A 109,934-nucleotide genomic window follows, 5' to 3' on the forward strand; every position below is an offset into this window, starting at 1 on the left:
AGATTGGATGTACGTTGTGACTCTAAATAAGGGGGCACCCTAGTGCTCCCCTATATATATATATATATATATATATATATATATATATATCAAAAGGTTAAAAGTAAAAATATATTTTCTTCCTGCATATAACTAATAGTCTTGTTTTTATATGTCGGATCATAACAAAAAGTAGTTAATCATCTTAAGTGTCTCTCTTTAATGAAATAAGTTCCACTAACAATATTTGTTTGTTTTTTACTATAACTGTCTTACTTACTTATTTTATTCGTAATATGTGTTATTCATAACTAAAATTATACTATACAAAGAGAATATGCGTCATTTACAATACCCAATCTACCAATATATAATTCACAAAATATTTCACATTTTTTTTTAATTACCAAGGGTATCCACCGGCGGACCCAGTGACTATTCCCCGCGCTGATTTGTAAACACCTCAATGGGTGGGACAGCTGGCCCAATGATTTAAAGCTGCTCCACACCCAAAGACATGGATCGATCCCCTGACCATTTAGTTAAGGATGGACGAGTCCCATGCCCCTCGACCACACCCCTTGGGTTAAATATTTACGTTTTTATGTCAAGGAAATAAAACGAAAAAATGCATTACACGTTTTATGAGGGCGTGAACCGATCCGTTAAGTTCACAATATCCAATCAAGTTATCAACCAATATATTTTCCACAAAATATTGCACGTTTAATTTTCAAAGAAATAAAAAGAAAAGTATTGCACGTTTCTTTGTCAATGAAATAAAATGAAAAGTATTGCACTTCATTAATATGCAGAACAACGTCGTACAATACACCAAGACATAACATTAATAATATGGCCCCATCACTTTTGTCAATAAGAGCACATGCAAAAGAATTTGTGGACAGCTTTAGGTATTTTATCTTGCTACGCAACTTTAAATTTTGAGCCAAACACAATCTACACATGATTAATAATGACTATTGAAGGTATCTACAGAACTCACGAGGTGCCCGAAGCACGCATTTGCGTGCGCAATGCCTAAGCACAGTGGTTCCATTCTCCCAGTGATGGGATCAAAAAGTTAAATAAGGCGATGCTGAAATTTAAAAACATAATACTATTAAAATATTTAATTTTACATATAATGTCAATACAAATTTAATGAGACGTTAAATGTTAGATAATATTCGTTGCTACATTAATAAATATATTGACTACTATTTGCATAAGAAACATAATTTTATAGTATGCCACAAGTTGCTAGTAATAGTATGCTATAGGTTGCTAATTTCTATGTAACTCGACTAGATGTCTGTTACGTACTCCCTCCGTCCCACATAATTTGGGACATTTTGACCCGGCATGAGTTTTAAGAAATCTAATAGAAAGTGAGTTGAAAAAGTTGATGGGATGTGAGTCCTACTGTTAAAGTATTAGTTTTATAATAAAATGTGAGTAGGAATGAATTAGTGAAATATGGGCCCACTACCAAAAATGGTAAATGTGAAATTAGACAAATTATGTGGTACGACCAAAAATGGAATATTGAGTCAAATTATGTGGGACGGAGGGAGTAATTTTTATCTACAATTTTAATGTGTTTTTAAAGTTACAAATTTTTCGGAAACTTGGAAAATATGAATTGGATATTTGGGCTTCATTGGACTCATGGACTTCGTTATACGTATAACCAAAAATCATAATAGCACAAGCAAGCCAACAATACGAATATTAATGGCCCAAAACTAATAAGTTCAATGGTCTTCTTCGCACTTTCGGTTTGCATAGGGATCGGGCCATTCGGGGTGGAGGGCGGCCATGGCGAGGGGATTCTGATTCCGGCACTGGCGAAGCTCTTACTGAAGCGGTGGCTTGGCCTTAGATGGCCCATGCATGCAAAGATGCAAAGCACACATTTGAAATAGATGGTCCATGTAGGCTGTAGCTACTGAAAATCAAAGATGAAAAGACTTTCCTCCTATCGAATAGAAACACATCATATTCATAAGCATCAAGGAACTTTATATTTTGTTGAGAACCGAACAATAAAATGCTCTAAAATACAACATAAAATATTGAGATCTAGAGATGGGGAATAAAAAATACTTTGTGATATATTAGAATTATTGATGCAACAATAACGTTGACAAAGTACCAAACATTGCTGTGCTTGAGGATAGCAACAACCACAATAGATTTATCATTACTAGGAATGGCGAAAACAAGAAAAGTCTGGAGTTTCTTCTTCAAAAGATCGAAAGTTTCATTGACAGTTTCAGCTTCAAACTTATGTGAAAACATGTTTTTCATGAGCGGCCCCGAAACATGCCACGTAGCCATCAGTACTGAGCAATGCCCCACTCTTCAAAATCTCCATTCTTTCTATGCACATTTACTTGTCAATGCCCCACTCTTCAAAATCTCCATTCTTTCTATGCACATTTACTTGTCAACAAAATAAAAAGAAAAGTATTGCACGTTTCTTTGTCAATGAAATAAAATGAAAAGTATTGCACTTCATTAATATGCAGAACAACGTCGTACAATACACCCAGACATAAAATTAATAATATGGCCCCATCACTTTTTGTCATAACGTAAGAGCACATGCAAAAGAATTTGTGGACAGCTTTAGGTATTTTATCATGCTACGCAACTTTAAATTTTGAGCCAAAAACAATCTACACATGATTAATAATGCCTACTGAAGGTATCTACAGTGATCACGAGGTGCCCGAAGCACGCATTTGCATGCGCAACGCCTAAACACAGTGGTGCCATTGTCCCAGTGACGGAATCGAAAAGTTAAATAAGGCGATGCTGAAATTTAAAAACATAGGGGAGTGTTATATTGCTAACTCATAACTTAATTGTTGACTATAACTAAATAATAACCATTAGATATTCAAATTAAGGGCTTAGATCATTAATCCATAAATGTCAATAAGGTCATATGATTAATTCTAAAAAATATCAATAAGGGTATTAATGTCAATTAACTACATGTTTAGTTATAACTAACTTTTAAAAGAAATCCCAAAACTTGAAATTCATATAACATATATCAAATTAAAGATAATTTCATAAGGATTCCAACGATATCATACATGCATATGTTCCGACGTCAAAATTTGAAAAAATTTTGAAAATTTTTAATTTTTTCGTACAAGCAGAAATGTCAACATACCATATAAAATATGTCAATATAATACATGTAGAATGTCAATATAAGCAATGAGTTAACATTCTTAAAGCATTGTGTTGACATTCTCGAAGCATTATGTTGATATTTTCGGAACAACATATTGACATTTTCATCCAAAACCCTAATTTGGAGTTTTTTTTTTATCTTTTTCGATTTAATTAATAAAAATGAAAATTACACGTGGCAAATTGTAGACCACACGTTTTCTAAAATTCTATGGCCTTAAATTAGTTGTAGTTAGCAATTAAATGATGAGTTAGCAATTGATCACTCCCCTAATAACATAATAGTATTAAAATATTCAGTTTTACATATAATGTCAATACAAATTTAATGAGACGTTAAATGTTAGATAATATTCGTTCCTATATTAGGAGTAATAAATTTATTGACTACTATTTGCGTAAGAAACATAATTTTATAGTATGCCACAAGTTGCTAGTATGCTATAGGTTGCTAATTTCTATATATATAACTTGATCGACTAGATGCCTGCATGTTACGTAATTTTAATCTACAATTGTAATGTGTTTTTAAAGTTACAAATTTTTCTGAAACTTTGGAGAATATGAATTGGGCATTTGGGCTTCATTGGACTCAAGGACTTCATTATACATATAACCAAAAATCATAATAGTAATGGCCCAAAACTAATAAATTCAATGGTCTTCTTCGCACTTTCGGTTTGCATAGGGATCAGGCCATTCGGGGTGGAGGGCGGCCATGACGAGGGGATTTTGATTCTGGCACCGGCCAAGCTCAAGCTGAAGCACACATTGAGTAGATGGTCCATCTAGCCACTGAAAATCAAAGAAGAAAAGACTTTCCTCCTATCGAGTAGAAACACATCATATTCATAGGCATCAACGAACTTTATATTTTGTCGAGAACCGAACAATAAAATGCTCCTAAAATACAACATAAAAAATTGAGATCTAGAGATGGGGAATAAAGAATGCTTTGTGATACAGTTATTGATGCAACAATAACGTTGACCAAGTACTAAACATTGTTGTGCTTGAGGATGGCAACAATCACATTTGACCTATCATTATAAGGATTTGCGAAAACAGGAAAAGTTTGGAGTTTCTTCTTCAAAAGATCGAAAGTTTCATCGATGGTTTCAGCTCTAAACTTATGCGTAAACATGTTTTGATGAGCGGCCCTAAAACATGCCACGTAGCCATCAATATCGAGCAATGTCCTGCCCTTCAAAATCTCCATTCTTTCTATGCTAAAACTCTTGCTCTTATCCAACACAACCCTCACCTCCTCTGGCGTGGGAAAGAAGTGTGGAAGGTTGAATTTCTCTAACTTTGTCTCACTCAGTCTTCCCTGCAAAAGTTAATTTAATCGTAATTAATTAAAAATAATACTCCCTCCGTTCCAACTTAATTATCACTCTTGGAGTGGGCACGGATTTTAAGAAAATGTAAAGAAAAGTGGGTTGGAAAAGTTAGTGGAATGTGAGACCCATTTTTTTATATTGGTTTTATAATAAAATGTGAGTAAAGTGAGTTACTGGAATGTGGGACCTACGAAGTGTGAAAATTAAGTTGGTACGGAGGGAGTAGTTGTTATGAACAAAAGTAACAATGTGTTCCAAATAAAAATCGAAATATGTAGATTTGACCTTTTTGGCTAGTTCGAGGAGGGAAGCTCTGAGAAGTTCGGCCACAGACGCACCGGTAAACTCTCTTTGTGGGTCCCACGAGTCCGGCACTCCGGCAATAAGAAGTGCCATAATCCCACCTTCCACCATTTCCACAGCCCTACATTTCAAGAATGATTCCAAATCCCTCTCAAATTGCCCCAAATAAGATTCATAAACCTCCTCTTTCTCTCCTCCGCTCCAAAACAAAGACTTGAGGCCCTCCGTTGCCTTAGGCGCCTCCGTCAGCCAGTGGAGCGAGCAAGAAGAGTACGCGAAGTGGATGGACGATGGCGGGAGAAGACGGCGGTGGAAGTCTCCGGGCACTGCGGCAACCTCATAGCCCCTGTTGGGTGGGAAGGAGCTGAAGAGGGTGTTGAAATCGTTGGAGACGACGTCGTTGAAGCAGACGTAGAATTCTGGGGTTTTGTGGTTGGTGGATTCGTATTTGCGTTTTACAGCTTCGATGATCGTGTGCATGGCCGGAAAAGAGTTGCCGCCGGTTGAGCACCCGAAATCGGCAATGCAGAAGTGCTTGCTTGAAGTTGGAATCTCTAATTTTGTGGCGATTTCTTCTTCGATGATTTCCGTTGCAGCGTCCAATATTCCTCTCTTAGAGACAAAACATTATAAGAACTCATTTAAGCGCATGTTTGGTAGTGCTATAACTCATCCAGGAATGAAATTCTATAAATAAAAATGTCATATTACTCGATGATAGATGAGTTATCTGTTTTTTCAAACTGTACTAAAGTATTCCCAAAATGTTTATTCCTATGTTAATTTGTGAATGGATTATTATAGATCATATCAAAATATGATGCATGCAGTAGTTAAATGATGATAGCAATAGATGAGTCATGTGTACCTGGTAAGTTGAGTTTTTGGCATAGCTGTGATTTCCATCGCCACCATACATGGAAAAATATGCATCATCTTTGGAATCCATCACCAAACTATATGTGTAGAGAGATGAGTGAATCATATATGTATTTATATAGACCATATGAAAAAGAGTTGTAATCAAATAAAGAGGTTTTTATTAAAAATGAGAACTAGGAACTATTCTCATCCATTGGATATCGAATCTAACGGATTATACACATGTCACGTGACTTTTAATTATTTATGATCTCTAACTAATGATTCTTCTAAATATCAATCTATACAAGATTATCAGTTCAGGATTAAATGGTAAAATGCAATTAATAATTAGTAACCACTTTCTTTGTACTTAAACAATATTTTACTACTTTGTACTCCCTCCGTCCACGAAAATTCGTCCCGGTTTGACCGGGCACGGGTTTTAAGAAATATAATGGAAAGTGAATTGAAAAAGTTAGTGGATTGTGGGTCCTACTTTTATATATTAGTTTTATAATAAAATATGAGTAGGAATGAGTTAGTGGAATATGGGGTCCACTACCAAAAATGGTAAAAGTGAAATGAGACAAATTTTGGGGGACGGACGGAAATGGAAAACTGGGACAAATTTTCGTGGACGGAGGGAGTATATACTTTCACAAAAAATATATCAAATTAATCGTATAATTAGAGCTGTTAGGTCTCGGTGGCGCACACCCGAACTCCATATTAGTATGATATTGTCTGCTTTGGGCAAAGCCCTCACGGTTTTGCTTTTGGGGTACTCCCCAAAAGGCCTCATACTAATGGAGTAGGGGTAGCCCATTTATACACTTGCAAGTCTTGTTCATTCTCCGATGTGGGATATGGTTTGCTCCCTTTCAATCCTCCCCTCAAACCAAGACCACCAGACCACAGACCACATGTCTACCCCATGTTACAGGTTACCAGGTCACCATAGGTCTTGGTCGAGCTCGTCACATCGGAGAACTTGCAAGCGCAACCATCGAACCCCGAGCCACACAGGCCCAGCCCTGAACCAGGGCTCTGATACCACTGTTAGGTCTCGGTGGCGCACACCCCGAACTCCACATTAGTATGATATTGTCCGCTTTGGGCAAAGCCCTCACGGTTTTGCTCTTGGGGTACTCCCCAAAAGGCCTCATACTAATAGAGTAGGGGTAGCCCATTTATACACTTGCAAGTCTTGTTCATTCTCCGATGTGGGATATGGTTTGCTCCCTTTCAAAGAGCCTATCGGTTTACAATGCAAAATATATCGAGTTTCAACGCAAAACGTATCGACTATATGTAGCATCAAATATCAATTCATATGCATTTGACTATTTTAGAAAATATATGAACATGATACAAAATATTATTACTAGAATTTATTGATTCGAAAATATGAAATAAGGATATTGTTAGATTCCTTGTAAAATTATTTTTAATTTGTTAAATTTTTCATGTTATAAATTGTGTACACTAATGACATAATTGAATATATCAGTTTACAATATAAAATATATCATTTTCCAGCACAGAACATATTTTTGTTTGTTGGTATTATACAATGCTACATGGATCTATCATTCAAAATTAAATACTACTCCTATATCACCATCATTCAAAATAAAATACTATATCCCTTCTGATCTCGTATACCGTGGCACATGGAAATCATCAGTATAATAATACAAATATTATACATGGAGTATATGCTTTTTTCGGAAAAAAGACATCCGGATAAATTTTTTTAGATATATATAGATACGATATCTTACAGAAAACACGATGAAGAATCAATGTGAAATAATTGGACATTTTTGTTATGAGAAATAATTTTGAGTCATAATGTACAGCCTGCCCTCCAAAAGTACAATAAATGCGGCGGCTACTACCCAAAATCGACTCAAAAGAAGTAAACATAGGCTAGGGTTTCATTTAAAGAGTACTGACCAAAAGAATTAGAAGGAATATCAGAGTATTTAATGCAACAACTTAAGCTAGTAGTTTAAAGGAAAGAATATATCATAAATGACGATCAAAATATCTTAAGAGTACGACATAATATCCAAGACAAAGTCACAAGAAAAAGGCTAAGGCCTCAAACCGAAGGCAAGATGCAAATATTCCAAAAGAAATTCTAAAGTGTATCAAAATTTAGCGGAAAGCGACCAAGAGAAAGTATAGCTATGTATGAAACACAACTACGCTTGAAGTTCAACATATCCATATTAATTAATTAATCTGCTCAACACCCGCCATCGCTCGTCATCATTCAACCTGCACATAAGGAAAACACATGCAGGGCTGAGTATTTTGAAATACTCAGTGAGCTCGTTGCCAAAACATTTTATAAGTTATGCCATCCTTACCAAGTGAACTCGAGTTTTAAGCAGTTATAAAAGATATATCACGAGTATCACAAAATATATTTTCTATAGACTGGCCAGTCAAAATAACTCCTCATTTTCCTCATCAAAATAACAATCACAATCATTCCATGGTGCGACGAAAGTGTGGCCACACTTTTCGCCCACGAGACCGGCCGACTAGCAAGGACGGCTCTCGATCCCATCGTGTACACAGCCTGGTAGGGCTTGCGGCCCATACTCAGACCCGAATTCGTATTAACATATCCATAGCCCTAGCCCAATGGAGCGAACTCACAAACTAGGCATCAGACGCACAATATCACAATAAAACAGACATAGGCATGACATAACAGTTAAACCACCCTTATAACACCAATCAATATTTTTGACAAAATAAAAGAGAGTAGTAAGAGTAAAGCCCACCTCGACTGCTTAGTTTTCAAGTAGTTTCGCTTTTTCGTTATCCGGCTTCGCAACCAAAGTTTCACCTTTTTAATCACATAGGCACATATCACAAATTTGGTTCAATACTACTCTTACTCATGCATGTCTCATTACTTTTCCCTCTTCCCAACGATTTATCTTATCATTACTAATTAATCAAGATCATGTTTATCACACAAGATTATTTAACCATCAAACACACACCATACAAACACTACACACACACACGTCGCATACACACACACACATACACGGCACACACACATACATGTTCCCACATCCCTTTTTATCCCTCTTTCACTCAACCAAGATGCATGAGGGTTCAAGAAGACCGATTAATCGGTTAGAAGAAGAGAAAGAAGAAGTAGAAGAAGAAAAAGCATAACTCTTAAACAAAAATACCTTTTTGAGAAAAACGATCGGTAGAAAACAAGTATTAGCCTTGATTCTTCAAAGTTCTTGGACTAAACTTCAAATTCTTCTCCAAAAGATAGCAAAATATTGGAGAGTAGAAGAAGAAAATTTGAGAGAGAGAGGAAAGGTGGGGGCCGAAAATTTGGGGTCTAGGGTTGGGGTTTTGGTTCTTATTTATAGAGTCCAACAAGATCTTTAGGTAATTAGAATAGAATATTTAGTAAGATCTCATTCTCCCCAATTAAATAAAATAATATTGTGAAGTAGGGAAGAAGAATTAACAAAAATAGATCCTAGGGCAAATCTCATAGGTTTCGAAAATTAGGCTATTTATTTAGCCAAGATTTTGTCTTGAATATATTTTACGGAGTAGAATAAAATATCACGGAGCAAAATAAAATAAGGATTCTCCCAACTCGGGATGGTAATAGGCGTCCCTATGCCTATTTAAATAAGGCATGGTTTTCTTTAAATATTGCCTAGAATAAAGTAAGGCAAAATCTCTTGAAGTATGGAAAGATTTGGTAGAATATTTAAATTCTAGGTATGGAAGGAAATCAAATAAGGGATCAATTAAATAAGCAAAATAATATTTCCTTCCCTACATGGGTGATTTTCGAAAATCACCTAGGAAAAATAAGGGCTCGATTTTCCTCTTTTAAAATAAGGAAATAATTGGCTCTTGGATTTTAATTTGGATAAATATCCCAAGGATTAAATCAATTCCGGAAGAAATAGAATTTCTCTTCAAAGGGGGTCTAGGGTTCGAAAATTACAAGAATTAGGGTGACAAGTATTTATGGAAATTTTCTCTAATATTCTCACTCACCCTTAAACAAATAATTTGCCACATAATCTCATAACTTAATATATCACATGTCACATCATTAAATCAAATAGTTTGACTTTTCAAACTTTCAACACAAACCCTAAACTCAATTCGACCATATCATCTCATGAAATAAATGCATTCTCGATTCCACGTCATCAACAATAAATTCTAGGGCTCTAAAATTAGGGTTCTAAATTCCGAGATGTTACACATAACGTCTCTATGTTAGTAATATTTTTATAATTATAATTTATACTTTAAATAAATATATTCATTAGGAAAGTTAAATCAAACTAAATATTCGTATCTAATTACATACTCCATATTTATCCAAGATTAAGTTATACAGCATTTTGAAGAAAAAACTAGCTCTGAGAGAAAGCACTTGTATAATTCGCTGTTTCTTGGAATTAATTAAGTTGGTATATTTTTATTTATGATTAGTTCAATATTTGATTTCTCCATTCTATTTTCATTCCTATATCCGTATCGTGTTAATATAATTATTCGACTTGGTAATTGACAATAGTTTATCTACCAAATCTCTTGAAGATTGAAGTAAGGTTTCAGCTCAAATAACTTTATAATATCTCTTATATGTGTTGCTTTCTAACTAAGACTTAGACCTAAAATTGACTAAGAAAAAAAAAAAAAAAAATTGACTAAGAAATCTAAAGAGATGTATAGACCAAGCTTAATCAAAATGTAAATTTAATTCTACTCCCTCCATGATTAAATGACTCATATCTGACTAGTGCAGATTTTAATTGTCTTGTTTGCTTTATAAAAAAAAGTGAGTAGAAAAAATTAGTAAAACGTGAGTTGTACTTTTATACATTCATTTTATAATGAAATGCAAGTGAAATGAGTTGATGGAATATAGGGAACACTTATCAAATATAATAAAAGTGAAATGAAACATTTAATTGCGGAGGAAAAAAAAAACTATGAGATATTCCCTCCGGTCCCAATTAAATGACTCATATTCCCTTATTTTGATGGTCCCAATTAAAGTCATATTTCACTTTTTTTTTCATTTTTAGTAGTAGACCCTACATTCTACTAATGCATTTTCACTCACATTTTATTATAAAACTAATACTCCCTCTGTCCCATTAAATATGAAACATTTGCTTTTCGGCACGAAATTTTATGTAGTCTTGTTTTGTGAGTGAATGAAGAGAGAGTAAAGTAAGAGAGAATAAAAAGTAGAGAGAATATTATTTCCATTTCTAGAAACGTTTCATTTTCAATGGGATAGACTAAAAAGGAAAACATTTCATTTATAATGGGACAGAGGGAGTATATAAAAGTAGGATCCATATTTTATTATTATTTTTTGTTCAATTTACTAACAAAGTCAAATAATTTGTTAAACCGGGCACTGGTCAAATATGACACATCTAATAGGACCGCAGTGAGTACTTAATGATGGACAGCGAATGTGGAAAAAGAAAACTAAAGTAAATAGTGAAAATACAGCTAACTAGTGGAATTTTGACGAATCACCATAATCTTTTGAAGAAGAACAATCTCATTTTCATTTTTTCAAAGAAATTTCATCTAACATACAAATCACACGCTCTATCATTTATATAATCTTCTCCCGTTCTACTTCTTAAATTTGTCGTGTAAATTTCATTGAAGAAAATACTCTCACAAATCTTCAATATTGGATAACTCGACTGTATAGCTATATCACTAATCGGACTCAGAACACTTGAACTTGAATCATTCCTTAATTTTTAAAAATTTTATCTGCATAACTATAATCATAACAACAAGAATTTTTAGATAATTTTGTTCCTGTATCAATAAATTTATTAACTACAAGTTGCTAGTATGCTAAGGTGGGACAAAGAGAGTATTTGCATAAGAAACATAATTTTATAGTATGCCACAAGTTGCTAGTATGCTAGGTTGCTAATTTCTACTCCCTCCCTTCGTCATTAGGTGTATCATTTCTTTCCAGCGCGGATTTTAAGAAATGTTAAGAAAAAGTGGGTAGAAAAAATTAGTGGACGTAAAAACTATTATTATTTATAGTAAATTTGAATCAGAACTCCTATTTGCGGACGGAATAAAATGGAAATGAGACTCTAATCGTGGACGTTTTGATCTAAAATTGTAATGTAATGTGTTTTTAAAGTCACAATTTTTTTCTGAAACTTAGAAAATCTGGATTGGATATTTGGGCTTTATCAGATGCAAGCACTTCATTATAGAACAAGTAAGCCCAACAATAGGAATATTAATGGCCCAAAACTAATAAGTTCAATGGTCTAATAGATTCGCACTATCGGTTTGCGACTCGGCAGAGGGCAGCCATGGCGAGGGGATTCTGGTTCTCGCACCGGCCAAGCCCCCTTTGGAACGGTGGTTCCATCACTGGGTTGTCTCGAACACGTGTGCTTCTACATCCATCCATGCAAAACACACATTTGAGGCAGCCGATGGCTACATGCCATGTGGCCACTGACAATCAAATATGAAAAGACTTTCCTCAAATATGAAAAGACTTTCCTCCTGAGTAGAAGCACCTCATATTCATAGGTACCGTGGACTTTATATCGAGTTGAGAACCTAGCTATAAAGTATTCCTAAAATGCAAACTTAAGATGCTGAGATCAAGAGATAGCTAATGGTTTGTGATACAGTAGAATTAATGATGTAATAACAATAAATTTAACAAAGTACTAAACATTGTTGTGCTTGAGGATAGCAACAACCACAATAGATTTATCATTAGAAGGATTTGCGTAAACAGGAAAAGTTTGGAGTTTCTTCTTTAACATTAGAAAATTTTATCGACATTTTCAGCTCCAAACTTATGTGAAAACATGTTTTCATGAGCGGCCCTGAAACATGCCACGTAGCCATCAATACTGAGCAGTGCCCCACTCTTCAAAATTTCCATTCTTTCTATGCTAAAACTCTTGCTCCTTTCCAAGACAGCCCTCACCTCTTTTGGGTAGGAAAGAAGTACGGAAGGTTGAATTTCACTAATTTTGTCTCACTCAGTCTTTCCTGCAAAAGTTATAGTCATTAATTTCACCAAATTAATTAAAAATAATTGTTGTTATAAATAAAAGTAAATGTATGTTCTAAATAAAAATCGAAATACGTAAATTTGACCTTTTTGGTCAGATCGAGGAGGGAAGATCTGAGAAGTTCGGCCAAAGACACATTGGTAAACTCTTTTTGTGGGTCCCAATAAGTAGGCACTCCGGAATAAGAAGAGACATAATCCCACCTTCCACCATTTCCAAAGCCCTACATTTCAAGAATGATTTCAAATCCCTCTCAAATTGCCCCAAATAAGCTTCATAAACCTCCTCCCTCTCTCCTCCGCTCCGAGGCGGAGACTTGAGGCCCTCGACCACCTTGGGTACCTCCGTCAGCCAGTGGAGCGAGCAAGCAGAGTACGCGAAATGGATGGACGATGGCGGGAGTAGACGGCGGTGGAAGTCTCCGGGCAAAACGGCAACATCATAGCCCCTGTCGGGTGGGAGTGAGCTGAAGAGGGTGTTGAAATCGTTGGAGAAGACGTCGTTGAAGCAAACATAGAATTCTGGGGTTTTGAGGTATGAGGATTTGTATTTTTGTTTGATGGCTTCGATGATCGTGTGCATGGCCGGAAAAGAGTTGCTGCCGGTTGAGCACCCGAAATCGGCAATTCATAAGTGCTTGCTTGAAGTTGGAATCTCTAACTTTGTGGCGATTTCTTCTTCGATGATTTCCGTTGCAGCGTCGAATAGTCCTCTCTTTGAAACAAAACATGATAAGAACACTATGATAGGTGAGTTATCTATTCTACCAAACTGTCCTAAAATATTCTGTAATTAATCTTGATTCCTATGTTAATTTATGAATGGATGATTATAGATCAAATCAGAATATGATGCAATTGTTAAATTATGAGAGTCATAGATGTGTACCTGGTAGGTTGAGTTTTTGGCATAGCTGTGATTTCCATCGCCACCATTCATGGAAAAATACGCATCATCTTTGGAATCCATCAAGAAACTACATATGTTGATAGGTGTGAATCTTATGTCTATCTATATATAGACAATATGAGAATGGTGTTCACATAGCGTATCATTTACATGTATTATACATATGAATGTCTATAGAGAGTTGTAATCAAATAAGAGCCTTTCTTTTAAATGAGAATTAGGAACTATTCTAATCCATTGCATATCACATAATTTTCTCGATTGAAACTATTTTTTTCACATAAAATATGTCGAATTAAATTTAATTTTATGGGGAGTTTAAAAAAAATCCTTATTGCATCTGTTTAAATAAAAAATTTGAATATATATTTTTCTTTTAAAGGACTTAACTAGAGACCAAATCTCAGTCATCCATTTTTCTGATCTAGTGGATAAAATAAATCAAGCAAAATGATATATTTCATTTTTAGATCGTTTTACTTCATTTTATACAAACTTTATTATTTGATTGTTTTACTTCATTTCATTACAGAAAGACTGAACTACAACAATTTTAAAATGAACTATGTGTTGTCTAATAATGACCTATATTTAGTTGGACGGGTCGACATTAAGAATTAGTTATGCATCATAAACCATATATATTCTGAGTGAGAATTGAAAACAAATACTCCATCCTTCCATAAAAAATATACAAAGTTGAAAACGGCACGAGTTTTAATGTACCATTGGTTAAGTAAGAGAGATTGAGAGAAAATGTGGTGGAAGTAGTGTTAGTGAATTGTTGGGTGCATATTTAGATGGATGTGTAGGTTTAGCATTGATTTAAAACTTTCCATTTATAGAATTAGTCTAATTTTGATGAACGCTAAATGGTCCAAAATGACAAAACTAGTCTATTTTTTTGGTCGGAGGCGGTATTCATTATAATCCAAGGTTTACAAATACAATGATTACTTAAATCATGATTAGTCATGTCCATCAAATATGATGAATATGTGGTGCTTAGAAGAGTAGTCGTTCCTCTAAGCTAAAGAGTGACCTAATTTACCACCCTTGATAAAGATATCTAACGAATACATTGTGATTGTTCACCTTAGCCTAAGAATGACCTAATTGCCAACCATTGAAAGTGTCATCCATCATTTATAAAATGACAAACTGATGTAATATCATAATGGTCAAATTGTGTTCCGTCTCACAACTTGAGTGTATATGTAGAGAGGTGAGTATATATGTAGAGAGGTTGTGTTAGTGTGCTAACTAATTTACAGTAATAACTAATAATTTTCAATATTGTGTATTAAAATTATCAACACAAAGACATAATTATATCAATACAATATGTAAATTTAAAATATCAACACAAAACATAAGTTTATCAGCACAAGAAGATTGATAAATTTATGTCTTTGTGTAGATGTTTTTAACATACAAAATTGATATTAGTTATTAGTTATTACCATAACTTAGTTAGTATTTGATCACACCCCGTGAATCATATATCTATATATAGACCATATGAGATTGGTGTTCAACTAGGAACTATTCTCATCCGTTGGGATATCTAATCCAACGGATTATGCACGTGTCACGTGACATTTAATTAATTATGATTCAAACTAATGATTCTTTTTAAATATCAATCTACTTCAAGGATAATATTGGAGTAAAATGCAACTAACGTTACAAACAGTTCGTAACCACTTTCTCTTTTTAAAAAAAAAAAAAATAATAGCACTATTTTATAGTAAGTACAGTATAGCGTAACTTTCTCAATTTAAACAATTTTTTCACATAAAATATAGTACTACCAAATTAATTGTAACTTTATGAGGAATCTAAAAAAAATTCCAATTGCATATGTTCAGATAAAAAATAAATATATTTTATATCATTGAAATATATTAGTTTTCAACACAAAACATATCAGCTATTTGTAACATCATGTTCAATTCATATGCATTTGACTATTTTCGAAAATATATGAACATATCCGACATATTATCTAGAACTTTTTGGCTTGAAAATATGGAAATAGCGATGTTGTTAAATTTATCATTAAATTATCGAATAAACTTTTATGCTATAAATTGTGTGTGTTACACTAATGACATAATTGATTACATCATTTTACAGTTAAAAAAAATTCTAATATAAATTTCCAGCACAGAACATATATTTGTTTGTTGGTATTATACAATGCTACATGAATCCATTATTCAGAATTAAATACTACTGTCTACTCCTATATCTCCATCATTCAAAATTAAATACTATACCTTCTGATCTCATATACCGGTGGCACATGGAACTCATCAGTATAATTATACAAATAATTATACATGGAGTATATATTTTTTATTTTTTTTGGAAAAATGACATCCGGATAATATTTTGGATATAGAAAAGATATCTTACACAAAACACGATGAAAAATCAATGTGTAATAATTGGACATTTTTGTTATGTGAAATAATTTATAAACATGGACCAAAAGCTATATTAGCTATCTTCCTTCTACCAATTAACTTGCGATCGACAATTGTCAGATTAAACACTCTAACACATTCAATGAACCCATGAACACAAAATACCAAGAGAAATAAATGTTAAGCGTTGAATTTTGTAAGAGACTGATTCTGACTTTGACAAGAAAATGTGTAAACTATGAGAATTTTAGACTATAAGCTTGTAACATCCTGAATCTTTCCTATCTTTTTCTTTCCTATCTTTTTAGTTGATCTTAAAAAGACGTTAAATGAGTATCCGAATTTTTATTTTTTTCTTGTTTAATCTTCAATCCTTTTTCGAAAATTAAAAGAGTATTAGACGTTTACAATCGATCAAAAAATGTCGTGAATCATGCTTAGTACTTAGCATGCCCCTAAAGTACTAACTATAAATTTTATGTAATAAATTTAAATTCAAGAAATAAAATATAATAGAAATAAAAGAATTTATTTCTTGTGGGCATAAAAAAAAGATAATTTCATCATTTTAAGAGTCCACTCTCTAAAATCCAAATCACTAAAATTATTTCTTCTTTGGAGCCCAAAAAGGTCCAACACCAATTTATAAAGATAGATCTCCACCACCTCCTTCATGCTTGATTACTTTCCCCACATCAAGCCACGTACGTAGCTATCCTCCACCTCATGCTTAGATTACAATCACCTCCTGCACACTAAATCAAAAACTTAATCACAAAGAGTCCTAACAATATATGCTTTGTCCACAATTTTCCTTCATCAATTTTGTTTCATCAAATGGCTAGAGATCAAGAATTAGAGATATGAGAGTAAAGAAAGTTCCTTTCTTAAAAGCAAATTCAATTCCAGCTCCTGGTAATCACCAGTCCCACTTCTTTTATTTCAAGCATCATCATCTAATAGACAATTTTAATTTTTAGAAGCAACAATCGCATAAGAAGTTTCCTAACCAGTTTCCTAACCACAAGAGCAACTTCAACTATGAATTTAAAGCTTTCTTCTTGTTAATCAAAATCTAGATAGAAGTTCACTAAAATATAAAGAAAGAACTTAGCTTTTAGATATGGGATGTGGCTGCCCGGCGACGGACCAACAGCACAACAGCTCACCGCGCCGGAGAACCACTGTCCTGTCCACGGTCGAACAACGACGGAGACACAGCAGCAGCGGTGGCTTTGGCCGTCTCAAGTGCCAACGGGAGCGACACAGCGAGCAGCAGGAGAAGTGGCGGACGGCGCTACTGCTGCCCCGCGAGCGCCCGAAGAGGCCCCGCGTCAGCGAGAAGCAGGGACAGCGGCGATGGCCGGGGGATGAGGCAGGACCGACGTGGCGGCGGATGAGAGAGAGAGAGGGGTTGACCGTGTGGTGTTGAGGATGGGAGTATACAATTAAATTTGGGCCTCCTTCCTTGGCTTTGGGTGTTTGGGCTCAATTCTTTTAATTGTGGAGAAATAAGGTGGGCCAAGTAAAATAATTAAGTCTTGGACCTTTAATAATTCTTTGGGCCAATAAATTAATTTAAATCAGGGGGAATTATTAAATTAAGTCCCGGATTAAATTGCGAACTACGAATAATCTTTTTCCAAGTACAAAATAAATATAAATGCGAAGGGAAATAACTGCGATAATTTAACCGTGAGCTTGAATAATTTTGGGGAATTTATTTCGATATTGTGGTGGAAATTATGAGGCGCCAACAGAGAAATATGGGCGTGAACGGCAGACCGGCGTCGCACGCAACGCCTTGGGCGGCCGCCGAATAATCTAAAATATGCGAAAGATGAAAAGCGAGATAAAATGCTTTAATTAGAAGGCATGCATTCATATTAAAGTCTAAGAAATTCTTGAGCCGCCCAATAATCTAAAATATGCGAAAGATGAAAAGCGAGATAAAAGGCTTTAATTAGGAGGCATGCATTCATATTAAAGTCTAAGAAATTCTTGAAGTCTGATTAGTATTTTATGTTTTATTGTTTTTATTTTTGAAAAGGTTATCTCCGCAAGTTAAGGTCGGAACGAGAAAATCAAGTTAAGGAAATTAAACGAACGAGGTGAACTTTTCTATCCTACATACTAATGTGGATGAAAATATAAACTTATGTTTTGTTATTTGTGAAAATGATGTTGTCTTGCCATAAATGATTTGTTTTATGCCTATCTGTTTGGTTGGAACGTAAGAATCGAATTCGGGTTCGAGTGAGGGTGGTGTCCCTACTCGGACTAGTGTACACAGGTGACCGTGGAAGGTGGCCACCTTCCACGGCACAAAGATGATATAGTGGAGGCCGTTGGGAGGTGGCCACCTCCCCGGCTGGAGAAAGATGTAGGTGACCGTGGGAGAGCACCATCTCCACGGCACTTGGTGTTCAGATATGGCGAACAGAAAGAAAGAACTTAGACTGCGTAGTCGAACAAAGATTTTAGTAAGCTCGGGCCTTTTAAGAGAAAACTCTCGAGTGTTACTGTGATGGCATGATAACATTTTCATTTTATGTATGTATATTTCGGCAATGTGTTCACTGAGTATTTTTATACTCAGCCTGCATATATTTCTAAATGTGCAGGTTGAGCACCGACGGTGGGGAATGCTGAGCAGAGTTTATGATTTTCTTTATATTTTAAGTAGAGGCTCTCAGAGGCGCATGTCTCCATACATGTGACCGTGTTCATTCCGCTGCGTATTGTTCTTCTATACCCTGATAATTATTTATTGAAGAGTAAGATTTCCATTCAAGTTCAGGTGATCAAGAGTTAATTTGAAGTTGTTTCCCTCTTTATTTCTGAGTGGATATTCAGATATTGTTTACCCCCTTTTCTGTTCAGTGACGGACCCAGGTGGGGTCGGATGGGGTCGGCCGACACCACCGCCGGTCCATGAATACCACCGAGTACCTCCAAAAATTAGCCGTCGACCCAGCTCTGCATCAGCTCTGACCCCAGGCTATGGCTAATTCATCTCCATGGAAGAGAATTAGAAGAAGATAGATTAGGGGAGAAGTGAAATAAAGTTTCATGAGAAAATTGAAAAAGTAGAAAATTTGCAGAAATTTGGAAAAGAAGATAACGAAGAAGAAAGCGGCGCAAGGCTAGTTGTAATTTTGTTTTAGTAAACCTAGGGAGTTTTTTTTTAATACGGCATTATTTTGTTTCTTGCATTTAGTTGTAAACTTAAATACTCCATAGTACTATTAACATGTGTGTGTTTGATTTAATTAATGTTGTATTAACAGACCAAGTATCCTTAAAAATGATATAAAATATTATAAATAATTTTCATTTAGTGTGACTCGTATTAATTTGACTTTTATATTTATTTGTAGTTTAATAACAATAATATTTGTAAAATTACAAATAAAATTAAATTATTGTGTGATGTATTTTTTTCATATCTTCAAAAAAATGATATGGCATTAAATAATTACTCTGCTTTGACAAAAATAATGCAATATTAAATTATATTATATATAATAATTATTTAAATATTATACTATATTATATATTATTTGTTATTTTTCGACCCCACGAGTTCGGTTTTCTGGATCCGTCATTGTTTATGTTCCCCTCTTCTTATCTCCCACCCCTAGTTACGGCTTCCCGGCTTTGCTATCCCTAGCAAAGTGCGGTCGTGACAAAGCTAAAGCGATGAACACGTACAAATAACAAGAACTACGATTATACATGAAGAATGGTCGTAAATACTCATCAATCTTTTTTCTCTCTTATTTTGAAACGGTGGTCATGTTCTAAACATTGTTGCGTTGGAGGATAGCGACAACCACAACAGATCTATCATTAGAGGGATTTGCGTAAACTGGTGAGGCTTGGAGTTTCTTCTTCAAAAGGCCAAACGTTTCATCGATGGTTTCAGCTCCAAACTTATGCGTAAACATATTTTGAAAAGCTGCCCTAAAACAAGCCACGTGGCCATCGATATTGAGCAATGTCCCATTCTTCAGAATCTCCATTCTTTCTATTGTAAAATTGTTGCTCTTTTGTAGTATAGCCATCACATCCTCTGTGGTAGGAAAGTGGAATGGAAGGTTGAATGTCTCTAACTTTGCCTTACTCAGTTTTCCCTGCAAAATTCAATATAGTTGTCAATTTTGCTGAACAAACCAAAGCTCACTCTCACCTCGAGCTCAAACAAATAGTCATTGTTGTTATAGTAATTTAAAAAGTGTGTTATTATTGATTATTGGTGCAGGTAGATAATGACTTAACGGATAAGTAATCAAAGAAACCCTGATTTTTTGAAAAAAATGAAAATATTCTAATAATCAAAATATGAGTTCAAAATAAAGACATTTGCTATATATAAGCGGCTAGGAAACCCTAGGTTAAGCTAAATAAAACAAAAACTAGAAAACGAAAATAAGTTAGGAAAATCATTAAATTGTCTTTTTTGTCCTTTAAACGATGTCCGATGCCTAAATTCCAATTTACGGATTTCGCGCCATTCCGAGCTGCATCCACTATCATTACGAATAATAATAGTAGTGTTCCGAATAAAAAGTGAAAGTCGTAGATTTGACCTTTTCGGCCAGATCGAGGAGGGAAGATCTGAGAAGCTCGGTTACCGATGCAACAGTGTACTCTTTTCGTGGGTCCCAATAGGTAGGCACCGCAGCAATTAAAAGAGCCATAATCCCACCTTCCACCATTTCCACAGCCCTACACTTCAAGAACGCTTCCAAATCCCTCTCAAATTGATTAACATAAGCTTCATAAGCCTCCTCACTCTCTCCTCCGATCCAAACCGAAGACTTGAGGCCCACGGCCGCCTTGGGCGCCTCCGTCAGCCAGTGGAGCGCGCAAGAAGAGTACGCAAAGTGGACGGACGACGGCGGGAAAAGGCGGCGGCGGAAGTCTCCCGCTATTGCGGCTACCTCGTAGCTCCTGTCGGGTGGGAGGGAACGGAAGAGGGTGTTGAAGTCGTTGGAGACGACGTCGTTGAACCACACGTAGAAGTCTGGGGTTTTGAGGTCTGAGGATTCGTATTTCCATTTGATGGCTTCGATGATCGTGTGCATGGCGGGAAAAGAGTTGTTTCCGGTTGAGCACCCGAAATCGGCAATGCAGAAGAAGCTATTCGTTGAAATGTCTAATTTTGTGGTGATTTCTTCTTCAATGATTGCCTTTGCAGCTTCCAATATTCCTCTCTTGCAAACATTAAAATGTTTCGCAAATGTTATTAATTTTTTCATGGGGACACATGAATAAATGCAATAATTTAATAGATGTGCGGATTTAATTTAAAACCTGGTAGGATGAGTTTTTGACATAGCTGAGAGGTCCATCGCCACCGTTCATGGAGAAATGTCCATTGTCTTTGAAATCCATCACCAAACTATGTAGAGAGGTGAACATATATGTATATATACACACGGGTTGCGTTAGTGTGCTAAATATCTTAATGTGCTACTTGCTAACTAAATCAGTTATATTAAAAATGTCAACACAGAAACATGAGTATGTCAACACAAATTTATCTTGACATTTTGCTTAATGTGCTACCTGTTCATGTCAACACAATTATATTTCTGTTGACATATTCATGTATCTGTGTTGACATTTTTAATATAATGTGTTAATTTAGTTTGCAAATTACTACATATTAAGATGGTTAGTATTTGATCACTTCCCATATACTCTATAGATTTGAGAATCTGAGATCATATGATAATTTGTGCTGTGAGTGAGGATTTAAAACTAATATCCATTAATAATCCAAGTTATAACAATTAATCACTCAATTGTTGCTGGAAATACAAGTAAGACATTTGTTTATTATATCCTCAAACACCAAGGATAAACACACCAATCTCTACAAAATTGGACAAGCACAAAAAATTAAGAAAATATTAGGAGATATTGCGTCAATTTTGTTTAAAACGAAGAGTGATCAGTGAACAACGTGGTAAATAGTGCATGTGTTAGTTTCCTCTTGTTTAGAAACAAAAGTAAGACATTTATTTATTACTATTTTCTCAAAACAAATCTTAGATAGTATCTTCCAATCTTAAAGGGTATGGGACGTACCAAAATTTGAACACACTTCATGATTTTATCCCTTACTAATTTATTTATTTGTTCCAAGATTTTTAATATTTAAGCCTAGAAACTGTCCAATTTCATACTTAGAAGACAACCACATGCATTAAAATCTTATATTGCTTGGAGTGTATCCGTGCTCTACGTCAGACAATATATAACAAATATTTGGAAATCAAAGCCATAAGTTCAAGAATTACAACAAAATAATTGTTTGAAATTTAAATAATGCCAAAAGTTCGGAGTATTACATCCTATCCTCCTCAAAATTAATTTTTTCCCTTGAAAAATAAATGAATTTTTGGTGCTCTTATATTGCCTAGCTAGGGATGTATCGGTGCTAATTAATATTCAATCACCTTTTCTACTCTACTTTATTCTTGAATGTGACAGATGGAGTAATTAATTTCTAATTATTGGTTTGCTAAATCCTTTGTTCTTCAACCTGTGCACCCTTATCTTCAATTCTTTGGTATTTTTTGCAGAGGAACTATTGAACTTTGTTGCAATTTTTTTATCCATGTATATAAAATAAGTCATACTTCCATCGCCTCTTAAAAATAAAAACTTTTGAAATTGTACGGATTTTAATGAAAAATGATAAATAGGAAAAATAGAAAGAAAAATGTGTTAGTGAAAAGAGAAAGAAATTTCCTAAAATAAGAAGTATATATTTTTAGGGGAGCTGTATTGACGCAAATCAACTAATAGAAAAATACACATACATTTCAGTTTACTACCCACTCACACACAAGAATTAAAAAAAAATAAAAGTTGAAAAATGGAAAATGAAAGAGAAAATCCCTCTAGATGAAAACACCTTATTTCATTGTGGTTCTAAACAGTTTTGCGCTTGAGTATAGCAACAACCACAATAGTTCTATCACTAGAAGGATATGCGTAAACTGGTGACGTTTGAAGTTTCTTCTTAAATAAGTCGAACAATTCATTGATAATTTCAGCTCCAAACTCGTGTGTAAGCATATTTTGATGAGCTGCCCTAAAAAATGCCACATGGCCATCAATAGTGAGCAATGTCCCACTCTTCAAAATCTCCATTCTTTCTATGCTGAAGCTATTGCTCTTTTGCAATATTCCCCACACCTGTTCCGGAGTGGGAACGTAGTATGGAAAGTTGAACGCGTCTAACTTTGTCTCACTCAATCTTCCCTGCAAAAGTCAATATAGTCGTCAATTTCCATATTAAAGTTGACTTTGTTACGAATAAAAGTAACATTAGTTTGACCTTCTCGGCCATATCGACTAGGGAAGATCTGAGAAGTTCGATCACTGACGCAACAGTGAACTCCTTTTGTGGGTCCCAATAGGTAGGCAGTGCAGGAATTAGAAGCGCCATAATCCCACCTTTCACCATTTCTACAGCCCTACACTTCAAAAATGCTTCCAAATCCCTCTCAAACTGATCCAAATAAGCTTCATAAACCTCCCCTCTCTCTACACCATACATTCTCTTGAGGCCTGCGGCCGCCTTGGGCACCTCCGTCAGCCAGTGGACCGCATAAGAAGAGTATGCAAAGTGGACGGAAGATGGCGGGAGAAGATAGCCGTGGAAGTCTCCTGCTACCATGGCTACCTTGTAGCTCCTATCGGGTGGGAGGGAACGGAACAGGGTGTTGAAGTAGTTGGAGACGACGTCGTTGAACCACACGTAGAACTCTGGGGTTTTGAGGTCTGAGGATTTGTATTTTTGTTTGATGGCTTCGATGATCGTGTGCATGGCCGGAAAAGAGTTGTTTCCGGTTGAGCACCCGAAATCGGCGATGCAGAAGAAGCTATTAGTTGAAATCTCTAATTTTGTGGCGATTTCTTCTTCGATGATTTCCTTTGCAGCTTCCAATACTCCTCCCTTGCAAACATAAAAATGTTTTGCTTATTACATTAGTTAAATTTTGCACATCGACCATATCAAAATATGAATGCAATAATTTAATGATGATAGTAATAATAGATTTATAGATTTAAACCTGATAGGATGAGTTTTTGACATAGCTGAGAGGTCCATCGCCACCATTCATGGAAAAATGTCTGCTATCGTTGAAATCCATCACGAAACTATGTAGAGATGTGAGTCATATGTCATAAATGTGTATATATAATTTATAATTGAGATTGTATGAGAACAAATATATTCTAAGTGAGAATTTAAAATTAGACTAAAATCCAAATTAGTCTTCTACATTTGCTCAAAAAATTGTATTGATTCTACACATTACATGCGTTATAGCTTCTGGCACTATACATTTTTTCTAGGTCATAATTAATACTCAAAAGATAATGTTTATGACCTAAAAATCGTAAAATGGGCATATGTTCATGATCAATTTGGCCTTTACTCTAAAACTAATATATAAAAGTGACACTCATATTCCACTAACCTTTTCAACTCACTTTCCTTTACATTTCTCAAAACCCGTGCTGGAACCAAAGTGGACAATTATTAGGGGACGGAGGGAGTATCTTTCTTAACAGAAACACTTTATCTAATTGTGATCTCTGATGATAAACAAAACAACGACCATGACCACTTACTAAACATCGTTGCACTTGAGAATAACAACAACCACAACAGTTCTATCATTAGAAGGATTTGCGTAAGCAGGTGAACTTTGGAGTTTCTTCTTCAAAAGGTTGAACGTTTCATCGATGATTTCATCTCCAAACTCATGTGTGAGCATATTTTGTTTAACTGCCCTAAAAAATGCCACGTGACCATCAACCGTGAGCAATGTCCCAGGCTTCAAAATCTCCATTCTTTCTATGCTGAAACTATTACTCTTTTGCAATATAGATATCAACTCCTCTGGGGTGGGAATATAGCCTGGAAAGTTAAAAGTCTCCGACTTCGCTTTACACAATCTTCCCTGTTAAGATTGATTTCATTACAAAAAGGGTAAATTTGTAGGAAAAATATGACGTTTGACCGTTTGTCCCGCGACATTGAAAACCAACTAGAAAAACAATGAATTCTAAATTTGTTCACAATTATCCTATCACCAGAATTTCCAGTCGATTACATGTAATATGATTTTCATATTCTTCAACTAAATGATGACGTTTGATCTATTAATAGAAACTATTTTTTTTACCATAGAATAATTGACAAGAAATCCAAACTTAAAATATGAACAAAATTTATGCTTTTTGATAATTAACCCTAATAAAATTACTATTCCCTCCGTCCCTCTATAGAAACGAGATTTAAGAAAAAATGTTTTAAATAATTGAGTAAAAGGTGAATAATGTAGAAAGAGAAAAAATAGAATAAAGTAAGAGAGAGTAAAATACTTTTGACCAAAAAAAGGAAATGACTCAATTGCAATAAAATAATCCAAAAAGGAATACGACTCAGCTACAAAAGGACGGAGGGAGTAATATTTTTCGAAAAAAGTCAAGCATAGATTTGACCTTTTTAGCCATGTCGAGGAGGGAAGATCGGAGAAGGTCGGCCAACGTTCCAACCGTAAACTCTTTTTGTGGGTCCCAATATGCCGGCAAGGCCGGAATTAGAAGAGCCATAATCCCATCTTTTACCATTTCTACAGCCCTACTCTTCAAGAATGATTCCATATCCCTCTCAAACTGCCCCAAATAAGCTGCATAAACCTCCTTTCCCTCTCCTCCGCTCCAAATTGAAGACTTGAGGCCCTCTGCCGCCTTGGGCACCTCCGACAGCCATTGGAGCGCCCAAGAAGAGTACGCAAAGTGGACAGACGACGGTGGGAGAAGGCGGCCGTGGAAGTCTCCGGGCACTGCACAAACCTCGTAGCTCCTGTCGGGCGGGAGGGAATTGAAGAGGATGTTGAAATCGTTGGAGACGATGTCGTTGAAGCAGACATAGAATTCTGGGGTTTTGAGGTCTGAGGATTCGTATTTCTGTTTGACGGCTTCGATGATCGTGTGCATGACTGGAAAAGAGTTGCTTCCGGTTGAGCACCCGAAGTCGGCAATGCAGAAGGTATTAGTTGAAATATATAATTTTGTGGCTATTTCTTCTTCGATGATTGCGTTTGAAGTTTCCATTACTCCTCTCTTTAAAACATAAAATGTTTTGCTAACGTTAATTTCATAATTGATTAGCAAACATGAAGCATTATCGATCATTTCAAAATATGAATGCGATAGTTAAATTATGATAGTAATAGATGTATACCTGGTATGATGAGTTTTTGACATAGCTGTGATATCCATCGCCACCATTCATGGAAAAATATGCATTATCTTTGGAATCCATCACGAAACTATGTATGTAGAGAGGTGAGTGAATCATATATGCATATATAGGTGATAAAATGCACTTATATATTCTATATACTCAAAACTCCTCAACACAACTTCAACACAGTTTCAATACCAACATCAATCAACACAGTGTAAAATTTCAAGATTTTAATGTCAAATCAACACAATATCAACACAACATCAATCATTAACTACTATTGAAATTCTGTTGACATTATCCTGTTGATGCTTTTTTGTGATCTGTTAACATCTTTAAATGATCCAGATCATAGTTTTGAGTTTATACAATATTTAGAGTTTTCATTTGATCACATTCCTATAGACCATATTATAATAATATCTTTTCTACTTTATCTATTTTTCTTAATGAATCTAAAAATATTCATTAGGTTAATTAGATAATAGGGTTGGGCAACAAGACACAGACTTAAGTAAAAAAAATTTTGTGTGTGATTTGGTCAAGCGGTAGAGAGGTTAATGCTTGAGACCAAAAGTCTCAGTTTCAAGCCTACGTGGCTGCAATATTTAAATTTAAATTCATTTAACTTAAAAAAAGTCAGCTTTTAGCCTTTTTCCACCTAGTTATCCTAAAACTAGATTTAAGTTTTCTTTATACTTGCCAATCAGATTTAAGTCTACTGTTAAGATGTCAATTAGTTAGGCATTAGATTGTACAACTCTTACAAGCTCATACGACCTTGAAAGGTTGTCGTAACTGAGTATTTAAGTATCCTTGAACTGTTATTGGCTATTTGGCTTCCATATTAATAAATCCTATGTTTGATCCTAAAAAGAAAAAAAGAGAAAAGAAAAATATCTTACTTAATACTCCCTCCGCCCAAAAAAAATAGAGCAATTTGTGTATGACACGAGTTTTAATGTAGAATTGGTGTAAAGTAAGAGAGTAAGGAAAAGAGTAAGAGAGAAGGAGAAAAAGTAAGTGATAAGTAGTGTTAGTTGAATGACGTGTAGGATTATTATTTGTTGAAAAACTTTCCATAAATAAATATCTCTATTTTTGTGAACTGCCAAAAATGGTAATTGTGCTCTATATTTTGTGGACGGAGGGAGTAGAACACTTTATTTGATTGTGATCTGAGACCAACAAAACAACAACGGTGACCACATTCTAAACATCGTTGAGAATAACAACAACGCTTGAGAATAACAACAACCACAACAGTTCTATCGTTAGAAAGATTGGCGTAAGCCGGTGAAATTTGTAGTTTCTCCTTCAAAATGTCGAATGTTTCATCGATGATTTCGTCTCCAAACTCATGTGTAAGCATATTTTGTTTAACTGCCCTAAAAAATGCCACGTGGCCATCAACAGTGAACAATGTCCTCGTCTTCAAAATCTCTATTTTTCTATGTTGAAATTATTGCTCTTTTGCAATATGGCTCTCAACTTCTCTGGAGTAGGAGTATAGCATGGAAAGTTAAAAGTCTCACACTTCTTGTAACGCCCCAATTTTCGAACCCTAATTTTCGAACCGTAAAATTTTTGCAGTTAATGCTTTTAACGCCTTGAAGTCCGTGGAATAAATGACGAGTGAAATAATTATTTGATATTCTTGTGACCTAATTTGATTTAGGGTTTGAATGTACGTTGACGGAATTAAATGTATATATATATATATATATATTTAATTCCTTGCGGTGAAGAATATTTATTGAACTCAATTCCGTGTTGGATCTGATGATAAAAATAAATAAATAATAATAGTCTAATCTTGTGAAACATAATTTGTGAGCAACATAATTTAAATAAAATACAAGGGTTTGAGCCCTAAATTAATTTGATTAAATTATAAGATCTTTGTCTTGATCCCGAAGACTTTCCTTGATTATAATTGTGGAAAGAAGAAAATAATTAAATAAATAAAAATTGGCAAAGATTTCTCCTCCTCCATCTTAACGCGTCTTCTTCTTCCTCCCCTCCCCTGATATGCAAATCCTTTTCCTAAATTAAACCACCAATCAGCCTTTAATTCCAATTATTTGAGAATCAATTGCCACAAATTTCTCTTATAAAACCTAGTCTTCATACCCTAATCTCCCACCGGCGCTCTCACTCACGTAACAAAATTCTTTCACAATCTCAAATACTCCAACTGTGAGAAATACGACAGAGAGAAAGAGAGCAGCGAAGAAGACGAACTATCCGACGCCTTCATCTCCTTCCCACTCTAAATTCCGGTATATCCTTGATCACGTTTCATTTTTGCAAAATCCCTGTTATTCCAAACCAACTCATGAAAATGACTTCACACGACAGAAACTTGAAGGGGAGAAAAGAACAGGAACAACAACTCTTTCATTCACTAATCTGCATCATGTACAGACGGTATACACCTCCCTCACCCAAATCTGACTTTTTACTGCTGCATTCATACATATCCTACACTACCGGTTAATACAATCTGAAATCAAATCGATATATCGCGTAATCGAAGCAAACCAAGTAAAAGATCAAACTTTTAATCGAAAATTTAGAACTTATCTTGCGGGGTGTTCGGTGTGAATCAGGTCTGCCGGAGCGGCGATGTAGCGACCGCTGCAGCGCCGAACGTCTTGGATCAGGCGAATGCCCGGCGAGATCTTGTTCGACGACGGCGGCTGTTTCTCAGTTGTGTATTCTTAAATTTGGGAGTTTGTTATAAACTGTGATGGGAGTTTACGTGTATGTTGGGAATGGGGGTGTACTTTTTATTCTTTATTAAATTCATTTTACTTTTATATTGTAAAGGGATGTGGTTTGTTAAATTAAGTATTGGGCTAATTCTTTAAAATTATTGGAAGTGGCCGAACCTATTTAAAGCCTTAGGCCTGGATGTGTTTGTTTCTTTTGTTGGGCTAATTTGATGTTTACTTCTCTGATTGATTGAGATATTTTGAGGAATAGAGTGGAGTTTTAATTGGGAAAATTTGTAATCCTATCAACAAAAATAATCGAAGCCAAAGGATTCATGCATCTTAATTATTTACTCGATTCGTTGTGTTGATTTATGTGTTATTTAAATGCTAAAGGTATTTCCTTGCAAGCGAGACGTGATATCAAGGAAAGAAAATAATTTCGGATTAAGCAGTTGAGGTGGACTCTCTTTTTAAATAAGGACAATGCCCTAACTATTTTATCGATGAGAATGAAATGTGAAACTGTTTATCATGCTGTATTTTGTTTTAACGTGCCTATCTGAAATGGCTTTGCCATTTATTATTTAAATCGAATTCGGGTCCTTGTAGGGCCGCAAACCCTACTTGGATTAGTGTACACCTATGGTAAACCGTGTGTCAGCGTACGGGTTAGCCGGTCTAGTGACTTGGTTTGTGGCCACATTTCCAAGTCATGTATGAGCAGATATGGTAAACGCCTATGGGAAAATGACTACGCAGTCGCGATTTTGAACAATGGAATATTTTGGTGCCTCGGGCTTTTCAAAAGTCAAAACCCCGGTGGTTACCTAAAAATGACATGATAAATATAATTTATTTTTATAAACTGTTTTCGGCATGAGTCCACTGGATATCTTATAGTACTCAGCCCTGCATATGTTTTCCTTATGTGCAGGTTGAGCGGCAACGAGCTTGGGGTGGTGTTGAGTCGAACCTTAATCATTGTTGGATTTATTTTGAACTCCGAGTGGCATCGTGTCTTCATATATGGCGTCACTCTTACTCTTGGATGCTTCTGCTGAGATAATACTAATTTTCGCAATTATATTGTGAACCCCTTTTTCTCTTGAATTATAAATGATGATAATTGTTGACCTTGGATTTTAAACTTAAGCATTTACTCTGATTTTTTCCTCAACATTTGAATATTAATTATCTTTGTCAAACTCTTTATCGAAACCCTAGAAAATTCTCCTTTCTTAAAGTCCCATTGGTCGTGACCTTCCACATTTATTAGGGCGGTCGTGACACTTCTCCTTACACAATCTACCCTGATAAAATGATTTACAAATAAACAAAAGGATTAGTTTCTAGGAAAAATATGAAGTTTGGCTGTTCGACCCGCAACTTTGAAAATAAATTAGAAAAACCATGATATTTAGATATTAGTTCACAAGTATCCCATGATGAAAATCATTGATTGCTTACTTGTAGTATATTATTCATATTTTTCAATTAAACAATGTTGTTTTCTTTAGAAATTCTAGTAGAAAATATTGTTTTGCTCGTATTTTTTAACTAAACAATGTTGTTTTCTTTAATAATAGTAGAAAATATTGATTTACTCATTGGCAGTTTCATTATGAATTTTCGACTGCCACACTAGACGCCAAATTTTTTTACCATAAAATAATTAAGAACGAATCCAAACTAGCTTCATGATTTTTCTAGCTAGCTAATTCTTAAAGTCACGGGACAATTTATGGGTTTAAATAGTAGTACTTCCTGATATCCTAAATAATTTGTCATCATTTGACTTTGGCATGTGTTTTTAAGAAATATACTATACTAGAAAGTGAGTTAAAAAAGTTAGTGCATGTGGGTCATACTTTTATATATGTGAATTATTTAGTGAAACGTGAGATCTACTACCAAAAATGTTAAAAGTGAAAGGTGACATATTTTTAAGGATCGACGAAAATAAAAATAAGTGACAAATTTTATGGGACGGATAGAGTAATATTTTTCAAATAAAAGGTGAAAAACATAGATTAGACCTTTTTGGCCATGTCGAGGAGGGAAGATCTGAGAAGGTCGGCCAGCGTCCCAACGGTATACTCGTTTTGTGGGTCCCAATAGGCAGTGGAGGACACAGTAAGAGGGGGTGAGGGGCTTAAGCCCTCCCCAAGAAGTTTTTTTTATGTATTTTTTTTACTTCTAAAATTTTCAAATTTTTTGAAAGCTATCATAAGCCCCTGCCAAATCAATGTTGCTGAGGTCTAAATCTATAAAAATTAAATAGTAGGATGGGCTGAACTGAATCTGAAATAAAAAGTTGCAGAGAAAATAAGTAATGCGGTTGTGTAGCGTGAAGAAGAAGACTCAATTTTAATAAATTTAATATTATTGTATTGAAACAAGTGATGAGCTGTCATCTCTTTTAAATGATGCGGAGGGCTTATTTTATTGCCTTAAAATATGTGTATTTTGTGTGAAAGTTTCTTTTTAAACATAATTCATTTTCTTGATTACTTAGTTTTAAAAAAGGTTAATTAATTTTAAATTAAATAATATTTCCTTCTTGACTAAAAATTTCTTTTTAATCATAATTCATTTTCTTCCACTATCATCGATGCAAATTTAATAACTGTTTACTAAGTTTAATCTATAATTTCAATTGTTCACTTTTATTCTTCTTTTTCCAATTTTATGCAAAATTAATTTTTTTTTTAATTTGTCATATTTAATTAATAAGTGACTATTATATTGGAAATATGACAAAAGACATGCTATGCAATACATTTGTAATTTACTATATTATTTTATAGATAATATACGGTACCGTTTTGATTATGCATTAGACTAGTTTTATTCATAAATATTAATGCATATCTTATACTGGTATTTGTCACGGATGTTATTTTTAAGATAACACGGAGGTTCAAAATTTATACACGATCATCTATGATTATAAACTAAAACGATCGAAAAATGACCTCTATATTTGGTTATCCGATTATGTATTAAATTCTTTTTTATCTCAACTCTTTATCTCTACACATACAATTCAGCCCCTACTAACAAAATTTTCTGCGTCCGCCACTGCCAATAGGTAGATAGTGCAGGATTTAGAAGAGCCATAATCCCACCTTTCACCATTTCTACAGCCCTACACTTCAAGAATGATTCCAGATCCCTCTCAAATTGCCCCAAATAAGCTGCATAAACCTCCTCATTCTCTCCTCCACTCCAAATCAAAGATTTGAGGCCCTCTGCCGCCTTGGGCACCTCCGACAGCCAGTGGAGAGACCAAGCAGAGTACGCAAAGTGGATGGACAACGGCGGGAGAAGGCGGCGGTGGAAGTCTCCGGGCACTGCTAAAACCTCGTAACTCCTATTGGGCGGGAGGGAACTGAAGAGGGTGTTGAAATCGTTGGAGACGATGTCATTGAAGTAGACGTAGAACTCTGGGGTTTTGAGGTATGAGGATTCGTATTTCTGTTTGACGGCTTCGATGATTGTGTGCATGACCGGAAAAGAGTTGCTTCCGGTTGAGCACCCGAAGTCGGCAATGCAGAACCTTTTAGTTGAAATCTCTAATTTTGTGGCTATTTCTTCTTCGATGATTGCATTTGCAGTTTCCAATACTCCTCTCTTTAATTTGTGTATGAGCAATCATGTAAAATTATAGAATATGAATGCAATAGTTTAATTATAATAGTAATAGATGTATACCTGGTAGGATGAGTTTTTGACATAGCTATGAACTCCATCGCCACCAATCATGGAAAAATGTCGACTATCTTTGGAAGAATCCATGAAGAAAAACTATGTAGAGAGAGAGAGTGAATCATACATCTGTATGTATAGAGAATTGAAATCTTTAAAACAAAAAATTCCAAATATTTTAATGGAGATTTGATATATCACGAGGCACGCATATAACAAGAATGTCCAACTATATTACGTTCATTCTTCGTCGTTGTAGGGATCAGATTAGTCTAGATTCACTAATTACCGAGACCTCTTTGTTTTTGTACAAGAGAGCTCAACCAAACTCTCACATACGCGGCTGATTTACACAAGTAATACAACTAAGATTACAAGAATCTAGTTCTAACTATTACAAGGTCTTGAAGCTATCACTACAGCTTCAATCGTACTCAATTGCACCTGCACACTCAAGAAACAAGTTAGAACTACTAAGAGAGATCCTCTCGAATCTAAATACTAGAACTCAACTACAAAACAGAGAGCAAGAACAAGAGATCAAAGAAACTTGGCTCAGAACCCGCCGCAACCAACACTGATCTATTCTTCCACAACTTAGATCCAAGGGAGCACCAATGGATTGGATAGAGTTAACCCTCAGACCACCAATACCTCCACCGTGAAAGCCCCTCACACCAGATCAAGTTCCACCGAACAAATCTCCACACACACTCTTCGGGTTCTCACAAAACCCTAGTTCCACTCCAGTAACAAGCAATCGAAGAAATTGCCTCACACTAGCACTCACAAGAGATCAACCACTCAAAGAACCATGGGAGATCACCAAGAGATGGCCGGAAGTCCACCGGAGAAGAGAGGAGAGAAGAGAGAGACACTCTGATTCACAAGGAAGAGAGAGAGAGAGATATTGTGAGTAATGAAACGGCTCAACCAAGCCAACACTGACATAAAACACTCAACCCTACATCCAACGGTCAGAAGACAGCATCTGAGAGAGAGGGGCACGTGGCAACATCTGGAGTGAGGAGGTAAGTAATTGGGCTCAGCCCAATTAATAACACCCGGGCTTAACAAATAATCACAGCCCAATAAGAGTCCATCCAAAATCCAACATACTCCACCTTGGACTTTTATTTTGGGAAACCAATCAAGTGTTGTGGGCTGAGACAAAATCATCATAGCCTACAAGGCAGATCCCTCAGCACCAAAGGACTAAGTCCACAAGCATCTTGGGAACTACCAGGTTGCCTTTAGACACCAGAGGGGCCGACACCCATTAGTCTAAAGGACTTCATGCCTCCAGCCACCTACCACCCTTACCACAGCTGATAAGGTGACTGAGGTCTTTCCCCGGGACATGCAACCTATCCTAGATCAAAATGCAAGTACTTAATGCAGAAAAGAAGTTTTTCCAAAGGTAAGGGTTTAGTTCCCATGTCAGCTGTGTTTTTATCAGTATGCACCTTTTGAAGAAACACTTCACCCTTTTCTACAACATCCCTAATGTAATGAAACCTTACATCTATATGTTTTGTTCTATCATGAAAAACAGGATTTTTACATAACTGAATAGCAGATTGAGAATCAGAGAACAACACAGGAGAGGATTTCACAAACTTGAGTTCAGAAAGTACTCCCTTTAACCATACAGCCTCTTTCATTGCCTCAGTGATAGCAATATACTCAGACTCAGTGGTGGACAGTGCCACAATATGCTGCAGTTGTGATTTCCAGCTTATGCAAGACCTACACACTGAAAATACATAGGAGGTGGTTGACTTCCTCTTATCTCTGTCATTAGCATAGTTGGAATCCATAAAACCAGTTAGTAAAACACCATCATCACATTTAGAATAGCACAAACCATACTTAGCAGTTTGCTTCAAGTATCTAAGAAGCCATTTCAGAGCTTCCCAATGAACAGGACCTGGATTAGACATATATCTACTAAGACAAGATACAGCATAGGCAATATCAGGCCTAGTGCTAACCATCAAGTACATAACAGATCCAATAGCATTAGCATAGGGAATTCTTTTCATAGCATCAATTTCAGACTGAGACTTAGGGCACAAATCTTTACTCAACATAAAATGAGCAGCTAAAGGCACAGAAGCAGGCTTAGCATCAAACATGTTGAATTTTTTCAGAATTTTGTACACATAAGGTTCTTGATGCAACACAAGGGTGGATGTATCTCTATCTCTATAGATATTGATCCCTAAGATTTTCTGAGCATCACCTAGATCCTTCATATCAAAATTCTCACTCAGCTTGCACACCCTTAATGGTTTTCAAACAAGGACCCATTATAAGCATATCATCAACATATAAAAGCAAAAACACAGGCATGCACAGTGTCAAGGTTCTTCACATACAAGCAAGCATCAAAGGTACTTCTTACAAAACCTAACTTTTGCATGCATATATTAAACTTGATGTTCCACTGCCTAGGTGACTGTTTTAAACCATAAAGGGCCTTTTTCAACAAGCACACATGATTGGGAAGCTTGGGATCAACAAAGCCCTCAGGCTGTTTCATGTAAATGGGCTTATCAAGATCACCATGTAAGAAAGCAGTTTTAACATCCATCTGTTTCAATTCCCAATTAAAATGAGCACACAAAGCCAACATCATTCTAACAATTGTGAATTTAACAACAGGGGCAAAGATTTCTGTGTAATCCACCCCCTCTTGTTGAGTAAAGCCTTTTGCCACCAATCTGGCCTTGTACCTAAGGCCCTCCACCTCATTTTTCAGTTTATAGAGCCACCTGCAATCAACCACAGATGCACCAGGAGGCAAAGGTACAAGAATCCAAGTGAAATTAATTTTCAGAGAATGCATCTCCTCCATCATGGCATTATGCCACTGACTCCAGAATTTAGACTTAGTAGCCTGCTTATAGGTTTGAGGCTCATCACCATCAGATTCATAAACATTGAAAGCCAAATTAATCAGAGCAACTAAACCAACAAAGCCATCATATCTAGAGGGTTTACCAACATTTACCCTTCTAGTTCTATCTCTAGATAAAATATAATCCTGCAAGTTAGTATTATCAATAGTATTTTGAATGCCACTAGGGCTATTTATCACATTCTGAACAGGAACAGGAGGAGAGTTTCTAACAGGACTATTATGCAAATTAGGCACATTGTCATCAACATTTTGGGCAGGGTTATTATGCAGCAAATTTAGGTTTCCTTCATCAAGTGTCTCATTAGGAGTATAGACTGGATAAGTGTTCCAAAATGGCTGCTCCACCTCACTTGGAGCACCACTAGGATGCTCCACTCCAGTGAGTGTATCTGTGGACTCCACCTCAGTAAGAGGTTCATTGTCCACATCTATAGGATCTGGGCTCAATGTCAGCCTTAAGCAGGGGAATTCATCTTCATTGAAGACCACATCCCTACTTATTATGACCTTGAACCCAGGTTCATCCCTTAGCCAGACTCTATACCCTTTGACACCTTCAGGATAACCTAGAAAAACACCTTTCCTAGATCTAGGCTCAAGTTTGTCAGATTTATTATGCACAAAAGCAGTACAGCCAAAAACCCTTAGGTGAGAAAAAACAAGAGGTTTGCCATAGAACACATACTCAGGACACTGACCAACCAGAGGCACAGAAGGAGACCTATTTACCAAATAAGTAGCAGTTAACAAAGCCTCACCCCAAAACTTTTTTGACAATCCAGACTTAGAAAGCATGCATCTCACTTTTTCAAGTAAAGTCCTGTTCATTCTCTCAGCAACCCCATTTTGCTGTGGGGTATAAGGCACAGTTCTATGTCTTTTAATTCCAAAGCTATCACATAAATCATCCATCTGATTATTACAAAACTCCAGGCCATTATCAGTTCTAATAGCCTTAATCTTCTTACCAGTTTGAGTCTCAATCAAGATTTTCCAAGTTTTAAGTTTTTCAAAAACATCAGACTTGTGTCTCATCAAAAAACACCACACTTTTCTTGAGAAATCATCAATCACAGACAAGAAGTAGACACATCCAGAGTGAGAAGACACTGAAGCTGGACCCCAAACATCCATATGCAAATATTCCAGAATACATTTACTCACATTAGCAGGAGCAGGGGTACTTGGGAAAGAAACTCTGTGTTGTTTACCCAGCACACAAGAATCACAGAAAGACAACTCACTTTGAACATCATTATCAGAAAGAATGGCATGTTTTTTCAGGATACTCAATCCTTTTGCACTCATATGACCTAGCCTATTATGCCACAACATGGTTCTGTCAGTTTTAACTACATTAGCATAAGCCTTGTCACATGCAAGAGGCACATCATTACACACATATAAGCCACATTTCTTCTGAGCTTTGAAAAGACACATAGAACCTCTGCAAATTTTCATACAGTCTTCCCCCCACTTCCCTCCCATACCCTCATTTTCAAGAGCAGTACAAGACATCAAATTATAGCATAGACCAGGAACATATCTGACATCCTTTAGGCTGAGCACATAACCATTTTCAAACTTCAAACACACAGTGCCAATACCAAGAATTTCACACTTCTTGTCATCAGCCATAGACACAAAAGTCTTAGTAACAGGTTTTAACTCAGAAAACACTTCCTTAAAAGGACTCACATGATAAGTACATCCAGAATCACACAACCAATCATTTGAAGTGAAGCGACATGCAGGAGAGGCATTAACAAATTGCAGGTCATGCACCATGAAAACAGAATCATTTACATTATCATAAGCAGCAACATTAACCAGGGTTTCAACTTGGGAATTATTGTTAGGGAACTTATTCTTCTTAGGTTTTGTACATTCTTTCTTATAATGCCCAATATCACCACAGTTGAAACACTTCCTATAGGTTTTAGGATCCTTGCTTCTAGACCTAGACCTAAACTTTTTCCTAGAGTTTGAGGAATTACCAGAACCACTACTGGGCTCATTGCCCCCTCTAGATTTAGATCTACCCCTGACATTCAACACCTTATTGTAAGCAGTCTTGTCAGCAGCCCTTTCCTTAAGTTCAAGTTCTTTGGATTTCAAGGAGCTAATAATGAGAACTAGAGGAGCAGAATCTCTACCATACTTAATGGCAGCCTTAACATCACTATAGGAATCAGGTATGACATTCATCAGGGCTATACTTGTGTATTCATCTATGGTTTTATCACCTGACCTCTTAATGTCCTGTACTAACTTCTGAAACCTATCCACATTGTCATCAATGTCTTTAGCAAGATCAAGCTTAAATTTGAACAATATTTCAAGCAAATACATTCTGGAAGACATAGAGGTTTCAGTATACAGAGTATCAAGCAATTTCCACATTTCAGCAGCAGATTCCTCATGATCAACTTTCCTAATCACAGAATCAGATAGATTTAACACAATGGTAGCCCTTGCCAGATCATTCATCTCATCAATTTTATCCTGAGTAGTATCCTCAGGTAAAGTACCATCAACAACTTTGAAAACTTTTTGTTGAATCAAAACACATTTCATTTTCTGTTTCCAAATAGCAAAATCATTTTTTCCATTATAAGGAACCAAACCAACAGGTTGAGTCATTTTAGCAAGAAAATTTACAAGAAAGCAGGAAGCAAGACAGAAACACACAGCCTTACACACCTGAAAGCACAGAGACATGCACCAGCAACACAAGAACGGACCAAGAGCTTTCACACAACAGAAAGGGACTCAAATCCTTGACTGTCACGAGCAAGACTGGCCAAGGCTATCCCAGCTCGCAATCACTCACTACTGGAGGGCGCAGGGGGTCACTTGGGCAGTACAAGATGCTTGGTGGTCAAGTAACTTGAGATCACAGATCACAGAGCACTAAAACCAGCGGAAGCAACACAGAGAAAAGAAAGCACAGAAGTTCTAAGTCCTTGCCAGAGACTGTCTACCAGAAACAAAAGCCCAAGCCTATAGTTGGCACTAAACAGAAACATAAACCAAGAAGGATAAGCCAATTTACCAGAGTGAATCCCCTCTCGAAGGAGGATTCCACTTGCCCACCTCCTTAAGCGACTCGGCGTGCTAGACTAATCCCCCCATGTGGCTCTGATACCACTGTAGGGATCAGATTAGTCTAGATTCACTAATTACCGAGACCTCTTTGTTCTTGTACAAGAGAGCTCAGCCAAACTCTCACCCACGCGGCTGATTTACACAAGTAATACAACTAAGATTACAAGAATCTAGTTCTAACTATTACAAGGTCTTGAAGCTATCACTACAGCTTCAATCGTACTCAATTGCACCTGCACACTCAAGAAACAAGTTAGAACTACTAAGAGAGATCCTCTCGGATCTAAATACTAGAACTCAACTACACAACAGAGAGCAAGAACAAGAGATCAAAGAAACTTGGCTCAGAACCCGCCGCAACCAACACTGATCTATTCTTCCAGAACTTAGATCCAAGGGAGCACCAATGGATTGGATAGAGTTAACCCTCAGACCACCAATACCTCCACTGTGAAAGCCCCTCACACCAGATCAAGTTCCACCGAACAAATCTCCACACACACTCTTCGGGTTCTCACAAAACCCTAGTTCCACTCCAGTAACAAGCAATCGAAGAGATTGCCTCACACTAGCACTCACAAGAGATCAACCACTCAAAGAACCATGGGAGATCACCAAGAGATGGCCGGAAGTCCACCGGAGAAGAGAGGAGAGAAGAGAGAGACACTCTGATTCACAAGGAAGAGAGAGAGAGAGATATTGTGAGTAATGAAACGGCTCAACCAAGCCAACACTCACATAAAACACTCAACCCTACATCCAACGGTCAGAAGACAGCATCTGAGAGAGAGGGACACGTGGCAACATCTGGAGTGAGGAGGTAAGTAATTGGGCTCAGCCCAATTAATAACACCCGGGCTTAACAAATAATCACAGCCCAATAAGAGTCCATCCAAAATCCAACAGTCGTTTTTTGTGTCACGTATTTTTTTTTGAATCGAAAATATTATTTTGATCTTTTAGGACAGAATTAGTACCTTGCTTTTTCTCAAGAAAAACTATTATTTGTAGAGTTACGATGGAACCCATGTGCCACCATATATTATACGTGATCAAGTGGTATAATATCTAATTTTGACAGATAGTTTCCATATGGAACTGTTTAGTACTACAATTTTTTTTATTTGGCTGGCATATATGAACAACATTCTATAGGGACGTGATCAGGTTAATAAGTAAAATTCTGTCAAAAATTAAAGCAAATCTTAGTCATTGGATCTTGTAATGTAACCGTTAGATTAATGCCACGTGTCATCTAGTAATGTAGATTATTAGTCAAATAATGTAACTTAGCTAATAATGTAGTACTATTTTAGTACAATAATGTAGCATTTTAGTCTAATAATGTAGCTCGGGTGATAATGTAACATCTTGGCTAATAATGTAGCTTATCACAACCATCCAATCTCAGGATCCAAGGGCTGAGATTTGTTTTGATTTTTAACATAATATCACTTATTGACCATAATACGCCCCACATTCTATATATATATAGAAAATAGTCTGTATAAAAACATATTCTGGTATATATGGTTGGATTCTGTTATGTATTTGGCTTGGGCCGTGGTGATGTCGGTGAACTCGGGCCCTGTCAGTTGGGGCCCGTATCACCTTATTTGAGTGTGATATAGTAGAATGGCTGATGTCTGATACTATCGACAACCGTGATCGTACTAAACATTGCTGCGTTTAAGGATAGCAACAACCACAATGGTTCTATCATTAGAAGGATTTGTGGAAACTGGTGAAGTATGGAGTTTCTTCTTCAAAAGGTCGAACGTTTCATCAGTGATTTCAGCTCCAAACTCATGTGTGAGCATATTTTGAAGAACTGCCCTAACAAATGCCACGTGCCCATCAACATTGAGCAATGCCCCCGTCTTCAAAATCTCCTTTCGTTCTATGCTGAAATCGTTGCTCTTTTGGAATATGGCCCTCAGCTCTTCTGGAGTGGGAATGTAGTATGGAAAATTGAATGTCTCTGACTTCGCCATGCGCAATTTTCCCTGCAAAAGTCGTCAATTTCATCAAATTAACCAAAACTCTCCCTCGCCATAAGCCCGAAGGAAAGTTCGACCGCTCTTATAATTTAAAGTACTATACCCCTCTTGTTAAATAGTGTGGTCAAATTTTGGTCTATCTCCCAACTCATAGACTATGTGACATATCAAAGTTATGATATAATTGGCCAATTTTAAAAATTACGGGATAGACAAGAATTTGACTAAACTTCATGGTTTCTTTTGCCATTTGCCCTAGAAAAAACATGCTATTTCGCCACAGACGGAGATATTAATTGTTAAAATCGATTGTTGTTGTGAATAAAAATAACGATATCTCCCAAATAAAAATTGAAAAACGTAGATTTCACCTTTTTGGCCATGTCGTGGACGGAAGATCTGATAAGCTCGCTCACCGATCCAACGGTGAACTCTTTTTGTGGGTCCCAATAGGCTGGCAAGGCAGGAATTAGAAGAGCCATAATCCCACCTTCCACCATTTCCACAGCCCTACACTTCAAGAATGATTCCAAATCCCTCTCAAGCTGACTCAAATAAGCATCATAAACCTCCTCTCTCTCCTCTCCACCATGCCAAACAAGCCTGAGGCCCTCGGCCAACTTGGGCACCTCTGTCAGCCAGTGGAGCGCCCAACAAGAGTACGCAAAGTGGACAGACGAAGGCGGGAGAAGGCGGCCGTGGAAGTCTCCTGCTATTGCGGCTGCCTTGTAGCTTCTGTCGGGTGGGAGGGAACTGAAGAGAGTGTTGAAATCGTTGGAGACGACGTCGTTGAAGTAAACGTAGAATTCTGGGGGTTTGAGGTTTGAAGATTCGTATTTCCGTTTGATGGCTTCGATGATCATGTGCATGGCCGGAAAAGAGTTGTTTCCGGTTGAGCACCCGAAATCGGCTATGCAGAAGAAACTATTAGTTGGAATCTCTAATTTTGTGGCAATTTCTTCTTTGATGACTGCCTTTGCATCTTCCAATACTCCTCCCTTGAGGCCTTGAGACATGAAAATAAATGTTTTCGCAAACGGTGATTCTTTAGCTAATTTGTGTGACGTAATTGAATTAAATAATTAAGAAGTACTTATAAATCATATCAAAATATTAATTTAAACTTGATAGGATGAGTTTTTGACGTAGCTGTGATCTCCATGGCCACCATTCATGGATATATGTGTGCTAACTTTGGAATCCATGAAGTAAAACTATGGAGAGAGGAGATTTTTATATGTATATACAATTGCTACGGAGTATTACAATTGAATAAAAGTAGAGTGTAAAAATAAAAACAATAAATAATATAGTCAAGAATACAAACTAAGTACTTGTCTTACAAGTATTCATCTATCATCAAGATGAGATATGCCCTATCAATACAAAAAAATTACTCCCTCCGTCCACCAAAAATAGATCACTTTGTGTATGACACGAGTTTTAATGTAGAATTGGTAAAGTAAGAGAGAGAAGGAGAAAAAATAGGTAAAGTAAGAGAGATAGGGAGAAAAAGTGAGTAAAGTACGAGAGATGGAAGAAAAAGTGGAAAAAGTATGAGAGATAAACTTTACATTTTTAGAAAGTGATCTATTTTTTGTGGACGTCCTAAAATGACAAAAGTGATCTCTTTTTTGTGGACGGAGGGAGTATTTTAAATGACTAAATAATCGAGATGCAATTAATTGCATATGAAAATTTTAAAAATAACAATTAAGGAAAAAAAATTTTAATCCCTTTGCTATTTTAGGACGCTTCCTTTTGCGTCCTTTAATTTTAATTGTGACACCAACGGTAAGGACGCTTGTTGAAGCGTTAGTGGTATATTTAGATATACAAATTAGCATATTTAATTACATTTAAGAATATCTTTAATGGTTTTTTTGTTGTAGTGGATTAAAGCTCATGGATTACTGTAACATCTCCAAAGATAAAACGATTATACTCATATTGAGTAGAAGCACCTCAAACTCATAGGCACCGACAAAGACATTGATCCGAAACATTAAGCGAATGGAGGCTACAAAAGGCAGAATGCCAAAGAGCTAGCTAGCTCTATGTGATTTCCCTCCACTACTCACATTAATATCCAATGATCTCTCGCATTGGTTAGAACCCTACCCTAGTATTCAAAATTAAGTAAAACATAAATGAACTAGAAAATACATCATCTGTCTTGTAGAAATGGGCTAATTGGACATGACACCAGTGTTAATGCATAATTAGTAAGTAAGAGAAAAATAGTTGAAATAATGTAATGAACGGTGGAATCCATTAATGATAAAGTAAAAAAGAAGGTGAAAAGGTTTATATAAATTGATATGAACTGTTTTTATAGGACGAACAAAAAATGAAATTTAGCCTATTTCTATGGGACCATGGGAGTATAATTATGCTGTGTACTTTGGTACTATTATAATTGTGATTTGTGATGTGCTTTTACAAGAGTAAAACAATCTATGAGGATATATAGGTGTATTACGTTTATAATTATACAAATAGAATAATAGTATCTAGTTAATATATGTACTATTTGAGGCTTTGACCATTATTTTTTTAATGTTTTCATCACGAGTTCCGTAACGATAGTTTATGGAGGGAAATAAAAGATATAGTCAATTAGTCAAATCAAGTCTTAATCAAAACATAAGTCATATTATTACAACACCACAACAGTTTTCTCCATATGCAAAACTAAAATGGCAAAATCCTAGCTTTCTTAGACACCTTCGATTGGTCCCCAGCTAGTTATAGGTAGGATCGAAGTTGGTAACTTAGACACACACACATTAATACTACTAATGCCTAAGCATAGTTAAGTTCATCACTCATCAGCCGACCTATTATTTAATTTTGTATCTCGAGATTTTTTCAATTGTGCATTCGGATTTCAAACGAATGAGGCATTGGTGATCATTGGGCTGCATAGTTGTGCGCACGATATCAATCGTACTCCCTCCGGTCCCCATTACATGTCCCATATTTGATCGGTCCAAGTTTTAAAAAATTGTTTGCCTTTGTGAAGGACACTGATGGAATGCGGACTCCACATTTATAAACTTCTTTCGTCTACCAAAAAAGTCTCATTTAGTCATTTTGGGATGTCAACGAAAAATGTTCTCATTTCAATTTCGTTGTCGAGCACTGGACTTTAAAGTAATTGAGTCGAAAATTGGCAGATGAAACTAGGATTTGCAGGAGTCAAAGATTTGGGTAGGTAAGTTGAGCCGATTGCAATTTGGCCGAAATTTTGACTTAGCTAGCCAAATTTTGTAATTCACTTTCTATGAGATATAGTGTTGTTTTTTCCATTTTGAGTCGTCCACTAGAATTAATCTATATTCTTCTATTTATGGTAAATTTTTCACTTATTGAAGTATTTCTCATTTTCCAGTAACACTAATACCATATTCTTTGTATCTCTCATTTAACCAATTTTGTATTGAAACTCACAACTTCCACTAGCATGTCTCTTTTTATGGATGAATGTAGTAGATGTAGTGTTTATAATTGTCATTTTTCTCTTAACGATTTTGTTAAATTATGTAATTACCTAATCTTTTGTTTAACTATAGCCAGTAAGTAAGCTAGTGGAGTATATTATTACTCCTCAACTTAACTTTAGCCACGTCAGTTTCAATTGCTAACTATTTAACTAACACCTCAACTTAAATTTAGCCACATCAGTTTCAATTTTGGCGATTGTGGGAAGTCGGCAACAACAACAAAGTTCATGATATTTACGACTAAATTTATGTTTGTGGAAAGATCCAGAATAGGTCAAAGTTCGTGATATTGACGGCCAATAATTTTATTCATTTATGTACTATATATTTGTCCATAAAAAAATAGTCCTGGTAGTGGGCGGAATGAGTTAATTAGGAACACATAAGCAACAAACTTTATTTTGTAAGATAAAATTCATATTACATTATGTAGATATACCATATAAATCCCAAAGCCCCAAATTATTTTTATAGTGATACAACAGAATTATTGATGCCTCCGACAACAAAATCGGTGACCAAAGTACTAAACATTGTTCCGCTTGAGGATAGCAACAACCACAAGAGATCTATCATTAGAAGGATCTGCGTAAACTGGCGAAGCTTGGAGTTTCTTCTTGAAAAGGTCGAACGTTTCATTGATGGTTTCAGCTCCAAATTCGTATGTAAGTAAATTTTGATGAACTGCCCTAAAAAATGCCACGTGGCCATCAACATTGAGCAATGTCCCACTCTTCAAACTCTCCATTCTCTCTAATGTGAAACTATTGCTCTTTTGCAATATGGCCCTTACTTCTCCTGGAGTGGGAACGTTATATGGAATGTTGAATGTCTCTGACTTTTCCTTACTCAATTTTCCCTGTGAAAGTCAATATAGTATAGTCAATTTCATTGACTTGGTCAAAGTTTTTAATATCGATTGTTGTTATGAATAAAAATAAGAATATACGCAAAAAATGTAGATTTGACCTTTTTGGCCATGTCGAGGAGGGAAGATCTAAGAAGGTCGGCCAACGACCCAACGGTGTACTCCTTTTGTGGGTCCCAATAAGCAGGAACTGAAGGAATTAAAAGAGCCATAACTCCACCTTCCACCATTTCCACAGCCCTACACTGCAAGAATGATTCCATATCCCTTTCAAACTGCTCCAAATAGGCATCATAAACCTCCTTTCTCTCCTCTCCACCATGCCAAACAGACTTGAGGCCCTCGGCCGCCTTGGGCACCTCCGTCAGCCAGTGGAGCGACCAAGAACAGTACGTGAAGTGGACAGACGATGGCAGGAGAAGGCGGCCGTGAAAGTCTCCGGCTACTGCAGCTGCCTTGTAGCTCCTGCCGGGTGGGAGGGAACTGAAGAGGGTGTTGAAGTCGTTGGAGACTAAATCGCTGAAGCACACGACGAATTCTGGGGTTTTGAGGTCTGAGGATTCGTAATTCTTTCTGACAGCTTCGATGATCGTGTGCATGGCCGGAAAAGAGTTGTTTCCAGTTGAGCACCCGAAATCGGCAATGCAGAAGTTATTAGTTGAAATGTCTAATTTTGTGGCGATTTCTTCTTCGATGATTGCCGTTGCAGCCTCCAATATTCCTCTCTTGAAAACATCAATTTTTAGCAAACGTTAATTCGCAAACATAAATTCATGTAGGGACAATTTTTAATAGTGTCTCTAATTTTAACCTGCATTTAGTGACGCTTTTAAAAGGCGTCCCAAGAAGAGATTTATTCACTAGCGCTTTCTCTTTGCGTCCTTATTCTTATTTGGCACATCAAGAATAAGGATGCTTTTTTGAAACGTCGATGATATATTTGACAATAAAAAAAAACATAACAAAAAAGCGTTCTTAATAAAATAAAAAGCGTTTTATTTGTTATTTTTTATTGCAGTGGACTTACCATAGATCATATCAAAGTATGAGAGTTTAATAATTATGATGGTAAAAGATGTGTAGATTTAAACCTGGTAGGATGAGTTTTTGACATAGCTGTGAGCTCCATCGCCACCATTCATGGATAAATGTCCACTAACTTTGGAAGAACCCATGATGTAAAACTATGTAGAGAGGTGAATCATATGTATGTATATATAGAGGATATGAGAGTGATAACTAAGTTGGAAATGAAAACTATTATCCACTAATTAATCGAAGTGTTACAATTGACAACTCATCCGTACGTACGTGGCTAATTCATGTCCATCAATCTGATTTAGTTAGTAGTTGGATTTCATTCTTAGATTCTTAAAATTATCATTTTTTGTGCATAATAATAATGTTTTATTTGTACATTTAGAGTCAAACAATGATGGTTCACATTTATTCAAATTTATATAGTAGTATATATATACTAGGATTTGTTTATATACGAACTATTTTCTAAATACACAATCATTATCGGGGAGTAAAAAGTCATGGTTCGGACATATTACCATTTGGTGTATTCAATTAATCCACATTGGAGAAAACGAGAAGAAAAGGTGTGAAGGAAATGGTTATATGCAATTATAATTGGTAGGACACACTATAAGACAATTTGTCCGGATCACTGATTGATTTTTGTATAAGTATATCGATACATGCATGCATAAGGGAGTGATCAATTGCTAACTAATTAGCAATTCCAAACTAAAACTAAATCTAAGCCTAATTAGAAGATCATAAATTATATATTTTTAATTAAGAAAATTAATAAAAAAATTAAAGGGTATTAATGTCAATTCCTTCTCATTAAAATCATCTTAAAACTTTAAATTTACGTAACTCTCTCGATTTAAATTATTTTTTCGCAAAAAAATATATCAAATTAAAGATAATTTTATAAGAATTCCAACGAGATCTCAATTGCATATGTTCCGACGACGTTCGGATGATGAAATTTGATATTTTTTATTTTAGTTTTCGTAAATGTTGATAACCAGATTTTTATCAACAAATACATCAAAAAATCTCAATAAAACCATGTAAAAATCTCAATAAATATGTGTTGATATTTTCTTGCACTAGTGTTGATATTCTCACGTCATATTGTTGATATTTGTAATACACTATGTTGATATTAAAAAAGCATTCACGAAAATTATCATATGATAACATAATGACGAGATTAAATCTTACGAATCTCAATAAATAGTAGACAAAATATCGACAAAAGAGTAATATCGTCATTATGTTATCATATGATAATTTTCGTCAATATTTTTTATATCAACATAATGTATTACAAATATCAACATTATGACATAAGAATATCAACACATATTTATTGAGATTTTTACATAGTTTTATTGAGATTTTTTTATGTATTTGTTGATAAAAATCTGGTTATCAACATTTACGAAATCTAAAATAAAAAATATCAAATTTCATCATCCGAACGTCGTCGGAACATATGCAATTGAGATCTCATTTGAATCCTTATAAAATTATCTTTAATTTGATATATTTTTTGCGAAAAAATAATTTAAATCGAGAGAATCACGTAAATAAAAATTTTAAGATGATTTAAATGAGAAGGAATTGACACTAATACCCTCTAATTTTATTTATTAATTTTTTAATTAAAAATATAATACATGTGACATTATTTCAACCACTAGATCTTCCAATCTAATGACTAAGATTTAGTCTTAGTTTGGGATCGTTAATTAGTTAGCAATTGATCACTCCCATATATATATATATATATATATATAGGTATATATATATAGGGGAGCACTAGGGTGCCTCCTTATTTAGAGTCACAACGTACATCTAATCTGGTGCTGCCATGTGACACAAAACATGCAATATTTTAAACACAAAAATGCAATCTAGTTGTACATGCATTTTCGCAGATTGCATTTTTGTTGTATGTAAATTGCATTTTATAGTGTTGAGTTTTGCATTTTCACATAAATTGCATTTTTTATTGTTAAGTTTTGCATTTTCACATATAAAAATGCAATCCGTCTATATATAAAATGCAATTTAAACAGTCAATATCTAAAATGCAAAACTTAACAATAAAAAATGCAATCTGCATATAACAAAAATGCAATCCGCCAAAATTCATTTATAGCTTCTACAAATGCGTATTGCATTTTTCTGTATACAATATTGCATTTTTCGTGCCATGTGGCAGCACGTGGTTGGATCGTGCTGCCACATGGCACGAAAAATGCAATATTGTATACAGAAAAATGCAATACGCATTTGTAGAAGTTATAAATGAATTTTGGCGGATTGCATTTTTGTTATATGCAGATTGCATTTTTTATTGTTAAGTTTTGCATTTTAGATATTGACTGTTTAAATTGCATTTTATATATAGACGGATTGCATTTTTACATGTGAAAATGCAAAACTTAACAATAAAAAATGCAATTTATGTGAAAATGCAAAACTCAATACTATAAAATGCAATTTACATACAACAAAAATGCAATCTGCGAAAATGCATATACAACTAGATTGCATTTTTGTGTATAAAATATTGCATGTTTTGTGCCACATGGCAGCACCAGATTGGATGTACGTTGTGACTCTAAATAAGGGGGCACCCTAGTGCTCCCCTATATATATATATATATATATATATATATATATATATATATATATATATATATATATATATATATATCAAAAGGTTAAAAGTAAAAATATATTTTCTTCCTGCATATAACTAATAGTCTTGTTTTTATATGTCGGATCATAACAAAAAGTAGTTAATCATCTTAAGTGTCTCTCTTTAATGAAATAAGTTCCACTAACAATATTTGTTTGTTTTTTACTATAACTGTCTTACTTACTTATTTTATTCGTAATATGTGTTATTCATAACTAAAATTATACTATACAAAGAGAATATGCGTCATTTACAATACCCAATCTACCAATATATAATTCACAAAATATTTCACATTTTTTTTTAATTACCAAGGGTATCCACCGGCGGACCCAGTGACTATTCCCCGCGCTGATTTGTAAACACCTCAATGGGTGGGACAGCTGGCCCAATGATTTAAAGCTGCTCCACACCCAAAGACATGGATCGATCCCCTGACCATTTAGTTAAGGATGGACGAGTCCCATGCCCCTCGACCACACCCCTTGGGTTAAATATTTACGTTTTTATGTCAAGGAAATAAAACGAAAAAATGCATTACACGTTTTATGAGGGCGTGAACCGATCCGTTAAGTTCACAATATCCAATCAAGTTATCAACCAATATATTTTCCACAAAATATTGCACGTTTAATTTTCAAAGAAATAAAAAGAAAAGTATTGCACGTTTCTTTGTCAATGAAATAAAATGAAAAGTATTGCACTTCATTAATATGCAGAACAACGTCGTACAATACACCAAGACATAACATTAATAATATGGCCCCATCACTTTTGTCAATAAGAGCACATGCAAAAGAATTTGTGGACAGCTTTAGGTATTTTATCTTGCTACGCAACTTTAAATTTTGAGCCAAACACAATCTACACATGATTAATAATGACTATTGAAGGTATCTACAGAACTCACGAGGTGCCCGAAGCACGCATTTGCGTGCGCAATGCCTAAGCACAGTGGTTCCATTCTCCCAGTGATGGGATCAAAAAGTTAAATAAGGCGATGCTGAAATTTAAAAACATAATACTATTAAAATATTTAATTTTACATATAATGTCAATACAAATTTAATGAGACGTTAAATGTTAGATAATATTCGTTGCTACATTAATAAATATATTGACTACTATTTGCATAAGAAACATAATTTTATAGTATGCCACAAGTTGCTAGTAATAGTATGCTATAGGTTGCTAATTTCTATGTAACTCGACTAGATGTCTGTTACGTACTCCCTCCGTCCCACATAATTTGGGACATTTTGACCCGGCATGAGTTTTAAGAAATCTAATAGAAAGTGAGTTGAAAAAGTTGATCGGATGTGAGTCCTACTGTTAAAGTATTAGTTTTATAATAAAATGTGAGTAGGAATGAATTAGTGAAATATGGGCCCACTACCAAAAATGGTAAATGTGAAATTAGACAAATTATGTGGTACGACCAAAAATGGAATATTGAGTCAAATTATGTGGGACGGAGGGAGTAATTTTTATCTACAATTTTAATGTGTTTTTAAAGTTACAAATTTTTCGGAAACTTGGAAAATATGAATTGGATATTTGGGCTTCATTGGACTCATGGACTTCGTTATACGTATAACCAAAAATCATAATAGCACAAGCAAGCCAACAATACGAATATTAATGGCCCAAAACTAATAAGTTCAATGGTCTTCTTCGCACTTTCGGTTTGCATAGGGATCGGGCCATTCGGGGTGGAGGGCGGCCATGGCGAGGGGATTCTGATTCCGGCACTGGCGAAGCTCTTACTGAAGCGGTGGCTTGGCCTTAGATGGCCCATGCATGCAAAGATGCAAAGCACACATTTGAAATAGATGGTCCATGTAGGCTGTAGCTACTGAAAATCAAAGATGAAAAGACTTTCCTCCTATCGAATAGAAACACATCATATTCATAAGCATCAAGGAACTTTATATTTTGTTGAGAACCGAACAATAAAATGCTCTAAAATACAACATAAAATATTGAGATCTAGAGATGGGGAATAAAAAATACTTTGTGATATATTAGAATTATTGATGCAACAATAACGTTGACAAAGTACCAAACATTGCTGTGCTTGAGGATAGCAACAACCACAATAGATTTATCATTACTAGGAATGGCGAAAACAAGAAAAGTCTGGAGTTTCTTCTTCAAAAGATCGAAAGTTTCATTGACAGTTTCAGCTTCAAACTTATGTGAAAACATGTTTTTCATGAGCGGCCCCGAAACATGCCACGTAGCCATCAGTACTGAGCAATGCCCCACTCTTCAAAATCTCCATTCTTTCTATGCACATTTACTTGTCAATGCCCCACTCTTCAAAATCTCCATTCTTTCTATGCACATTTACTTGTCAACAAAATAAAAAGAAAAGTATTGCACGTTTCTTTGTCAATGAAATAAAATGAAAAGTATTGCACTTCATTAATATGCAGAACAACGTCGTACAATACACCCAGACATAAAATTAATAATATGGCCCCATCACTTTTTGTCATAACGTAAGAGCACATGCAAAAGAATTTGTGGACAGCTTTAGGTATTTTATCATGCTACGCAACTTTAAATTTTGAGCCAAAAACAATCTACACATGATTAATAATGCCTACTGAAGGTATCTACAGTGATCACGAGGTGCCCGAAGCACGCATTTGCATGCGCAACGCCTAAACACAGTGGTGCCATTGTCCCAGTGACGGAATCGAAAAGTTAAATAAGGCGATGCTGAAATTTAAAAACATAGGGGAGTGTTATATTGCTAACTCATAACTTAATTGTTGACTATAACTAAATAATAACCATTAGATATTCAAATTAAGGGCTTAGATCATTAATCCATAAATGTCAATAAGGTCATATGATTAATTCTAAAAAATATCAATAAGGGTATTAATGTCAATTAACTACATGTTTAGTTATAACTAACTTTTAAAAGAAATCCCAAAACTTGAAATTCATATAACATATATCAAATTAAAGATAATTTCATAAGGATTCCAACGATATCATACATGCATATGTTCCGACGTCAAAATTTGAAAAAATTTTGAAAATTTTTAATTTTTTCGTACAAGCAGAAATGTCAACATACCATATAAAATATGTCAATATAATACATGTAGAATGTCAATATAAGCAATGAGTTAACATTCTTAAAGCATTGTGTTGACATTCTCGAAGCATTATGTTGATATTTTCGGAACAACATATTGACATTTTCATCCAAAACCCTAATTTGGAGTTTTTTTTTTATCTTTTTCGATTTAATTAATAAAAATGAAAATTACACGTGGCAAATTGTAGACCACACGTTTTCTAAAATTCTATGGCCTTAAATTAGTTGTAGTTAGCAATTAAATGATGAGTTAGCAATTGATCACTCCCCTAATAACATAATAGTATTAAAATATTCAGTTTTACATATAATGTCAATACAAATTTAATGAGACGTTAAATGTTAGATAATATTCGTTCCTATATTAGGAGTAATAAATTTATTGACTACTATTTGCGTAAGAAACATAATTTTATAGTATGCCACAAGTTGCTAGTATGCTATAGGTTGCTAATTTCTATATATATAACTTGATCGACTAGATGCCTGCATGTTACGTAATTTTAATCTACAATTGTAATGTGTTTTTAAAGTTACAAATTTTTCTGAAACTTTGGAGAATATGAATTGGGCATTTGGGCTTCATTGGACTCAAGGACTTCATTATACATATAACCAAAAATCATAATAGTAATGGCCCAAAACTAATAAATTCAATGGTCTTCTTCGCACTTTCGGTTTGCATAGGGATCAGGCCATTCGGGGTGGAGGGCGGCCATGACGAGGGGATTTTGATTCTGGCACCGGCCAAGCTCAAGCTGAAGCACACATTGAGTAGATGGTCCATCTAGCCACTGAAAATCAAAGAAGAAAAGACTTTCCTCCTATCGAGTAGAAACACATCATATTCATAGGCATCAACGAACTTTATATTTTGTCGAGAACCGAACAATAAAATGCTCCTAAAATACAACATAAAAAATTGAGATCTAGAGATGGGGAATAAAGAATGCTTTGTGATACAGTTATTGATGCAACAATAACGTTGACCAAGTACTAAACATTGTTGTGCTTGAGGATGGCAACAATCACATTTGACCTATCATTATAAGGATTTGCGAAAACAGGAAAAGTTTGGAGTTTCTTCTTCAAAAGATCGAAAGTTTCATCGATGGTTTCAGCTCTAAACTTATGCGTAAACATGTTTTGATGAGCGGCCCTAAAACATGCCACGTAGCCATCAATATCGAGCAATGTCCTGCCCTTCAAAATCTCCATTCTTTCTATGCTAAAACTCTTGCTCTTATCCAACACAACCCTCACCTCCTCTGGCGTGGGAAAGAAGTGTGGAAGGTTGAATTTCTCTAACTTTGTCTCACTCAGTCTTCCCTGCAAAAGTTAATTTAATCGTAATTAATTAAAAATAATACTCCCTCCGTTCCAACTTAATTATCACTCTTGGAGTGGGCACGGATTTTAAGAAAATGTAAAGAAAAGTGGGTTGGAAAAGTTAGTGGAATGTGAGACCCATTTTTTTATATTGGTTTTATAATAAAATGTGAGTAAAGTGAGTTACTGGAATGTGGGACCTACGAAGTGTGAAAATTAAGTTGGTACGGAGGGAGTAGTTGTTATGAACAAAAGTAACAATGTGTTCCAAATAAAAATCGAAATATGTAGATTTGACCTTTTTGGCTAGTTCGAGGAGGGAAGCTCTGAGAAGTTCGGCCACAGACGCACCGGTAAACTCTCTTTGTGGGTCCCACGAGTCCGGCACTCCGGCAATAAGAAGTGCCATAATCCCACCTTCCACCATTTCCACAGCCCTACATTTCAAGAATGATTCCAAATCCCTCTCAAATTGCCCCAAATAAGATTCATAAACCTCCTCTTTCTCTCCTCCGCTCCAAAACAAAGACTTGAGGCCCTCCGTTGCCTTAGGCGCCTCCGTCAGCCAGTGGAGCGAGCAAGAAGAGTACGCGAAGTGGATGGACGATGGCGGGAGAAGACGGCGGTGGAAGTCTCCGGGCACTGCGGCAACCTCATAGCCCCTGTTGGGTGGGAAGGAGCTGAAGAGGGTGTTGAAATCGTTGGAGACGACGTCGTTGAAGCAGACGTAGAATTCTGGGGTTTTGTGGTTGGTGGATTCGTATTTGCGTTTTACAGCTTCGATGATCGTGTGCATGGCCGGAAAAGAGTTGCCGCCGGTTGAGCACCCGAAATCGGCAATGCAGAAGTGCTTGCTTGAAGTTGGAATCTCTAATTTTGTGGCGATTTCTTCTTCGATGATTTCCGTTGCAGCGTCCAATATTCCTCTCTTAGAGACAAAACATTATAAGAACTCATTTAAGCGCATGTTTGGTAGTGCTATAACTCATCCAGGAATGAAATTCTATAAATAAAAATGTCATATTACTCGATGATAGATGAGTTATCTGTTTTTTCAAACTGTACTAAAGTATTCCCAAAATGTTTATTCCTATGTTAATTTGTGAATGGATTATTATAGATCATATCAAAATATGATGCATGCAGTAGTTAAATGATGATAGCAATAGATGAGTCATGTGTACCTGGTAAGTTGAGTTTTTGGCATAGCTGTGATTTCCATCGCCACCATACATGGAAAAATATGCATCATCTTTGGAATCCATCACCAAACTATATGTGTAGAGAGATGAGTGAATCATATATGTATTTATATAGACCATATGAAAAAGAGTTGTAATCAAATAAAGAGGTTTTTATTAAAAATGAGAACTAGGAACTATTCTCATCCATTGGATATCGAATCTAACGGATTATACACATGTCACGTGACTTTTAATTATTTATGATCTCTAACTAATGATTCTTCTAAATATCAATCTATACAAGATTATCAGTTCAGGATTAAATGGTAAAATGCAATTAATAATTAGTAACCACTTTCTTTGTACTTAAACAATATTTTACTACTTTGTACTCCCTCCGTCCACGAAAATTCGTCCCGGTTTGACCGGGCACGGGTTTTAAGAAATATAATGGAAAGTGAATTGAAAAAGTTAGTGGATTGTGGGTCCTACTTTTATATATTAGTTTTATAATAAAATATGAGTAGGAATGAGTTAGTGGAATATGGGGTCCACTACCAAAAATGGTAAAAGTGAAATGAGACAAATTTTGGGGGACGGACGGAAATGGAAAACTGGGACAAATTTTCGTGGACGGAGGGAGTATATACTTTCACAAAAAATATATCAAATTAATCGTATAATTAGAGCTGTTAGGTCTCGGTGGCGCACACCCGAACTCCATATTAGTATGATATTGTCTGCTTTGGGCAAAGCCCTCACGGTTTTGCTTTTGGGGTACTCCCCAAAAGGCCTCATACTAATGGAGTAGGGGTAGCCCATTTATACACTTGCAAGTCTTGTTCATTCTCCGATGTGGGATATGGTTTGCTCCCTTTCAATCCTCCCCTCAAACCAAGACCACCAGACCACAGACCACATGTCTACCCCATGTTACAGGTTACCAGGTCACCATAGGTCTTGGTCGAGCTCGTCACATCGGAGAACTTGCAAGCGCAACCATCGAACCCCGAGCCACACAGGCCCAGCCCTGAACCAGGGCTCTGATACCACTGTTAGGTCTCGGTGGCGCACACCCCGAACTCCACATTAGTATGATATTGTCCGCTTTGGGCAAAGCCCTCACGGTTTTGCTCTTGGGGTACTCCCCAAAAGGCCTCATACTAATAGAGTAGGGGTAGCCCATTTATACACTTGCAAGTCTTGTTCATTCTCCGATGTGGGATATGGTTTGCTCCCTTTCAAAGAGCCTATCGGTTTACAATGCAAAATATATCGAGTTTCAACGCAAAACGTATCGACTATATGTAGCATCAAATATCAATTCATATGCATTTGACTATTTTAGAAAATATATGAACATGATACAAAATATTATTACTAGAATTTATTGATTCGAAAATATGAAATAAGGATATTGTTAGATTCCTTGTAAAATTATTTTTAATTTGTTAAATTTTTCATGTTATAAATTGTGTACACTAATGACATAATTGAATATATCAGTTTACAATATAAAATATATCATTTTCCAGCACAGAACATATTTTTGTTTGTTGGTATTATACAATGCTACATGGATCTATCATTCAAAATTAAATACTACTCCTATATCACCATCATTCAAAATAAAATACTATATCCCTTCTGATCTCGTATACCGTGGCACATGGAAATCATCAGTATAATAATACAAATATTATACATGGAGTATATGCTTTTTTCGGAAAAAAGACATCCGGATAAATTTTTTTAGATATATATAGATACGATATCTTACAGAAAACACGATGAAGAATCAATGTGAAATAATTGGACATTTTTGTTATGAGAAATAATTTTGAGTCATAATGTACAGCCTGCCCTCCAAAAGTACAATAAATGCGGCGGCTACTACCCAAAATCGACTCAAAAGAAGTAAACATAGGCTAGGGTTTCATTTAAAGAGTACTGACCAAAAGAATTAGAAGGAATATCAGAGTATTTAATGCAACAACTTAAGCTAGTAGTTTAAAGGAAAGAATATATCATAAATGACGATCAAAATATCTTAAGAGTACGACATAATATCCAAGACAAAGTCACAAGAAAAAGGCTAAGGCCTCAAACCGAAGGCAAGATGCAAATATTCCAAAAGAAATTCTAAAGTGTATCAAAATTTAGCGGAAAGCGACCAAGAGAAAGTATAGCTATGTATGAAACACAACTACGCTTGAAGTTCAACATATCCATATTAATTAATTAATCTGCTCAACACCCGCCATCGCTCGTCATCATTCAACCTGCACATAAGGAAAACACATGCAGGGCTGAGTATTTTGAAATACTCAGTGAGCTCGTTGCCAAAACATTTTATAAGTTATGCCATCCTTACCAAGTGAACTCGAGTTTTAAGCAGTTATAAAAGATATATCACGAGTATCACAAAATATATTTTCTATAGACTGGCCAGTCAAAATAACTCCTCATTTTCCTCATCAAAATAACAATCACAATCATTCCATGGTGCGACGAAAGTGTGGCCACACTTTTCGCCCACGAGACCGGCCGACTAGCAAGGACGGCTCTCGATCCCATCGTGTACACAGCCTGGTAGGGCTTGCGGCCCATACTCAGACCCGAATTCGTATTAACATATCCATAGCCCTAGCCCAATGGAGCGAACTCACAAACTAGGCATCAGACGCACAATATCACAATAAAACAGACATAGGCATGACATAACAGTTAAACCACCCTTATAACACCAATCAATATTTTTGACAAAATAAAAGAGAGTAGTAAGAGTAAAGCCCACCTCGACTGCTTAGTTTTCAAGTAGTTTCGCTTTTTCGTTATCCGGCTTCGCAACCAAAGTTTCACCTTTTTAATCACATAGGCACATATCACAAATTTGGTTCAATACTACTCTTACTCATGCATGTCTCATTACTTTTCCCTCTTCCCAACGATTTATCTTATCATTACTAATTAATCAAGATCATGTTTATCACACAAGATTATTTAACCATCAAACACACACCATACAAACACTACACACACACACGTCGCATACACACACACACATACACGGCACACACACATACATGTTCCCACATCCCTTTTTATCCCTCTTTCACTCAACCAAGATGCATGAGGGTTCAAGAAGACCGATTAATCGGTTAGAAGAAGAGAAAGAAGAAGTAGAAGAAGAAAAAGCATAACTCTTAAACAAAAATACCTTTTTGAGAAAAACGATCGGTAGAAAACAAGTATTAGCCTTGATTCTTCAAAGTTCTTGGACTAAACTTCAAATTCTTCTCCAAAAGATAGCAAAATATTGGAGAGTAGAAGAAGAAAATTTGAGAGAGAGAGGAAAGGTGGGGGCCGAAAATTTGGGGTCTAGGGTTGGGGTTTTGGTTCTTATTTATAGAGTCCAACAAGATCTTTAGGTAATTAGAATAGAATATTTAGTAAGATCTCATTCTCCCCAATTAAATAAAATAATATTGTGAAGTAGGGAAGAAGAATTAACAAAAATAGATCCTAGGGCAAATCTCATAGGTTTCGAAAATTAGGCTATTTATTTAGCCAAGATTTTGTCTTGAATATATTTTACGGAGTAGAATAAAATATCACGGAGCAAAATAAAATAAGGATTCTCCCAACTCGGGATGGTAATAGGCGTCCCTATGCCTATTTAAATAAGGCATGGTTTTCTTTAAATATTGCCTAGAATAAAGTAAGGCAAAATCTCTTGAAGTATGGAAAGATTTGGTAGAATATTTAAATTCTAGGTATGGAAGGAAATCAAATAAGGGATCAATTAAATAAGCAAAATAATATTTCCTTCCCTACATGGGTGATTTTCGAAAATCACCTAGGAAAAATAAGGGCTCGATTTTCCTCTTTTAAAATAAGGAAATAATTGGCTCTTGGATTTTAATTTGGATAAATATCCCAAGGATTAAATCAATTCCGGAAGAAATAGAATTTCTCTTCAAAGGGGGTCTAGGGTTCGAAAATTACAAGAATTAGGGTGACAAGTATTTATGGAAATTTTCTCTAATATTCTCACTCACCTTTAAACAAATAATTTGCCACATAATCTCATAACTTAATATATCACATGTCACATCATTAAATCAAATAGTTTGACTTTTCAAACTTTCAACACAAACCCTAAACTCAATTCGACCATATCATCTCATGAAATAAATGCATTCTCGATTCCACGTCATCAACAATAAATTCTAGGGCTCTAAAATTAGGGTTCTAAATTCCGAGATGTTACACATAACGTCTCTATGTTAGTAATATTTTTATAATTATAATTTATACTTTAAATAAATATATTCATTAGGAAAGTTAAATCAAACTAAATATTCGTATCTAATTACATACTCCATATTTATCCAAGATTAAGTTATACAGCATTTTGAAGAAAAAACTAGCTCTGAGAGAAAGCACTTGTATAATTCGCTGTTTCTTGGAATTAATTAAGTTGGTATATTTTTATTTATGATTAGTTCAATATTTGATTTCTCCATTCTATTTTCATTCCTATATCCGTATCGTGTTAATATAATTATTCGACTTGGTAATTGACAATAGTTTATCTACCAAATCTCTTGAAGATTGAAGTAAGGTTTCAGCTCAAATAACTTTATAATATCTCTTATATGTGTTGCTTTCTAACTAAGACTTAGACCTAAAATTGACTAAGAAAAAAAAAAAAAAAAATTGACTAAGAAATCTAAAGAGATGTATAGACCAAGCTTAATCAAAATGTAAATTTAATTCTACTCCCTCCATGATTAAATGACTCATATCTGACTAGTGCAGATTTTAATTGTCTTGTTTGCTTTATAAAAAAAAGTGAGTAGAAAAAATTAGTAAAACGTGAGTTGTACTTTTATACATTCATTTTATAATGAAATGCAAGTGAAATGAGTTGATGGAATATAGGGAACACTTATCAAATATAATAAAAGTGAAATGAAACATTTAATTGCGGAGGAAAAAAAAAACTATGAGATATTCCCTCCGGTCCCAATTAAATGACTCATATTCCCTTATTTTGATGGTCCCAATTAAAGTCATATTTCACTTTTTTTTTCATTTTTAGTAGTAGACCCTACATTCTACTAATGCATTTTCACTCACATTTTATTATAAAACTAATACTCCCTCTGTCCCATTAAATATGAAACATTTGCTTTTCGGCACGAAATTTTATGTAGTCTTGTTTTGTGAGTGAATGAAGAGAGAGTAAAGTAAGAGAGAATAAAAAGTAGAGAGAATATTATTTCCATTTTTAGAAACGTTTCATTTTCAATGGGATAGACTAAAAAGGAAAACATTTCATTTATAATGGGACAGAGGGAGTATATAAAAGTAGGATCCATATTTTATTATTATTTTTTGTTCAATTTACTAACAAAGTCAAATAATTTGTTAAACCGGGCACTGGTCAAATATGACACATCTAATAGGACCGCAGTGAGTACTTAATGATGGACAGCGAATGTGGAAAAAGAAAACTAAAGTAAATAGTGAAAATACAGCTAACTAGTGGAATTTTGACGAATCACCATAATCTTTTGAAGAAGAACAATCTCATTTTCATTTTTTCAAAGAAATTTCATCTAACATACAAATCACACGCTCTATCATTTATATAATCTTCTCCCGTTCTACTTCTTAAATTTGTCGTGTAAATTTCATTGAAGAAAATACTCTCACAAATCTTCAATATTGGATAACTCGACTGTATAGCTATATCACTAATCGGACTCAGAACACTTGAACTTGAATCATTCCTTAATTTTTAAAAATTTTATCTGCATAACTATAATCATAACAACAAGAATTTTTAGATAATTTTGTTCCTGTATCAATAAATTTATTAACTACAAGTTGCTAGTATGCTAAGGTGGGACAAAGAGAGTATTTGCATAAGAAACATAATTTTATAGTATGCCACAAGTTGCTAGTATGCTAGGTTGCTAATTTCTACTCCCTCCCTTCGTCATTAGGTGTATCATTTCTTTCCAGCGCGGATTTTAAGAAATGTTAAGAAAAAGTGGGTAGAAAAAATTAGTGGACGTAAAAACTATTATTATTTATAGTAAATTTGAATCAGAACTCCTATTTGCGGACGGAATAAAATGGAAATGAGACTCTAATCGTGGACGTTTTGATCTAAAATTGTAATGTAATGTGTTTTTAAAGTCACAATTTTTTTCTGAAACTTAGAAAATCTGGATTGGATATTTGGGCTTTATCAGATGCAAGCACTTCATTATAGAACAAGTAAGCCCAACAATAGGAATATTAATGGCCCAAAACTAATAAGTTCAATGGTCTAATAGATTCGCACTATCGGTTTGCGACTCGGCAGAGGGCAGCCATGGCGAGGGGATTCTGGTTCTCGCACCGGCCAAGCCCCCTTTGGAACGGTGGTTCCATCACTGGGTTGTCTCGAACACGTGTGCTTCTACATCCATCCATGCAAAACACACATTTGAGGCAGCCGATGGCTACATGCCATGTGGCCACTGACAATCAAATATGAAAAGACTTTCCTCAAATATGAAAAGACTTTCCTCCTGAGTAGAAGCACCTCATATTCATAGGTACCGTGGACTTTATATCGAGTTGAGAACCTAGCTATAAAGTATTCCTAAAATGCAAACTTAAGATGCTGAGATCAAGAGATAGCTAATGGTTTGTGATACAGTAGAATTAATGATGTAATAACAATAAATTTAACAAAGTACTAAACATTGTTGTGCTTGAGGATAGCAACAACCACAATAGATTTATCATTAGAAGGATTTGCGTAAACAGGAAAAGTTTGGAGTTTCTTCTTTAACATTAGAAAATTTTATCGACATTTTCAGCTCCAAACTTATGTGAAAACATGTTTTCATGAGCGGCCCTGAAACATGCCACGTAGCCATCAATACTGAGCAGTGCCCCACTCTTCAAAATTTCCATTCTTTCTATGCTAAAACTCTTGCTCCTTTCCAAGACAGCCCTCACCTCTTTTGGGTAGGAAAGAAGTACGGAAGGTTGAATTTCACTAATTTTGTCTCACTCAGTCTTTCCTGCAAAAGTTATAGTCATTAATTTCACCAAATTAATTAAAAATAATTGTTGTTATAAATAAAAGTAAATGTATGTTCTAAATAAAAATCGAAATACGTAAATTTGACCTTTTTGGTCAGATCGAGGAGGGAAGATCTGAGAAGTTCGGCCAAAGACACATTGGTAAACTCTTTTTGTGGGTCCCAATAAGTAGGCACTCCGGAATAAGAAGAGACATAATCCCACCTTCCACCATTTCCAAAGCCCTACATTTCAAGAATGATTTCAAATCCCTCTCAAATTGCCCCAAATAAGCTTCATAAACCTCCTCCCTCTCTCCTCCGCTCCGAGGCGGAGACTTGAGGCCCTCGACCACCTTGGGTACCTCCGTCAGCCAGTGGAGCGAGCAAGCAGAGTACGCGAAATGGATGGACGATGGCGGGAGTAGACGGCGGTGGAAGTCTCCGGGCAAAACGGCAACATCATAGCCCCTGTCGGGTGGGAGTGAGCTGAAGAGGGTGTTGAAATCGTTGGAGAAGACGTCGTTGAAGCAAACATAGAATTCTGGGGTTTTGAGGTATGAGGATTTGTATTTTTGTTTGATGGCTTCGATGATCGTGTGCATGGCCGGAAAAGAGTTGCTGCCGGTTGAGCACCCGAAATCGGCAATTCATAAGTGCTTGCTTGAAGTTGGAATCTCTAACTTTGTGGCGATTTCTTCTTCGATGATTTCCGTTGCAGCGTCGAATAGTCCTCTCTTTGAAACAAAACATGATAAGAACACTATGATAGGTGAGTTATCTATTCTACCAAACTGTCCTAAAATATTCTGTAATTAATCTTGATTCCTATGTTAATTTATGAATGGATGATTATAGATCAAATCAGAATATGATGCAATTGTTAAATTATGAGAGTCATAGATGTGTACCTGGTAGGTTGAGTTTTTGGCATAGCTGTGATTTCCATCGCCACCATTCATGGAAAAATACGCATCATCTTTGGAATCCATCAAGAAACTACATATGTTGATAGGTGTGAATCTTATGTCTATCTATATATAGACAATATGAGAATGGTGTTCACATAGCGTATCATTTACATGTATTATACATATGAATGTCTATAGAGAGTTGTAATCAAATAAGAGCCTTTCTTTTAAATGAGAATTAGGAACTATTCTAATCCATTGCATATCACATAATTTTCTCGATTGAAACTATTTTTTTCACATAAAATATGTCGAATTAAATTTAATTTTATGGGGAGTTTAAAAAAAATCCTTATTGCATCTGTTTAAATAAAAAATTTGAATATATATTTTTCTTTTAAAGGACTTAACTAGAGACCAAATCTCAGTCATCCATTTTTCTGATCTAGTGGATAAAATAAATCAAGCAAAATGATATATTTCATTTTTAGATCGTTTTACTTCATTTTATACAAACTTTATTATTTGATTGTTTTACTTCATTTCATTACAGAAAGACTGAACTACAACAATTTTAAAATGAACTATGTGTTGTCTAATAATGACCTATATTTAGTTGGACGGGTCGACATTAAGAATTAGTTATGCATCATAAACCATATATATTCTGAGTGAGAATTGAAAACAAATACTCCATCCTTCCATAAAAAATATACAAAGTTGAAAACGGCACGAGTTTTAATGTACCATTGGTTAAGTAAGAGAGATTGAGAGAAAATGTGGTGGAAGTAGTGTTAGTGAATTGTTGGGTGCATATTTAGATGGATGTGTAGGTTTAGCATTGATTTAAAACTTTCCATTTATAGAATTAGTCTAATTTTGATGAACGCTAAATGGTCCAAAATGACAAAACTAGTCTATTTTTTTGGTCGGAGGCGGTATTCATTATAATCCAAGGTTTACAAATACAATGATTACTTAAATCATGATTAGTCATGTCCATCAAATATGATGAATATGTGGTGCTTAGAAGAGTAGTCGTTCCTCTAAGCTAAAGAGTGACCTAATTTACCACCCTTGATAAAGATATCTAACGAATACATTGTGATTGTTCACCTTAGCCTAAGAATGACCTAATTGCCAACCATTGAAAGTGTCATCCATCATTTATAAAATGACAAACTGATGTAATATCATAATGGTCAAATTGTGTTCCGTCTCACAACTTGAGTGTATATGTAGAGAGGTGAGTATATATGTAGAGAGGTTGTGTTAGTGTGCTAACTAATTTACAGTAATAACTAATAATTTTCAATATTGTGTATTAAAATTATCAACACAAAGACATAATTATATCAATACAATATGTAAATTTAAAATATCAACACAAAACATAAGTTTATCAGCACAAGAAGATTGATAAATTTATGTCTTTGTGTAGATGTTTTTAACATACAAAATTGATATTAGTTATTAGTTATTACCATAACTTAGTTAGTATTTGATCACACCCCGTGAATCATATATCTATATATAGACCATATGAGATTGGTGTTCAACTAGGAACTATTCTCATCCGTTGGGATATCTAATCCAACGGATTATGCACATGTCACGTGACATTTAATTAATTATGATTCAAACTAATGATTCTTTTTAAATATCAATCTACTTCAAGGATAATATTGGAGTAAAATGCAACTAACGTTACAAACAGTTCGTAACCACTTTCTCTTTTTAAAAAAAAAAAAAATAATAGCACTATTTTATAGTAAGTACAGTATAGCGTAACTTTCTCAATTTAAACAATTTTTTCACATAAAATATAGTACTACCAAATTAATTGTAACTTTATGAGGAATCTAAAAAAAATTCCAATTGCATATGTTCAGATAAAAAATAAATATATTTTATATCATTGAAATATATTAGTTTTCAACACAAAACATATCAGCTATTTGTAACATCATGTTCAATTCATATGCATTTGACTATTTTCGAAAATATATGAACATATCCGACATATTATCTAGAACTTTTTGGCTTGAAAATATGGAAATAGCGATGTTGTTAAATTTATCATTAAATTATCGAATAAACTTTTATGCTATAAATTGTGTGTGTTACACTAATGACATAATTGATTACATCATTTTACAGTTAAAAAAAATTCTAATATAAATTTCCAGCACAGAACATATATTTGTTTGTTGGTATTATACAATGCTACATGAATCCATTATTCAGAATTAAATACTACTGTCTACTCCTATATCTCCATCATTCAAAATTAAATACTATACCTTCTGATCTCATATACCGGTGGCACATGGAACTCATCAGTATAATTATACAAATAATTATACATGGAGTATATATTTTTTATTTTTTTTGGAAAAATGACATCCGGATAATATTTTGGATATAGAAAAGATATCTTACACAAAACACGATGAAAAATCAATGTGTAATAATTGGACATTTTTGTTATGTGAAATAATTTATAAACATGGACCAAAAGCTATATTAGCTATCTTCCTTCTACCAATTAACTTGCGATCGACAATTGTCAGATTAAACACTCTAACACATTCAATGAACCCATGAACACAAAATACCAAGAGAAATAAATGTTAAGCGTTGAATTTTGTAAGAGACTGATTCTGACTTTGACAAGAAAATGTGTAAACTATGAGAATTTTAGACTATAAGCTTGTAACATCCTGAATCTTTCCTATCTTTTTCTTTCCTATCTTTTTAGTTGATCTTAAAAAGACGTTAAATGAGTATCCGAATTTTTATTTTTTTCTTGTTTAATCTTCAATCCTTTTTCGAAAATTAAAAGAGTATTAGACGTTTACAATCGATCAAAAAATGTCGTAAATCATGCTTAGTACTTAGCATGCCCCTAAAGTACTAACTATAAATTTTATGTAATAAATTTAAATTCAAGAAATAAAATATAATAGAAATAAAAGAATTTATTTCTTGTGGGCATAAAAAAAAGATAATTTCATCATTTTAAGAGTCCACTCTCTAAAATCCAAATCACTAAAATTATTTCTTCTTTGGAGCCCAAAAAGGTCCAACACCAATTTATAAAGATAGATCTCCACCACCTCCTTCATGCTTGATTACTTTCCCCACATCAAGCCACGTACGTAGCTATCCTCCACCTCATGCTTAGATTACAATCACCTCCTGCACACTAAATCAAAAACTTAATCACAAAGAGTCCTAACAATATATGCTTTGTCCACAATTTTCCTTCATCAATTTTGTTTCATCAAATGGCTAGAGATCAAGAATTAGAGATATGAGAGTAAAGAAAGTTCCTTTCTTAAAAGCAAATTCAATTCCAGCTCCTGGTAATCACCAGTCCCACTTCTTTTATTTCAAGCATCATCATCTAATAGACAATTTTAATTTTTAGAAGCAACAATCGCATAAGAAGTTTCCTAACCAGTTTCCTAACCACAAGAGCAACTTCAACTATGAATTTAAAGCTTTCTTCTTGTTAATCAAAATCTAGATAGAAGTTCACTAAAATATAAAGAAAGAACTTAGCTTTTAGATATGGGATGTGGCTGCCCGGCGACGGACCAACAGCACAACAGCTCACCGCGCCGGAGAACCACTGTCCTGTCCACGGTCGAACAACGACGGAGACACAGCAGCAGCGGTGGCTTTGGCCGTCTCAAGTGCCAACGGGAGCGACACAGCGAGCAGCAGGAGAAGTGGCGGACGGCGCTACTGCTGCCCCGCGAGCGCCCGAAGAGGCCCCGCGTCAGCGAGAAGCAGGGACAGCGGCGATGGCCGGGGGATGAGGCAGGACCGACGTGGCGGCGGATGAGAGAGAGAGAGGGGTTGACCGTGTGGTGTTGAGGATGGGAGTATACAATTAAATTTGGGCCTCCTTCCTTGGCTTTGGGTGTTTGGGCTCAATTCTTTTAATTGTGGAGAAATAAGGTGGGCCAAGTAAAATAATTAAGTCTTGGACCTTTAATAATTCTTTGGGCCAATAAATTAATTTAAATCAGGGGGAATTATTAAATTAAGTCCCGGATTAAATTGCGAACTACGAATAATCTTTTTCCAAGTACAAAATAAATATAAATGCGAAGGGAAATAACTGCGATAATTTAACCGTGAGCTTGAATAATTTTGGGGAATTTATTTCGATATTGTGGTGGAAATTATGAGGCGCCAACAGAGAAATATGGGCGTGAACGGCAGACCGGCGTCGCACGCAACGCCTTGGGCGGCCGCCGAATAATCTAAAATATGCGAAAGATGAAAAGCGAGATAAAATGCTTTAATTAGAAGGCATGCATTCATATTAAAGTCTAAGAAATTCTTGAGCCGCCCAATAATCTAAAATATGCGAAAGATGAAAAGCGAGATAAAAGGCTTTAATTAGGAGGCATGCATTCATATTAAAGTCTAAGAAATTCTTGAAGTCTGATTAGTATTTTATGTTTTATTGTTTTTATTTTTGAAAAGGTTATCTCCGCAAGTTAAGGTCGGAACGAGAAAATCAAGTTAAGGAAATTAAACGAACGAGGTGAACTTTTCTATCCTACATACTAATGTGGATGAAAATATAAACTTATGTTTTGTTATTTGTGAAAATGATGTTGTCTTGCCATAAATGATTTGTTTTATGCCTATCTGTTTGGTTGGAACGTAAGAATCGAATTCGGGTTCGAGTGAGGGTGGTGTCCCTACTCGGACTAGTGTACACAGGTGACCGTGGAAGGTGGCCACCTTCCACGGCACAAAGATGATATAGTGGAGGCCGTTGGGAGGTGGCCACCTCCCCGGCTGGAGAAAGATGTAGGTGACCGTGGGAGAGCACCATCTCCACGGCACTTGGTGTTCAGATATGGCGAACAGAAAGAAAGAACTTAGACTGCGTAGTCGAACAAAGATTTTAGTAAGCTCGGGCCTTTTAAGAGAAAACTCTCGAGTGTTACTGTGATGGCATGATAACATTTTCATTTTATGTATGTATATTTCGGCAATGTGTTCACTGAGTATTTTTATACTCAGCCTGCATATATTTCTAAATGTGCAGGTTGAGCACCGACGGTGGGGAATGCTGAGCAGAGTTTATGATTTTCTTTATATTTTAAGTAGAGGCTCTCAGAGGCGCATGTCTCCATACATGTGACCGTGTTCATTCCGCTGCGTATTGTTCTTCTATACCCTGATAATTATTTATTGAAGAGTAAGATTTCCATTCAAGTTCAGGTGATCAAGAGTTAATTTGAAGTTGTTTCCCTCTTTATTTCTGAGTGGATATTCAGATATTGTTTACCCCCTTTTCTGTTCAGTGACGGACCCAGGTGGGGTCGGATGGGGTCGGCCGACACCACCGCCGGTCCATGAATACCACCGAGTACCTCCAAAAATTAGCCGTCGACCCAGCTCTGCATCAGCTCTGACCCCAGGCTATGGCTAATTCATCTCCATGGAAGAGAATTAGAAGAAGATAGATTAGGGGAGAAGTGAAATAAAGTTTCATGAGAAAATTGAAAAAGTAGAAAATTTGCAGAAATTTGGAAAAGAAGATAACGAAGAAGAAAGCGGCGCAAGGCTAGTTGTAATTTTGTTTTAGTAAACCTAGGGAGTTTTTTTTTAATACGGCATTATTTTGTTTCTTGCATTTAGTTGTAAACTTAAATACTCCATAGTACTATTAACATGTGTGTGTTTGATTTAATTAATGTTGTATTAACAGACCAAGTATCCTTAAAAATGATATAAAATATTATAAATAATTTTCATTTAGTGTGACTCGTATTAATTTGACTTTTATATTTATTTGTAGTTTAATAACAATAATATTTGTAAAATTACAAATAAAATTAAATTATTGTGTGATGTATTTTTTTCATATCTTCAAAAAAATGATATGGCATTAAATAATTACTCTGCTTTGACAAAAATAATGCAATATTAAATTATATTATATATAATAATTATTTAAATATTATACTATATTATATATTATTTGTTATTTTTCGACCCCACGAGTTCGGTTTTCTGGATCCGTCATTGTTTATGTTCCCCTCTTCTTATCTCCCACCCCTAGTTACGGCTTCCCGGCTTTGCTATCCCTAGCAAAGTGCGGTCGTGACAAAGCTAAAGCGATGAACACGTACAAATAACAAGAACTACGATTATACATGAAGAATGGTCGTAAATACTCATCAATCTTTTTTCTCTCTTATTTTGAAACGGTGGTCATGTTCTAAACATTGTTGCGTTGGAGGATAGCGACAACCACAACAGATCTATCATTAGAGGGATTTGCGTAAACTGGTGAGGCTTGGAGTTTCTTCTTCAAAAGGCCAAACGTTTCATCGATGGTTTCAGCTCCAAACTTATGCGTAAACATATTTTGAAAAGCTGCCCTAAAACAAGCCACGTGGCCATCGATATTGAGCAATGTCCCATTCTTCAGAATCTCCATTCTTTCTATTGTAAAATTGTTGCTCTTTTGTAGTATAGCCATCACATCCTCTGTGGTAGGAAAGTGGAATGGAAGGTTGAATGTCTCTAACTTTGCCTTACTCAGTTTTCCCTGCAAAATTCAATATAGTTGTCAATTTTGCTGAACAAACCAAAGCTCACTCTCACCTCGAGCTCAAACAAATAGTCATTGTTGTTATAGTAATTTAAAAAGTGTGTTATTATTGATTATTGGTGCAGGTAGATAATGACTTAACGGATAAGTAATCAAAGAAACCCTGATTTTTTGAAAAAAATGAAAATATTCTAATAATCAAAATATGAGTTCAAAATAAAGACATTTGCTATATATAAGCGGCTAGGAAACCCTAGGTTAAGCTAAATAAAACAAAAACTAGAAAACGAAAATAAGTTAGGAAAATCATTAAATTGTCTTTTTTGTCCTTTAAACGATGTCCGATGCCTAAATTCCAATTTACGGATTTCGCGCCATTCCGAGCTGCATCCACTATCATTACGAATAATAATAGTAGTGTTCCGAATAAAAAGTGAAAGTCGTAGATTTGACCTTTTCGGCCAGATCGAGGAGGGAAGATCTGAGAAGCTCGGTTACCGATGCAACAGTGTACTCTTTTCGTGGGTCCCAATAGGTAGGCACCGCAGCAATTAAAAGAGCCATAATCCCACCTTCCACCATTTCCACAGCCCTACACTTCAAGAACGCTTCCAAATCCCTCTCAAATTGATTAACATAAGCTTCATAAGCCTCCTCACTCTCTCCTCCGATCCAAACCGAAGACTTGAGGCCCACGGCCGCCTTGGGCGCCTCCGTCAGCCAGTGGAGCGCGCAAGAAGAGTACGCAAAGTGGACGGACGACGGCGGGAAAAGGCGGCGGCGGAAGTCTCCCGCTATTGCGGCTACCTCGTAGCTCCTGTCGGGTGGGAGGGAACGGAAGAGGGTGTTGAAGTCGTTGGAGACGACGTCGTTGAACCACACGTAGAAGTCTGGGGTTTTGAGGTCTGAGGATTCGTATTTCCATTTGATGGCTTCGATGATCGTGTGCATGGCGGGAAAAGAGTTGTTTCCGGTTGAGCACCCGAAATCGGCAATGCAGAAGAAGCTATTCGTTGAAATGTCTAATTTTGTGGTGATTTCTTCTTCAATGATTGCCTTTGCAGCTTCCAATATTCCTCTCTTGCAAACATTAAAATGTTTCGCAAATGTTATTAATTTTTTCATGGGGACACATGAATAAATGCAATAATTTAATAGATGTGCGGATTTAATTTAAAACCTGGTAGGATGAGTTTTTGACATAGCTGAGAGGTCCATCGCCACCGTTCATGGAGAAATGTCCATTGTCTTTGAAATCCATCACCAAACTATGTAGAGAGGTGAACATATATGTATATATACACACGGGTTGCGTTAGTGTGCTAAATATCTTAATGTGCTACTTGCTAACTAAATCAGTTATATTAAAAATGTCAACACAGAAACATGAGTATGTCAACACAAATTTATCTTGACATTTTGCTTAATGTGCTACCTGTTCATGTCAACACAATTATATTTCTGTTGACATATTCATGTATCTGTGTTGACATTTTTAATATAATGTGTTAATTTAGTTTGCAAATTACTACATATTAAGATGGTTAGTATTTGATCACTTCCCATATACTCTATAGATTTGAGAATCTGAGATCATATGATAATTTGTGCTGTGAGTGAGGATTTAAAACTAATATCCATTAATAATCCAAGTTATAACAATTAATCACTCAATTGTTGCTGGAAATACAAGTAAGACATTTGTTTATTATATCCTCAAACACCAAGGATAAACACACCAATCTCTACAAAATTGGACAAGCACAAAAAATTAAGAAAATATTAGGAGATATTGCGTCAATTTTGTTTAAAACGAAGAGTGATCAGTGAACAACGTGGTAAATAGTGCATGTGTTAGTTTCCTCTTGTTTAGAAACAAAAGTAAGACATTTATTTATTACTATTTTCTCAAAACAAATCTTAGATAGTATCTTCCAATCTTAAAGGGTATGGGACGTACCAAAATTTGAACACACTTCATGATTTTATCCCTTACTAATTTATTTATTTGTTCCAAGATTTTTAATATTTAAGCCTAGAAACTGTCCAATTTCATACTTAGAAGACAACCACATGCATTAAAATCTTATATTGCTTGGAGTGTATCCGTGCTCTACGTCAGACAATATATAACAAATATTTGGAAATCAAAGCCATAAGTTCAAGAATTACAACAAAATAATTGTTTGAAATTTAAATAATGCCAAAAGTTCGGAGTATTACATCCTATCCTCCTCAAAATTAATTTTTTCCCTTGAAAAATAAATGAATTTTTGGTGCTCTTATATTGCCTAGCTAGGGATGTATCGGTGCTAATTAATATTCAATCACCTTTTCTACTCTACTTTATTCTTGAATGTGACAGATGGAGTAATTAATTTCTAATTATTGGTTTGCTAAATCCTTTGTTCTTCAACCTGTGCACCCTTATCTTCAATTCTTTGGTATTTTTTGCAGAGGAACTATTGAACTTTGTTGCAATTTTTTTATCCATGTATATAAAATAAGTCATACTTCCATCGCCTCTTAAAAATAAAAACTTTTGAAATTGTACGGATTTTAATGAAAAATGATAAATAGGAAAAATAGAAAGAAAAATGTGTTAGTGAAAAGAGAAAGAAATTTCCTAAAATAAGAAGTATATATTTTTAGGGGAGCTGTATTGACGCAAATCAACTAATAGAAAAATACACATACATTTCAGTTTACTACCCACTCACACACAAGAATTAAAAAAAAATAAAAGTTGAAAAATGGAAAATGAAAGAGAAAATCCCTCTAGATGAAAACACCTTATTTCATTGTGGTTCTAAACAGTTTTGCGCTTGAGTATAGCAACAACCACAATAGTTCTATCACTAGAAGGATATGCGTAAACTGGTGACGTTTGAAGTTTCTTCTTAAATAAGTCGAACAATTCATTGATAATTTCAGCTCCAAACTCGTGTGTAAGCATATTTTGATGAGCTGCCCTAAAAAATGCCACATGGCCATCAATAGTGAGCAATGTCCCACTCTTCAAAATCTCCATTCTTTCTATGCTGAAGCTATTGCTCTTTTGCAATATTCCCCACACCTGTTCCGGAGTGGGAACGTAGTATGGAAAGTTGAACGCGTCTAACTTTGTCTCACTCAATCTTCCCTGCAAAAGTCAATATAGTCGTCAATTTCCATATTAAAGTTGACTTTGTTACGAATAAAAGTAACATTAGTTTGACCTTCTCGGCCATATCGACTAGGGAAGATCTGAGAAGTTCGATCACTGACGCAACAGTGAACTCCTTTTGTGGGTCCCAATAGGTAGGCAGTGCAGGAATTAGAAGCGCCATAATCCCACCTTTCACCATTTCTACAGCCCTACACTTCAAAAATGCTTCCAAATCCCTCTCAAACTGATCCAAATAAGCTTCATAAACCTCCCCTCTCTCTACACCATACATTCTCTTGAGGCCTGCGGCCGCCTTGGGCACCTCCGTCAGCCAGTGGACCGCATAAGAAGAGTATGCAAAGTGGACGGAAGATGGCGGGAGAAGATAGCCGTGGAAGTCTCCTGCTACCATGGCTACCTTGTAGCTCCTATCGGGTGGGAGGGAACGGAACAGGGTGTTGAAGTAGTTGGAGACGACGTCGTTGAACCACACGTAGAACTCTGGGGTTTTGAGGTCTGAGGATTTGTATTTTTGTTTGATGGCTTCGATGATCGTGTGCATGGCCGGAAAAGAGTTGTTTCCGGTTGAGCACCCGAAATCGGCGATGCAGAAGAAGCTATTAGTTGAAATCTCTAATTTTGTGGCGATTTCTTCTTCGATGATTTCCTTTGCAGCTTCCAATACTCCTCCCTTGCAAACATAAAAATGTTTTGCTTATTACATTAGTTAAATTTTGCACATCGACCATATCAAAATATGAATGCAATAATTTAATGATGATAGTAATAATAGATTTATAGATTTAAACCTGATAGGATGAGTTTTTGACATAGCTGAGAGGTCCATCGCCACCATTCATGGAAAAATGTCTGCTATCGTTGAAATCCATCACGAAACTATGTAGAGATGTGAGTCATATGTCATAAATGTGTATATATAATTTATAATTGAGATTGTATGAGAACAAATATATTCTAAGTGAGAATTTAAAATTAGACTAAAATCCAAATTAGTCTTCTACATTTGCTCAAAAAATTGTATTGATTCTACACATTACATGCGTTATAGCTTCTGGCACTATACATTTTTTCTAGGTCATAATTAATACTCAAAAGATAATGTTTATGACCTAAAAATCGTAAAATGGGCATATGTTCATGATCAATTTGGCCTTTACTCTAAAACTAATATATAAAAGTGACACTCATATTCCACTAACCTTTTCAACTCACTTTCCTTTACATTTCTCAAAACCCGTGCTGGAACCAAAGTGGACAATTATTAGGGGACGGAGGGAGTATCTTTCTTAACAGAAACACTTTATCTAATTGTGATCTCTGATGATAAACAAAACAACGACCATGACCACTTACTAAACATCGTTGCACTTGAGAATAACAACAACCACAACAGTTCTATCATTAGAAGGATTTGCGTAAGCAGGTGAACTTTGGAGTTTCTTCTTCAAAAGGTTGAACGTTTCATCGATGATTTCATCTCCAAACTCATGTGTGAGCATATTTTGTTTAACTGCCCTAAAAAATGCCACGTGACCATCAACCGTGAGCAATGTCCCAGGCTTCAAAATCTCCATTCTTTCTATGCTGAAACTATTACTCTTTTGCAATATAGATATCAACTCCTCTGGGGTGGGAATATAGCCTGGAAAGTTAAAAGTCTCCGACTTCGCTTTACACAATCTTCCCTGTTAAGATTGATTTCATTACAAAAAGGGTAAATTTGTAGGAAAAATATGACGTTTGACCGTTTGTCCCGCGACATTGAAAACCAACTAGAAAAACAATGAATTCTAAATTTGTTCACAATTATCCTATCACCAGAATTTCCAGTCGATTACATGTAATATGATTTTCATATTCTTCAACTAAATGATGACGTTTGATCTATTAATAGAAACTATTTTTTTTACCATAGAATAATTGACAAGAAATCCAAACTTAAAATATGAACAAAATTTATGCTTTTTGATAATTAACCCTAATAAAATTACTATTCCCTCCGTCCCTCTATAGAAACGAGATTTAAGAAAAAATGTTTTAAATAATTGAGTAAAAGGTGAATAATGTAGAAAGAGAAAAAATAGAATAAAGTAAGAGAGAGTAAAATACTTTTGACCAAAAAAAGGAAATGACTCAATTGCAATAAAATAATCCAAAAAGGAATACGACTCAGCTACAAAAGGACGGAGGGAGTAATATTTTTCGAAAAAAGTCAAGCATAGATTTGACCTTTTTAGCCATGTCGAGGAGGGAAGATCGGAGAAGGTCGGCCAACGTTCCAACCGTAAACTCTTTTTGTGGGTCCCAATATGCCGGCAAGGCCGGAATTAGAAGAGCCATAATCCCATCTTTTACCATTTCTACAGCCCTACTCTTCAAGAATGATTCCATATCCCTCTCAAACTGCCCCAAATAAGCTGCATAAACCTCCTTTCCCTCTCCTCCGCTCCAAATTGAAGACTTGAGGCCCTCTGCCGCCTTGGGCACCTCCGACAGCCATTGGAGCGCCCAAGAAGAGTACGCAAAGTGGACAGACGACGGTGGGAGAAGGCGGCCGTGGAAGTCTCCGGGCACTGCACAAACCTCGTAGCTCCTGTCGGGCGGGAGGGAATTGAAGAGGATGTTGAAATCGTTGGAGACGATGTCGTTGAAGCAGACATAGAATTCTGGGGTTTTGAGGTCTGAGGATTCGTATTTCTGTTTGACGGCTTCGATGATCGTGTGCATGACTGGAAAAGAGTTGCTTCCGGTTGAGCACCCGAAGTCGGCAATGCAGAAGGTATTAGTTGAAATATATAATTTTGTGGCTATTTCTTCTTCGATGATTGCGTTTGAAGTTTCCATTACTCCTCTCTTTAAAACATAAAATGTTTTGCTAACGTTAATTTCATAATTGATTAGCAAACATGAAGCATTATCGATCATTTCAAAATATGAATGCGATAGTTAAATTATGATAGTAATAGATGTATACCTGGTATGATGAGTTTTTGACATAGCTGTGATATCCATCGCCACCATTCATGGAAAAATATGCATTATCTTTGGAATCCATCACGAAACTATGTATGTAGAGAGGTGAGTGAATCATATATGCATATATAGGTGATAAAATGCACTTATATATTCTATATACTCAAAACTCCTCAACACAACTTCAACACAGTTTCAATACCAACATCAATCAACACAGTGTAAAATTTCAAGATTTTAATGTCAAATCAACACAATATCAACACAACATCAATCATTAACTACTATTGAAATTCTGTTGACATTATCCTGTTGATGCTTTTTTGTGATCTGTTAACATCTTTAAATGATCCAGATCATAGTTTTGAGTTTATACAATATTTAGAGTTTTCATTTGATCACATTCCTATAGACCATATTATAATAATATCTTTTCTACTTTATCTATTTTTCTTAATGAATCTAAAAATATTCATTAGGTTAATTAGATAATAGGGTTGGGCAACAAGACACAGACTTAAGTAAAAAAAATTTTGTGTGTGATTTGGTCAAGCGGTAGAGAGGTTAATGCTTGAGACCAAAAGTCTCAGTTTCAAGCCTACGTGGCTGCAATATTTAAATTTAAATTCATTTAACTTAAAAAAAGTCAGCTTTTAGCCTTTTTCCACCTAGTTATCCTAAAACTAGATTTAAGTTTTCTTTATACTTGCCAATCAGATTTAAGTCTACTGTTAAGATGTCAATTAGTTAGGCATTAGATTGTACAACTCTTACAAGCTCATACGACCTTGAAAGGTTGTCGTAACTGAGTATTTAAGTATCCTTGAACTGTTATTGGCTATTTGGCTTCCATATTAATAAATCCTATGTTTGATCCTAAAAAGAAAAAAAGAGAAAAGAAAAATATCTTACTTAATACTCCCTCCGCCCAAAAAAAATAGAGCAATTTGTGTATGACACGAGTTTTAATGTAGAATTGGTGTAAAGTAAGAGAGTAAGGAAAAGAGTAAGAGAGAAGGAGAAAAAGTAAGTGATAAGTAGTGTTAGTTGAATGACGTGTAGGATTATTATTTGTTGAAAAACTTTCCATAAATAAATATCTCTATTTTTGTGAACTGCCAAAAATGGTAATTGTGCTCTATATTTTGTGGACGGAGGGAGTAGAACACTTTATTTGATTGTGATCTGAGACCAACAAAACAACAACGGTGACCACATTCTAAACATCGTTGAGAATAACAACAACGCTTGAGAATAACAACAACCACAACAGTTCTATCGTTAGAAAGATTGGCGTAAGCCGGTGAAATTTGTAGTTTCTCCTTCAAAATGTCGAATGTTTCATCGATGATTTCGTCTCCAAACTCATGTGTAAGCATATTTTGTTTAACTGCCCTAAAAAATGCCACGTGGCCATCAACAGTGAACAATGTCCTCGTCTTCAAAATCTCTATTTTTCTATGTTGAAATTATTGCTCTTTTGCAATATGGCTCTCAACTTCTCTGGAGTAGGAGTATAGCATGGAAAGTTAAAAGTCTCACACTTCTTGTAACGCCCCAATTTTCGAACCCTAATTTTCGAACCGTAAAATTTTTGCAGTTAATGCTTTTAACGCCTTGAAGTCCGTGGAATAAATGACGAGTGAAATAATTATTTGATATTCTTGTGACCTAATTTGATTTAGGGTTTGAATGTACGTTGACGGAATTAAATGTATATATATATATATATATATATATATTTAATTCCTTGCGGTGAAGAATATTTATTGAACTCAATTCCGTGTTGGATCTGATGATAAAAATAAATAAATAATAATAGTCTAATCTTGTGAAACATAATTTGTGAGCAACATAATTTAAATAAAATACAAGGGTTTGAGCCCTAAATTAATTTGATTAAATTATAAGATCTTTGTCTTGATCCCGAAGACTTTCCTTGATTATAATTGTGGAAAGAAGAAAATAATTAAATAAATAAAAATTGGCAAAGATTTCTCCTCCTCCATCTTAACGCGTCTTCTTCTTCCTCCCCTCCCCTGATATGCAAATCCTTTTCCTAAATTAAACCACCAATCAGCCTTTAATTCCAATTATTTGAGAATCAATTGCCACAAATTTCTCTTATAAAACCTAGTCTTCATACCCTAATCTCCCACCGGCGCTCTCACTCACGTAACAAAATTCTTTCACAATCTCAAATACTCCAACTGTGAGAAATACGACAGAGAGAAAGAGAGCAGCGAAGAAGACGAACTATCCGACGCCTTCATCTCCTTCCCACTCTAAATTCCGGTATATCCTTGATCACGTTTCATTTTTGCAAAATCCCTGTTATTCCAAACCAACTCATGAAAATGACTTCACACGACAGAAACTTGAAGGGGAGAAAAGAACAGGAACAACAACTCTTTCATTCACTAATCTGCATCATGTACAGACGGTATACACCTCCCTCACCCAAATCTGACTTTTTACTGCTGCATTCATACATATCCTACACTACCGGTTAATACAATCTGAAATCAAATCGATATATCGCGTAATCGAAGCAAACCAAGTAAAAGATCAAACTTTTAATCGAAAATTTAGAACTTATCTTGCGGGGTGTTCGGTGTGAATCAGGTCTGCCGGAGCGGCGATGTAGCGACCGCTGCAGCGCCGAACGTCTTGGATCAGGCGAATGCCCGGCGAGATCTTGTTCGACGACGGCGGCTGTTTCTCAGTTGTGTATTCTTAAATTTGGGAGTTTGTTATAAACTGTGATGGGAGTTTACGTGTATGTTGGGAATGGGGGTGTACTTTTTATTCTTTATTAAATTCATTTTACTTTTATATTGTAAAGGGATGTGGTTTGTTAAATTAAGTATTGGGCTAATTCTTTAAAATTATTGGAAGTGGCCGAACCTATTTAAAGCCTTAGGCCTGGATGTGTTTGTTTCTTTTGTTGGGCTAATTTGATGTTTACTTCTCTGATTGATTGAGATATTTTGAGGAATAGAGTGGAGTTTTAATTGGGAAAATTTGTAATCCTATCAACAAAAATAATCGAAGCCAAAGGATTCATGCATCTTAATTATTTACTCGATTCGTTGTGTTGATTTATGTGTTATTTAAATGCTAAAGGTATTTCCTTGCAAGCGAGACGTGATATCAAGGAAAGAAAATAATTTCGGATTAAGCAGTTGAGGTGGACTCTCTTTTTAAATAAGGACAATGCCCTAACTATTTTATCGATGAGAATGAAATGTGAAACTGTTTATCATGCTGTATTTTGTTTTAACGTGCCTATCTGAAATGGCTTTGCCATTTATTATTTAAATCGAATTCGGGTCCTTGTAGGGCCGCAAACCCTACTTGGATTAGTGTACACCTATGGTAAACCGTGTGTCAGCGTACGGGTTAGCCGGTCTAGTGACTTGGTTTGTGGCCACATTTCCAAGTCATGTATGAGCAGATATGGTAAACGCCTATGGGAAAATGACTACGCAGTCGCGATTTTGAACAATGGAATATTTTGGTGCCTCGGGCTTTTCAAAAGTCAAAACCCCGGTGGTTACCTAAAAATGACATGATAAATATAATTTATTTTTATAAACTGTTTTCGGCATGAGTCCACTGGATATCTTATAGTACTCAGCCCTGCATATGTTTTCCTTATGTGCAGGTTGAGCGGCAACGAGCTTGGGGTGGTGTTGAGTCGAACCTTAATCATTGTTGGATTTATTTTGAACTCCGAGTGGCATCGTGTCTTCATATATGGCGTCACTCTTACTCTTGGATGCTTCTGCTGAGATAATACTAATTTTCGCAATTATATTGTGAACCCCTTTTTCTCTTGAATTATAAATGATGATAATTGTTGACCTTGGATTTTAAACTTAAGCATTTACTCTGATTTTTTCCTCAACATTTGAATATTAATTATCTTTGTCAAACTCTTTATCGAAACCCTAGAAAATTCTCCTTTCTTAAAGTCCCATTGGTCGTGACCTTCCACATTTATTAACCCTAGAAAGGGCGGTCGTGACACTTCTCCTTACACAATCTACCCTGATAAAATGATTTACAAATAAACAAAAGGATTAGTTTCTAGGAAAAATATGAAGTTTGGCTGTTCGACCCGTAACTTTGAAAATAAATTAGAAAAACCATGATATTTAGATATTAGTTCACAAGTATCCCATGATGAAAATCATTGATTGCTTACTTGTAGTATATTATTCATATTTTTCAATTAAACAATGTTGTTTTCTTTAGAAATTCTAGTAGAAAATATTGTTTTGCTCGTATTTTTTAACTAAACAATGTTGTTTTCTTTAATAATAGTAGAAAATATTGATTTACTCATTGGCAGTTTCATTATGAATTTTCGACTGCCACACTAGACGCCAAATTTTTTTACCATAAAATAATTAAGAACGAATCCAAACTAGCTTCATGATTTTTCTAGCTAGCTAATTCTTAAAGTCACGGGACAATTTATGGGTTTAAATAGTAGTACTTCCTGATATCCTAAATAATTTGTCATCATTTGACTTTGGCATGTGTTTTTAAGAAATATACTATACTAGAAAGTGAGTTAAAAAAGTTAGTGCATGTGGGTCATACTTTTATATATGTGAATTATTTAGTGAAACGTGAGATCTACTACCAAAAATGTTAAAAGTGAAAGGTGACATATTTTTAAGGATCGACGAAAATAAAAATAAGTGACAAATTTTATGGGACGGATAGAGTAATATTTTTCAAATAAAAGGTGAAAAACATAGATTAGACCTTTTTGGCCATGTCGAGGAGGGAAGATCTGAGAAGGTCGGCCAGCGTCCCAACGGTATACTCGTTTTGTGGGTCCCAATAGGCAGTGGAGGACACAGTAAGAGGGGGTGAGGGGCTTAAGCCCTCCCCAAGAAGTTTTTTTTATGTATTTTTTTTACTTCTAAAATTTTCAAATTTTTTGAAAGCTATCATAAGCCCCTGCCAAATCAATGTTGCTGAGGTCTAAATCTATAAAAATTAAATAGTAGGATGGGCTGAACTGAATCTGAAATAAAAAGTTGCAGAGAAAATAAGTAATGCGGTTGTGTAGCGTGAAGAAGAAGACTCAATTTTAATAAATTTAATATTATTGTATTGAAACAAGTGATGAGCTGTCATCTCTTTTAAATGATGCGGAGGGCTTATTTTATTGCCTTAAAATATGTGTATTTTGTGTGAAAGTTTCTTTTTAAACATAATTCATTTTCTTGATTACTTAGTTTTAAAAAAGGTTAATTAATTTTAAATTAAATAATATTTCCTTCTTGACTAAAAATTTCTTTTTAATCATAATTCATTTTCTTCCACTATCATCGATGCAAATTTAATAACTGTTTACTAAGTTTAATCTATAATTTCAATTGTTCACTTTTATTCTTCTTTTTCCAATTTTATGCAAAATTAATTTTTTTTTTAATTTGTCATATTTAATTAATAAGTGACTATTATATTGGAAATATGACAAAAGACATGCTATGCAATACATTTGTAATTTACTATATTATTTTATAGATAATATACGGTACCGTTTTGATTATGCATTAGACTAGTTTTATTCATAAATATTAATGCATATCTTATACTGGTATTTGTCACGGATGTTATTTTTAAGATAACACGGAGGTTCAAAATTTATACACGATCATCTATGATTATAAACTAAAACGATCGAAAAATGACCTCTATATTTGGTTATCCGATTATGTATTAAATTCTTTTTTATCTCAACTCTTTATCTCTACACATACAATTCAGCCCCTACTAACAAAATTTTCTGCGTCCGCCACTGCCAATAGGTAGATAGTGCAGGATTTAGAAGAGCCATAATCCCACCTTTCACCATTTCTACAGCCCTACACTTCAAGAATGATTCCAGATCCCTCTCAAATTGCCCCAAATAAGCTGCATAAACCTCCTCATTCTCTCCTCCACTCCAAATCAAAGATTTGAGGCCCTCTGCCGCCTTGGGCACCTCCGACAGCCAGTGGAGAGACCAAGCAGAGTACGCAAAGTGGATGGACAACGGCGGGAGAAGGCGGCGGTGGAAGTCTCCGGGCACTGCTAAAACCTCGTAACTCCTATTGGGCGGGAGGGAACTGAAGAGGGTGTTGAAATCGTTGGAGACGATGTCATTGAAGTAGACGTAGAACTCTGGGGTTTTGAGGTATGAGGATTCGTATTTCTGTTTGACGGCTTCGATGATTGTGTGCATGACCGGAAAAGAGTTGCTTCCGGTTGAGCACCCGAAGTCGGCAATGCAGAACCTTTTAGTTGAAATCTCTAATTTTGTGGCTATTTCTTCTTCGATGATTGCATTTGCAGTTTCCAATACTCCTCTCTTTAATTTGTGTATGAGCAATCATGTAAAATTATAGAATATGAATGCAATAGTTTAATTATAATAGTAATAGATGTATACCTGGTAGGATGAGTTTTTGACATAGCTATGAACTCCATCGCCACCAATCATGGAAAAATGTCGACTATCTTTGGAAGAATCCATGAAGAAAAACTATGTAGAGAGAGAGAGTGAATCATACATCTGTATGTATAGAGAATTGAAATCTTTAAAACAAAAAATTCCAAATATTTTAATGGAGATTTGATATATCACGAGGCACGCATATAACAAGAATGTCCAACTATATTACGTTCATTCTTCGTCGTTGTAGGGATCAGATTAGTCTAGATTCACTAATTACCGAGACCTCTTTGTTTTTGTACAAGAGAGCTCAACCAAACTCTCACATACGCGGCTGATTTACACAAGTAATACAACTAAGATTACAAGAATCTAGTTCTAACTATTACAAGGTCTTGAAGCTATCACTACAGCTTCAATCGTACTCAATTGCACCTGCACACTCAAGAAACAAGTTAGAACTACTAAGAGAGATCCTCTCGAATCTAAATACTAGAACTCAACTACAAAACAGAGAGCAAGAACAAGAGATCAAAGAAACTTGGCTCAGAACCCGCCGCAACCAACACTGATCTATTCTTCCACAACTTAGATCCAAGGGAGCACCAATGGATTGGATAGAGTTAACCCTCAGACCACCAATACCTCCACCGTGAAAGCCCCTCACACCAGATCAAGTTCCACCGAACAAATCTCCACACACACTCTTCGGGTTCTCACAAAACCCTAGTTCCACTCCAGTAACAAGCAATCGAAGAAATTGCCTCACACTAGCACTCACAAGAGATCAACCACTCAAAGAACCATGGGAGATCACCAAGAGATGGCCGGAAGTCCACCGGAGAAGAGAGGAGAGAAGAGAGAGACACTCTGATTCACAAGGAAGAGAGAGAGAGAGATATTGTGAGTAATGAAACGGCTCAACCAAGCCAACACTGACATAAAACACTCAACCCTACATCCAACGGTCAGAAGACAGCATCTGAGAGAGAGGGGCACGTGGCAACATCTGGAGTGAGGAGGTAAGTAATTGGGCTCAGCCCAATTAATAACACCCGGGCTTAACAAATAATCACAGCCCAATAAGAGTCCATCCAAAATCCAACATACTCCACCTTGGACTTTTATTTTGGGAAACCAATCAAGTGTTGTGGGCTGAGACAAAATCATCATAGCCTACAAGGCAGATCCCTCAGCACCAAAGGACTAAGTCCACAAGCATCTTGGGAACTACCAGGTTGCCTTTAGACACCAGAGGGGCCGACACCCATTAGTCTAAAGGACTTCATGCCTCCAGCCACCTACCACCCTTACCACAGCTGATAAGGTGACTGAGGTCTTTCCCCGGGACATGCAACCTATCCTAGATCAAAATGCAAGTACTTAATGCAGAAAAGAAGTTTTTCCAAAGGTAAGGGTTTAGTTCCCATGTCAGCTGTGTTTTTATCAGTATGCACCTTTTGAAGAAACACTTCACCCTTTTCTACAACATCCCTAATGTAATGAAACCTTACATCTATATGTTTTGTTCTATCATGAAAAACAGGATTTTTACATAACTGAATAGCAGATTGAGAATCAGAGAACAACACAGGAGAGGATTTCACAAACTTGAGTTCAGAAAGTACTCCCTTTAACCATACAGCCTCTTTCATTGCCTCAGTGATAGCAATATACTCAGACTCAGTGGTGGACAGTGCCACAATATGCTGCAGTTGTGATTTCCAGCTTATGCAAGACCTACACACTGAAAATACATAGGAGGTGGTTGACTTCCTCTTATCTCTGTCATTAGCATAGTTGGAATCCATAAAACCAGTTAGTAAAACACCATCATCACATTTAGAATAGCACAAACCATACTTAGCAGTTTGCTTCAAGTATCTAAGAAGCCATTTCAGAGCTTCCCAATGAACAGGACCTGGATTAGACATATATCTACTAAGACAAGATACAGCATAGGCAATATCAGGCCTAGTGCTAACCATCAAGTACATAACAGATCCAATAGCATTAGCATAGGGAATTCTTTTCATAGCATCAATTTCAGACTGAGACTTAGGGCACAAATCTTTACTCAACATAAAATGAGCAGCTAAAGGCACAGAAGCAGGCTTAGCATCAAACATGTTGAATTTTTTCAGAATTTTGTACACATAAGGTTCTTGATGCAACACAAGGGTGGATGTATCTCTATCTCTATAGATATTGATCCCTAAGATTTTCTGAGCATCACCTAGATCCTTCATATCAAAATTCTCACTCAGCTTGCACACCCTTAATGGTTTTCAAACAAGGACCCATTATAAGCATATCATCAACATATAAAAGCAAAAACACAGGCATGCACAGTGTCAAGGTTCTTCACATACAAGCAAGCATCAAAGGTACTTCTTACAAAACCTAACTTTTGCATGCATATATTAAACTTGATGTTCCACTGCCTAGGTGACTGTTTTAAACCATAAAGGGCCTTTTTCAACAAGCACACATGATTGGGAAGCTTGGGATCAACAAAGCCCTCAGGCTGTTTCATGTAAATGGGCTTATCAAGATCACCATGTAAGAAAGCAGTTTTAACATCCATCTGTTTCAATTCCCAATTAAAATGAGCACACAAAGCCAACATCATTCTAACAATTGTGAATTTAACAACAGGGGCAAAGATTTCTGTGTAATCCACCCCCTCTTGTTGAGTAAAGCCTTTTGCCACCAATCTGGCCTTGTACCTAAGGCCCTCCACCTCATTTTTCAGTTTATAGAGCCACCTGCAATCAACCACAGATGCACCAGGAGGCAAAGGTACAAGAATCCAAGTGAAATTAATTTTCAGAGAATGCATCTCCTCCATCATGGCATTATGCCACTGACTCCAGAATTTAGACTTAGTAGCCTGCTTATAGGTTTGAGGCTCATCACCATCAGATTCATAAACATTGAAAGCCAAATTAATCAGAGCAACTAAACCAACAAAGCCATCATATCTAGAGGGTTTACCAACATTTACCCTTCTAGTTCTATCTCTAGATAAAATATAATCCTGCAAGTTAGTATTATCAATAGCATTTTGAATGCCACTAGGGCTATTTATCACATTCTGAACAGGAACAGGAGGAGAGTTTCTAACAGGACTATTATGCAAATTAGGCACATTGTCATCAACATTTTGGGCAGGGTTATTATGCAGCAAATTTAGGTTTCCTTCATCAAGTGTCTCATTAGGAGTATAGACTGGATAAGTGTTCCAAAATGGCTGCTCCACCTCACTTGGAGCACCACTAGGATGCTCCACTCCAGTGAGTGTATCTGTGGACTCCACCTCAGTAAGAGGTTCATTGTCCACATCTATAGGATCTGGGCTCAATGTCAGCCTTAAGCAGGGGAATTCATCTTCATTGAAGACCACATCCCTACTTATTATGACCTTGAACCCAGGTTCATCCCTTAGCCAGACTCTATACCCTTTGACACCTTCAGGATAACCTAGAAAAACACCTTTCCTAGATCTAGGCTCAAGTTTGTCAGATTTATTATGCACAAAAGCAGTACAGCCAAAAACCCTTAGGTGAGAAAAAACAAGAGGTTTGCCATAGAACACATACTCAGGACACTGACCAACCAGAGGCACAGAAGGAGACCTATTTACCAAATAAGTAGCAGTTAACAAAGCCTCACCCCAAAACTTTTTTGACAATCCAGACTTAGAAAGCATGCATCTCACTTTTTCAAGTAAAGTCCTGTTCATTCTCTCAGCAACCCCATTTTGCTGTGGGGTATAAGGCACAGTTCTATGTCTTTTAATTCCAAAGCTATCACATAAATCATCCATCTGATTATTACAAAACTCCAGGCCATTATCAGTTCTAATAGCCTTAATCTTCTTACCAGTTTGAGTCTCAATCAAGATTTTCCAAGTTTTAAGTTTTTCAAAAACATCAGACTTGTGTCTCATCAAAAAACACCACACTTTTCTTGAGAAATCATCAATCACAGACAAGAAGTAGACACATCCAGAGTGAGAAGACACTGAAGCTGGACCCCAAACATCCATATGCAAATATTCCAGAATACATTTACTCACATTAGCAGGAGCAGGGGTACTTGGGAAAGAAACTCTGTGTTGTTTACCCAGCACACAAGAATCACAGAAAGACAACTCACTTTGAACATCATTATCAGAAAGAATGGCATGTTTTTTCAGGATACTCAATCCTTTTGCACTCATATGACCTAGCCTATTATGCCACAACATGGTTCTGTCAGTTTTAACTACATTAGCATAAGCCTTGTCACATGCAAGAGGCACAGCATTACACACATATAAGCCACATTTCTTCTGAGCTTTGAAAAGACACATAGAACCTCTGCAAATTTTCATACAGTCTTCCCCCCACTTCCCTCCCATACCCTCATTTTCAAGAGCAGTACAAGACATCAAATTATAGCATAGACCAGGAACATATCTGACATCCTTTAGGCTGAGCACATAACCATTTTCAAACTTCAAACACACAGTGCCAATACCAAGAATTTCACACTTCTTGTCATCAGCCATAGACACAAAAGTCTTAGTAACAGGTTTTAACTCAGAAAACACTTCCTTAAAAGGACTCACATGATAAGTACATCCAGAATCACACAACCAATCATTTGAAGTGAAGCGACATGCAGGAGAGGCATTAACAAATTGCAGGTCATGCACCATGAAAACAGAATCATTTACATTATCATAAGCAGCAACATTAACCAGGGTTTCAACTTGGGAATTATTGTTAGGGAACTTATTCTTCTTAGGTTTTGTACATTCTTTCTTATAATGCCCAATATCACCACAGTTGAAACACTTCCTATAGGTTTTAGGATCCTTGCTTCTAGACCTAGACCTAAACTTTTTCCTAGAGTTTGAGGAATTACCAGAACCACTACTGGGCTCATTGCCCCCTCTAGATTTAGATCTACCCCTGACATTCAACACCTTATTGTAAGCAGTCTTGTCAGCAGCCCTTTCCTTAAGTTCAAGTTCTTTGGATTTCAAGGAGCTAATAATGAGGACTAGAGGAGCAGAATCTCTACCATACTTAATGGCAGCCTTAACATCACTATAGGAATCAGGTATGACATTCATCAGGGCTATACTTGTGTATTCATCTATGGTTTTATCACCTGACCTCTTAATGTCCTGTACTAACTTCTGAAACCTATCCACATTGTCATCAATGTCTTTAGCAAGATCAAGCTTAAATTTGAACAATATTTCAAGCAAATACATTCTGGAAGACATAGAGGTTTCAGTATACAGAGTATCAAGCAATTTCCACATTTCAGCAGCAGATTCCTCATGATCAACTTTCCTAATCACAGAATCAGATAGATTTAACACAATGGTAGCCCTTGCCAGATCATTCATCTCATCAATTTTATCCTGAGTAGTATCCTCAGGTAAAGTACCATCAACAACTTTGAAAACTTTTTGTTGAATCAAAACACATTTCATTTTCTGTTTCCAAATAGCAAAATCATTTTTTCCATTATAAGGAACCAAACCAACAGGTTGAGCCATTTTAGCAAGAAAATTTACAAGAAAGCAGGAAGCAAGACAGAAACACACAGCCTTACACACCTGAAAGCACAGAGACATGCACCAGCAACACAAGAACGGACCAAGAGCTTTCACACAACAGAAAGGGACTCAAATCCTTGACTGTCACGAGCAAGACTGGCCAAGGCTATCCCAGCTCGCAATCACTCACTACTGGAGGGCGCAGGGGGTCACTTGGGCAGTACAAGATGCTTGGTGGTCAAGTAACTTGAGATCACAGATCACAGAGCACTAAAACCAGCGGAAGCAACACAGAGAAAAGAAAGCACAGAAGTTCTAAGTCCTTGCCAGAGACTGTCTACCAGAAACAAAAGCCCAAGCCTATAGTTGGCACTAAACAGAAACATAAACCAAGAAGGATAAGCCAATTTACCAGAGTGAATCCCCTCTCGAAGGAGGATTCCACTTGCCCACCTCCTTAAGCGACTCGGCGTGCTAGACTAATCCCCCCATGTGGCTCTGATACCACTGTAGGGATCAGATTAGTCTAGATTCACTAATTACCGAGACCTCTTTGTTCTTGTACAAGAGAGCTCAGCCAAACTCTCACCCACGCGGCTGATTTACACAAGTAATACAACTAAGATTACAAGAATCTAGTTCTAACTATTACAAGGTCTTGAAGCTATCACTACAGCTTCAATCGTACTCAATTGCACCTGCACACTCAAGAAACAAGTTAGAACTACTAAGAGAGATCCTCTCGGATCTAAATACTAGAACTCAACTACACAACAGAGAGCAAGAACAAGAGATCAAAGAAACTTGGCTCAGAACCCGCCGCAACCAACACTGATCTATTCTTCCAGAACTTAGATCCAAGGGAGCACCAATGGATTGGATAGAGTTAACCCTCAGACCACCAATACCTCCACTGTGAAAGCCCCTCACACCAGATCAAGTTCCACCGAACAAATCTCCACACACACTCTTCGGGTTCTCACAAAACCCTAGTTCCACTCCAGTAACAAGCAATCGAAGAGATTGCCTCACACTAGCACTCACAAGAGATCAACCACTCAAAGAACCATGGGAGATCACCAAGAGATGGCCGGAAGTCCACCGGAGAAGAGAAGAGAGAAGAGAGAGACACTCTGATTCACAAGGAAGAGAGAGAGAGAGATATTGTGAGTAATGAAACGGCTCAACCAAGCCAACACTCACATAAAACACTCAACCCTACATCCAACGGTCAGAAGACAGCATCTGAGAGAGAGGGACACGTGGCAACATCTGGAGTGAGGAGGTAAGTAATTGGGCTCAGCCCAATTAATAACACCCGGGCTTAACAAATAATCACAGCCCAATAAGAGTCCATCCAAAATCCAACAGTCGTTTTTTGTGTCACGTATTTTTTTTTGAATCGAAAATATTATTTTGATCTTTTAGGACAGAATTAGTACCTTGCTTTTTCTCAAGAAAAACTATTATTTGTAGAGTTACGATGGAACCCATGTGCCACCATATATTATACGTGATCAAGTGGTATAATATCTAATTTTGACAGATAGTTTCCATATGGAACTGTTTAGTACTACAATTTTTTTTATTTGGCTGGCATATATGAACAACATTCTATAGGGACGTGATCAGGTTAATAAGTAAAATTCTGTCAAAAATTAAAGCAAATCTTAGTCATTGGATCTTGTAATGTAACCGTTAGATTAATGCCACGTGTCATCTAGTAATGTAGATTATTAGTCAAATAATGTAACTTAGCTAATAATGTAGTACTATTTTAGTACAATAATGTAGCATTTTAGTCTAATAATGTAGCTCGGGTGATAATGTAACATCTTGGCTAATAATGTAGCTTATCACAACCATCCAATCTCAGGATCCAAGGGCTGAGATTTGTTTTGATTTTTAACATAATATCACTTATTGACCATAATACGCCCCACATTCTATATATATATAGAAAATAGTCTGTATAAAAACATATTCTGGTATATATGGTTGGATTCTGTTATGTATTTGGCTTGGGCCGTGGTGATGTCGGTGAACTCGGGCCCTGTCAGTTGGGGCCCGTATCACCTTATTTGAGTGTGATATAGTAGAATGGCTGATGTCTGATACTATCGACAACCGTGATCGTACTAAACATTGCTGCGTTTAAGGATAGCAACAACCACAATGGTTCTATCATTAGAAGGATTTGTGGAAACTGGTGAAGTATGGAGTTTCTTCTTCAAAAGGTCGAACGTTTCATCAGTGATTTCAGCTCCAAACTCATGTGTGAGCATATTTTGAAGAACTGCCCTAACAAATGCCACGTGCCCATCAACATTGAGCAATGCCCCCGTCTTCAAAATCTCCTTTCGTTCTATGCTGAAATCGTTGCTCTTTTGGAATATGGCCCTCAGCTCTTCTGGAGTGGGAATGTAGTATGGAAAATTGAATGTCTCTGACTTCGCCATGCGCAATTTTCCCTGCAAAAGTCGTCAATTTCATCAAATTAACCAAAACTCTCCCTCGCCATAAGCCCGAAGGAAAGTTCGACCACTCTTATAATTTAAAGTACTATACCCCTCTTGTTAAATAGTGTGGTCAAATTTTGGTCTATCTCCCAACTCATAGACTATGTGACATATCAAAGTTATGATATAATTGGCCAATTTTAAAAATTACGGGATAGACAAGAATTTGACTAAACTTCATGGTTTCTTTTGCCATTTGCCCTAGAAAAAACATGCTATTTCGCCACAGACGGAGATATTAATTGTTAAAATCGATTGTTGTTGTGAATAAAAATAACGATATCTCCCAAATAAAAATTGAAAAACGTAGATTTCACCTTTTTGGCCATGTCGTGGACGGAAGATCTGATAAGCTCGCTCACCGATCCAACGGTGAACTCTTTTTGTGGGTCCCAATAGGCTGGCAAGGCAGGAATTAGAAGAGCCATAATCCCACCTTCCACCATTTCCACAGCCCTACACTTCAAGAATGATTCCAAATCCCTCTCAAGCTGACTCAAATAAGCATCATAAACCTCCTCTCTCTCCTCTCCACCATGCCAAACAAGCCTGAGGCCCTCGGCCAACTTGGGCACCTCTGTCAGCCAGTGGAGCGCCCAACAAGAGTACGCAAAGTGGACAGACGAAGGCGGGAGAAGGCGGCCGTGGAAGTCTCCTGCTATTGCGGCTGCCTTGTAGCTTCTGTCGGGTGGGAGGGAACTGAAGAGAGTGTTGAAATCGTTGGAGACGACGTCGTTGAAGTAAACGTAGAATTCTGGGGGTTTGAGGTTTGAAGATTCGTATTTCCGTTTGATGGCTTCGATGATCATGTGCATGGCCGGAAAAGAGTTGTTTCCGGTTGAGCACCCGAAATCGGCTATGCAGAAGAAACTATTAGTTGGAATCTCTAATTTTGTGGCAATTTCTTCTTTGATGACTGCCTTTGCATCTTCCAATACTCCTCCCTTGAGGCCTTGAGACATGAAAATAAATGTTTTCGCAAACGGTGATTCTTTAGCTAATTTGTGTGACGTAATTGAATTAAATAATTAAGAAGTACTTATAAATCATATCAAAATATTAATTTAAACTTGATAGGATGAGTTTTTGACGTAGCTGTGATCTCCATGGCCACCATTCATGGATATATGTGTGCTAACTTTGGAATCCATGAAGTAAAACTATGGAGAGAGGAGATTTTTATATGTATATACAATTGCTACGGAGTATTACAATTGAATAAAAGTAGAGTGTAAAAATAAAAACAATAAATAATATAGTCAAGAATACAAACTAAGTACTTGTCTTACAAGTATTCATCTATCATCAAGATGAGATATGCCCTATCAATACAAAAAAATTACTCCCTCCGTCCACCAAAAATAGATCACTTTGTGTATGACACGAGTTTTAATGTAGAATTGGTAAAGTAAGAGAGAGAAGGAGAAAAAATAGGTAAAGTAAGAGAGATAGGGAGAAAAAGTGAGTAAAGTACGAGAGATGGAAGAAAAAGTGGAAAAAGTATGAGAGATAAACTTTACATTTTTAGAAAGTGATCTATTTTTTGTGGACGTCCTAAAATGACAAAAGTGATCTCTTTTTTGTGGACGGAGGGAGTATTTTAAATGACTAAATAATCGAGATGCAATTAATTGCATATGAAAATTTTAAAAATAACAATTAAGGAAAAAAAATTTTAATCCCTTTGCTATTTTAGGACGCTTCCTTTTGCGTCCTTTAATTTTAATTGTGACACCAACGGTAAGGACGCTTGTTGAAGCGTTAGTGGTATATTTAGATATACAAATTAGCATATTTAATTACATTTAAGAATATCTTTAATGGTTTTTTTGTTGTAGTGGATTAAAGCTCATGGATTACTGTAACATCTCCAAAGATAAAACGATTATACTCATATTGAGTAGAAGCACCTCAAACTCATAGGCACCGACAAAGACATTGATCCGAAACATTAAGCGAATGGAGGCTACAAAAGGCAGAATGCCAAAGAGCTAGCTAGCTCTATGTGATTTCCCTCCACTACTCACATTAATATCCAATGATCTCTCGCATTGGTTAGAACCCTACCCTAGTATTCAAAATTAAGTAAAACATAAATGAACTAGAAAATACATATCTGTCTTGTAGAAATGGGCTAATTGGACATGACACCAGTGTTAATGCATAATTAGTAAGTAAGAGAAAAATAGTTGAAATAATGTAATGAACGGTGGAATCCATTAATGATAAAGTAAAAAAGAAGGTGAAAAGGTTTATATAAATTGATATGAACTGTTTTTATAGGACGAACAAAAAATGAAATTTAGCCTATTTCTATGGGACCATGGGAGTATAATTATGCTGTGTACTTTGGTACTATTATAATTGTGATTTGTGATGTGCTTTTACAAGAGTAAAACAATCTATGAGGATATATAGGTGTATTACGTTTATAATTATACAAATAGAATAATAGTATCTAGTTAATATATGTACTATTTGAGGCTTTGACCATTATTTTTTTAATGTTTTCATCACGAGTTCCGTAACGATAGTTTATGGAGGGAAATAAAAGATATAGTCAATTAGTCAAATCAAGTCTTAATCAAAACATAAGTCATATTATTACAACACCACAACAGTTTTCTCCATATGCAAAACTAAAATGGCAAAATCCTAGCTTTCTTAGACACCTTCGATTGGTCCCCAGCTAGTTATAGGTAGGATCGAAGTTGGTAACTTAGACACACACACATTAATACTACTAATGCCTAAGCATAGTTAAGTTCATCACTCATCAGCCGACCTATTATTTAATTTTGTATCTCGAGATTTTTTCAATTGTGCATTCGGATTTCAAACGAATGAGGCATTGGTGATCATTGGGCTGCATAGTTGTGCGCACGATATCAATCGTACTCCCTCCGGTCCCCATTACATGTCCCATATTTGATCGGTCCAAGTTTTAAAAAATTGTTTGCCTTTGTGAAGGACACTGATGGAATGCGGACTCCACATTTATAAACTTCTTTCGTCTACCAAAAAAGTCTCATTTAGTCATTTTGGGATGTCAACGAAAAATGTTCTCATTTCAATTTCGTTGTCGAGCACTGGACTTTAAAGTAATTGAGTCGAAAATTGGCAGATGAAACTAGGATTTGCAGGAGTCAAAGATTTGGGTAGGTAAGTTGAGCCGATTGCAATTTGGCCGAAATTTTGACTTAGCTAGCCAAATTTTGTAATTATATACTCTCACTTTCTATGAGATATAGTGTTGTTTTTTCCATTTTGAGTCGTCCACTAGAATTAATCTATATTCTTCTATTTATGGTAAATTTTTCACTTATTGAAGTATTTCTCATTTTCCAGTAACACTAATACCATATTCTTTGTATCTCTCATTTAACCAATTTTGTATTGAAACTCACAACTTCCACTAGCATGTCTCTTTTTATGGATGAATGTAGTAGATGTAGTGTTTATAATTGTCATTTTTCTCTTAACGATTTTGTTAAATTATGTAATTACCTAATCTTTTGTTTAACTATAGCCAGTAAGTAAGCTAGTGGAGTATATTATTACTCCTCAACTTAACTTTAGCCACGTCAGTTTCAATTGCTAACTATTTAACTAACACCTCAACTTAAATTTAGCCACATCAGTTTCAATTTTGGCGATTGTGGGAAGTCGGCAACAACAACAAAGTTCATGATATTTACGACTAAATTTATGTTTGTGGAAAGATCCAGAATAGGTCAAAGTTCGTGATATTGACGGCCAATAATTTTATTCATTTATGTACTATATATTTGTCCATAAAAAAATAGTCCTGGTAGTGGGCGGAATGAGTTAATTAGGAACACATAAGCAACAAACTTTATTTTGTAAGATAAAATTCATATTACATTATGTAGATATACCATATAAATCCCAAAGCCCCAAATTATTTTTATAGTGATACAACAGAATTATTGATGCCTCCGACAACAAAATCGGTGACCAAAGTACTAAACATTGTTCCGCTTGAGGATAGCAACAACCACAAGAGATCTATCATTAGAAGGATCTGCGTAAACTGGCGAAGCTTGGAGTTTCTTCTTGAAAAGGTCGAACGTTTCATTGATGGTTTCAGCTCCAAATTCGTATGTAAGTAAATTTTGATGAACTGCCCTAAAAAATGCCACGTGGCCATCAACATTGAGCAATGTCCCACTCTTCAAACTCTCCATTCTCTCTAATGTGAAACTATTGCTCTTTTGCAATATGGCCCTTACTTCTCCTGGAGTGGGAACGTTATATGGAATGTTGAATGTCTCTGACTTTTCCTTACTCAATTTTCCCTGTGAAAGTCAATATAGTATAGTCAATTTCATTGACTTGGTCAAAGTTTTTAATATCGATTGTTGTTATGAATAAAAATAAGAATATACGCAAAAAATGTAGATTTGACCTTTTTGGCCATGTCGAGGAGGGAAGATCTAAGAAGGTCGGCCAACGACCCAACGGTGTACTCCTTTTGTGGGTCCCAATAAGCAGGAACTGAAGGAATTAAAAGAGCCATAACTCCACCTTCCACCATTTCCACAGCCCTACACTGCAAGAATGATTCCATATCCCTTTCAAACTGCTCCAAATAGGCATCATAAACCTCCTTTCTCTCCTCTCCACCATGCCAAACAGACTTGAGGCCCTCGGCCGCCTTGGGCACCTCCGTCAGCCAGTGGAGCGACCAAGAACAGTACGTGAAGTGGACAGACGATGGCAGGAGAAGGCGGCCGTGAAAGTCTCCGGCTACTGCAGCTGCCTTGTAGCTCCTGCCGGGTGGGAGGGAACTGAAGAGGGTGTTGAAGTCGTTGGAGACTAAATCGCTGAAGCACACGACGAATTCTGGGGTTTTGAGGTCTGAGGATTCGTAATTCTTTCTGACAGCTTCGATGATCGTGTGCATGGCCGGAAAAGAGTTGTTTCCAGTTGAGCACCCGAAATCGGCAATGCAGAAGTTATTAGTTGAAATGTCTAATTTTGTGGCGATTTCTTCTTCGATGATTGCCGTTGCAGCCTCCAATATTCCTCTCTTGAAAACATCAATTTTTAGCAAACGTTAATTCGCAAACATAAATTCATGTAGGGACAATTTTTAATAGTGTCTCTAATTTTAACCTGCATTTAGTGACGCTTTTAAAAGGCGTCCCAAGAAGAGATTTATTCACTAGCGCTTTCTCTTTGCGTCCTTATTCTTATTTGGCACATCAAGAATAAGGATGCTTTTTTGAAACGTCGATGATATATTTGACAATAAAAAAAAACATAACAAAAAAGCGTTCTTAATAAAATAAAAAGCGTTTTATTTGTTATTTTTTATTGCAGTGGACTTACCATAGATCATATCAAAGTATGAGAGTTTAATAATTATGATGGTAAAAGATGTGTAGATTTAAACCTGGTAGGATGAGTTTTTGACATAGCTGTGAGCTCCATCGCCACCATTCATGGATAAATGTCCACTAACTTTGGAAGAACCCATGATGTAAAACTATGTAGAGAGGTGAATCATATGTATGTATATATAGAGGATATGAGAGTGATAACTAAGTTGGAAATGAAAACTATTATCCACTAATTAATCGAAGTGTTACAATTGACAACTCATCCGTACGTACGTGGCTAATTCATGTCCATCAATCTGATTTAGTTAGTAGTTGGATTTCATTCTTAGATTCTTAAAATTATCATTTTTTGTGCATAATAATAATGTTTTATTTGTACATTTAGAGTCAAACAATGATGGTTCACATTTATTCAAATTTATATAGTAGTATATATATACTAGGATTTGTTTATATACGAACTATTTTCTAAATACACAATCATTATCGGGGAGTAAAAAGTCATGGTTCGGACATATTACCATTTGGTGTATTCAATTAATCCACATTGGAGAAAACGAGAAGAAAAGGTGTGAAGGAAATGGTTATATGCAATTATAATTGGTAGGACACACTATAAGACAATTTGTCCGGATCACTGATTGATTTTTGTATAAGTATATCGATACATGCATGCATAAGGGAGTGATCAATTGCTAACTAATTAGCAATTCCAAACTAAAACTAAATCTAAGCCTAATTAGAAGATCATAAATTATATATTTTTAATTAAGAAAATTAATAAAAAAATTAAAGGGTATTAATGTCAATTCCTTCTCATTAAAATCATCTTAAAACTTTAAATTTACGTAACTCTCTCGATTTAAATTATTTTTTCGCAAAAAAATATATCAAATTAAAGATAATTTTATAAGAATTCCAACGAGATCTCAATTGCATATGTTCCGACGACGTTCGGATGATGAAATTTGATATTTTTTATTTTAGTTTTCGTAAATGTTGATAACCAGATTTTTATCAACAAATACATCAAAAAATCTCAATAAAACCATGTAAAAATCTCAATAAATATGTGTTGATATTTTCTTGCACTAGTGTTGATATTCTCACGTCATATTGTTGATATTTGTAATACACTATGTTGATATAAAAAAGCATTCACGAAAATTATCATATGATAACATAATGACGAGATTAAATCTTACGAATCTCAATAAATAGTAGACAAAATATCGACAAAAGAGTAATATCGTCATTATGTTATCATATGATAATTTTCGTCAATATTTTTTATATCAACATAATGTATTACAAATATCAACATTATGACATAAGAATATCAACACATATTTATTGAGATTTTTACATAGTTTTATTGAGATTTTTTTATGTATTTGTTGATAAAAATCTGGTTATCAACATTTACGAAATCTAAAATAAAAAATATCAAATTTCATCATCCGAACGTCGTCGGAACATATGCAATTGAGATCTCATTTGAATCCTTATAAAATTATCTTTAATTTGATATATTTTTTGCGAAAAAATAATTTAAATCGAGAGAATCACGTAAATAAAAATTTTAAGATGATTTAAATGAGAAGGAATTGACACTAATACCCTCTAATTTTATTTATTAATTTTTTAATTAAAAATATAATACATGTGACATTATTTCAACCACTAGATCTTCTAATCTAATGACTAAGATTTAGTCTTAGTTTGGGATCGTTAATTAGTTAGCAATTGATCACTCCCATATATATATATATATATATAGGTGTATATATATAGGTATATATATATATATATATAGGTATATATATAGGTATATATATATAGGGGAGCACTAGGGTGCCTCCTTATTTAGAGTCACAACGTACATCTAATCTGGTGCTGCCATGTGACACAAAACATGCAATATTTTAAACACAAAAATGCAATCTAGTTGTACATGCATTTTCGCAGATTGCATTTTTGTTGTATGTAAATTGCATTTTATAGTGTTGAGTTTTGCATTTTCACATAAATTGCATTTTTTATTGTTAAGTTTTGCATTTTCACATATAAAAATGCAATCCGGCTATATATAAAATGCAATTTAAACAGTCAATATCTAAAATGCAAAACTTAACAATAAAAAATGCAATCTGCATATAACAAAAATGCAATCCGCCAAAATTCATTTATAACTTCTACAAATGCGTATTGCATTTTTCTGTATACAATATTGCATTTTTCGTGCCATGTGGCAGCACGTGGTTGGATCGTGCTGCCACATGGCACGAAAAATGCAATATTGTATACAGAAAAATGCAATACGCATTTGTAGAAGTTATAAATGAATTTTGGCGGATTGCATTTTTGTTATATGCAGATTGCATTTTTTATTGTTAAGTTTTGCATTTTAGATATTGACTGTTTAAATTGCATTTTATATATAGACGGATTGCATTTTTATATGTGAAAATGCAAAACTTAACAATAAAAAATGCAATTTATGTGAAAATGCAAAACTCAATACTATAAAATGCAATTTACATACAACAAAAATGCAATCTGCGAAAATGCATATACAACTAGATTGCATTTTTGTGTATAAAATATTGCATGTTTTGTGCCACATGGCAGCACCAGATTGGATGTACGTTGTGACTCTAAATAAGGGGGCACCCTAGTGCTCCCCTATATATATATATATATATATATATATATATCAAAAGGTTAAAAGTAAAAATATATTTTCTTCCTGCATATAACTAATAGTCTTGTTTTTATATGTCGGATCATAACAAAAAGTAGTTAATCATCTTAAGTGTCTCTCTTTAATGAAATAAGTTCCACTAACAATATTTGTTTGTTTTTTACTATAACTGTCTTACTTACTTATTTTATTCATAATATGTGTTATTCATAACTAAAATTATACTATACAAAGAGAATATGCGTCATTTACAATACCCAATCTACCAATATATAATTCACAAAATATTTCACATTTTTTTTTAATTACCAAGGGTATCCACCGGCGGACCCAGTGACTATTCCCCGCGCTGATTTGTAAACACCTCAATGGGTGGGACAGCTGGCCCAATGATTTAAAGCTGCTCCACACCCAAAGACATGGATCGATCCCCTGACCATTTAGTTAAGGATGGACGAGTCCCATGCCCCTCGACCACACCCCTTGGGTTAAATATTTACGTTTTTATGTCAAGGAAATAAAACGAAAAAATGCATTACACGTTTTATGAGGGCGTGAATCGATCCGTTAAGTTCACAATATCCAATCAAGTTATCAACCAATATATTTTCCACAAAATATTGCACGTTTAATTTTCAAAGAAATAAAAAGAAAAGTATTGCACGTTTCTTTGTCAATGAAATAAAATGAAAAGTATTGCACTTCATTAATATGCAGAACAACGTCGTACAATACACCAAGACATAACATTAATAATATGGCCCCATCACTTTTGTCAATAAGAGCACATGCAAAAGAATTTGTGGACAGCTTTAGGTATTTTATCTTGCTACGCAACTTTAAATTTTGAGCCAAACACAATCTACACATGATTAATAATGACTATTGAAGGTATCTACAGAACTCACGAGGTGCCCGAAGCACGCATTTGCGTGCGCAATGCCTAAGCACAGTGGTTCCATTGTCCCAGTGATGGGATCAAAAAGTTAAATAAGGCGATGCTGAAATTTAAAAACATAATACTATTAAAATATTTAATTTTACATATAATGTCAATACAAATTTAATGAGACGTTAAATGTTAGATAATATTCGTTGCTACATTAATAAATATATTGACTACTATTTGCATAAGAAACATAATTTTATAGTATGCCACAAGTTGCTAGTAATAGTATGCTATAGGTTGCTAATTTCTATGTAACTCGACTAGATGTCTGTTACGTACTCCCTCCGTCCCACATAATTTGGGACATTTTGACCCGGCATGAGTTTTAAGAAATCTAATAGAAAGTGAGTTGAAAAAGTTGATGGGATGTGAGTCCTACTGTTAAAGTATTAGTTTTATAATAAAATGTGAGTAGGAATGAATTAGTGAAATATGGGCCCACTACCAAAAATGGTAAATGTGAAATTAGACAAATTATGTGGTACGACCAAAAATGGAATATTGAGTCAAATTATGTGGGACGGAGGGAGTAATTTTTATCTACAATTTTAATGTGTTTTTAAAGTTACAAATTTTTCGGAAACTTGGAAAATATGAATTGGATATTTGGGCTTCATTGGACTCATGGACTTCGTTATACGTATAACCAAAAATCATAATAGCACAAGCAAGCCAACAATACGAATATTAATGGCCCAAAACTAATAAGTTCAATGGTCTTCTTCGCACTTTCGGTTTGCATAGGGATCGGGCCATTCGGGGTGGAGGGCGGCCATGGCGAGGGGATTCTGATTCCGGCACTGGCGAAGCTCTTACTGAAGCGGTGGCTTGGCCTTAGATGGCCCATGCATGCAAAGATGCAAAGCACACATTTGAAATAGATGGTCCATGTAGGCTGTAGCTACTGAAAATCAAAGATGAAAAGACTTTCCTCCTATCGAATAGAAACACATCATATTCATAAGCATCAAGGAACTTTATATTTTGTTGAGAACCGAACAATAAAATGCTCTAAAATACAACATAAAATATTGAGATCTAGAGATGGGGAATAAAAAATACTTTGTGATATATTAGAATTATTGATGCAACAATAACGTTGACAAAGTACCAAACATTGCTGTGCTTGAGGATAGCAACAACCACAATAGATTTATCATTACTAGGAATGGCGAAAACAAGAAAAGTCTGGAGTTTCTTCTTCAAAAGATCGAAAGTTTCATTGACAGTTTCAGCTTCAAACTTATGTGAAAACATGTTTTTCATGAGCGGCCCCGAAACATGCCACGTAGCCATCAGTACTGAGCAATGCCCCACTCTTCAAAATCTCCATTCTTTCTATGCACATTTACTTGTCAATGCCCCACTCTTCAAAATCTCCATTCTTTCTATGCACATTTACTTGTCAACAAAATAAAAAGAAAAGTATTGCACGTTTCTTTGTCAATGAAATAAAATGAAAAGTATTGCACTTCATTAATATGCAGAACAACGTCGTACAATACACCCAGACATAAAATTAATAATATGGCCCCATCACTTTTTGTCATAACGTAAGAGCACATGCAAAAGAATTTGTGGACAGCTTTAGGTATTTTATCATGCTACGCAACTTTAAATTTTGAGCCAAAAACAATCTACACATGATTAATAATTCCTACTGAAGGTATCTACAGTGATCACGAGGTGCCCGAAGCACGCATTTGCATGCGCAACGCCTAAACACAGTGGTGCCATTGTCCCAGTGACGGAATCGAAAAGTTAAATAAGGCGATGCTGAAATTTAAAAACATAGGGGAGTGTTATATTGCTAACTCATAACTTAATTGTTGACTATAACTAAATAATAACCATTAGATATTCAAATTAAGGGCTTAGATCATTAATCCATAAATGTCAATAAGGTCATATGATTAATTCTAAAAAATATCAATAAGGGTATTAATGTCAATTAACTACATGTTTAGTTATAACTAACTTTTAAAAGAAATCCCAAAACTTGAAATTCATATAACATATATCAAATTAAAGATAATTTCATAAGGATTCCAACGATATCATACATGCATATGTTCCGACGTCAAAATTTGAAAAAATTTTGAAAATTTTTAATTTTTTCGTACAAGCAGAAATGTCAACATACCATATAAAATATGTCAATATAATACATGTAGAATGTCAATATAAGCAATGAGTTAACATTCTTAAAGCATTGTGTTGACATTCTCGAAGCATTATGTTGATATTTTCGGAACAACATATTGACATTTTCATCCAAAACCCTAATTTGGAGTTTTTTTTTTTATCTTTTTCGATTTAATTAATAAAAATGAAAATTACACGTGGCAAATTGTAGACCACACGTTTTCTAAAATTCTATGGCCTTAAATTAGTTGTAGTTAGCAATTAAATGATGAGTTAGCAATTGATCACTCCCCTAATAACATAATAGTATTAAAATATTCAGTTTTACATATAATGTCAATACAAATTTAATGAGACGTTAAATGTTAGATAATATTCGTTCCTATATTAGGAGTAATAAATTTATTGACTACTATTTGCGTAAGAAACATAATTTTATAGTATGCCACAAGTTGCTAGTATGCTATAGGTTGCTAATTTCTATATATATAACTCGATCGACTAGATGCCTGCATGTTACGTAATTTTAATCTACAATTGTAATGTGTTTTTAAAGTTACAAATTTTTCTGAAACTTTGGAGAATATGAATTGGGCATTTGGGCTTCATTGGACTCAAGGACTTCATTATACATATAACCAAAAATCATAATAGTAATGGCCCAAAACTAATAAATTCAATGGTCTTCTTCGCACTTTCGGTTTGCATAGGGATCAGGCCATTCGGGGTGGAGGGCGGCCATGACGAGGGGATTTTGATTCTGGCACCGGCCAAGCTCAAGCTGAAGCACACATTGAGTAGATGGTCCATCTAGCCACTGAAAATCAAAGAAGAAAAGACTTTCCTCCTATCGAGTAGAAACACATCATATTCATAGGCATCAACGAACTTTATATTTTGTCGAGAACCGAACAATAAAATGCTCCTAAAATACAACATAAAAAATTGAGATCTAGAGATGGGGAATAAAGAATGCTTTGTGATACAGTTATTGATGCAACAATAACGTTGACCAAGTACTAAACATTGTTGTGCTTGAGGATGGCAACAATCACATTTGACCTATCATTATAAGGATTTGCGAAAACAGGAAAAGTTTGGAGTTTCTTCTTCAAAAGATCGAAAGTTTCATCGATGGTTTCAGCTCTAAACTTATGCGTAAACATGTTTTGATGAGCGGCCCTAAAACATGCCACGTAGCCACCAATATCGAGCAATGTCCTGCCCTTCAAAATCTCCATTCTTTCTATGCTAAAACTCTTGCTCTTATCCAACACAACCCTCACCTCCTCTGGCGTGGGAAAGAAGTGTGGAAGGTTGAATTTCTCTAACTTTGTCTCACTCAGTCTTCCCTGCAAAAGTTAATTTAATCGTAATTAATTAAAAATAATACTCCCTCCGTTCCAACTTAATTATCACTCTTGGAGTGGGCACGGATTTTAAGAAAATGTAAAGAAAAGTGGGTTGGAAAAGTTAGTGGAATGTGAGACCCATTTTTTTATATTGGTTTTATAATAAAATGTGAGTAAAGTGAGTTACTGGAATGTGGGACCTACGAAGTGTGAAAATTAAGTTGGTACGGAGGGAGTAGTTGTTATGAACAAAAGTAACAATGTGTTCCAAATAAAAATCGAAATATGTAGATTTGACCTTTTTGGCTAGTTCGAGGAGGGAAGCTCTGAGAAGTTCGGCCACAGACGCACCGGTAAACTCTCTTTGTGGGTCCCACGAGTCCGGCACTCCGGCAATAAGAAGTGCCATAATCCCACCTTCCACCATTTCCACAGCCCTACATTTCAAGAATGATTCCAAATCCCTCTCAAATTGCCCCAAATAAGATTCATAAACCTCCTCTTTCTCTCCTCCGCTCCAAAACAAAGACTTGAGGCCCTCCGTTGCCTTAGGCGCCTCCGTCAGCCAGTGGAGCGAGCAAGAAGAGTACGCGAAGTGGATGGACGATGGCGGGAGAAGACGGCGGTGGAAGTCTCCGGGCACTGCGGCAACCTCATAGCCCCTGTTGGGTGGGAAGGAGCTGAAGAGGGTGTTGAAATCGTTGGAGACGACGTCGTTGAAGCAGACGTAGAATTCTGGGGTTTTGTGGTTGGTGGATTCGTATTTGCGTTTTACAGCTTCGATGATCGTGTGCATGGCCGGAAAAGAGTTGCCGCCGGTTGAGCACCCGAAATCGGCAATGCAGAAGTGCTTGCTTGAAGTTGGAATCTCTAATTTTGTGGCGATTTCTTCTTCGATGATTTCCGTTGCAGCGTCCAATATTCCTCTCTTAGAGACAAAACATTATAAGAACTCATTTAAGCGCATGTTTGGTAGTGCTATAACTCATCCAGGAATGAAATTCTATAAATAAAAATGTCATATTACTCGATGATAGATGAGTTATCTGTTTTTTCAAACTGTACTAAAGTATTCCCAAAATGTTTATTCCTATGTTAATTTGTGAATGGATTATTATAGATCATATCAAAATATGATGCATGCAGTAGTTAAATGATGATAGCAATAGATGAGTCATGTGTACCTGGTAAGTTGAGTTTTTGGCATAGCTGTGATTTCCATCGCCACCATACATGGAAAAATATGCATCATCTTTGGAATCCATCACCAAACTATATGTGTAGAGAGATGAGTGAATCATATATGTATTTATATAGACCATATGAAAAAGAGTTGTAATCAAATAAAGAGGTTTTTATTAAAAATGAGAACTAGGAACTATTCTCATCCATTGGATATCGAATCTAACGGATTATACACATGTCACGTGACTTTTAATTATTTATGATCTCTAACTAATGATTCTTCTAAATATCAATCTATACAAGATTATCAGTTCAGGATTAAATGGTAAAATGCAATTAATAATTAGTAACCACTTTCTTTGTACTTAAACAATATTTTACTACTTTGTACTCCCTCCGTCCATGAAAATTCGTCCCGGTTTGACCGGGCACGGGTTTTAAGAAATATAATGGAAAGTGAATTGAAAAAGTTAGTGGATTGTGGGTCCTACTTTTATATATTAGTTTTATAATAAAATATGAGTAGGAATGAGTTAGTGGAATATGGGGTCCACTACCAAAAATGGTAAAAGTGAAATGAGACAAATTTTGGGGGACGGACGGAAATGGAAAACTGGGACAAATTTTCGTGGACGGAGGGAGTATATACTTTCACAAAAAATATATCAAATTAATCGTATAATTAGAGCTGTTAGGTCTCGGTGGCGCACACCCGAACTCCATATTAGTATGATATTGTCTGCTTTGGGCAAAGCCCTCACGGTTTTGCTTTTGGGGTACTCCCCAAAAGGCCTCATACTAATGGAGTAGGGGTAGCCCATTTATACACTTGCAAGTCTTGTTCATTCTCCGATGTGGGATATGGTTTGCTCCCTTTCAATCCTCCCCTCAAACCAAAACCACCAGACCACAGACCACATGTCTACCCCATGTTACAGGTTACCAGGTCACCATAGGTCTTGGTCGAGCTCGTCACATCGGAGAACTTGCAAGCGCAACCACCGAACCCCGAGCCACACAGGCCCAGCCCTGAACCAGGGCTCTGATACCACTGTTAGGTCTCGGTGGCGCACACCCCGAACTCCACATTAGTATGATATTGTCCGCTTTGGGCAAAGCCCTCACGGTTTTGCTCTTGGGGTACTCCCCAAAAGGCCTCATACTAATAGAGTAGGGGTAGCCCATTTATACACTTGCAAGTCTTGTTCATTCTCCGATGTGGGATATGGTTTGCTCCCTTTCAAAGAGCCTATCGGTTTACAATGCAAAATATATCGAGTTTCAACGCAAAACGTATCGACTATATGTAGCATCAAATATCAATTCATATGCATTTGACTATTTTAGAAAATATATGAACATGATACAAAATATTATTACTAGAATTTATTGATTCGAAAATATGAAATTAGGATATTGTTAGATTCCTTGTAAAATTATTTTTAATTTGTTAAATTTTTCATGTTATAAATTGTGTACACTAATGACATAATTGAATATATCAGTTTACAATATAAAATATATCATTTTCCAGCACAGAACATATTTTTGTTTGTTGGTATTATACAATGCTACATGGATCTATCATTCAAAATTAAATACTACTCCTATATCACCATCATTCAAAATAAAATACTATATCCCTTCTGATCTCGTATACCGTGGCACATGGAAATCATCAGTATAATAATACAAATATTATACATGGAGTATATGCTTTTTTCGGAAAAAAGACATCCGGATAAATTTTTTTAGATATATATAGATACGATATCTTACAGAAAACACGATGAAGAATCAATGTGAAATAATTGGACATTTTTGTTATGAGAAATAATTTTGAGTCATAATGTACAGCCTGCCCTCCAAAAGTACAATAAATGCGGCGGCTGCTACCCAAAATCGACTCAAAAGAAGTAAACATAGGCTAGGGTTTCATTTAAAGAGTACTGACCAAAAGAATTAGAAGGAATATCAGAGTATTTAATGCAACAACTTAAGCTAGTAGTTTAAAGGAAAGAATATATCATAAATGACGATCAAAATATCTTAAGAGTACGACATAATATCCAAGACAAAGTCACAAGAAAAAGGCTAAGGCCTCAAACCGAAGGCAAGATGCAAATATTCCAAAAGAAATTCTAAAGTGTATCAAAATTTAGCGGAAAGCGACCAAGAGAAAGTATAGCTATGTATGAAACACAACTACGCTTGAAGTTCAACATATCCATATTAATTAATTAATCTGCTCAACACCCGCCATCGCTCGTCATCATTCAACCTGCACATAAGGAAAACACATGCAAGGCTGAGTATTTTGAAATACTCAGTGAGCTCGTTGCCAAAACATTTTATAAGTTATGCCATCCTTACCAAGTGAACTCGAGTTTTAAGCAGTTATAAAAGATATATCACGAGTATCACAAAATATATTTTCTATAGACTGGCCAGTCAAAATAACTCCTCATTTTCCTCATCAAAATAACAATCACAATCATTCCATGGTGCGACGAAAGTGTGGCCACACTTTTCGCCCACGAGACCGGCCGACTAGCAAGGACGGCTCTCGATCCCATCGTGTACACAGCCTGGTAGGGCTTGCGGCCCATACTCAGACCCGAATTCGTATTAACATATCCATAGCCCTAGCCCAATGGAGCGAACTCACAAACTAGGCATCAGACGCACAATATCACAATAAAACAGACATAGGCATGACATAACAGTTAAACCACCCTTATAACACCAATCAATATTTTTGACAAAATAAAAGAGAGTAGTAAGAGTAAAGCCCACCTCGACTGCTTAGTTTTCAAGTAGTTTCGCTTTTTCGTTATCCGGCTTCGCAACCAAAGTTTCACCTTTTTAATCACATAGGCACATATCACAAATTTGGTTCAATACTACTCTTACTCATGCATGTCTCATTACTTTTCCCTCTTCCCAACGATTTATCTTATCATTACTAATTAATCAAGATCATGTTTATCACACAAGATTATTTAACCATCAAACACACACCATACAAACACTACACACACACACGTCGCATACACACACACACATACATGTTCCCACATCCCTTTTTATCCCTCTTTCACTCAACCAAGATGCATGAGGGTTCAAGAAGACCGATTAATCGGTTAGAAGAAGAGAAAGAAGAAGTAGAAGAAGAAAAAGCATAACTCTTAAACAAAAATACCTTTTTGAGAAAAACGATCGGTAGAAAACAAGTATTAGCCTTGATTCTTCAAAGTTCTTGGACTAAACTTCAAATTCTTCTCCAAAAGATAGCAAAATATTGGAGAGTAGAAGAAGAAAATTTGAGAGAGAGAGGAAAGGTGGGGGCCGAAAATTTGGGGTCTAGGGTTGGGGTTTTGGTTCTTATTTATAGAGTCCAACAAGATCTTTAGGTAATTAGAATAGAATATTTAGTAAGATCTCATTCTCCCCAATTAAATAAAATAATATTGTGAAGTAGGGAAGAAGAATTAACAAAAATAGATCCTAGGGCAAATCTCATAGGTTTCGAAAATTAGGCTATTTATTTAGCCAAGATTTTGTCTTGAATATATTTTACGGAGTAGAATAAAATATCACGGAGCAAAATAAAATAAGGATTCTCCCAACTCGGGATGGTAATAGGCGTCCCTATGCCTATTTAAATAAGGCATGGTTTTCTTTAAATATTGCCTAGAATAAAGTAAGGCAAAATCTCTTGAAGTATGGAAAGATTTGGTAGAATATTTAAATTCTAGGTATGGAAGGAAATCAAATAAGGGATCAATTAAATAAGCAAAATAATATTTCCTTCCCTACATGGGTGATTTTCGAAAATCACCTAGGAAAAATAAGGGCTCGATTTTCCTCTTTTAAAATAAGGAAATAATTGGCTCTTGGATTTTAATTTGGATAAATATCCCAAGGATTAAATCAATTCCGGAAGAAATAGAATTTCTCTTCAAAGGGGGTCTAGGGTTCGAAAATTACAAGAATTAGGGTGACAAGTATTTATGGAAATTTTCTCTAATATTCTCACTCACCCTTAAACAAATAATTTGCCACATAATCTCATAACTTAATATATCACATGTCACATCATTAAATCAAATAGTTTGACTTTTCAAACTTTCAACACAAACCCTAAACTCAATTCGACCATATCATCTCATGAAATAAATGCATTCTCGATTCCACGTCATCAACAATAAATTCTAGGGCTCTAAAATTAGGGTTCTAAATTCCGAGATGTTACACATAACGTCTCTATGTTAGTAATATTTTTATAATTATAATTTATACTTTAAATAAATATATTCATTAGGAAAGTTAAATCAAACTAAATATTCGTATCTAATTACATACTCCATATTTATCCAAGATTAAGTTATACAGCATTTTGAAGAAAAAACTAGCTCTGAGAGAAAGCACTTGTATAATTCGCTGTTTCTTGGAATTAATTAAGTTGGTATATTTTTATTTATGATTAGTTCAATATTTGATTTCTCCATTCTATTTTCATTCCTATATCCGTATCGTGTTAATATAATTATTCGACTTGGTAATTGACAATAGTTTATCTACCAAATCTCTTGAAGATTGAAGTAAGGTTTCAGCTCAAATAACTTTATAATATCTCTTATATGTGTTGCTTTCTAACTAAGACTTAGACCTAAAATTGACTAAGAAAAAAAAAAAAAAAAAATTGACTAAGAAATCTAAAGAGATGTATAGACCAAGCTTAATCAAAATGTAAATTTAATTCTACTCCCTCCATGATTAAATGACTCATATCTGACTAGTGCAGATTTTAATTGTCTTGTTTGCTTTATAAAAAAAAGTGAGTAGAAAAAATTAGTAAAACGTGAGTTGTACTTTTATACATTCATTTTATAATGAAATGCAAGTGAAATGAGTTGATGGAATATAGGGAACACTTATCAAATATAATAAAAGTGAAATGAAACATTTAATTGCGGAGGAAAAAAAAAACTATGAGATATTCCCTCCGGTCCCAATTAAATGACTCATATTCCCTTATTTTGATGGTCCCAATTAAAGTCATATTTCACTTTTTTTTTCATTTTTAGTAGTAGACCCTACATTCTACTAATGCATTTTCACTCACATTTTATTATAAAACTAATACTCCCTCTGTCCCATTAAATATGAAACATTTGCTTTTCGGCACGAAATTTTATGTAGTCTTGTTTTGTGAGTGAATGAAGAGAGAGTAAAGTAAGAGAGAATAAAAAGTAGAGAGAATATTATTTCCATTTTTAGAAACGTTTCATTTTCAATGGGATAGACTAAAAAGGAAAACATTTCATTTATAATGGGACAGAGGGAGTATATAAAAGTAGGATCCATATTTTATTATTATTTTTTGTTCAATTTACTAACAAAGTCAAATAATTTGTTAAACCGGGCACTGGTCAAATATGACACATCTAATAGGACCGCAGTGAGTACTTAATGATGGACAGCGAATGTGGAAAAAGAAAACTAAAGTAAATAGTGAAAATACAGCTAACTAGTGGAATTTTGACGAATCACCATAATCTTTTGAAGAAGAACAATCTCATTTTCATTTTTTCAAAGAAATTTCATCTAACATACAAATCACACGCTCTATCATTTATATAATCTTCTCCCGTTCTACTTCTTAAATTTGTCTTGTAAATTTCATTGAAGAAAATACTCTCACAAATCTTCAATATTGGATAACTCGACTGTATAGCTATATCACTAATCGGACTCAGAACACTTGAACTTGAATCATTCCTTAATTTTTAAAAATTTTATCTGCATAACTATAATCATAACAACAAGAATTTTTAGATAATTTTGTTCCTGTATCAATAAATTTATTAACTACAAGTTGCTAGTATGCTAAGGTGGGACAAAGAGAGTATTTGCATAAGAAACATAATTTTATAGTATGCCACAAGTTGCTAGTATGCTAGATTGCTAATTTCTACTCCCTCCCTTCGTCATTAGGTGTATCATTTCTTTCCAGCGCGGATTTTAAGAAATGTTAAGAAAAAGTGGGTAGAAAAAATTAGTGGACGTAAAAACTATTATTATTTATAGTAAATTTGAATCAGAACTCCTATTTGCGGACGGAATAAAATGGAAATGAGACTCTAATCGTGGACGTTTTGATCTAAAATTGTAATGTAATGTGTTTTTAAAGTCACAATTTTTTTCTGAAACTTAGAAAATCTGGATTGGATATTTGGGCTTTATCAGATGCAAGCACTTCATTATAGAACAAGTAAGCCCAACAATAGGAATATTAATGGCCCA

The 109,934-nt window shown here is 35.5% G+C and overlaps 11 protein-coding genes, 10 long non-coding RNA genes and 4 pseudogenes across 25 annotated transcripts; 4 read left to right on the forward strand and 21 right to left on the reverse strand.

Moving 5' to 3' along the window:
* Window positions 1–4,129: 4,129 nt before the first annotated feature.
* On the reverse strand, window positions 4,130–5,787 carry LOC148930812 (loganic acid O-methyltransferase-like). Its single transcript, XM_089066997.1, has 3 exons — window positions 5,707–5,787; window positions 4,821–5,450; window positions 4,130–4,522 (listed from the first exon to the last, which is right to left on the reverse strand). Exons 1-3 carry the CDS (start codon window positions 5,785–5,787, stop codon window positions 4,190–4,192), a joined length of 1,044 nt encoding a protein of 347 aa, XP_088923123.1. The 3' UTR covers window positions 4,130–4,189.
* A 6,618-nt stretch (window positions 5,788–12,405) lies between these two features.
* LOC125212191 (uncharacterized) lies at window positions 12,406–13,901 on the reverse strand. The gene is made up of 3 exons (XR_007174628.2): window positions 13,709–13,901; window positions 12,906–13,534; window positions 12,406–12,797 (listed from the first exon to the last, which is right to left on the reverse strand). It is a non-coding gene; the product is annotated as an uncharacterized LOC125212191 (long non-coding RNA).
* A 2,770-nt stretch (window positions 13,902–16,671) lies between these two features.
* Window positions 16,672–17,642, reverse strand: LOC148930813 (uncharacterized). Its single transcript, XR_016136723.1, has 2 exons — window positions 17,277–17,642; window positions 16,672–16,916 (listed from the first exon to the last, which is right to left on the reverse strand). It is a non-coding gene; the product is annotated as an uncharacterized LOC148930813 (long non-coding RNA).
* A 571-nt stretch (window positions 17,643–18,213) lies between these two features.
* LOC148930814 (uncharacterized) lies at window positions 18,214–19,452 on the forward strand. Its single transcript, XR_016136184.1, has 3 exons — window positions 18,214–18,272; window positions 18,786–18,938; window positions 19,045–19,452. It is a non-coding gene; the product is annotated as an uncharacterized LOC148930814 (long non-coding RNA).
* A 512-nt stretch (window positions 19,453–19,964) lies between these two features.
* LOC125212190 (loganic acid O-methyltransferase pseudogene) lies at window positions 19,965–21,561 on the reverse strand (annotated as a pseudogene).
* Window positions 21,562–22,945: 1,384 nt separating this feature from the next.
* Window positions 22,946–24,797, reverse strand: LOC148930815 (loganic acid O-methyltransferase-like). Its single transcript, XM_089069391.1, has 4 exons — window positions 24,669–24,797; window positions 24,258–24,345; window positions 23,519–24,139; window positions 22,946–23,442 (listed from the first exon to the last, which is right to left on the reverse strand). The coding sequence occupies exons 2-4, from the start codon at window positions 24,336–24,338 to the stop codon at window positions 23,110–23,112; spliced, it is 1,035 nt and encodes a 344-aa protein (XP_088925517.1). The 5' UTR covers window positions 24,339–24,345; window positions 24,669–24,797; the 3' UTR covers window positions 22,946–23,109.
* On the reverse strand, window positions 24,608–26,588 carry LOC148930816 (loganic acid O-methyltransferase-like). Of its 2 annotated transcripts, none has more exons than XM_089069389.1 (3): window positions 26,444–26,588; window positions 25,699–26,322; window positions 24,608–25,154 (listed from the first exon to the last, which is right to left on the reverse strand). In XM_089069389.1, the coding sequence occupies exons 1-3, from the start codon at window positions 26,558–26,560 to the stop codon at window positions 24,822–24,824; spliced, it is 1,074 nt and encodes a 357-aa protein (XP_088925515.1). In that variant the 5' UTR covers window positions 26,561–26,588; the 3' UTR covers window positions 24,608–24,821. The 2 variants fall into 2 exon arrangements, with proteins under 2 accessions (XP_088925515.1, XP_088925516.1); XM_089069390.1 differs by having other exon boundaries at window positions 25,699–26,344; window positions 26,444–26,521.
* Window positions 26,589–28,313: 1,725 nt separating this feature from the next.
* On the reverse strand, window positions 28,314–28,719 carry LOC148930817 (uncharacterized). Its single transcript, XR_016137400.1, has 2 exons — window positions 28,583–28,719; window positions 28,314–28,495 (listed from the first exon to the last, which is right to left on the reverse strand). It is a non-coding gene; the product is annotated as an uncharacterized LOC148930817 (long non-coding RNA).
* LOC148930818 (uncharacterized) lies at window positions 28,605–29,416 on the forward strand. The gene is made up of 3 exons (XR_016137399.1): window positions 28,605–28,731; window positions 28,811–28,879; window positions 29,062–29,416. It is a non-coding gene; the product is annotated as an uncharacterized LOC148930818 (long non-coding RNA).
* Window positions 29,417–32,202: 2,786 nt separating this feature from the next.
* LOC148930819 (loganic acid O-methyltransferase pseudogene) lies at window positions 32,203–32,676 on the reverse strand (annotated as a pseudogene).
* Window positions 32,677–40,584: 7,908 nt separating this feature from the next.
* On the reverse strand, window positions 40,585–42,116 carry LOC148930820 (loganic acid O-methyltransferase-like). The gene is made up of 3 exons (XM_089067050.1): window positions 42,036–42,116; window positions 41,283–41,909; window positions 40,585–40,917 (listed from the first exon to the last, which is right to left on the reverse strand). The coding sequence occupies exons 1-3, from the start codon at window positions 42,114–42,116 to the stop codon at window positions 40,585–40,587; spliced, it is 1,041 nt and encodes a 346-aa protein (XP_088923176.1).
* Window positions 42,117–44,785: 2,669 nt separating this feature from the next.
* Window positions 44,786–46,534, reverse strand: LOC148930821 (loganic acid O-methyltransferase-like). Of its 2 annotated transcripts, none has more exons than XM_089067726.1 (3): window positions 46,377–46,534; window positions 45,387–46,010; window positions 44,786–45,276 (listed from the first exon to the last, which is right to left on the reverse strand). In XM_089067726.1, the coding sequence occupies exons 1-3, from the start codon at window positions 46,458–46,460 to the stop codon at window positions 44,944–44,946; spliced, it is 1,041 nt and encodes a 346-aa protein (XP_088923852.1). In that variant the 5' UTR covers window positions 46,461–46,534; the 3' UTR covers window positions 44,786–44,943. The 2 variants fall into 2 exon arrangements, with proteins under 2 accessions (XP_088923852.1, XP_088923853.1); XM_089067727.1 differs by having other exon boundaries at window positions 45,387–46,011; window positions 46,368–46,438.
* A 6,538-nt stretch (window positions 46,535–53,072) lies between these two features.
* LOC148930822 (loganic acid O-methyltransferase-like) lies at window positions 53,073–54,730 on the reverse strand. The gene is made up of 3 exons (XM_089066998.1): window positions 54,650–54,730; window positions 53,764–54,393; window positions 53,073–53,465 (listed from the first exon to the last, which is right to left on the reverse strand). The coding sequence occupies exons 1-3, from the start codon at window positions 54,728–54,730 to the stop codon at window positions 53,133–53,135; spliced, it is 1,044 nt and encodes a 347-aa protein (XP_088923124.1). The 3' UTR covers window positions 53,073–53,132.
* Window positions 54,731–61,348: 6,618 nt separating this feature from the next.
* Window positions 61,349–62,844, reverse strand: LOC148930823 (uncharacterized). Its single transcript, XR_016136629.1, has 3 exons — window positions 62,652–62,844; window positions 61,849–62,477; window positions 61,349–61,740 (listed from the first exon to the last, which is right to left on the reverse strand). It is a non-coding gene; the product is annotated as an uncharacterized LOC148930823 (long non-coding RNA).
* Window positions 62,845–65,614: 2,770 nt separating this feature from the next.
* Window positions 65,615–66,585, reverse strand: LOC148930824 (uncharacterized). Its single transcript, XR_016136727.1, has 2 exons — window positions 66,220–66,585; window positions 65,615–65,859 (listed from the first exon to the last, which is right to left on the reverse strand). It is a non-coding gene; the product is annotated as an uncharacterized LOC148930824 (long non-coding RNA).
* A 571-nt stretch (window positions 66,586–67,156) lies between these two features.
* On the forward strand, window positions 67,157–68,395 carry LOC148930825 (uncharacterized). The gene is made up of 3 exons (XR_016136186.1): window positions 67,157–67,215; window positions 67,729–67,881; window positions 67,988–68,395. It is a non-coding gene; the product is annotated as an uncharacterized LOC148930825 (long non-coding RNA).
* A 512-nt stretch (window positions 68,396–68,907) lies between these two features.
* Window positions 68,908–70,504, reverse strand: LOC148930826 (loganic acid O-methyltransferase pseudogene; annotated as a pseudogene).
* A 1,384-nt stretch (window positions 70,505–71,888) lies between these two features.
* LOC148930827 (loganic acid O-methyltransferase-like) lies at window positions 71,889–73,740 on the reverse strand. Its single transcript, XM_089067182.1, has 4 exons — window positions 73,612–73,740; window positions 73,201–73,288; window positions 72,462–73,082; window positions 71,889–72,385 (listed from the first exon to the last, which is right to left on the reverse strand). The coding sequence occupies exons 2-4, from the start codon at window positions 73,279–73,281 to the stop codon at window positions 72,053–72,055; spliced, it is 1,035 nt and encodes a 344-aa protein (XP_088923308.1). The 5' UTR covers window positions 73,282–73,288; window positions 73,612–73,740; the 3' UTR covers window positions 71,889–72,052.
* Window positions 73,551–75,531, reverse strand: LOC148930828 (loganic acid O-methyltransferase-like). Of its 2 annotated transcripts, none has more exons than XM_089067180.1 (3): window positions 75,387–75,531; window positions 74,642–75,265; window positions 73,551–74,097 (listed from the first exon to the last, which is right to left on the reverse strand). In XM_089067180.1, exons 1-3 carry the CDS (start codon window positions 75,501–75,503, stop codon window positions 73,765–73,767), a joined length of 1,074 nt encoding a protein of 357 aa, XP_088923306.1. In that variant the 5' UTR covers window positions 75,504–75,531; the 3' UTR covers window positions 73,551–73,764. The 2 variants fall into 2 exon arrangements, with proteins under 2 accessions (XP_088923306.1, XP_088923307.1); XM_089067181.1 differs by having other exon boundaries at window positions 74,642–75,287; window positions 75,387–75,464.
* A 1,731-nt stretch (window positions 75,532–77,262) lies between these two features.
* Window positions 77,263–77,668, reverse strand: LOC148930829 (uncharacterized). The gene is made up of 2 exons (XR_016137453.1): window positions 77,532–77,668; window positions 77,263–77,444 (listed from the first exon to the last, which is right to left on the reverse strand). It is a non-coding gene; the product is annotated as an uncharacterized LOC148930829 (long non-coding RNA).
* LOC125212194 (uncharacterized) lies at window positions 77,554–78,365 on the forward strand. The gene is made up of 3 exons (XR_016137452.1): window positions 77,554–77,680; window positions 77,760–77,828; window positions 78,011–78,365. It is a non-coding gene; the product is annotated as an uncharacterized LOC125212194 (long non-coding RNA).
* A 2,796-nt stretch (window positions 78,366–81,161) lies between these two features.
* Window positions 81,162–81,635, reverse strand: LOC148930830 (loganic acid O-methyltransferase pseudogene; annotated as a pseudogene).
* A 7,908-nt stretch (window positions 81,636–89,543) lies between these two features.
* LOC148930831 (loganic acid O-methyltransferase-like) lies at window positions 89,544–91,075 on the reverse strand. Its single transcript, XM_089067048.1, has 3 exons — window positions 90,995–91,075; window positions 90,242–90,868; window positions 89,544–89,876 (listed from the first exon to the last, which is right to left on the reverse strand). Exons 1-3 carry the CDS (start codon window positions 91,073–91,075, stop codon window positions 89,544–89,546), a joined length of 1,041 nt encoding a protein of 346 aa, XP_088923174.1.
* Window positions 91,076–93,752: 2,677 nt separating this feature from the next.
* LOC148930832 (loganic acid O-methyltransferase-like) lies at window positions 93,753–95,501 on the reverse strand. 2 transcript variants are annotated; one of them, XM_089067731.1, is made up of 3 exons: window positions 95,344–95,501; window positions 94,354–94,977; window positions 93,753–94,243 (listed from the first exon to the last, which is right to left on the reverse strand). In XM_089067731.1, the coding sequence occupies exons 1-3, from the start codon at window positions 95,425–95,427 to the stop codon at window positions 93,911–93,913; spliced, it is 1,041 nt and encodes a 346-aa protein (XP_088923857.1). In that variant the 5' UTR covers window positions 95,428–95,501; the 3' UTR covers window positions 93,753–93,910. The 2 variants fall into 2 exon arrangements, with proteins under 2 accessions (XP_088923857.1, XP_088923858.1); XM_089067732.1 differs by having other exon boundaries at window positions 94,354–94,978; window positions 95,335–95,405.
* Window positions 95,502–102,047: 6,546 nt separating this feature from the next.
* Window positions 102,048–103,705, reverse strand: LOC148930833 (loganic acid O-methyltransferase-like). Its single transcript, XM_089067077.1, has 3 exons — window positions 103,625–103,705; window positions 102,739–103,368; window positions 102,048–102,440 (listed from the first exon to the last, which is right to left on the reverse strand). Exons 1-3 carry the CDS (start codon window positions 103,703–103,705, stop codon window positions 102,108–102,110), a joined length of 1,044 nt encoding a protein of 347 aa, XP_088923203.1. The 3' UTR covers window positions 102,048–102,107.
* Between the last annotated feature and the right edge of the window lie 6,229 nt (window positions 103,706–109,934).

The sequence above is a fragment of the Salvia hispanica genome, chromosome 3, assembly GCF_029641045.1.
Source record: "Salvia hispanica isolate PSC_SH4W2 chromosome 3, Shi_PSC_v1, whole genome shotgun sequence".
Taxonomy (NCBI): Eukaryota; Viridiplantae; Streptophyta; class Magnoliopsida; order Lamiales; family Lamiaceae; genus Salvia; species Salvia hispanica.

Coding starts and splice junctions, on each gene's coding strand:
- LOC148930828 (XM_089067180.1), bottom strand. CDS start 75,503: ATGATTCACTCACCTCTCTACATACATAGTTTCGTGATGGATTCCAAA. Junction 75,266..75,386: donor TCAAAAACTCATCATACCAG/GTATACATCTAT, acceptor TATGTTTTAAAG/AGAGGAGTAATGGAAACTTC. Junction 74,098..74,641: donor TCCTCGACATGGCTAAAAAG/GTCAAATCTATG, acceptor CAATCTTAACAG/GGAAGATTGTGTAAAGCGAA.
- LOC148930822 (XM_089066998.1), bottom strand. CDS start 54,730: ATGGATTCCAAAGATGATGCATATTTTTCCATGTATGGTGGCGATGGA. Junction 54,394..54,649: donor CCAAAAACTCAACTTACCAG/GTACACATGACT, acceptor TTTGTCTCTAAG/AGAGGAATATTGGACGCTGC. Junction 53,466..53,763: donor TCCTCGAACTAGCCAAAAAG/GTCAAATCTACA, acceptor TAACTTTTGCAG/GGAAGACTGAGTGAGACAAA.
- LOC148930820 (XM_089067050.1), bottom strand. CDS start 42,116: ATGGATTCCAAAGTTAGCACACATATATCCATGAATGGTGGCCATGGA. Junction 41,910..42,035: donor TCAAAAACTCATCCTATCAA/GTTTAAATTAAT, acceptor CAAGGCCTCAAG/GGAGGAGTATTGGAAGATGC. Junction 40,918..41,282: donor TCCACGACATGGCCAAAAAG/GTGAAATCTACG, acceptor CGACTTTTGCAG/GGAAAATTGCGCATGGCGAA.
- LOC148930812 (XM_089066997.1), bottom strand. CDS start 5,787: ATGGATTCCAAAGATGATGCATATTTTTCCATGTATGGTGGCGATGGA. Junction 5,451..5,706: donor CCAAAAACTCAACTTACCAG/GTACACATGACT, acceptor TTTGTCTCTAAG/AGAGGAATATTGGACGCTGC. Junction 4,523..4,820: donor TCCTCGAACTAGCCAAAAAG/GTCAAATCTACA, acceptor TAACTTTTGCAG/GGAAGACTGAGTGAGACAAA.
- LOC148930833 (XM_089067077.1), bottom strand. CDS start 103,705: ATGGATTCCAAAGATGATGCATATTTTTCCATGTATGGTGGCGATGGA. Junction 103,369..103,624: donor CCAAAAACTCAACTTACCAG/GTACACATGACT, acceptor TTTGTCTCTAAG/AGAGGAATATTGGACGCTGC. Junction 102,441..102,738: donor TCCTCGAACTAGCCAAAAAG/GTCAAATCTACA, acceptor TAACTTTTGCAG/GGAAGACTGAGTGAGACAAA.
- LOC148930821 (XM_089067726.1), bottom strand. CDS start 46,460: ATGGGTTCTTCCAAAGTTAGTGGACATTTATCCATGAATGGTGGCGAT. Junction 46,011..46,376: donor TCAAAAACTCATCCTACCAG/GTTTAAATCTAC, acceptor GATGTTTTCAAG/AGAGGAATATTGGAGGCTGC. Junction 45,277..45,386: donor TCCTCGACATGGCCAAAAAG/GTCAAATCTACA, acceptor TGACTTTCACAG/GGAAAATTGAGTAAGGAAAA.
- LOC148930816 (XM_089069389.1), bottom strand. CDS start 26,560: ATGATTCACTCACCTCTCTACATACATAGTTTCGTGATGGATTCCAAA. Junction 26,323..26,443: donor TCAAAAACTCATCATACCAG/GTATACATCTAT, acceptor TATGTTTTAAAG/AGAGGAGTAATGGAAACTTC. Junction 25,155..25,698: donor TCCTCGACATGGCTAAAAAG/GTCAAATCTATG, acceptor CAATCTTAACAG/GGAAGATTGTGTAAAGCGAA.
- LOC148930815 (XM_089069391.1), bottom strand. CDS start 24,338: ATGGATTTCAACGATAGCAGACATTTTTCCATGAATGGTGGCGATGGA. Junction 24,140..24,257: donor TCAAAAACTCATCCTATCAG/GTTTAAATCTAT, acceptor TATGTTTGCAAG/GGAGGAGTATTGGAAGCTGC. Junction 23,443..23,518: donor TAGTCGATATGGCCGAGAAG/GTCAAACTAATG, acceptor TGACTTTTGCAG/GGAAGATTGAGTGAGACAAA.
- LOC148930827 (XM_089067182.1), bottom strand. CDS start 73,281: ATGGATTTCAACGATAGCAGACATTTTTCCATGAATGGTGGCGATGGA. Junction 73,083..73,200: donor TCAAAAACTCATCCTATCAG/GTTTAAATCTAT, acceptor TATGTTTGCAAG/GGAGGAGTATTGGAAGCTGC. Junction 72,386..72,461: donor TAGTCGATATGGCCGAGAAG/GTCAAACTAATG, acceptor TGACTTTTGCAG/GGAAGATTGAGTGAGACAAA.
- LOC148930831 (XM_089067048.1), bottom strand. CDS start 91,075: ATGGATTCCAAAGTTAGCACACATATATCCATGAATGGTGGCCATGGA. Junction 90,869..90,994: donor TCAAAAACTCATCCTATCAA/GTTTAAATTAAT, acceptor CAAGGCCTCAAG/GGAGGAGTATTGGAAGATGC. Junction 89,877..90,241: donor TCCACGACATGGCCAAAAAG/GTGAAATCTACG, acceptor CGACTTTTGCAG/GGAAAATTGCGCATGGCGAA.
- LOC148930832 (XM_089067731.1), bottom strand. CDS start 95,427: ATGGGTTCTTCCAAAGTTAGTGGACATTTATCCATGAATGGTGGCGAT. Junction 94,978..95,343: donor TCAAAAACTCATCCTACCAG/GTTTAAATCTAC, acceptor GATGTTTTCAAG/AGAGGAATATTGGAGGCTGC. Junction 94,244..94,353: donor TCCTCGACATGGCCAAAAAG/GTCAAATCTACA, acceptor TGACTTTCACAG/GGAAAATTGAGTAAGGAAAA.